The 132502-nt window shown below is 38.2% G+C and overlaps 1 long non-coding RNA gene across 2 annotated transcripts; it reads left to right on the top strand.

Annotated features, from left to right (window-relative positions):
- Window positions 1–17462: 17462 nt before the first annotated feature.
- Window positions 17463–84968, top strand: LOC139046461 (uncharacterized). Of its 2 annotated transcripts, none has more exons than XR_011506560.1 (3): window positions 17463–17597; window positions 27788–27917; window positions 84221–84968. It is a non-coding gene; the product is annotated as an uncharacterized lncRNA (long non-coding RNA). The 2 variants fall into 2 exon arrangements; XR_011506561.1 differs by lacking the exon at window positions 84221–84968 and adding an exon at window positions 61180–61277.
- The last annotated feature ends 47534 nt before the right edge of the window (window positions 84969–132502 follow it).

Raw genomic sequence — 132502 nt, 5'->3', positions numbered from 1 at the left:
AACCGACTCATATGCAGAGCACTGCCAGCTTCCACCCACTGATTTCTGTTTTGCTTAAATGCTAAGTCTTTCCCTCTGTGTGAAGGGCAAATTCTGGCCTGACATTGCATTTTATTCTCTTGGTTTCCTCCCTGCCTTTGCCTGGATATCACGGAAATCTCCCTTTCAAATTAAGGGGAAATTTAATGTTTTTAAGCATAGCTGCCCTCTCTTGCTTTGAGTGTGGCCTTTTGATGTGATTTTCAGGCTTTCAGAATGGAAGATGCTCTATAGCATTAGTGCAATATCCAGCACTCATGTGGCAATGATTTGGTGTCAATGTCCCAAACCACTAATGAGTCAGAACATCTGCATCATACGTCGAGATGTTCAGAAATTCTACTGTGCAGGTGTGTATGAGGAACACATGGTGAAATGGAGATTTGTTTCTGAGGTAACAAAATCAACTTCCTTTCCCCACCCCTATGTCGTCTCACATTAAGGTGGAGTCAGAGCACATCTCTGCCCAAAGGAACATTCCTATGTGGCTATTTAACGGTATGTTAAGAACTATAACCACGGAAGGTTGGAGGGAGCTTGAAAATATTTAGTTCAACTCCTACACATTATTGTGCAGTGTAACTTTAAAAGACCCCTAGAGTGAAAAGCTTACCACCTTCTGAGGCCTCCCATCCCGTTTTTGGACAGCTATGATTGCTCAAATTTTCTTTGGTTTTTATATTGTTCTTAAAATGTGTCTCCCTATAGCCTATACCTATTTGATGGGACCCCAAGTTCTAAGCCCCTCAAATATTTTTAATAATTGAGCACATTGTCCTGAGTCTGCCTTGTCTTAGGTTTCCTGCTTGGCTTCTCTTAGTCAACCATTTTGTTATTCTCCTCTAAAATTCTCACTGACTGTGTATTTGGGCACTTATTGTGGACACTGAACTGAGTGACTCTCAGGTGACACTCATTTACTTCTTTCAGTTGCTCAGAGTAGATAAGGAAGTAGAGACAGAGACAGGTTAAGTAGCCTGTGTAAGCTAATACAACTAGTAAGAGTGTATATGGGATTCGAGTTCAGGTCTACCCGACCTCAGAGTGCACACTGCTGACAGGTATACCAGACTTCCTTCTCATGCTCCCTTTGATTGAAACTAATTATGCAAAATTCAAAACAGAAATACTGGAACAGTAATAATACTAGTCTTACTATTATGACTAATAATAATCGCTAAGATTTATTGAGAACTAACTGTTTTAGCACCTTGACTCTACTAACTCTTTCAATCTTCACAGCAACCTTGAGCTAAGTTCTCATTTTACAGATGAGGAAACCAAGGCACAGAAAGATTGAGTAACTTCCCCAAAGTTACGCAGCTGCTAAGTGGCAGAACTAAAATTCCAAGCTTGAAAGTCACCTCAAGAACCTAAACTCCAAAGTATTATACTGTATTCCTGTGTTCCTAAATCTTGATGTTATACCTCTTAATGGAGTCCAAGTCAACAAACATTTGTGTCAGCAATATCAATATCTCATTCATGATGCCTTTTGAAGCATCAGTGAAATTTGTGTGTGTGCTTTGTTTTACAGGAAAAAGTCTCATGCTGTTAAGCCCTATCTTTCCCGTACTATAATTGTTCAGGGGAAATTTTTGCAGGCCTACCATTTATCCCTATTAAAGGCCAGATTTAGGGATTCAGTCCATTGACTCAGCCTGATGAGACTTGTTTTATTCCCTCATTGATCATTCCGTACCCACTTTTCAAACTTTTGTGCCAATTACTAAAATGATAAACACGTCGTCAAGCCTTCATCTAAGCCATTAACAAAATCTTTTGCACAAGATTGCACTTATATATTCAGAGAGGAGGGCTGCTTAAACTTCTAGGAGGATCTTCATTCTTTAAACGTATGACAGGTATTTACTAAGCAGCCATAATGCAGCAGACATCATACGAGACAAGGTAAATGCAAGTTTCGGAAAAAATAAACTATTTCTTCATGGCATTTTCAGCTTCAAGTGGAAGAAACATATTAATCAGATAATACCATGAATTAATGCTAAGTATCTTGAAAGAGCTATACAGGGTCAATGGGTTGAAAATTGAAAATGGTTGTTCCTCTGAAGAAGTGGTGGTTGCACGGAAATCTAAACAATGAGCTGGACTAAGTAAGTAAACAGGAGGGAGAGACACTGACCAGCCTTTGTAACAGATACTCTTTGGCTATAGGTGACTGTAAATTGTTTGAGCCATTGTCTTAATATACGTGAAATTAACAAAGACAAAACGTTAGTGTTAGAATAAACATTAGCCAATATTCTAGTCCACAGCTACCCAAATTTGGTGTTTGTGTGATGCAGAGATATGTCATAAATAAATAGTGCCCTGTTTTTAAAAATTTCTTGTAAGTAAACAACTTGGAAAATCCTGATTGAACCAAAGTTAAACTAATTTGTTAACTATAGAATTTTCCAGATTCTTTATAACATTTAAATATATTGTGAATCTTTAAGAGGGAGTTATGGAATATGGTGTTTCCTAAATTTATTTGAATAGTAATTTTTTTTCTGTGCCACAGCTCTTAATTTTTTTCCAGTTTCCAGAATATAGTTTGAGAAACAATGATCTAGTTTAACCCACCCCTTAAACCCCAATGCATGAAGTTTCTCTAAAACATTCCTATAAAATTACTATTTAGTCCTTTTTTGGAATAGCCTCAATGAATGAGAAATATACTCAATGATATTTTCAAATAAATGAAATTGTTAGGACTCTGCACAATTATCTTTGCTTTTTGAACTTATATCAATTGGCTTTGCTTAGTTGCTTGGTACCCAGAAGCATACAACTTGTCATTGTATTTTATGATCCAGAAGAAGAACTGTATATTCCAGAGGTGAACACTAGGTTGAAGCAGAACCATTGGAGCCTGGATTAGTCATATTTTATTTTATAAGAAAGCCACTTGATGATCTACAAGAACCATTTTCTAAACTTCATTAATAAATAAAAAATAAAGAGCCTGTATATGAATAAATGATGAAAGTACCTCCCTTGGTAATTTTTTTAAGTTTCTGAAAATAGTTCCCATCTTCATCTACAAAGTTAATGCAGTTAGAAGAGCCACTGAGAATGTCATTATGTTGCACGTTTGTTGGTAGAAGTGGAGAGACAGGGAACGCCATCCTTAAGATATAAGACAGCTTTGAATATGTAGATCACTTATGCAATGCAAATTATTTACAGTATTTTTCTTGATTGTTCTGGATTGTGTAATGTCAAAAAGGGGCAAAATTTATAGGCAAATTGTACTGAAGAATCAGATGGCCTTCTGGAGTGGAGCTGATCACTTTAATATGCTAATATATCATCACCATTCTTAGGATATGCCTCTGTTATTACTCATATATCACATTAAATTGTTTACATGCCATTCTCACTACTAGCATGAGAATCTTTTTTTTCTAGGTCAGGACAATGTCTGACTTCACTTTGTGTTTCTAATATTTAGCATACCTCCTGATATGAAGTACATGTTCAAGAATTGTTTGTTAATTTTTCATTGTAATGAATATCATATTCCAAGAATTGGACCTCTAAAACCCAGTAGAATTTCAATCATGAAAATTTAATAAAATCATCCTTCATGATGTTACAAACTCAGTCAGTAGGTTGAAATCAGCCTTCGAGTGGGAGTATTTTCACCAGGGAGATTGGTAAACACTACAAATGACAACCCCCCCATTCCTACACATACCCACTGGGAAGCTGGTTGTTAAACATTTACCACCACAACACTTCCTGTGCCCATACATTTGCTCCCCTTTCCTTTTCTCTTGCTCTCTGATGCAAGCAGTTGGAGGATCTTGTGAGTTTAGAGCTTGCCTCTTTAACGTTGGCTGACTCTGTGCTTGATCTTAAAAACAAATTCTCCTTGACTCTTTTTCTTTTCCGAAAGATTAGCTGTGAGCTAACTACTGCCAATCCTCTTCTTTTTGCTGAGGAAGACTGGCCCTGAGCTAACATCCATACCCATCTTCTTCTACTTTATACGTGGGATGCCTCCCACAGTATGGCTTTGGCCAAGCGGTGCCATGTCCGCACCCAGGATCCAAACCTGTGACCCCTGGGCAGCTGAAGCAGAACGTGTGCATTTAACCACTGGGCCACCAGGCAGGCCCCATCACTGACTCTTTACACACTCACACATCTCTCTCTCTTCTCTGTCTCAATCTTAGTGAAAGCAGGGGTCATTGAGACATTGGCTTTAACTGAAGAAAATCAATTTTGGTAGGAATCTTGTAATTAAGGACAACAGCATGGGGCATAGGGAAAAGCATGGATTTCATAATTAGAGTTGGAATCCTCACTCCACCTCTTTGCTCTGTGTCTTTGAGGAGGTTACTTAACCTCACTAATCCTCTGTCCTGTAATCTGTAAAGGAGACAATAAAACCAATTGCACAAGTTTGCTATGAGGATTATATGAGCTCATGTATCTAAAATAATCTAACAGAGTGCCTGGTCCAGGATAGGTAGACAGCAAACACAGCTATCTTATTATAACATGTTTTTCTTTTAGGATTAGAACTGAATCTTTACTCTGTCAGCAGCACATCTGTGTTTAAATATGAATTGGAGACAAAGGACCTGTAATAGATGCCAGGCTTTGCCACTTAAGGGTCGTATGATCTGGGCAAAACTCTCTGAATCTCAGTCTTCACACTTGTGAAAGAGGATAATGATGTCTCACTTGGCTCCCTCACAGCACAATTGAGAGAATCAAATGATATAATAAATCTGAAGGAACTTTGCAAACAAATATGAAAACGTGTACCAAGAGGTGACTTAAAAATGCATGTATCATTAACAAACAATTCCACTTTTTAGGAATTCAACTGGAAAAACTTCTTCGAAAAAGAATATACATGGAATATGCATATAGCTGATAATTTCAGCGGTGTTATTGATAAGAAAACTGAAAGTAAGCTAAATACTCAATTAAAGGGAATTATTAAGTAGATTAAAATACATTCATGCAGTAGAATGATCTGCAAACATTAAAGCCATTTTATAATAAACCTGAAAGAATGTATAGCACATTGTTTTTAAAGAAGCCATCACTGTGTGGTAGGATTCTTGGTGACTTTTCTTTTTGCTTCTTTGTATATTCTAATTACTTTATGATTAATATACAATATATGCATAATAATAGCGAATGTTTTAGAAGAACATAATTTTATGGGGTCCACAACATATCGTTAGGTGAAAATAATAATAAAAATAACAATGAAGGTTACATGACAGTACACAAAGTATGAAGAACTTAGTGGCAATGCCCATGTGGGAACAGAGTGGGTCATGAGTAAATGTTTTTATATTTTGTACATTTTAGTCTCTTAACTTTTCTCCATTGAGTATATATTACTTTTATAATTGGTGGAAAAGCATTAAAATACATCAATGAAGTAAAGGATCGATATTTGATATTGTCATTGTTACCATTTAAGCAGTAATATTCACCGCCCAAGCAAATTTTTCTGATCGCCTCCAATACAGCTCATACTCTAAAAGGATGCTCTGAAAGGATCATCCCTTGATCTTCAGAGTCTTATATTTGAAAGACCTTGCTCAACATCTTGAAAATTATCTGATACATTGTTAACATTTCTCTTTCTTTTTGTATTAATTATGGAGAGTGGGATAACAGTAAGAAATTGGACTTTTCACGTCAAATCAATTTATGCCAATTCCAGAAGAAACCAAACTTCCTTCCTTTGGACACTGCTATTCTTATACATTAAATGCAGTGGTGAAGAAAATGTGGCCATGAGGGTGGGGAGATGTGGGGGGTGTAGCTGACGTGTGGATTTTGTATGGCTACTGAAAGGAAGCATTCCATACATGCTTCCAGAATGGGAGTGCATGTAGTAGACTGTCCTATTCATATTTTTCTCTGGCAAGGTCCTCAATACAGAGGGACTAGTCCCCAGAATCTTGTTTCTACTGCGTGATCCTACCTCCTTGGCCACAACTTATTAATCAAGGTGGAGATATATGTCCTGGAATGACTTGTATGCAAGTCAGATTCTCAAGACCACAGTTCTATGCATCTCAGAAATGTAGTCATAATATTGGCAGTGTCCTAAGAGAAGATCCAGGAGCTACAATTGCTGAGGTCTTGGGATCTGCCCTGACTCCTAATTCCTAATGATACCAAGCCTCTTAATCTCATGTTCGCATGCTTGATGCACAGCAAGCCAAACACTGAGACATCAGTGCTTAGAAATGGAGAAAAATTTATTCAAATTGGCCAAAATGAGTAAGTGGCAGCTTGGGTTAGCTCAAATACACCTCCCTGTGGGGGATCAAAATTGGCCACCCCAAAATGTGTCTCTTTGCCTTGACAGAACAAAAGACTCTGAAACAAACTTTGACTTCCCCACTAACTGCCTAAAAGAAATTAAAGATAAAAGGCCTGTCCCCAGGACAGGCCATCACCATAGATAACTCTGGGTATCGGTACACTGTGAGAGTTCTTGCTAAGGTCACTCTTATGAAAGTTCTGTCTACCAAACATTTACTTTTTCATTTCCATGTGAATTGCCTTTCTCCCCTTTGAAGTCCCAAACCACTACACCCAACATCCTCCTTTGTCTTTACCTGAAGATGATATTTAACCTGGCAACTCGGCCATTTTGCCGAATTGCTCAGTTTTCCTGAGTGTCTCCCATGCACACATGTTATAATGCTTTGTTTGATTTTCTCCTGTGATTCTGGCTCATGTCAATTTAATTTGTATCCCAGCCAGAAAGACCCAGAGGGTAAAGGATTTGTCTTCCTTCCCTATATCACCAGGAACAGAAAGCAGGGGGTTTTATGGGGCTAAGGCACGTGGCAGGAGGAGCTTCAGGGAAACAAAGGGGTCACTCCCAATAAGCCCCTGGGCAATCTGACTTCTGGGCCTCAAGGGCTGCTGAGGGCCAGCCCTCTTGTGATGGCAACCTCCCCAAAGACATTCTCTTTCTTCTGCAAAACAAGCTCACAAATCCTCTGGGAAACAAGCTCACAAATCCTCGAGACCCCTGAGTCACCCCTCAAGTTAAACAGGAAAACAGCAAATTGGGTCAATATCTATAATAATCTTCAGGTGCCCGGCTTCACCAAGGCTTCACTATCCAGTCTCTTCCTCCATTTTGTGAATGACCTCATTTCCCTTCTAATCAATTAGCCCCCTTTTATTCTAATGAACTAGGCAGAGTCAGTTTCTGCTGCTTACAACCAAACAATGTTAACTAATGAAGTATGTGTCTATTAAAAGAAAAGAAAGCCATCAGTAGGATGAAGAGTATGACATTCCTCAACCTACCATTAACTATGTCCTTGATAATGGACGTGAACATACTTGTCCCAATCTGCTTTTAGGAACCACTATAGCTAAATAGAATGGACTGAATCTGAAAGCGAACTACCCAAAGTTGACTGCGAGGGAATTGCTGGAATGGGGGACTATGTCATAAAAGAGGAGCCAACACGCATTAAGTGTGAATCATGAATAGAAATGGTCTTGGAAGACAATGAACAGATTTGGTGGCTAGTGAGAGGCATAGATTAGATCCTGAAGTTTTGTAACTCTAGCTGAGCAGATAGAGAAAATTTTTATGTTCTGTGGGGTGGGATATGTATACATGTATAAACATATCTTCTTAAAGAAACCATATAGAGTTAAGCAATTGCATTTTAAAGTACAAAGAAATATTAGTTAACATTGTTATAATGTTTCCATGTCCTGCACAGATATTATTTCTATGGCTAATCTAACATCCATACTAGTGATCTCCACCCCTGGTTTTTAAATAGGCCATGCCGTCTTCAGTTGTCTCAAATTACACCGAAAATTTATCAAAGGTTCTTGAAACAGAATTAAATGTCATACCTGCTAATTATAAAAATAAATGCAAGTAAGAGATAGTTTATGTCATGGAATTACACTGATGGCTTTTAAATGCTGCTTTTTCATGGAGGTTTGGAACTGCTGATTTGGGAACTGCAGAATAAGGCAAATATATCAAAGAATGCAGGCAGAGAAAGCTGTGCTTGTGATGGGGAGAGATTGAGAGCTGGTGACAAAAGCTGTTGAGTTGAGAACACCTTGCCACTTATTATAGTTAAGATAGCTTGCTTTACCTTGGGCTCTTTATTTTAATGTAGATGTCTGAGAGTGAGTGGGTGATTGAGAGAAATGGAGAGAGGTTATGCGTCTTCACAGGGCAAGATGGCAATTGAATGACTACCAAACCCATCCCCTGTGATGTTAATATATGCACTCATTGTTCCACCCTCTTTTCTAGTAACAGTAAACAACATTTGTCACTTGCAATAGACTGCTTTTCACTTCCAAACTGATGGTGAACTGACATTTGTATTTTAAGTACTAAAGCTCAGGCTTCAGAAGCAGGAGGTCCAGAAAAGATGTATGCGGTGGGTGGAAAGAGAGAACAGGACAAAGTTTGCATGTGCAATTCAGCAGATCATTCATAAGTCTGGCCTCCATGACAGGAGATGGCCTAATGCCTCATTAATTCCCACAGAGATGACGATGATGTATCACCCCCTTTCAATCTGAAACTAAGTAATGCATTCAAAAAAAACCTAATTTGCACATGTTTAAAGCGTTCATTAAGCTATTAGTCTTTCAACAAGAGATTTAATAGCAAATTAACATTTCTTTTAAATAAAAAAATATCATCCCCCAAAAGTCATCAGTTAATACAATTATTTTGTGTTTTGAGCACAATGGGCTACAGGAAAAAAAACACTTGGCAATAGATTGAGGGTGGAAAGACCATGTTGGGTTCTTCTCATTTATTACACAATTAGTCACCCTGAGGCATTATTTTCTCTGAATAACAAATATTTCTGGGGAACAAAAGGCCTCTTGGAAGGAGATGCGAGAAGGTCAAAGACAGAAAAGACTTCAAAAGTGCTAATTTTGTGAACTGAATCATGATAAATTGAAAAATGTCTTATCCTAACCATAAGGTTTGTGCAACAATGGAAATCTACTTTGTTTGGTCAATATTTACCTAATATTCATTTAGCTCCTGCTATGTGTTAGGAACTGGGCTAGATGATGTAAGAGGCTTAATACAAAGAAAAAAAACATGTGTTCTTTCTCTCATTGAGGTTCTCTTGGACATCTACTATGTGATGTGTGCCATTTGAGCAAGATGAATAAATCACAGCCTTTTCTCTTGAGGAAGTTACAGATGGATTTGCAAGATAAGCATGGAAACAAAAAATTCATATTCACTTTACTAAATCTCAAAAGTATAGGAATAGACAAAGTGCTTTGAGAGCGAAGATGAAGGAAGTTCTAACTCAAATGGGAGATTTGGAGAAAGCTCTACAGGTAGAGTGCAATTTAAGTATGAACTTTACGATTGGCACACATTAGACATGCAGAAATGAGTGGAAAATGCACTCCACATTGAGTGACAGCTCGAGAAAATATACAAAGGAAAACATGTAATGCACAATGGAAAACAATTTCTTTGGTTTGGCTTCTGCCTTAGTTTGGGCTGCTATTGCATAGCATATACCATATGATACACTACCATAGAGTTGGTGGCTTAAGCAATAAAGATTTAGTTTTTGCAGTTCTAGAGTCTGGGAAGTCCAAGATCAAGGGCTGGCAGATTCAGTGCCTGGTGAAAGCCCTCTTCCTGGTTTCCAGACGGTTGTCTCCCAGCTGTACCTTCATGTGGCAGAAAGAGAGCAAGAGAGCTCTCTTTTAAGGGCACTATTCCCAATCACTAGGTCCCTCTTGTTGTGCTTTCCATGTTGCAGGCTGACAATGGCTTTTAGAAATCTTTTGAACATCCCAGTGACTCAGTTTTCTACCTTCTACCAACACCAAATTGGATATATTTTTTTCCAGGTTATAATAAATGAAGGAAGAACATAAGTCTGCAATCACAAAATATCCAATAAATACTAATCTTTCGACAAAAGCATTCACACTTTAGGTGAAACATGGAGAAGGTGGTGAGCAGAGCATTTGGCCTCTGAAGGCCAAGTCTGAGTTTCTGCTCCACCCTTTCCTAAATAAGTAAATTTGGTTCTATTTATGTCCCCAAAGCCCTACCTCCTAATCTTATCACATTGGGAGTTAGGATTGCAACACATGGATTTTGGGGAGACATAAACATTCAGGCCATAACAACTACTCTACTGGCCATTACCCATATTCTTTCCTCTCTGTCTTCCAAAGCATTTTACTATATGCCTTAAGATTCATTTCTTCTCTGTAGAAGCAAAGAAGACATGAAGAACACATTCACTGATTAGTGTCCACAGAGAAATGAATACGGTATTCTAAAAACGAACTCTAGCAAACAACGTAACTATTATGTTCCTGTTGAAAAGAAAAACTTTTTCACTTTCAGTGGATAACTATCTCAGGGTAAAACAAATTCCAATGTATTCCATTAATTAAATGTGAGATTTTATAGTAGTCTAAACAGATAAAGCTCAGGGACATTGCTTCATACTCTTCTATGCCCACCCTCATCGAATTTCCTATTTGTATCATCCATGGCACATTATGTGCTTTCTTTAATCATAGATTATTATATTGTACATATTCTCTCCCTTAAGTATATGTCTTTAAAAGGAACCCAATTAAATTTTCATTTTACTTTAATAAATTATATTTAAAATAAAGTAAAATTTGCTGTATTAGTCAATCTATTAATAGCAGTGTGTGTTATTCTTTTGTTGTTGTATCCATACTGCTTTGGTTTGAAGAAGATCCTTAAATTATTTCTGAGAAAAGACTCTATGCTGATTGACAGTTGCACAATACTAGTTTTTAATATTATTCCACATCTGATGGATTTCTCCCACTATGATATACTTTGCAAGTTCCTGGGGTGAACTTTGATTTGTCACCTTGGGAACCAAAGAAAGAAGAAATAAATCTTGAAAAAGCTCAAAATCCATCTTTTTGGAAAAGAGTAAAGAATCAAATGAGTAAATAACATCAACATCAATATTCGATGTCTACATGAACACCCGAACTTTGAAGAACATCTGTCTTCCTGCCACTAATGATTTTGTTCCAGATGTAATCCAAATATGTTTGCAAATGGGGAGCAGAGGGTTAGCACAATTTACTTTGCAAGCAGTTGGTGGTTATTATAGCTATTTTTTTGTTTCTTTTTAAAAATATATACATTTCAAAAGTGATATGGCACCCTGCATTGATGTGTTTGAAATGCCAGTAAAATAAATCTAAAATTGCCTTTGGCTTTGCTCTGCTGTTCATCTTCTTAAAAAGAGAGACAATATGGTATAATGGCAACAATGTGGATTTTGGAGTCAGACATGAATTTGAAGCCTAGTCGATCAACAGCTTTTTATGTAGTAATATGAATAACTCCCCATTTACACTTCTGATTTCCGATATGATCTTGAAAAAAGCCGTTGTTGGTAATAATCATAATAATAGTAAAAATAATAGAGTGTTATGTACTGTATACTGGGGGTTCTACTAAGTGATTTACGTGGAATAACTTTTTTATAGTCTTCATATCTGCCCTATTAAACTGTGAGTTATTAGTATCCCAATTTTAGAAGTGAGAAAACTAAGGCATAGTGAGGTGAAGTGATTTGCCCAAAGACCCAGAGCTGGAGAGTGGAAAAATCAGTTCATTTAACACAATTTCAGAACCTCAACTCAAAGCAGCCACATTCGATTGTCTTTTCTTAAGCACTATGTCTGAGACATCGCAAAGGGTAGCAGCTACTAAGCAGCAACAATTATCAATAACAGTAATAACACTGACATTTGTTAGGTGCTTACCATGTGACAGCCGGCCACAGTCCTGAAAACTTAATGGTTTTAATCTCATAAATTTTCACTAGAATAACCCTATGACGTAGATCTTCTAATAGAAAAGAAAGCAGAAGTCCAAGAAATTAAACTCTGGGTTACATAGTTATTAATGAGTAGGACAAGAATTTGAATCCAGGCAGTTTGACTCTAGATGTCACATTTTTTTAAACTACTAAGGTTCATCTTAAATACTTGTCAAATGAATAAATAAATTTTCCCTTTCTTAGTCCTAATTCTTCACTGCAAAATGGTTGTGATTAATAATAGCTCCCAATTTAATGAAATATATATATCACAATTTTGGGGAGGGAAGTATGGTTATCATTCCCATTTTATGAGGACACTCAGGCTGGAAAAAGGTTTGGCAGCTTCACCAAATTTACTTACTTAGGAAAGGGTGGAGCAGAAACTCAGACTTGGCCTTCAGAGGCCAAATGCTCTGCTCCTCACCTTTTCCATGCGGCCTCATCTAAAGTGTGAGTGGTTTTGTTGAAAGGTTCTTATTTATTGGATATTTTCTGATTGCAGACTCATGTTCTTCCTTCATTTATTACAACCTGGGGAAAAATATATCCAATTTGGCATTGGTAGAAGGTAGAAAGCTGAGTCACTGGGATGTTCAAAAGATTTCTAAAAGCCATTTTCAGCCTGCAACATGGAAAACACAGCAAGAGAGACTTGACACATTGAAATTCAAATGTATCCTTCTGGCAGCAAACTATCACTGGGTCCTGGGAAGCCTGAGTCTGGGTGAGCTGAGGAGTAATGAAGCCCTGCGTTTCATGTCATTGACTCTGGCATTTCAAGCACCACATTCATAACAGAAGACGCAAACGGCTGGGTCCCTCTCTACTTCAGTAAATTGAAATGGTTCCGCAGGGGAATATGGCAAGAGGGATGAAAGAAAAATAACATTCCGTTTCTGCTGTACAAAGAGAAGATGCTGACAATGTTTATTCAGAAGAGTAACATCTGGAAATGGTGCTGGGACATGGTGACATTATGCCTAGCCATGCTTCAGTAAAGACATCCACCAACATCTTAGAGTTGGAGAAACAGTGCTATTATTATGACCTTTTTTTTCCCCCTGTATGTAAGCAATGAGGAAATTCAGGACTAAGGAGTTTCTCCCATTCCCCTCAATTCCCTCTGTGCAGCAGCTTGAACTTTCTGCTGTTAACAGAAACCAGATGCAAATTAGCTTAGGTTAAAAAGATTTAATGGATCCCATGATAGAAAATCCAGGGTTGCTAGCTCCAGACAATGCTGGATATAGGGGCATAAATAATACAGTAAGGACCCGTTATTTCCCTCCCAGTCATGTTATCTTCGCTTCCTCTGTTTTGACTCTAAGTATTTCATGCCACATGGTTCCAATGTGGCTTTCAGTATCTTCCGAGGCTACTGCTTTCTTTGTTCCTGTCTAGCAGACAAAAAAGTGGCACGCCTTTTATGATAGTTTTAAGGAAGTCCCAGGGTTTAGTCCCTTAGTTTCTTACCGGCTTGGCTTGGGCCATGTGTCTATGTCTGAAATAATCTTGCCATTGGAACACAGCATTGATATCCTTAAGCCACCCTTAGAGTTACAGATAAACTCAACTTCAATGGAAAATATAGATTCAGAGAGGAAGAAAGATGTCCATTTCCAAATGAGATCTGGAATTTTTACAAAAGGAGAGTGAACGGAGGCTGGGTAATAAAAACAAACTATCTAATGCACCTGCCCTTCTAATACACCTCAAGGAAATAAAGACCAGTTAATTTCTGATCAATCATAGACCTGAAAGGGCCTCTACATCTCATCTAATCAACAATGCATATGCATTGTCCAAGGAATGGATTTAGCCCAAAGGTGCTTGTCTAAGGCTTACAGAGGTTGTTTTGTACAATAGTAATTTGAGTTAATATGTAACATCTGAAAAATAAAAGAAATCTAGATTTTCACAGTTTCTTCAAAGAAATTGGAAAACTGAACACCACTGAGGCAACATTCTGGCTTGGCAATTATCAGCTGGAGATGAGCAATTGCTTTCTCTTTTAACCAAAGATACATGTTCCAGGTCACCATAGTCTCAACTAACTATTCTATATAGTACCATCAACACTGAAGCCCAGTCTAAGTAATCAGAATTCACTACACTTGCCCTGCTGATATCCTTGAGGCAAAAATATGTTTCCCTATGAAAAGGAAGAGGATTGAATGAGTGGTTCATGTGTATCAAAAACATGGGAGCAGCAGATCTATTCATTGGGGAAGCACAGAATAGCCCTAAAAGTTTAGTAAGCTAACATTTGATGCACATAATTTATTTAAATTAAGAAAAGTAGGCTTTCCAATTTGGAACTCAGATCAATTTCATTCACCATCATTTTACAGGTGGTGAAATTGAGACTAATGATAGAATCTTGCTAAGATGCTGTAATAAGTAGTGGAGCTACTGGGTCCACGTCTTCTGCCACCTACCCTCATCTGCCACCCACAAAGACACACCCACAGATACACACACGTCATAGAAAATTGGGAAAATAGAGCGAAAAATCTTTTATTTGTTTAAACTGTAAAAATAACGTAAATATTTACAGGAAAAACACATCTCACCCATAATCCTATCACACTAAAACTGAAAGATTATTTTTTTGCCAGTTTTAAGTTAATACCCATTATTTTACATTGTAACTATGATATATATGCCAAACTATGCTCTGCTTTGCTAAAGCATCTCGTATTTCTTTTGTTATTATATAATGTTCATCATTATTAAATGCATAGACAATAGCCTAAGAAAAAATGTGCTGTAATTTTTGTGCTCTTTCGTAAATTTTTACACATTCCATAAAGTTTTCTTGCTCTTTTATATGGTTCTCCATTCCAAGCTATCTTCCAATCAAAATGCAAAATGCTTCATGGAACCGTCTTTGCTTCCTGAACATTCAGAGAAACAGAGAGTGGGAAAGCTTGAGGAAGATTTCGTACTAGGGGTGGGGAATCCTAATCTAGGTTTCATAAATTGGTAAATTAAGAAGGAAAAACCAAAGGGAACATTTTAGATTGTCAGCAGCTAGAGAAGTTTAAAGGAATAATGTTTCTTATTAGGAATAGTTTCAATAGCATGTAGAGGGATGCAAACATTAAGCCAGTTTCTGAGATTCCCATAAATAAAGTACAGAGGAAAAACGGAGAGCAGGCATGTCTTGATCTAGGCCCCAAATGATTTGTCCAACATATTTATTCTCACATTTGTTCTTTCTCTATTTATTGACTCTTCTACATTTTTAAACAGGTTCCATCCATGGAGTGCTGGAGAATGCAACCGCCAGCCTGATTTGCATTCTTCTGGTACCATGACAACCAAGGACAGAGACAGTATTTCCAAGCTGAAAAGTCCCAGGGAAGCAAGACTATGTTTGGTTCATGCACCCATTCCCAAAATAATTATGTGGTCAGAAAGTTAAAATATTCATTCGTTCATTCATTTATTCATCTGTTTGCTTGTTGTATTCAGACTTGTGTCTTGATCACTCTTAGCATCTGAGAGCAAGCATTCCATTAGCAGAGAAAAAACAGAGAAAGAAAGATGCTGGCATCTGAAAATACTAGCTACCCTAACAGCTCAAGGCTGAAGTGATGAGAATGAGTTAGCATTTGAGGGGGCAGGTAAAGGCAGAGGATTAGAAATGGGTCCACCATTCAACAATTGTTTATCGAGTCCTTAATGTGTTCTAAACTCCTTCTATGAATTGAAATAATATGCAAATAAACTAAATGTCATCCTGGTCCAGAAGGAATTGTTTGCTTTTGGAAACAAGAAGAGGGAAAATGCAAGTGCTAGAAAACTGGATCCTAAATGGAATGGTATCAGCTCTAAGCTCTATGAGAGGCAGTGATGGAGGAACTCAACTTGGGCTGGGGACAGTCAGGAAAGCTTTATGAGGGAGACAAGCCCATGAAGGAAAAATAAGTGAATATCAAATGTTCTGATGAGCACACTATAAATAACCACAAAAATATGAAAATATGTTTGGCAATGCTAATAAGAGAGTGAGAAGGGGAGAGAGGGTGGGAGAGAGAGAGGATGAGGAAGGAAGGAAGGAAGGAAGGAAGGAAGGAAAAGAAGTTGAGTTTCTGCTTCTTACATGGCTGACTGCTAGAGTATTGTATAATGCCTTGCAGAAGAGCATGTGGAATGAGAAAGATCATTGTGACCACCTTTGTATAATGCAAACTCTTATCTATACCTAGTCAGAATCAGATAGATAGACAGACGGTACCTCAGAATGTGACCTCATATGGAAGTAGGATTATTGCAGATGTATTTAGTTAAGATGAAGTCATACTGGAATAGGGTGGGTTCCTAATCCAATATATCCTTGTAAGAATACAACTATGTGAAGACAGAGACATCGCAAGAATCCCATGTGATGACAGGTGATTGGAGTGATGTAACCAAGGGTCACCAAAGATTGAGGGGAAGTTGCCAGAAGCTAGGAAGAGGCAAGGAATTATTCCTGACTGATTTCAGAGGGAGCTTGGTCACCCTACCAATATCTTAATTTCAGACATCTAGATTCCAGAAGTGTGAGAAAATAAATTTATGTTGTTCAAGTCACTTAGTTTGTGATACTTTTCTCTGGCAAGCCCTGGGAAATTAATATGCCATGTTACCACAAATGGGAGTTATCCTGGGAGAAATGGCAGGTCAGTAGAGAGTATTAGAGGGAAGAGAAAAAAGCTGATGCAGCTAGTTGAGAGGTTTTTGGGGTGGTTTACATGGGGAATACTAAAGGTAGATTCTGATAAATGAGCAGAATAGATGTGTGATGTTTAGTCAGACAACTACCAGGACACAGTCATGATAATAATAAAAACAACCTCCCCAAAATGATGATGATGATAGAATAAGAAGAAGCATTTACTTAGTGCTTGCTCTTTGTCAAAACTGAGATAATGATGAATTATTTCATTTATTTTATAAAACACATCTATAATGTAGCTACTATTTTAAATGTACTGTTATTATTATGAAAGTGAGTCTTTAAAAAGAGAATTGTCCAAGGACAAATGGAGATTAAATGTTCAAAACAGGATTCTAGCTGAAGTAATTTTTTCCCAGAGCCTGTGGTCTGAGCCACTTGGCTGCACTTGTCTTGATCAGAAAGAACAACGTGATGGTGAGAAAGTGGAACAAGGTAGACATTTATATGGAGAAATCAAGATAAAGCTTAGACCATCAGGTCAAGGAGAAAAGCATGGTGTCATTCACAGAAACAGGAATGTTGAAGTTTGGAGCAGGTGCAGGCCAATGCAGAAGGAAACTGAATTCTTTTTTGTCAGGGACAGAAAATTGCATCATGTTCCCAGCCCTGAATGAGCTTGGTCATTTCCTTTGAGTGCTGCACCCCCATCCTGTCACAGCTACTCCATGAATGACGTGCAGCTGCACTCCCTCCTCTGTGTTCCAGGAAAGCGTCTGGAAGTAAACAGCACTTAGCCCTGTTGCCAAGACAAAGGCATTGTTTCTTTAATAACACGTCTCTTTGGAAACTGTCTCCAGACCTACTTCAGAAGCCAGGCTGTGCTGACCCTGACATGGTGTAGCTTGCTCAGTTCTGCTGGGCAGAGGAGTATGCGGGAGCTGTGGTGGGCACCTAAAGAGAAAGGAAATGGATTTAGAGGTGACTTTGGTGAGAACCTCTTAGACTGCAACAGGCAGGTACTCATTTAAGAATGCAAATGGTGGGACCCACAGTTTATTTAATTGCAGGTGTGTGTGTGTGCATGTGTGTGTGTGTGTGTGTCTGGAAGCATGCTGTCTGGAAATGCAGCAGAAGTGAAACACAACCCCAACCAGTGTAATAATGGCAGTATACTCTGAATTAAAACCTGCTGATATTTATATCACATAGGTGGCAGTGGTGGGGAGAGGGGCTACCACTTATTGAGCACTGAGTATATGCTTGACATTGTTATCCCACTTACTGCATATGCATCAGTTAGTTGCTGCTACAAAAACTTTTGTGGAACAACCAACCACAAAACCTCAGAGATAAACAAAGTAAACAGTAATTTTTGTTCATGAGTCTAGAGTTGGTCAGTTCTGCTGTTCTGAACTACACTTGGTGGGTTCACTCAAGTGTCCATGGTCAACAACGTGTTGGCTAGGCAACTTTACAGATGTTAGGAGGGCTGTCTAGCATATCTGTGACCTTGCTGGGAAGACTGGGCTGACTCAAATCTTCCACTTGCCTCATTCTCTAGCAGACTATCCCAGGCATATCTTCATGGGGAAGGCTGAGCAGTAAGAGAGAAAGCTGAAAATCATAAACACATTTTGGAGTCTCTGCTTGTGTTGCATTCGTTACCTCTCTATTGACAAAGAAAGTTACAGGGTCAAGTCAGAACTTAGAGTGGGACAAAAAAGTTACTGAGTGAGAGGCAACAGCAAAGGGTGGGGATACAGAGATGCCTTTAGCAGAGTCCGTCGATGCAATTGATCTACCACAGCATACTTTTTCCATTTAATCCTCATAAGAATTCTGTGACCATTGTAGAGATGAAGAAGCTTAGGGGCCATTTAATGTCACATCTTGTTTACATCACAGAGATATAAAGTTAGGAAGCCAGGACTTGAAGTCAAAGTAACTCTTGTCAGTCTATTGTCTGTGTTGGTTTGTCTGTTTCCTTTACACGATCAAAGCTAGACTTCAATAGAATGAAGGCAGAGACTTATGAAAGTGAGGAATGTCATGGCAGTCCAATGAACTGTAACCCAGGGAATGGTCAGATAAGAGCCCATATCAGGAAGTCTGCGTCAGCTGTGGGTACAAGAAGATAGGTAAAATACAGAAACGATGTGAGATTCAGTTAGAAAGTCAGAAAGAACCTATGTAGAATATTGTTATCAAGAAAGCAACATCAAGGTTGCTGAAAGAAGAGTTTGCAGGATCTAGGCACATACAGGAACCATAGCCAAGCAGTTAGGGATCAGGACAGAGTTTCAAGTCAAGGAGATAATCAAGAAGTGGGCAAGGAAACTCAGCTTAAAACTAGTCATTGCCTTCCCAGTGCATTTTTTATGGAATCAACACTCTTAACATGGCCTCATATTTTCCTGAGTTGGCATCATTTTGGGCTTTTCTTCTACTTATTCTCCTCTCCCCAGCTTAATGTCAGATGTACCACGTTCTTTCTCATCTTATGGCATTTACACACAATCTTCCTTCTATCTCAGACACTTTTTCTTAACCTCTCACATTTTCTTTATTTGGCTAACTCTTACACACCCTTTAGTTTTTGGTTATGTTAGATTAGTTAAATGCTATCCTCTCACTCTAAGACCACTTCCAGGGAACTCTGCAGTTCTTCTTCATAACACTTTTCATATTTGTACATATTTATTTCATCTTCCCTCTAGAGTAAGGGTTGGCAAACCTTTTCTGTAAAGAGCCAGATGATACATATTATAGGCATCATGGGCTATACGGTCTCCATGGCTACCAATTCACTCTGTTATTACAACCTGAAAGCAGCATTGGAAATGTGAGTGAATGGGCACGTCTGTGTTCCAATAAAACTTTATTTATAAAAACAGGTAGTGGACTCACTTTGATCTCTGGGCTATTGTTTGCTGACCCTTGCTCTGGAGTATAAACACTATGAGAGTTGATGGTTTGTCCATGTTGTTCATCATTGGGTTCCAGTAACCAGCATAGAAATGGCACACAGTAGGTATAAAAAAATTTGTTGAATGAATAAAAAGTATAGTCTTACAGATTGGGCTATTCTTAGAGAATTAATATATCTGGGGTCTGTGACGTAGAGCTCAACACTTGAATTCAAGACTAGAACCACAACCTTACCTGCCTGCATAGCCAAGTATGGGGAATCATTCTCTAGACGTGTTTGGTTCAGAATCTGGAGTATATCTAGTCCTCTAGGTAATGCCCATCAAAATGTAAAAATAAACACAACTAGGGAAGGTCTGGATGGAGGAAATCAAGAATAGGCCATGACTAGTCCAAGTGTCTAACTAGCACTTATTAGATTTGTACAACTGCCACAAAAAATTACCTCAAACTTGGTGGCTTAAAACAACACAAATGTGTTATTTTACTGTCTGTAGGTCAGAAGTCTAACGTGGGGTCTCAGTGGGTTAAGATCACCATCTTAGCAAGGCTGCATTCTTTTCTAGAGGCTCTAGAGGAGCATCTGTTTTGAGTTCTCCTACATTCCTTGGTTCATGGCTCCCTTCCTCCATTGTCGAAGTCAACAATGCTGCATCTCTCTGGCCATTTTTCCATAGTTGCATCTCTCTCTTGTTAGAAAATATTCTTTACTTTTAAAGACACATGTAATTAAACTGAACACAGATAATAATCGGATATTCAATAAAAGGGTATGATTTAAAAATTTCCATGAATATCTAATTACTAGAAAAAAATTTTACTTTTCACCTAAGCAATTTTATAAAATTGGCTGAAAAGAACAAAAATTATTGAATGAGAAGCTACTATCTTCTTAATGCATTGAACATGGTTCTGAATTTTTTCCAGTTTTATTGAAATATAATTGACATAAAATGTTGCGTTACTCTAAGGCGTATAGCCTGTTGATTTGATAAACTTATATATTGCAAAGTAGTTGTGACTGAAGCCTTAGATGACACTCCCATCCCATTAAAAATTGCCTTTTTTCTTTCGTGGTGAGAACACGTAAAGTCTACTCTCTTAGCAATATATATTGTTACCTATAATCACCATGCCGTACGTTAGATCCCCAGAACTTATTTGTCTTAAACTGGAAGTTTGTACCCTTTGACCAACATCTTCCCATTTTTCTCATCCTCTAGCCTCTGATAACCATCATTCTACTCTGTTTTTATGAGATTCCATATATAAATGACATCATACATTATTTGTCTTTATCTGTCTGACTTGTTTCACTTAGCATTAATACTCTCATGGACCATTCGTGTTGTCAGAAATGGCAGGATTTCCTTCTTTCTCATGGCTGAATAATATTCCCGTGTGTGTGTGTGTGTGTGTGTGTGTACGTATGTCTGTATATATCTCACATCTGCTTTAACCATTCATCTTTTGACACACACTTAGGTTGTTTTCATATGTTGGCTCTTGTGAATAATGCTTCTATGAACATGGGAGTGCAGATATCTCTTTGAGATCCTGTCTTTAAATTCCTTTGGATATATACCCATAAGTGGGATTGCTGGATCATATGGTAGTTGTATTTTTAATTTTTTGAAGAACTCCCATACTGTTTTCCATAGTGCCTGTATCAACTTACATTCCCACCAGAAGTGCACAAGTGTTCCGTTTTCTCCACATCTTCACCAACACTTGTTATCTCTTGTCTTTTTGAGAACAGCCATTCTAACATGTGTGAGACAATACCTTATTCTGGTCTTGATTTGCATTTCCCTAATGGTTAATTATGTCAGGCACATTTTCACATACCTGTTGCCGATTTATATATCTTCTTTGGAAAAATGTCTATACAGTTCCTGTGCCCATCTTTTAATTGGATTGTATTTTCTGCTATTGTATTGTATGAGTTTATTATATATTTTGAATATTAACTGTTAATCACATATATGATTTGCAAATATTTTCTCTCATTTTGTAGGATGTTTTTTCATTCCATTGATTGTTTCTTTTGCACTGCAGAAGCTTTTAATTTGGTGTAGTCCCACTTGTTAATTTTTCTTTTGTTGTTTGTGTTTTAATATAATATAGAAATCCACGGGCAATGTAAGAATAAGAGAACAGAGAGACCACTAGGAACTTAATTCCTAAGAAAGCTGGAATATTTTTTAATCAGAAAAAACTGGGTTCAAATCTCAGTTTCTATCTTTTTATGACTGAGGCTTTATTATCATTACTGACTTCTGTGGATCTCAGTTCTTTCAACAGTAAAATGAGAATGATACTAACATTTACCTATAGATTTATTATAAAAATTAAATAAGGTCATGTCTGTTAAGTATTTAGCATCAGATAATTGCTTTATAAATATTGGTTATTCTAACTACATACTAACTGAAGGACACAGGACACCAAGTTGGCCAAGGAGACATCAAATTCAGACATTCATGTTTCTCAGGGGTAGCTTGAAGGTATTTGCATTACAAAAGTAAGCCACAGAAGGAAAACACTGAGAAAGTGGAGTAAGCACGTTGATAAATGGTTCTAAGTAAAAGCAATTTCAGCCTGAGACCCTTAGGCTGTCTTCCCTCTCTTTGGGTGACTGTCAAATTCCAGAGATATGGCTCCTTATAGCAACAGACATAGAGACAAATTATACTCTGGATAAGGTAGGATTTTCTTTAACTACACTTGAAGTCCACGTGGGTCAACTTACCGTCAAAATAAAGCACAAGAAATCTTGATAAATTTAAAGCAAAAGACAGATTAAGGTGTAAGCATGTGTGTGCATGTGCATGTGTGCACAAATGAATGAATATATGTGTACACAGTTTAAGTAAAACAGATCTATTCTCGGAAGATAAATCCTGCTCTATCTTCCCCTTCTAGTATTTATGAAGTCAACCAGGCACTTTTCCAATGCACTTCATTCTCCATTACCCATTTATTCCATTTGTTGACTCCTTGGGGGATCTCCAGAGAGCACCCATCAGTTGTGCCGATCATGCCTAGGGCTGCCCAACTGTCTATTAAGAATTTGATAGCATAAGCTCCTTTCAGATCCATTAGAAAGTAGTTCTTTCTTCCCAATGACTTCTGGTGGCAACTGGCTTCAAGAAACAGCTTAGGTGAGGTATTAGCCAATTTGTGAGATTTAAATTTCAAACAATAGAGGAAGTGAAAGAAAGCAAAAAAAAAAAAAAAAAGCAAAACGAGAAAACTATTCCTAAGATAAAATACTATGCTTTTAGTGTACACTCTAACAATTTATCAAGTCAATTAACACATTTTTATTTGTAATAGTTCTTTGAATTTCACAGTGTTTCCTTCACATACATAAACCAAACTAAACAGCACAATAACCCAGACTCTAGGTAGAGTAGATTATATTGCACACATTTAATGGATGAAAAAAATTTGTAACCACATCTATCTAAATATTCAGACAGTACTTTCTACTGACTTTCTTTCTAAACTCACTTCTACTGAGTGTAACTTTCTTGAGAACAAGACACCCTAAGAATTGAATACGGGATACTTGGATTTTAACCACAGTCCTGGGAGTTACTTGACTAATTTGAATAAATCTCTGCAAGAATGTGTTAGCAATGATTCTCAATTTAGGGTATTAATGTTCTCCTAAGTGCATATGACAAGGTGTAGGGGTGCACATTTCTATATGAATGCATAATATTTAACAGGAAATTTCTGCCTGGGGGCTGAGGTTGCTAAATTCTGTGCAAAGTATGGATAACACAATACAACCAGGAGCTACCCTGCCAAATTTGCCAAAATCTCACTTGTTGAGAGTCACTAGGGCAGATTATGAAAACAGGTGCTTTTGAATAGTGATATATAGTTCTGTGACGTGAGAACTCACTCTCAATAATAGACAAGGGTTCTTTGGAGGAAAATGAACCCAGAATATAAAAGAAAAGGTCAGGCTGTGAAGTCCAAAGAAAATATGTACTCAGAGTTCTTTCTTGATAGAGATGCTAATTGTAAAGTTCACAGAGATTAACCCCCACATATTAACACAGATAGATGTTAATTAGCACATTTTGATTTTAATGAGACTGTTACTAGCAATGTTATTCTGGGTTTTGTAAGTTTGGAGGAGTATGTGTGTGTGCATCCAGAAATTAAAAGTTAGAGGAATAGCTGGAGAGAAGAGCTTATTCAAATCCTTACAAATGCATATGGAAACATGTCATGGAAACATATCATGGGAGCCTTCTGTGACTATGCCATCATGGAGGAACAAAGTGCTATGGTCTCCATGGTGGGAGGCAGTGGATTGACAGACTGATTTAGAGCCTGTTAACATAAATGAGAGGAGACAAGCCTGACCTATGCGGAACAGCCTCTCCACAAAGTTTAGACAAGGCAAAGATGTTTCTTTTCTCTCTGTCATTCTGTTTCTGCAGCCAACAGATGAGTATTTCATAGTGGAATAATTCAAAGTGAAAGAACCCATGGGTAATGCAGCAACAGTCATCAAACATTCCTTAAGCCATTTGATCTCACTGGAGCATCCACATGCCATATCTGCCTTTTTGCAGACAAATTCCATGCATTCAGTTGGATTTAAATCTTTCTCTCCATTCTGCCTTTGTCGTGTCCCTAGATACTGATAGAATTATCTAGCATTGGGCAAAGCACTAGCATAAGTTTTAAAATAGGCCCTTTCATAGTCTGCATCAGCGTCTCCAGTCAGAACCTGATTAGTCCTACACCCAGAATTCCATATCCCTTTATTTATCAATGCCTAAGTAGTTTTATATAGAGTTAAGGATCTTGTAGTTGTATGCATTTTCCACAAATTACGTTTTTTAAAAAAAAATTAGCATTGACATTTATTGTAACTTTCAAATATGTGTCCCCAAAATATACAATATATGATCTTACATATATTAGGTCCCCAACAAATGCTTTTGCCATAAATAAAATCTCTTTGAATGTATGCTCTATTTGACCAGGAAGTCTCAGAATCTCAGGGGCTACCCTTGGAACTTAATTAATGGAGAAAAGCTTGAACATTCAACACTCATGAAACAACATTTATCCCAAATGATGGAAGTCAAATATAATATCTGTTTGCTTCACCTAAAATATTTCCAATTAGAGAGGGAAAAAACAACGAATAAAAGTGTCACATACATCTTAATGCTATAAAGACATATACTCCACTTTTAATCTTTGTATGCATTCAACTTTCTGTTATACATTCCAGACTGGTTCATGTGGTTTGTAGAAATCAAATTCTGTTTGGATTCTTGGACAAATGATTAATGCTTTGCCATACCCTTAGAAAATCACATTCAGCACCACGGACAGAGCAGAATTGCTCCTTTCTGAACTACAGCTGTTTCCTGAATTATTTTTTTCCTCTACTAACACATCCAGACACACGTCTGTCTCTTAATTGCAGGAGGGGTTGGTGCAAGACGTCTTGAATTTTAATGACGTATTTTAAAAGGAAAGAAATAGACTAAAAGCAGACTAGGGGAAACCTTAAGTACTTTTGCAGGATTCAAAAATTAACACCCCTGAAAGTATGTACAGACCTTCAGAGGCAAACATTGGTAAGATACAGATGAACAAATGGCCGGAGAGAGTATTAATGATTAACAAATAGAAGATATTAAATGAGGCACACAGATAACTATCAGAGAATAGGAGGATAAGACTGAAAGCATTGTCATCGTATATGCATCAAGGCCTACTGGAGGAAGTGAAATTTACATTTGTGGGTAGCAAAAAATTGGAGAATTTCGTATTCTGGATGGAAAAGGAATTCTCAATATCTCCTAATACAGAAATGATAAACAATACCAGAATTGTGATTACCTTTTTTGAACAGACACAGAATTTGACAACCACATAGTATTGTTTTCATAATGCCTTAGAATTATGAATTATGAAATTTGGCAGACTAGTCTGTGACCAACATGTGAACTTGAGTATAAAAGTGTATCATTTTCACCTATGTTGTGCATTTTTTAATGGAGAAAGCAGTCACTTGGTTTTAGACTTGTGCTCATTTCTTTATGAACACTTGCATTTGTCATATAGTTTTTAAATTTCTAGTATGTTTTATGAATAGAAAATACTGTTTGACCACTGTGTACAAGATATAGCACTATGTGCTGCCCTTGGTTTATCTCATTTACTTTTTATTGAGTCACTCTTTGTGGGACATACTTTCTTTTTTCTGCATGTCATAGATACAGGAACTGAGACTTGGAGGGGTTATATACTTTCTCCAAAGTCAAGCAGTTGTTATGTGTGTGTATGTTTTTGTGAATTTTAACAGACACTTTTGTTGTATTTGCTATTTACTAAGAATTGTTGAAAACAATTTATAAGAATAAAATGAATCATTTTGTTAGTATTGTTATTACATCCATTTTTATAGATGTGGAAATGGAAGTTTCATAAGGTCAAGTTAACTTACCTAAGATCCCACATTTACAAAGTGATGAAATCATGATTGGATCCCAGGCAACCTGAATTCAAAATCCACACTCTTAACCAACACCCTAAGCTTTTTGGAAAAGTCACTTTAACAAATACCTTAAACTATTCTTCTTAACTATTTCCTGCTCACATCCATCCTGAATATCCTTTGTAATGCAAGGGACTTCGAACCATCACTTAATCATTATGTATAATCAAGTTTTTGTCACGTCAACTTTTCATTTCTTTAGTGGCTTGGGAAGCCACTTCATTGCTTCCAAAAGTACTTGGAATCTCAGTTCAGGTGTCCTGAGAGCTACAGGACAATCAATGTAGTTTTCCTGTAATCATGGGCATCGTTGTCTACCACCGAAATTCAAGCCCTCTAGCCTGCTCCCCCCCACAACCCGTATGCATACACACATGCAATTATGTATCTTATTGTGCACTTTTGTTTATAATAATCTATGCTTCCTGTTTTCTAAAATTTCTCTTGACTCCTATTTCTGTGCCAGTGATAACTTCAACTCTGTTATAAATGCTTCCTTTATATCAGAAAGCTTCTCACAGAATGTTCCCTCACCTTCCTTTGTTTCTGAAACCAACTCTCCCCTGACAACACTTCTTCTCTGAAGCCTGTTTATTATTTCTCACCTGATGGTCTCTGAGGTGATGTCACCATTCTCTACCTTGTCTTTGCCTCTATTACAAATCTTTCTTATGCTGTCTTATAAAAAGCTCTGCTTTGTGTCTCACAATCTCCAGCTGTGCATTTTGTTGATTTATGGGCCCTTTATAGGATCTTATATAAATAACTGACCCATTCCTTTCCAAAATGCACAAATGTTTTTAAAACAGTATTTGAGTCCCTAGCTATAAATACATGAGTCTCAACAGTATCTGCATGAACCCTTTGACCAGAACTCCTGGTTCTAAGCACCCTTTGCTACTCGTAAATGTCATATATTGGATATGATTTCACTGCACACATCACTTAGGACCTGGATTTTTGTCTTCCCCTGAACTCCACCTCTCTCCTTCAATCTGAGCCTGATTATCAATACAACCATACTACACTCAACATTTCTCAATCTCTTTGAATCAAACAGACTTCAGAGTAATTCACTTAAGCATCCCACAGTAGAGCATACCATTATCCAAAAATATCAGCATCAAATATTTATTGATCTCCAATTATATATGGGAGATACGATAATAGTTAGCATTTATTGATGCAATATGATAGACATTGTACTAAGCAACTTACGTCTATTAACTCTTAACCCCCATCATAATCACTGTTAATATTTCTGGGGGGTTTTTAATGAAGAAAGTAAACTAATATTGGTTAAATCACCCATCCAAGTTTACATACCTATAAGTAGACGGAAGCTTGGACTTAAACCAAGAAAAATGTGGCTGTGGGGCCCATATTCCCAACTATATCACTTCTGTGCAAGCTTTGCTGCCTAATGAGAAATTCATGTAAGTAGACAAGTCAATTGTGTTAAATAAATAAACAATCTAATTGCTATTTGATATAGTTGTAGACTGCCTACACAGACCCTAAAATATAGAAGGCAATCATAAATATGAGTAACTTTTCTTTCCACGTTCTTCAGGGGAACTTCACAGAAAGATTATTCAGAAAAAAAGGAGCTTACAGCAACTATTTAGACACTGAAGAAGAGATTTTAAGTGTTTGAAGATTTTAGATGTGCATATTTTAGATCTTCAGCTCTACGTGCGGAGATTTATACACACTGTATCTTATCTTTGCCAGACTGAAATTTCTCATCCAAGCTCCATTTGTTGAGAACCTGAAACCCTGAGAATATTTCCTTTGACAAAATCCCAACAGCTCTTAAATCATCTATCTTCAAGGAAAGTGAAAGAGAAGAGACACATTGGAGGTATGAAGGAGAAATATCATTTTGAGAGACAGAATCTCCAGGGAAATTGGGCTGTTCTGTTAAAATGAATTTATCGGCCCCTCATGATGCCACCCTTGCTAACACCATGCATTGTTTACTCTGTTCTTTTATTCCTTGTCCCTGGGAGGAAATATGGTATTGTGCTTGCCTTTTAAGTGATTTCAAAACATCTATTCACTACCCACTCTTAACTGTTCTGCCTACTACTCCCTGATCTGCCATCTCTAAGTACCATCTTATGCTGGCATTTTTTTTTCACAACAACTCTCAAATATCCCAGAACATCTAAAGAAAGCAAAGTTACTTAGCCTGGCATGCAAAACCCTGAAAATCAGATTTTCTATATTTTACAATTGTTCCAATAGGATCTAATATCAATTTACCATAGAAGCTGTTCTTGCTTATTCATTTATTTCCATCTATTTTTACCTTGCTTAATCAAGATACCAAATTTTAAAGGTTTTTTTTTTTTTTCCTGCTGATATTCTCTTTCTACCTTGCCATAAGATCTCCTGATCATCTAGACTCTATGGCTTACAAATTGACAACTCCAGTTTAGAACTGTACTCTGAATTACAGATCCATTTGTGTAACTGCCTGATTTGTATATACACTTCCATGAAACTCGCTGTTTATTCTAAGATAGGTTACTTCAACTCTCTTTACTTTTGTTTCCTCATTTGTAAAATGAGGAGACTGGTCCCATCTCACACCCAGGGCTGTTCTGAAGATTAAAACAGCCAAGTTCTATAAAATGCCTAGAAGAGTGTCTGACACATAATAAGTGTTATATAAGTGTTACTACTATTGGTATTTTCATGTTTAATGTTGCAATCATGCTATGTCCAACCTACAGTACTTGGCCATCACTAATAACACGCACAACCATCGTTTCTTCTCACGTCTTTCCTACTTAAACAATACTTCTGTGCTTTAATTGTTCTGACCCAAACTTCAACATTATCTTGATGTTTCATTTTCCCTCACACCACTCATATTTAATTTATCACCAAGTTGTTGCTATTGTAACTCAGAAAAGAACATCTCAAGTCCATTTACTCCTCTTGTTTTCCACTTCTACCACCATATGAAAGTCATTATTATCTCTCACACCGACCATTACAATGGCTTACTAATAGGTTTCTTTGCTTCCGTTCTTTCCACTTCTGTTCATGAAACAGCCAGAGTGATTATTTAAAATATAAATTTAAACTTTGAGAATTCATTCATTGTTTCTAGAATACGTTTTACCATGGCATAGAGAATATTCAGAATTTGCTTCTATGTTATTTCCAACTTCATTTGATAGCTATTTTCCCTGAATCTCACTGGATCCTATACTCATTAACCTCCTTTCTCTCTCTCCAGCATGCGAAGGTCTCTCCTACATCTGAGATGTTGAAAATTATATTTCATTTGTTTGGAAAGTGATTTTATACACTTTTTTGTACATCTGTCCAATTTTCATAATGGCTCATGATTGTGTGATCTCACAATTATATCAAATCTCATATAAAATGCCACCTCCTCAGAGAGGATTTATCTGATCATTCTACTTAAAGCGAACTCTCCCTGTTAGACTGCATCTCATTATCTTACTTATTGTTTTCACAGCACATTGTTTTCTTGTAATGATCTTGTTGATTTATAACGTACCTTTTAATGAGTTCCCGCTAGAATATAAGTTCCATTAGGGCAGGAGTCTTGTCTGTGTTACTCGTTGCTGCATCTCCATCATCTTGTCCTCAATGAATATTTACTGAATGAATGAAAGACCCATATTATCTTTCCATTTGAACAACATCTATGCCATTCAATTGGTGAAATAATTTCTTATAATGTGTGATGCATTAAAATTTCCCTCAATTTGAACTTGTTGCTTACTTTCTTAGTCCTTATTCCTCTTCTAGATTCTATGTCTCCTCAAAAAATGGCTTCTTCATTTTTACCATTATATTCCAAGTGAAAAGCACATGGTCTGACAGATCACGATGCTCAGTAAATGATTAATCAGTGACTGAATAGCCTGTGTTTGGAATATAGTGTATGTGATCATCCAATCACTCATTTAATCAACATATATTAAACATACTCTATGTTAAGCAAACTCTAAGCCCTGAAGAAACAAGAATGTTTAAGACAGGCATGGTTTCTGCCTATATCATGGAGCTTATAGTCTATGCTGGGCTTTCTCAACTATTGACACTATTGCCACTTGGAGCTGGATAATTCTTTGTTAGGGGGTCTCTCTGTTGCATTGTAGGATGTTTGGCAGCATTCCTGACTTCTACTCACTAGATGCCTGTAATATGCTTCCCCTCTCCCAGCTTTGATAACCAAAAGTATCTTTGGACATTGGCAAATGTCCCCTGGAGGGCAAAAATCACCTCTGGTTGATAAGCACTGCTCTACTGAAAGAGACAGATGTTGCTATGTATGCAGAGATGCATGTAACTACAAATTTTGATTAATGCCATGGAAAAAGTAAAAGCTAAAATGTAAGATTCTAAATGGGGGGACTGATTTATATTGGTGGGTGCAGAATGTCAATGGATTAAATGTTACTGATGATAAGTGATATTTAGACTTTGGTCTGTCGGAAGACTAGGAAGACAGGTAAAGAGTTGGAAGAAGAAGTTTTAAGGCAGAAGGAAGAACATGTGTAGAAGCCTGAAGCTTGACAAAGTTTGGTTTATGCAGAGAACTGGTGCATAACAACTGAGGTGCAAGGTGGCATGGAAGGGAGCTGGGAAGTTAGGCAGAGGCAAGGTCATGCAGGCTACTGTGAATCATTACGAATTTAGGTGTTTATGTTAAGATTAATGAGAAGAAGTTAGGCTTTTAAGCAGCACAGGTGGAACAGGGGAATCCAAAACAGAATTGGATTTCTGTAAACATATCTTGTGGCAGGATTTAGGGTGACAGAGAATGGTGTTTTAATTTGGAGGGATGGTGTTTGACATAGAGAAAAGTGGATGACTGATAAAATCAACTTGCGTATATGGATGAAGAATTAGTTGGATTCATAAATTTCCCAGGGGAAAATATCCTCCAATGTGAAGATGTCCTGGGTTGGGAAGACCAAGGGGATTTTTTTAACTTTGGAACATATTTACCAACTTTCCTCCTTTGTCTCTTTCACACTCAGTCCAGCTCCTGTGTCATTCTAAAGGTTTCTTTCTTGTACACATCACAGATGGTTCCCACTCTTTCTCTTCTCTGGAGAGACCACGACTCCTTGTTGCCCCAGGTGTGAGCATGTGTGTGTGTGTTCAGTATGGAGAGTGGGGAGCAAGTCAAGTGGAATGAGTTCCAGAGTCTAGGGACCTGAAGCAAGAATGATCACAGGGTAAATTGTGGGTTGTTTCCGTTAGCCCTCCACCTGCTTTGAGTTGTGCTGTTAATTAGCAATGCGAGTGCAAGCTGACAGCTTTGGCAGGGAGCAGTAATGCAGTGGGAGGTGACGGAAGGCAGTCTTGCCGGGAAGTTCTTCCTGATTTATAAATACACCTGATTATTATGGTGGCGCCCATGTGTGATTTCATAGTTAAGGGTCTGTCAGTTGTCCTCATCCAAACCCTTTGTTTTCATAGATTTCTAACACAATGAAAGAAATTCACTCCATCTCCAGACTCAGCATACAAACCAAGTGTTGTTTTCAAACATTAAAAAAACCCTATTAGATTCACATTTACGAGGAAATAAAGACAGGTTACTGAGTTAGTTCAACTAAAAATTATTTATCATGTTTTAGTTTGTTGGTTTTTAATTAGACCAAGCAGTGTCTTAACTGGAATGGACAACAGCAATCAATTGCTTCAGCCATCTTAAAAAGATGGGTACAGTGAGGCTTCCTCCTGAGAATTTAGAAAATGCTTTCATTCATTTGTATATCCAGCCAATGATCACTTACTGGACATTTACATAGCACTGAGCTCTTGGCAAGGAAACGGGCAGACAGAACAAATAGCAAGGTAAAGTTGTTGTCTTGGAGTAGCTTAAAATTTGGAGGGACACAAATTTAATCATTACATCCATGGCAAAAAAACAAAACTAAGCAAACAAACTCAAACACAGAAATGTGAATATTGTGAGCACTAGAAAGAAAAGTACCTGGCACTGATGTGCATCTAGAAAAGAGGAAATGGTAAAATATATATATATGTACGTATGTATATGTAAAGGAAGAAAGGAAAGGTGAGAGTAATACACTTGTGTTTCTATGTTATTGAACCACAGTAATAGTAGTGAGAAAGGATTTGCATTTTCAAGCTGTTTTGATAAAGAACCTGTCTGTTTCCTTACTGCTGTGAAGTAAACATCACAGGGGAGTGGAAATGGGCAGGGAACTTACCTAGGACAGAATTCAGGTCTCCCTCTCTCACATTCCCCAAGAAGAGATAAGACCTTTCTCTTTGTTTTTTTGCTTAAGTGTAACCCTGCCAATCCCTGAATGAAGGGGAAATCACTTTAGCTGTTACTAATTATCTGAACTTGGTTTATAGGCAGGATCTATCTAGATCCACCAAGGGCAATGTTGAGAAAAATTTTAAAAAATAGAAATAAGATTTTTTTATTATTATTATTTTTTGCTGGGGAAGATTAGCCCTGAGCTAACATTTATGCCAACCTTTCTCTACTTCACACGAATGATGTAGGTGGGGGCCCAGGATCCAAACCTGCAATCCCAGGCTGCCGAAGTGGAGCGTGTTGACTTAACCACTACGCCACAGGGCAGGCCTCGAAAATGAGGCTTTTTAATTAATAAAAGTGGTATAGACAAGAAGCCTGGTGAGGCTAGGGAGGGATATTTTAAAAGTCTGAATATCAGGCAAGTGTTCATAACTGAGAAAATAGACCCCAGCTGGGATGGCTGCTCGTGAAGAAATTAACATAGAGGCTGAGACAAGGATCTCCAGAAAGTCCGTGACTTGAGCTTAGCGTCTCTATTGGCTCAACATCCTTGTCAGTTGGTGGCTCCATTCTCATGAGACTAGGCTATTTGCCACTCAAAAACCTGCTTCTTTTTCTCGGTAGATGTTTAAACTTCCCATATGAACACCTCATTCAATTAACATCAATCATTCTTACTATCCAACAGCCAAGAGGGAAAATGATATCCAGTCTATGAGCTTTTCTTTGCCTTGTAAGGATGTCTCCCTACAGTGCCACCAAAGCTGACAATAGATTAAAGAGAAACCCTGGACCTAATGTGGGGAAGAGCTCCCACACTTGAACTTGGGGGCAGGAGGCTGAACTGAGCATGCCAGAGTACCTGAGACAGTGGAGAAGGTGAGAATTATCACAACTTTTAACATCAATCACACTCTTATTATGTGCAAGTCACTGTATTCATCATCGCATGCATTATCTTATTTAATAGGTTTAAATTCCTTTTTTATCATAACCATATACTTAAGAAAACTGAGACACACAAAGAAGAAATTTTATCAAAGTCATATACCTACTTAGTAATAGATAATTCAAACTGACTGTTGAACTTCAACATCAACATTTTTTTCATTTTCTTTTCTGTAACTTATCCTTCCAGCATCACTACATCTTCTTTGTAAAATGAGAAAATCGAGCATCCTTGTGTCTTCTTTCTTAGTCTTTGTTACAAGGGCTTCTCTTTTTCTAGAGCAGTGTTTTTCCAAAGTGAATTCCTTAGAACATTTACTCAAAGGGATATTAATAACCATTCTCTTTGAGGTTGGAGTAGGTAAAAAGTTATCTGTGATAAAAAAAAAAAAAAGCTTAAAACATGATGGAGTAAAGAGTCACATTTTTGTAACTGCAGGATTCCTCAGAACATTTAAAATTCTAATGTGAACTGAACATCTATAGAAGAAGTAGAGGCTGTGAATTTTAAATGTAGGATTAGCAAACGTAGTTGAGTCCACAGAATCTTTTTTTTTTTTATCATTTTCTTGTGTACTTATGACTTTTTTTTTGCTATGGAATACATTTTGGGCCAAATTGGCAGACAGGAATCAAGTTCACATTTATTAACACAGACTTTAACCCCTCTTCCCTCAAGCTCCAGCCCCTGACAGCCTCTCTTGCCTGGTTCTTTACTGTACACAGATACACACATCTACACAGCCCTCCGTCATTTTTCCCCAGCTCTCAACATGGGCACACATAGCACCTCTGGGTTCCTTGGAGACAATGGTCTGTTTATCACGTCCGAATGTTTTCAAAGAACGTAACCTTTCCTAGATTGCCTTTTCAACCTCCTATTAGGACCCCTGTAACAAGTGTGTATTCAACTTTCCATGACTCTACTCAAATGCTACCTCCTCTTGAACCCACTCCTGAGGAAATTTTAAAACACCACCTCAGCCCTTCCCTTCCGTGAGTGTGCCTTTCTTTATGTCTTGGTTAACACACCAATGAAGACCTTAACTCTGCTGGGAATTAAGGGCTTTCTTTTGTATCTGAGCTTTTTGGGGGATCTTGGTCCAGATCCGACATTAATTCTGGAGAACAGTATCTATTTATAAAGGCATTAGAGTATTAGAAATGCTAAGGATACAAGTGAAGTCTGATTAGATTCTCGTTTTCTCATTGCCATCAAACACAGGACAATTTTTGTAAACCTATAACCCACCTAATGTGATCATAGCTAACCTATTCCCCAATTTAATCCTATCCACATAACCTTGTCCCCAGCCTAATGCTATCCTAGACATTATATCACCAAACCAATCCCAGCCTTATAACCCATTGGCCCATTAATATACTTCTAATCATTCCTTTATAAAACACAACCCACCCAAACAACCCTATAACCTTTCTAATGGATTCAGAACCAGCCAATTACCAAACTTGATCTCATCTGCATAGTTCCCATCACCTCTTAATGAGCTCTAACTGGCCCTGCAAGTTTCAGCATGAACAAAAGCTATTTCATTCAATTTGTGGCCTTTTATTTGATTTTTTTGAACATCAAATACTGTATCTTTTTTTTTTTAAGTCCATTTTTTCCAACCCATCCAATTCTCTTTTTTCCTACTGGAGAAAGGTGGAATATTCCCTAACATTATAGTTCATTATCTTTCCCAAAAGTGTTTGAGAGGAGTTGGTTAAAATACATATATTTTCAGGTTCCACCACTGCATTTACATTCTCCATTGGAATAAATGGGGGCTTTCTCATGTGTGACTGAGGACAGGCCCTGAATTATTTATTTCAGTAAATACTTATAAAAAACTCACTTTAGTGTTGCACGTAGACCCACGGGCCTTTCCTCATGGGGTTAGATGGAACTGAGCTCAAAACATTCCATGAGAAATATTCTTTCCAGTAAGTTTCCACAGCAAACCAGATAGAATTAAGAAAAATAAAAAGCAAGGCACATATGAGGCAGATAACAAGTTAGTATCTTTCTTGAAAATTCTATTTCCCTAGGATTTGCATTAAAACTACAGATCTCCACTTACGAGGATGGAGGTTCCACATGTACCTTTTGTCTATTTTTTCATGTGACAGACATTTACTGAGTGCCTACCTTATGTTGACGGGGCTGTGTGGCCCTGGAGCAGAGAATTCTCACTTAAGTCTGTGGCACATCTTTATTACTTGACCATGTTTTCTATCTTCTCTCGATTTCATGAGGGTATATATGCATATATGTAAATATTTGATTATTTGAATGTACACATATTGGTGTGTAGTAAACCACCATATAAAATTCAGCCATACAGCAAATATTTATCAAGGGCTGCGTGCCAACTAACATGCTCAACATCCTGAAAAGAAAGTATTATTCTCCTCGTTTGTTTTCAGTTGAGGAAAACAATGCTCAGAAAGCTTAATAAATTTGCTCAAGATCTCAGAAGTGGCTGAGGCAGGATTTGATTCCAGGTCTCTCTGACTTAAAAGCCCAAGTTCTTTCTCTCATATCACACACCTGTCAAACAGAGTCATTTCAGAGACATTAGCCTATCTATTCCAAATTCCTTATATAATCAGTGAGGAAACTAAGGCCAGAGAAGAGAATTGATTTATTCCAGACTTCATATATACAACTGTATGCAATCCAGAGAAAGATGCTCTCTCTGGGGAAGAAGATGGTTGTCCCTATAAACACAGCATCCTGGCAATTCAGATTGGCTCTGTCCATGAGGACAAGAAGAAGAGAGAATGATACCTCCATTGCCCAACCCCAGCAAGTGACCCTCTTGTCATTGATTCACTGAGGCATAGGCCTCCTGGCGGAAGAATGCATTGTTCATCATGCCATCCCAGCCACATTAGGTTTATGGATGTGAAGAACCACATATCAAAATTAGCATTTGTGCAAATGATCACACAATTCCTTCAGGCCTGCTGTGTCCCCTTAATAGGCCCATCTTTCAATTATGAAGTGACAATCAGTCAGTGCTCTTCTATAATATCATTATTTTTGTTATGTTGACAGTACAGAGGGTTTTTTCTTTTCCTTCTACTTGAAGCCGGAGCCATCAACATGAGATAGTTATTGAACTATAGAGGGAAAAATGGACATTTTAACTTCTTACTTATATCTTAGAATTGGAACACCTTTGATATATTCATGAGTAAGACTACAAGCATCCATATTTAAGATTCTACCTCCTTGAGTACCTCAGATCGACCTAATTAATTTTACCTTCCATCGCTCAAGGAATCATAGATGTTAAGTATTTCAGTTTGAGGAGAATTGAAAAATCAGGCCCCATGGCCCAGTGGTTAAGTTCAGCATGCTCTGCTTTAGCAGCCTGAGTTCATGGGTTCAGATCCCTGGCACAGACCTACACCACTTGTCAGCCTTGCTGTGGCAGTGACCCACATACAAAATAGAGGAAGATTGGACAGATTTTATCTCAGGGCTGATCTTCCTCAAGCAAAAAACACATCAAGCAGTTTACCTTTTTCCTTAGGTCATTTACTTGTTCTGCCACATCCTTAACAGGTCATCACACAGACTTGGCTTGAACCGATCTTGCTATGGGGAGCTCACTACCTCACCAGGCAGTGCCTTTCTTTGGCAGTATTTATCATAAAGTCTTCTCTTCTTGAATCAAAATCAGAAGCCTCACTCTTCCATCAGTTAGTTTCTTTTCTGTGCCTGCAGAATAAAAACAACCATTCTTCTGTGAAAAAGTCTGTAAAATATTTGAGGATGTAACCATAACTTCATTTCCAGCACACATTAGGCAATCTTAACGATTTTTTGTTCTCTTTATTAAATGGCTTGCATGCTCAATGCACCTATGGGATGGCTCACTAATACTTATTTATACAAAATCAAACCAATTAGCAAAGTGTCTTGTGCATCTGAATTAACTTATACATATGGGTAGTCCAAGGCAGCCGATCAATTGCCTATTGTCACCATTCTGTAACTGGATGCCAGACAAGGGTCTAGTTGACTTGGAACAAAATGTAATTGATATTATTAGAAAAAGTATCTGTGCAAATTTCCTCTATTTTTTTTAAATTTAGATAATTTCAAACACAGAAATTTACAACAGTAGTACAAAGATTTTTTTTCACCTGTGAAGCACTTGAGAGTGAATTGTGGATGTGACGTCCCATCAACCTGAACACTTTAGTGTTATAGACACATAAGTCCTATGAACATGGACATCCTCCAACATACGGACAGTTCAATCTCCAAAATTAGGAAATTAACATTGATAGAGTGCTGACATCTAATTTCACAAATCCCTTCCAAGTATCTTTTATTTCCATAAATGTCCTTGATAGCAAAAGAGTCCAATCCAGAATCATGTGTCACACTTAATTGTCATATATTTTTAGTGTCCTGCAGTCAGGACCAGTTCCTTGGCCTCTCTTTGTCTTTAATGACTCTGTTGCTTTTGAATATCACAGGCTAATTATTTTGTAGACTGTCATGAATGTGGATGTTTGATATTTCCCCATGATCATATTTAGATTATAGATATTTGGCAAAAAAAATAAGTGGAGATTCTCTTTTCTTTTCATTATATCCTATCAAGTAGTACATGATTTCAATGTGTCCCACTACTGGTGAGGTTAAATTTGATCATCTGATTTAGGTTGTGTGCACAAAATTTCTCCACTGTAAAGATATTTTTGTAATTAATAATATTTGGGGAGTTATTTTGAGACCTGACAAATATTCTATTCCTTATCAAACTTTCACCTACTAGTTTCAGCATCCATTAATGTTAGTTGCAGAAATTTATTATTATAGTTGCTAAATGATGATTTTCCTTTCACCACCATTCCTTCTTCATTTATTAGTTGGCATTCTAGTATAAGGAAAAGTGTTTTATTCCTCCCTTTTATTTATTTACATATATCAAAAGAGACTCATGGATGCCTGTTTTATTCAATGGGTTATAATCCATTACCATCACTATTTAATTTAATGCCTAGCTTCTTTCAGAAGTTTCTGTGCCCTTTTTACACATCTATATTATTCTTTGTATTTATATTCTTTCTGGCACAGCAAGCTATACCAAGCTCAGCTTGTCTTTTAGCTTACACAACCCTGAAATCTACCATCTCTCTAAGATTCTCTGGTTCCTTTTAGTGGAGAACATTTTTAGAAACAAAGGTCTGGACATTGGTTGTGTTCATTGTTGGGGAGTGTCACTGTTCCTGGGCCTTCCTGGTGGAAAGACATGGGATATGCATGTATCTAACTGCATAGGCACACATACATTCTGCCACCAGACACTTTTGCAGACACTCTCCTCACCCAATCAGGCTCCAGTACACTTATCAGGCAGCAACCTTCTTCCCCAAGGGATGCAAATCTTGATCCATCTCACCTTCTGACTTTCCTATTAAATTACTTAGGAGGGAATGGATGAAGGAAGGTAGAAGGGAAGGAAGGAAGCACGGAAGGAACGAAGTCAATTTCTCCTCTTCAAGTTTAATTGTACTAAAATTTCTTCATGAAATTGAGACACCTTGAATAGTTTCTAAGAAAAAAAGGGGAAAGTAGGGCTGAATCACTCAATATTCATGTACTGAACATAGGAGTTTTAAAGTAACCATTATTACAGTTTATAACAAATTTTGGTTGCCGTTATGTTTGTTTCATATGTGTGACCTAATTTCAAAGGAACAGTATTCTTCTGTGGCATCCTGCAGATTACCGCCGGGGCACGTCAAAGGAGGAAATATATCTTTATGGATTTTGCTCTTGCTGAACTTCCTCTTAGAAATAATTCTGTTTGCCAATGCCACTCTTAAAATGTGAAATCACAAACTACACACATATGTGTGTGTTTCTCTAAGAAGTGAGTAATATGGTGCAATTATAACAATTTCAGCTTTACTGTGAACACTTCCCTTTCTAACAACATGACTAAGTACTGTACAGTTGGCTCTCCCTATCTGTGGTTTTCCCACTAGATACAACTAACAGCGTATTGCCTGTGCTTGGTTGAATCTGCGGATGTGGAACCTGCAGGTACGGAGGGCCAGCTAAGGGACTTGACCATCCGTGGATTTTGATATCAATGGAGCGTCCTGGAACCAACCTCAGCAGAAAATGAGGAACCACTGTACTATCAGCTTTATATATGTATCAGAATTTTAGAATGGAAATTTTGTGGAAGGATATTCTAAAATGAGATTCTAAATCAACAAGAAAACATTTCAAAATAGTGGATGATAACCTGACAACATTCCAACCTTTATCTCTGACTATAAGCATAACATGGTCATCAAGTGGAGTGTCAAGAAAGTTTTGGAAACAGCTCTGTACATGCTTTAAGTCTCACATCCTTCTCAAGCTACAATTGGGAAGGGCTTACCTGTTCTCTCACATCAAGACGTGAGACTTTAAGGAAACCAAGTGAAGAGTTTATTGAATATTCTTCTTATAATCTAATGTCCGAGTCATATCTGAGAAATATAAAAGTCGAAAGCCTGGATAAAGTGACCTACATTGTCGGAGTAGACAAGTGAGTTTGGGAAACAACCGTCCTCCCCATTTGGTAGAGCAAAGGATGTATGGCCTTTACCCTAAACCGGATATGGGCCATGCAATAAAGAAGACCAGTATGAGTCATCTAGTATTATCTAAGAGGTTTGCATGGAGCAGCATGAGGACCACAGTAGAGCTGAAGGCTGTGGACTGAGCAGCAAAAATTGGCATAGATGAGTCATGAAAATTCAGTGAGAGATGCTCAGAGTTAGGGGAGGTATCACCAGAAGAACCCATGATGGGCATGGGTAGTGTTAAACATCTTTCCAAGTACACAAAGAGCATCGATGCTAGATCACCAGCCAGTGCCAGTCAAGGAGGGACTTTCTTGCTTGCTCCCTTTCCTTTCCCCGTATCCCTTGCTCCAAACATGGGCTATTTAGAGCTCAAAATGAAGCAAGAGGAACAGACACTATCCACATACACTTTTGTCCCTACCAGGTGATAAACTGAAGCAGGCATGGACGAGGGGAGGAGAGAAGCTTAACTTTATATCAGTTTTTAATTGTGATGGTTTATATGGGACAGGGCATATGAATTAATAAATTGAGGCAGAGTTTTATAACTTAGTTAACTCAAAACTTTTCTTCTAGTGACCAAAATAGCTAAGGTGTCTGTCTGAGGCCAGGGAGCAACTAATGTACTAGAATAGATTGGAGATTGCTTTGTAATTATATCTCATAAGACATACTTAATCGATAAAAGATTATATATGCATTGTTTTATTGAATCCTCACAGAAACAATCCAATTTTATAGATGAGGCAAATGACTCCCAGAAAGGCAAATGACTTTTATTCAGAGTCACACAGCTCTTTAGGCAGAACAAGGATTTGAATTTATGTTTACTTGATACTTAAGTCCAAGCTCTTAACTACTGGTAGCCTTGTGAATTTGTGACATCCACACACAGATAAATACGATTTGATCACTTCATCAAGTATTTCAGTGAAGACTTGAGACAGAAATCTATGAGACCCAAGCCTTTTAGAAGCTGAGAAAGCCCTCTCTTCCTGTGACCAGAAAGCAAACAACAAAAATTAACAAAAACCGTTTATGAACTCTGCTTAATAAGGAAATGTTCAACTGTTTAGGAATTCTAAAGCTACTATGCTAATATGTATTCTGATTTTTAAACCCAGAGGTTCTTTTTTTTTTAAAAAAAAAAAATGCTTCATTGAAATCCATATGTACCACTTCCTTGAACTCCCCAATCAATTAGTAGAAATCATTTATACTAACAACCAACCATAAAAACAACTGAGCATTGATCCTTTACTCATACCAGACTCAAGTTTTCAGTGCCCTCTACTCACCATTTGATTTCCACCTCCATAGCTTGGTTTCTCTTTCCCTTCTTTCCTTCCTTCCTTCCTTCCTTCTTTCCTTCCTCTCCTTTCTTTCTCCATGTCATGCAAACATAAGCATTTTTGGGGAAAAGACAGAGAATCCTCTATTCCTCCACTTGGAAAATAATGTAATAGTGATTATTCAATCAAGCAATATTTATAAAGTACCTATGTGAGTGACTAGTATGTGGTAAAATCCTCTAAAAATTGTCCCTACTTTCATTACACAAGTCTTTACAGATATTAAATGACGTATTGTGTTTACCTGGTACTAAGTGGTATTGAAAAAAATGAAGAGTCCCCCATATGCATATGCATACATCCATCTATCATATCCATCCTTTGACACCAATTTTAAATCTCCTATTCTCCCTGAGGCCTTCTCTAGTGAGTACTGTCCACACGAATTGGTCTCCCTCTTGATATCCACTCTCATACTCTTTAATTAGCACTTAGTTATTTTCTTTAAATAGGCTTTATTCTGTATTGTATTATTTTAAAGATTATGAAGAACTTATAGAACCATTTTATTCAACTCTTCAATTTAACAATTTAGGACCTCAGGCCAAAGGAATTAAGAAACTTACCCCAAATTGTAGTACACTAAAGGCAAAACAGTTGTCCTAATTCATCATTAGTCTTTAATTACTTTACTGAAAACTCCACAAGGACTAAAATTACACTACTTTCTTTGATTATCTTTATTCCCTGAGGCTAACGACAGTGGTAAGATCACCAAGTGGGCACTCGATACATTCTTGCTGAGTTAAATTTTACTGGTTCTACATACACAAAAGTTTTCCAAATGTGGCTCTGCACAGGACTCATCTGGGGCCTTGTTAACGTATATCAAATCCTGTCTGTCCCTATCCCCAGGGATTATGACTCTGAAAGTCTGAAGTGGCTCCCAGGAATCTGTATTTGTAAGAGATGCTTCAAGTGAGTAGATCTTAATGTCCCAAGAAGTAGTGCTTTGGAACTACTGCCAGCATATGTACCCTATTCTGGAATATTTCCAGGGAGAAAAGTCCACAATTTTGCTTAGTATCATGTTTTTGGGACTAATAGACCTTACAACCAAGGAAAAAAGAAGCTCTTCGATTGCTGTAACTAAATTCTCACTACTGCAATTTCCTCCCTACTACCTCGGGTGGAAATGGGTAACAGCTGGTCTTTTAATAACCCTTGAAGATTACTGGTAAGTTACTCATCTACCTTCTCTTCTCTCAGCTAAATAGTCCCAATCTTTCTAAGCTGTCCTACAGGCCCTATTTCCCAAACCCTCCTCTCTCCCATAGTTGCTTAACTTTTGAAGTAAGACTAACAGCCTACTATTGTTCTGTGCTGCATGAGGTGTAATGAAAAGCCATTTAAAAATTTTGAGAAGAAGCTCTGTACAAGTGGTAGGATTTGGGTTTGAAAGTAACATCTTTGTATGTCTTGTCTGCACACGCTTTAATGGATTTTGATATCTCTAGGCAGATAGAGAGGCAGCGCGGTGCCAGGATTAGAACTTTATCTAGCCATGCAGGGCACCATGGAGTTCCAGACCAGTGCTTCAGCTAACTGGGTATATGACATGGAGCAAGCCATTTTCTTCTATTGTTTATTTCTTTACAAGCAAGACAATATAAATTCTACCTAAACTCCTGCAGTTGTTATGAAGCTGCCATCAGCGCAGCACAAGGAACTTTAGAAAGCCTGAAGTTCAGTCTATATGTAGACATTAGGAGTTGATGCAGGGGAGGCTGGTGTGAACGAAAGTGATAGAGAATCAGTGGAGTGTCAGTATCTTGGGGATAAAAATTGCAAGATTCCTCAACAAAGTCCAGTATCTCCAACACAATTGAGACAAACAGGCAGGGAAATTCACGGCTAGTTGAGCTAAACTTCAAACAGAAGTGATCCTCCTCCAGCAAACTAAGCAGTTATTTTCTTGGAAGGTGGACACTTCTCTGAGCTCTAATTTCTGTCCCTGACCATCCTGGACCCGAATTCTCAGTGTGATCTTCCTCACGATGTCCCAGTGTTCTATCATTCCTGCTGTGATATCTCCATTGCAGTCCTGCCACAGCCATTATATTTTATACCATGGCAGTTTAGACACCAATTCATGCCATGGCAACATCCATTGATAGAGAAGAAATTGGATATAGGGTGTCCGCTATAGGATAAAGACAGATAAAGCATCATCATTACTAACCACCCAGGTCCATCAGTTATTCAGTAGTAAATACAATATTTACTAGGCATTAACTCTTTGACTTTGCTACTAGGTGATGATGATGTCAGGCTCTGTCCTAACTGATGTATTATCTCACTTAATGACCATGTATTACTACTATGAGTTAAAGATCACAATTTTCTCACCTTACTGATGAAGAAACTGAGGTAGAAAGAGGTGAACTAACTTGATTGAGATCCTTTACTAACCCTAGCCTCAGAAACACACCATTGGAGATCAGGACCAACGCTCCTGAATGCCATGCTACTATTGCAACTTTAAGGTTAAAGATGGACTGCAACCTGGTGAAAAGAATGGTGAGAAAAGAATGATGGCAACCTCATTACTAGAGATTGAAGTCCTGACTTACTAGCCTAGTGTGCAAGACTTTACAAAGTTTGGATTCAAACTTTTGTCACAGTCTTCTCATCAACAACCCCCATCTCCACATCCCATATTCAAAGGCAAAGGAAACAGTATTTGTTTGTCACTTGTGCTCCAAGCTTTCCCATTTCTCCACATTTCTTTTTTTTTTTTTTTTTTGAGGAAGATTAGCCCTGAGCTAACTGCTGCCAATCCTCCACTTTTCGCTGAGGAAGACTGGCCCTGAGCTAACATCCGTGCCCATCTTCCTCTACTTTATATGTGGGATGCCTGCCACAGCATGGTGTGCCAAGCGGTGCCGTGTCTGCACCCGGGATCCAAACCGGCAAACTCTGGGCCACTGAGAAGCAGAACTTGTGCACTTAACCGCTGTGCCACCGGGCCAGCCCTGTCCACCTTTCTTTTCACTGTTCTTCCTGCTTATAGCAGTCTTTACAAATTAGCATGGCCAAATACTAACCTTTTCTCAACTTAAATGTTCCAACTTCATTTCCTCATTCCTGATCCAAGCAAGCAGATGTTATTTTTGAACACCCAGACCAATTCAAAGGCTATCTTTTTACTCCTAGAATTTTCTGTCTTACAATGATACGTGATAATATCACTCTTAAAATTCTGTGATGTTGAGGGAATGTACAATCTGCTAGAGACAATGTCACATGCTTTCCTAACCTTCACGTCGGTCCTATGGTGTTGGCATTATAATTTCAATTTTACGAGGAGGGAACTGAGATATAGGGAACTCAAGGTCATACAACTGGATTTTACACGTAGATTTTTCTAAATGCAAAAACTGTGTTCTCAACCACACTATACTACTTTATTAGTCTATAAACTTCTTGAAAACAATGTTTGCATCTTACTCATATTTGATTCCTAAATGCAATTGCACATGGTCATCAGCATTCTTTCTTCCTTTTTAAAAAAATTTCTTTGCAAATTGATTTAAATTGAACTCTGTTTCAGAGCGTGGGCTTTCATGAAGTTGAAAACACCCCAACCTGAAACTTTCTTTGCCTTTGTTCTTTGTTAATGAGTCTTTGCTTGTTCTTCCAGTTATGTTACTCTTTGATTCAATCTTTGCTTTAAACTGGATTTCATGTTTTTGCTGCTGAACTGGCAGTCCCTCATTTCAGCTGTTTGACAGCTTGCACGCCCTGCCTGCCGGCAGCAATATTTACTAATGGACCCTTTCTCTTACAAAAGCTGTTTGCAATAAGGAAAGATAATGAAGAAATTACTTGACCCCAGACACACAGCTAGCAGTAACGATGGACCATGTCATTGGACCTCTCTTTCATCTGTGCCCAAGGACCGGGGCGGGGCAGGGGAAGGGTAGAGGAGCTGCAACAGTGGAGGAGAACCCCAAGGATAGAGAAGGTTGATGACTCAGAAGCAGGAAGGGAACAACGTTTTGTAAACCTGCTTCTTCCCTTTGCCATAGATTCCACGGCCCATTCATGATCCCATCTAGTTTTCAAAACAATGTGCTGAGATAACTGCAGGCGATCCTTTTGATTTGGTCTCAAATGAAAAAACTGAGAGTCAAAGAAGATAAGCAAACTGGTCAAAGGAACAGAGCTAGAAAGGAAGGGAAACTATGTATCACACTGTTTAAATCCTGAAATTTGAAATTGTCCAAGAATGGATTTTAATACAGACTTCTGCAAGAGAATTGTTGTGTGACTTTGAATAAGTTCTGTGTGTGTATGCACGCACACCTGCCTGGTATTCTCAATCCTCATTTTCCACGTGTAAAATGAGGATAACAAGAGGATCAACTTTGATGTGTCATTCTGTGAATTAAATGAGATAATGGATATAAAATTCTTAGCCCAATCTCAGGCACAAAACAACTACCACATACACGGTAAACATTCTATTTTTGTTCCTCTTCTTATTACTGCAATGAAATGATATGTCCAGCATTCAAATGCAAGCCTTCTGAATTCCATGCTATTTCTACTCCAGCACAAAGTCTCAACAAGTCAACAAATGAAAGGAAATAGAAGGGGCAAGAATAAAATCTTGAATAGTTCTCTTCGTTGTTATAGTACATCTCCTTATGTTGATTGGGCTACAGAGAGAGCACCCTCATGCTCAGATTTGTCCTTTCAAATTTTCAGAGCCTATCATGCTTAGCCATCTTTCTGGGTGGCGTAATGATAACTTATTGCCATGCTCGGGTTGATACCTTTATATTCATACCACAGTTTTGTAGTAAAATTAACTCTTTATCAATAAATAGAATGTCATCCCAAAAGTGACAGAACGCAGCACACTTGAGTGAGAGAAAAGAGGTGTTTATTCATACTACTATGAATTCACAGATTCCTTCATTTTTATGATCTCCATTTAAAAATCATTTTCTTCCTAAATTTAATTGTTTGAAGATGAAATAATGTAAGACACCTAAAAAATAGAATCCTAAAATGCTGGAGCATCTGGATTCTAGTTCTAATTCTGCCATGTACTGTGTGACTTTGGTCAAATTGTTCAAACTCTCTGTTGATGTTTCTGAAGCTGCAGAAATGGGGAAAATGAACTCATATACTCAGATATATATATATTTTTTTCAAGTGTGACAACAAAGTGTTCTGTATAGGTCTAATTCATATGTTGAATGAACATAAATTATTTTTTCTTTCTGCTTGTTTATGAACTTGATCAGATTTATTAGTCAAAACTGGTCTTAGTTTGTAAAAGTTGGAAGTTGTGTGATCAGTATTTGATTACTAGACATGTTATTGTCATCGATCCCTGGAAAATCTGACAAAAAACACAAATCCTCTCTTTCTACAAAGATGCACATGGACACATGTTCATGAAGTTAGGCCTGAATTTTGGTGGAATCATGCAGCCCCTGAAACCCACCTGTATATGGAACCTGATGACTAAGACTCAGTCTCTCTCCACCTTTCTAATCCAGGCACCCACTGCGAGCGTAATATGGCAGTGTTATTCCACAATAAGTATGCCAGCCCCTTTTTCTGACATCAGATTTATAAAGAGCTGGTACTTTGTGAGTCTTTGAAAGAGTGGGTGTGAATTGTCTGAGAAGCTGGAAGAAAGCAAATGAGGTAGGAGAGCCTCAGTGGGTTGGTCATGAGAGGTCACAGCACAATGGAAAGCTCTCTGCACCACTCTTGTTAATGGCAGAGTTCTGTGACCTTGCTAGTCACTAACTGTGCCGAGTTCTGCCTACAGGAACCAAGTGTGATATTCTCAGTCCTCTTACTGGCAATTTCCCCTGAAGCACCACCTCCCTTCCCTCCCTCTGTGTCATGTACTTTCATGGAGCAGAGAGATTCTGAAACTGGGCTCCAGCCCTTTCTCTATGTTGAATTTCAGGATCTTTTTCATGATGTCTCCCAGATGAGATGTTTTTGCAGATGAAATGGCATCTCTGAATTGCCATGGAGGCTAGGTAAGAGTTATAGAGTCATTGGTGAAAAAAACGCTAGTTTTCTTCTGAGTCTTTTACTGACCATCCCTCAGGAACAATTTCCCACCCTCTTGAGTATTGCTTCATGACTCCCATCAGTCTTCATGACCTTTATTCTTTTAGACACCTGCGTCGCATGCTCTACAAGGAGCTCCTTCATCAAGTGGACAGCCTTCTAGCAGTGTATGCAAAGAATGAGGCTGAACATTGGGAGTATAGTTGCTACAAAATAAATAAAGAATGAATAAAGGAAAGTATTAAAAACTAAGTGAATAAATATACAATGTATGCAAATATGCCTTATATCATGCTTGGGTAATAGAAAACTCTTGGTAAATGTCCATTCCATGTAGAGGTCTACCATGACCATGTAATGTAACATTTACAGCAGGTTATAATTATATTTTGGGGTTTATTCATTTATTTAATATTTTTCTCTCTTATAGACTACATGGAGGGGGTTCATTGTTGGAACAAATACAGTACCTGAAACAAACATTGGTCCTCAATATACATGAATAGAAAAAATGAGTCAGTCATCTCTCCTTCCTTTCTTCCCCTCCTCCTTTTTGTCCTTCTCTACCATTTCTTTTATGCTTCTTATTCCTCTTACTTGAGTTCCCAGGCTTATTCATCTCTTTCTTCTTTACTCATTCTTTTATTTTTCTTTTTTATGCTTCCTTTCTTCTTTCTTGCAAAAAAAGTTACACTTGATGATGATGATGATATTAATAATAATCACTTATTTGGGGTGTGCTGTTTGCAAAATACTGTTCTAAGCATGCTACTTAAATAACGTAATGGTCCCCAAAATCCTATGAAATAGGTGCTACTCTAATTCCCAGTTTGCAGAAATGGAAACTGAGTCTTGGAAGGGTTAACTTGCTATCCTATGTTGTGGAGTCAGTAAGTAGCCAGAGATGGCTGCAAACCAGGGGAGTAATTCCAGAAATCATGATCTTTGACCCCTGAGATGCACTGCCTCCCAAAATCCTCAATAGCCTCAAGTAATATCTTATAAAAATCTTTGGAGAGCTTTGGATTTAAAGATTGAAATAGGATCAGATGGTTTTTGAATTTTTCTTTGTTACTCTTTCACCAGTTTCTTAGAAAACTCGCTTCAAATTGTCAATCTGAAAACAGATCTGACTGGATTGAAAGTCTGAACCACTCTGGCCTCCCCTGCTGTCACAGACAATCTGACAGCCTCCATAGTTCTTGATCTTGAGAATTATGGGAGAATCTTGAACCTTTCAGGATGCTTGAGCAGTCCCTTGTCCTGTGGGTGAATGACAACAACACAGTTTCCATCTCTACTTGATTTTCTGTCTGTGAGCAGCCAATTCTCAGAGCTCTATGCAGAATATCTGCAAGTGAGGCCCCATTATATTACTTATGTTGTGAAGGAAAGCAGGCATAGGGTCAGAAAGAGGGCACTGGCTTGGAGTCAGCATACCTGAGTTTTAGGGCTTCCTCAAGATCCCCAGCTGATATGGGGCAAGTCACTAAACATCTCTAGACCTCCATTTTCCTGATTATTATCTAAAGGGCTTGCCATCCTTCAAAGTCACATTCAGCTATAAAATTCTCTGAAACTCATTTAAAACAACACACGAAAGAGGAAAGCAAAAGAATGAATTGCCTGTTCAGGCAGTTTGGCTGCGAGGTGGATAGCCACAACTCTGAAATTTAAATCAGAGCCTATTTGAGACCATCTCCTCCCCCTAGCCAATGTCCCTACTGAGTGTGAGAATATGAACAAGAGTAGTAAGCCATGGCTCATGCAGGGCAGTAAAACAAATGAAAATCAGCTGTGAAGAAGGTGAGTCAGGTGCTGCCAGGTGGTGGAGTTCTGAAGGGAGTGGCCATTTAAGTAAGAACAATGAAGAAAAAAATGGGCCTGATGTGATCTAAGAGACGGAGCCAGTCTTTATGTAGAGAGCTGGTAGTGAGTGGAACAGAACTTACTCAAGTCTAAGCCTGGATGTGCTGTTGCATTTGTAACAGAAAATTCTTCTCAAATTGAGTCGAATGACAAAGAGGATTTCTGAGCCCACAAAATGGGTATTCGGTCATAGGAAGCTCTCCAGGTGGGTTTGATTCAGTGGCTAAGAGATTTCTAAGAGCAAGTTCTTCCATCTGTCTGCTCCACCTTCTTTTGTGGCAGTTGCAGCTTCCTCATAAGGCTGGCTTCGCTCCTGTGGTCAAAATGGTTAAGCTGTTTCTCATACCACGTTGGCCAGGAAAAGCTCGAAGGATGGTTTTGGGTAGCTCTCCTAGAAGAGTAAGGGAACTACTTCTCAAATCCTCTTAGAAAAGCTCCTTTCGTGACTACTGACCAAACTTCAGTCACATATCCATTCCTAAATCGATATCACTGGCCATGGGCACGGAATGCCTGTGTTACCCAAAGAAGTCACTGTAGCAATGAGGTGGTGGTCCTTTATTGGGTTAGATAAATGACGAATAGCACAAAACCTGGGGTGCTTAATCTCCCCTAAACTCTTGGCTTCACAACAATGGAGGACAGGAAATATCAATGTTGAAAAGCCCATACTGTGAAAATAAGAACACTTAAAAGAGATGGCAACACATTTTTTAATTGAGAGGTAATCAACATAGAACATTTTACTAGTTTCAGGTGTACAACATAATGATTTGATATTTCTTATTTATTGCAAAATGATCACCACAATAAGTCTAGTGAACGTCCATCACCATACATAGTTACAAAAATTTTTTTTCCTTGTGATGAGAACTTTTAAGATGTATTCTCTTAGCAATGTTCAAATACGCAATACAGTGTTATTAACTATAGTCACCATGCTGTACATCCCCATGACATTTATTTTGTAGCTGGAAGATTGTACATTTTGACTAGCTTCACCCATTTGCCCACCTCCTATCCCCCTCCCTCTGGCAATCACCAAAATGTTCTTTGTAACTATAAGCTCAGTTTTTGTTTGTTTGTTTTTTGGATTCCACATAATTGAGATCATACAGTATTTGTCTTTCTCTGTCTGACTTATTTCACTTAGCCTAATGCCCTCAAGGTCCATCTATGTTGGTGCAAATGGCAAGATTTCCTTCTTTTTTATGGCTGAATAATGTCACATTTTCTTTATCTATTCATCCATTAATGGACACTCAGGTTGCTTCTATATCTTGGCTATTGCAAATAATGCTGTAATAAACATGGGGGCGTGTATATCTTTTCAAGTTAGCATTTATTTTTGCTTTGGATAAATACCCAGAAGTGGAATTGCTGGATCATATGGTAGTTCTACTTTTAATTTTTTGAGAGACCTCCATACTGTTTTCCATAGTGGCTGCACAGTTTACATTCCCACCTACAGTTCACAAGCGTTCCCTTTTCTCTACATCCTTGCCAACACTTGTTATTTCTTTCCTTTTTGATAATAGCCATTCTAACAGGTGTGAGGTTATATTTCATTATGGTTTTGATTTGCATTTCCCTGATGGTTAGTGAGGCGGCACATTTTATCTTGAGAACCAACTCCAGTTGATTGGTGGTAGTCTCCTGGAAAGGTGTATTGAGAAGTCTTTTAAGACCTCATGAGAATGTGCTATATTTGATTATAAGTATTTGCTATGAGCACCGAAAGAGGCAGTCTGCATGCCATGGTTTTACCATTCTTGATCTATCAGGAGATTATATTAAAAAGAAGAAACACTGTTGCCTAAATTCTGAAGTCTAGTTCATTCAGAATCCAGAAGAGATGAAGGTGTTGCCAGGTAGCATTTAGTCCTGTATCTTGTACCATGGACCCTGGCACTACTAAAAGTGAAGCTCACTGAAGGAGCTTTTCAAATTCTGAACATTTTTGCCTGTAGATACACTAGAATGAAGGAAATGAAATATATTTAGCACAGCAAATGAAGTGAGACAGAACTAAATTTCATACATAAAATCTTTATTACATCTAGGAAGCAAGAATATTGCAAGCAAGCTGCTTAGAAGATGAGCTACAGCCCATGATCAGTACAACTCTTTCTTCTGGTCATTGATACCTTGGTGTCTATACACCATCAGAGAGTAGATGGGGATATTGCCCACCCAACTTCTAGGCTTAGACCTAAGCCCCAAAGTGGGATGAGGCACTTGATAGTAGGAACAGGCAGAAGTTGGTAAATCACTGTGTTCAAAATATTGAATTTGATAAACATGTGTCTGGTACTAACTGAATACATAATTTTCTATAAGGAAATCTAGAAGGTATAGACATAACCTCTATTTACAATAAATTTAAAGTCTACCTGGGGTGTGGCTGGAGTGGGCTATACCAATCAGGTCTAACCAGGAAAACAGAAACAACTCTGAGAAGAAATGTGGTGCAGTGAATTTATTACACAGGTGATGGAAGAGTCTAGAAGTCAAAGAGGGACAGTGACGCAATTCAAGATTAGCAACAGTTGAAATCCACCACCATCCCTAAGCTTTTGAGGGGAAAGAGAAGAAGTTGGGCTACCAGAACCCTGGGCCAAATCCCATGAAACCACAGTAAATCTTTCCAGAGGATAAAGGAACATAGAAGGAATTAGAGGAACATAGGAGACCCAGTCACTAATGTAAACACCACTCAAGGATGAGGTGGAGGTAGGGGTTGAGGAGGAAATACCTTTCTTTCTCCTTTGCTTTCACTTTCCAGTCTCATTTTAATATTCCTATTGACTGTATATATCCATATATCAGTTCATATGAGAATCTTGAGTAAGTAGTGTACAGCGCTCCGTCCCACAGAGGAGGGGCAAAAATGCCTATGCTATCCAGGGCAGATGGCAAAAGTTCTCATTGGGCAGATCTAAAAAATAATCTTGGAGGCTGGGGCATTGGAGTTATTCCTTCAAAGATGAGAGAACAGAAATGACATAGGTTAAAGGAGATATGGTGCTTATGGAGATAGGGAGGTACCAGAGAACCTAGTGCAGAAGAGAGGGACAGCACAGGAACAATTGACAAGAAAATGCAGGGCATTTTGAAGAATGGGTATATGTGTAATCTAGCTTAGCTGTTGTACAGAACAACATCCAAAATATAATTTAGAACCTAAGGGCCTCTGATTTAGACTGGAGGTTTATTTTAGAAGAAATAATTTAAACACACGTCTTTTATAATAATCTTCCACATTTGAAAATTCATAAAACTCTTCCTAAATCCATTATTCCCAGACAGCCTCTGAGGTAGCTCAGGTAGTTTTTTCTGATTATAAATGATGAAATTGAGGTTTAAGAAAGGTAAGCAACCTGCCAATGATCACATCATAAGTATTACGAGAGAGTACAAGACTAGAACTCATGTTGCTTAGCTCCTAATCTCAGATCTCCTCTCATATAATCAATATGGATTTCTGAAGAAATTACGTAGTTTGTGTTAAGCCACAGAAAATACCTCTCAGAACTTAAAATGAAAAGAAACCTTATTAGAAGCATAAGAAAGAGATGAATGGGCCCTTGAGGCAAAGATGCAACCAAGAATTGGCATAATACTGGGACTCAGGTGGAGGAAACTATCTTAATTCTATCTTGATATGTTTTGTCTTCTCCGAGCCCAAAAGTTTCCCTTACTTTTCCAGTCCACTCAGAAAGAGAAAGATACCCACATCATAGAAAGAAGCTGGGCTTACATGTCTAATCACTCAGAGATCCTCTCTCTCTCCCAAACTCTCAGGAAGGAATTATGCTTGGGTCCATTTTGATCAGGTGCTTCTGTTGGTCCAATCAGCAGAGAGAAATACATGCAAAAGATCACGCTATTCAAGTTAGTTGTCAGGGACTTCCACTGTGAGTGAGAGCAGAGGTACAGGACAGCATTCCTTCAAATGATATTTACCACAGTACAACTGTGTTAGTATAAGAACTGCTGTACTGTGGGACAGGAGAAAAGGCCATGCTTCCATTTGTCAGTAAAGGCTCAAGACAGCATGGAAGAGAAGCAGGATGTTCAATTTTTCTGTTTACCTGTAGCACAAACCATGCCTCCTCCTGAGCAAGACTCTTAAAGCAGTGAACAGAGGGATTGCTGTAGGCCTCCCATCAGTTCACATCCTATCCTGGACACTTTTAACCCTCCAGAGTCTTTGCTCAGGAAAAAGGAGGGCTACCACACAAGAGTGTTAAGAAGACTCATTTAGAGGAAGATCCAAGATGGCGCCGTGAGTAGTCCTCTTTGTCTCTCGCCCTTCGAGTCTACAATTATTTGGACACTTATCGCTTGACAAAGGATATCCAGACAGCATCTCAGGACGTCTGAGACACCCACGCGACTATACATCGGAAGGCGGATGGACTTTCCTCCGGGAGGATGTGGAAATAGGTGAAAACTCTCCGACCCCGACGGGCAGCCTAGTACCCGCAAGCGGCTTTCTTCCAACGGACGCCCCCAGAGGATCCACACACATCTAGGGCAGGAGCGAGAACACAACAGAGGAGCGACGGTGGAAACAGGTGACCAGAACCCTACCTAAACCCCCCGCAATTACTCCTAAACGCAGAGGGAAACTTTGGAGTTGCACACCTGAGCCCGCGGGGAGAGTCTCTCCCCGCCATTGGCGGGGAGACCCAGCCTGGTGCTCGGGGCGCCCGGAGGGTCCCAGAGAGAGACACGGAGGGCACGGAGGTCTCCCAGCCGCCGTTGCCTGCCCCGTGGGACTAGGGATTGCCGGAGATCTTGGAGAGGACCAGGGCTGGGGGAACTTTCAAAGGCCGGTTCTGCGACCCGGAGGGGAAGCACCGGAGCTCCACCCGGGCAGCAGACAAAACTCTCTGTCTGCCCTTAGCAGAGGGGCCACGCTGAGCATTCACGGCTCCGGGAGAGGCCTGGAGAGAATCCCAGAGGGTGGGGCGACCCCCTAGCTGCCGTTGCTCGCCCCGTGAGGCTAGGGATTGCCGGAGATCTCGGAGAGGACTGGGGCTGGAGAGAGTTCCAGAGACCCAGCTTAGTAGCCTAGGGGGAAACCCTACAGGCTCACAGCAGCCTTGGGGAAAGCCTCTGCACAGCACCAGTAGAAGGCACCCAGCCGCCAGCCACAAGGCTGGAAGACCCCAGGGCAAAAGCAGCATAGCTAGGTGCACTAACCACAGACTGTAGAAGATGCCAATAGCTCTCCTGCGACCCATAGAGGACAAGTGAGATTTGGTGGGTGCCGACAGCAACGGAGCGACAAATATAAGTGATCCCACCCCTGGCCGCTGGAAAAGCCCATAACACCGTTGCAGACCCCAAGGACAGAGCACATCTAGGTGGGCTGCAACAGTAGGCACCTGCAGCCTGAAGCCCCCCTGTGACGGCCCCCACGGCAGAGGAGGGAATCCAAAGGGCCACTGTGGCTACGAAGAGGGGCCCAGGCCCAGTTAGCAACTACAGACAGGGTTCCCGGTTGGTGAAGTATAAACAGCTGCTCCCCCCACCGCAGCAGCTGAAACAAGTGAAAGGAGCAACTAAACTCTATCTCCATGCGGAGGCACAAATCAACAACATCAAGCAATATGAAAAAATACATTAAATCTCCAGAACAGAAAGAAAGTAACAAATACACAGAAAACAATCCCAAAGAAAATGAGATATATAACCTAAATGATGATGACTTCAAAACAGCCATCATTAAGATTCTCAATGAGTTAAGAGAGAATTCTGACCGACAACTCAACGAGTTCAGGAGCTATGTCACAAAAGAGTTTGATACGATAAAGAAGAACCAAACAGAAATATTGGAAATGAAGAACACAATAGAGGAGATTAAGAAAAATCTAGATGCTCTGAACAGTAGGGCCGATAATATGGAGGAAAGAATTAGCAATTTGGAAGATGGCAATATAGAATTGTTGCAGGCAGAGGAGGAGAGAGAAGCAAGACTTAAAAGAAATGAAGAAACTCTCCGAGAATTATCAGACACAATTAGGAGATGCAACGTAAGGATTATAGGTATACCAGAGGGAGAAGAGAAGGAGAAAGGGGCAGAAAACCTATTCAAAGAAATAATGGCTGAGAACTTCCCAAATCTGGTGAGGGAGATGGATCTTCAGGTGACAGAAGCCAATAGATCTCCAAACTTTATCAATGCAAGAAGACCAACTCCATGGCATATAGTAGTGAAGCTAGCAAAAGTCAACAACAAGGAGAAAATATTAAGGACAGCCAGGCAAAAGAAACTAACCTACAAAGGAACCCCCATCAGGCTATCAGCAGATTTCTCAGCAGAAACTTTACAGGCTAGAAGAGAGTGGAATGATATATTCAAAAATCTGAAGGACAAAAATCTACAGCTGAGAATTCTCTACCCAGTGAAAATATCCTTCAAATACGATGGAGAAATAAAAACTTTCCCAGATAAACAAAAATTAAGGGAGTCCATTGCCACAAAACCTCCTCTTCAGGAAATCCTCAGGAAAACCCTCATTCCTGAAAAATCCAAAAAAGGAAAGGGGCTACAAAACCAAGAGCAGAGGAGATAAGTAGAAGGACAACAACAGAGAGTAGCAGCTCTACATCAGAACAGATTAAACCATGGGACGAGAAACAAAGGAAACTGAAGAAAACCGGAAAACAAGACACAAAATGGGAGTGGTAGGCCCCCACGTCTCAATAATCACTCTAAATGTAAATGGATTGAACTCCCCAATCAAAAGACACAGACTGGCAGGATGGATCAAAGAACAAGATCCAACAATATGCTGCCTCCAGGAAACACACCTCAGCCCCAAAGACAAACACAGACTCAGAGTGAAGGGATGGAGAACAATACTCCAAGCTAATAATGAACAAAAGAAAGCAGGTGTCGCTATACTAATATCAGACAAGGTAGATTTCAAAGCAAAACAGATAAAGAAAGATAAAGAGGGACAGTATATAATGATAAAAGGGACTCTCCACCAAGAAGACATAACACTTATAAATATATACGCACCCAACACAGGAGCACCAAAATTTGTAAAGCAACTCTTAATAGAATTAAAAGAAGACATCAACAACAATACAATAATAGTAGGGGACCTCAACACACCATTAACACCAATGGACAGAACATCCAGACAGAAAATCAACAAGGAAATAATAGAATTAAATGAAAAATTAGACCAGATGGACTTAATAGATATATATAGAACACTTCATCCAAAAACAGCAGGTTACACATTCTTCTCAAGTGCACATGGAACTTTCTCAAGGATTGACCATATTTTGGGAACCAAAGCAAACATCAATAAATACAAGAGAGTTGAAATAATATCAAGCATCTTTTTTGATCATAACGCTATTAAACTAGAAATCAACTACAAGAAAAAAGCAGAGAAAGGTGCAAAAATGTGGAGACTAAACAACACGCTTCTCAACAAACAATGGATCATTGAAGAAATTAAAGAAGAAATCAAATATTATCTGGAGACAAATGAAAATGAGAACACGACATACCAAATCATTTGGGATGCAGCAAAAGCAGTCCTAAGAGGGAAATTCATTGCAATACAGGCTCACCTCACTAAACAAGAAAAAGCTCACGTAAGCAACCTCAAACGACACCTAACAGAACTAGAAAAAGAAGAACAAACAAAGCCCAGAGTCAGTAGAAGGAGGGAAATAATAAAAATAAGAGCAGAAATAAACAATATTGAAACAAAAAAGACAATAGAAAGGATCAATGAAACAAAGAGTTGGTTCTTCGAAAGAATTAACAAAATTGACAAACCCCTAGCCAGACTCACCAAGAAAAGAAGAGAGAAAGCGCAAATTAATAAAATCAGGAATGACAGAGGAGAAATCACAACAGATACCAATGAAATACAAGAGATCATAAGAGAATACTATGAAAAACTATATGCCAACAAATTGAACAACCTGGAAGAAATGGACAAATTCCTAGACTCCTACAATCTCCCCAAACTGAATCAGGAAGAAATGGAGAATCTGAATAGACCAATCACAAGTAAGGAAATAGAAACGGTAATCAAAAACCTCCCCAAAAACAAGAGTCCAGGACCAGACAGCTTCTCTGGAGAATTCTACCAAACATTCAAAGAAGACTTAATACCTATTCTCCTCAAACTGTTCCAGAAAATTGAGAAAGATGGAGAACTCCCTAACACATTCTATGAAGCCAACATCACTCTGATCCCCAAACCTGACAAGGACAACACAAAGAAGGAGAACTACAGGCCGATATCACTGATGAACATAGATGCAAAAATCCTCAACAAAATTTTGGCAAACCGATTACAGCAATACATCAAAAAGATTATACACCATGATCAAGTGGGATTTATACCAGGGACACAGGGATGGTTCAACATCCGCAAGTCAATCAACGTGATACACTACATCAAAAAAATGAAAAACAAAAACCACATGACCATCTCAATAGATGCAGAGAAAGCATTCAACAAGATCCAACACCCATTTATGATAAAAACCCTCAGTAAAATGGGTATAGAAGGAAAGTACCTCAACATAATAAAGGCCATATATGATAGACCCACAGCCAACATCATACTCAATGGACAAAAGCTGAAAGCCATCCCTCTGAGGACAGGAACAAGACAAGGGTGCCCACTTTCACCACTCCTATTCAACATAGTACTGGAGGTGCTGGCCAGAGCAATTCGGCAGGAAAAAGAAATAAAAGGAATCCAAATAGGTAACGAAGAAGTAAAACTCTCGTTGTTTGCAGACGACATGATCCTATACATAGAAAACCCCAAAGAATCCACAGAAAAACTATTAGAAATAATCAACAACTACAGCAAAGTAGCAGGGTATAAAATTAACGTGCATAAATCAGTAGCATTTCTATACACTAACAATAAACTAACAGAAAAAGAACTCAAGAACTCTATCCCATTCACAATCGCAATGAAAAGAATAAAATACCTTGGGATAAACTTAACCAAGGAAGTGAAGGATCTATACAATGAAAACTACAAGACTTTCTTGAAAGAAATAGGCGATGACATAAAGAGATGGAAAAACATTCCTTGCACATGGATTGGAAGAATAAACATGGTTAAAATGTCCATACTACCTAAAGCAATATACAGATTCAATGCTATCCCAATCAGAATCCCAAGAACATTCTTCACAGAAATTGAACAAACAATCCTAAAATTCATATGGGGGAACAAAAGACCGCGAATTGCTAAAGCAATCCTGAGCAAGAAAAACAAAGCCGGCGGAATCACAATCCCCGATTTCAAAACATACTACAAAGCTACAGTGATCAAAACAGCATGGTACTGGTACAAAAACAGGTCCACAGATCAATGGAACAGAATTGAAAGCCCAGAGATAAAACCACACATCTATGGACAGCTAATCTTTGACAAAGGAGCAGAGGGCCTACAATGGAGAAAAGAAAGTCTCTTCAACAAATGGTGCTGGGAAAACTGGACAGCCACATGCAAAAGATTGAAAATTGACCATTCTTTTTCACCACACACCAAAATAAACTCAAAATGGATCAAAGACCTAAAGATTAGGCCTGAGACAATAAGTCTTTTGGAAGAGAATATAGGCAGTACACTCTTTGACATCAGTTTCAAAAGAATCTTTTCGGACACTGTAACTCCTCAGTTGAGGGAAACAATAGAAAGAATAAACAAATGGGACTTCATCAGACTAAAGAGCTTCTTCAAGGCAAGGGAAAACAGAATTGAAACAAAAAAACAGCTCACTAATTGGGAAAAAATATTTACAAGCCACTTATCCGACAAAGGGTTAATCTCCATAATATACAAAGAACTCACACTGCTTAACAACAAAAAAACAAACAACCTGATCAAAAAATGGGCAGAGGACATGAACAGACATTTCTCAAAAGAAGATATGAATATGGCCAATAGACACATGAAAAGATGTTCATCATCGCTAATCATCAGGGAAATGCAAATCAAAACTACACTAAGATATCACCTTACCCCCGTTAGATTGGCAAAAACATCCAAAACCAAGAACGACAAATGTTGGAGAGGTTGTGGAGAAAGAGGAACCCTCATACACTGTTGGTGGGAATGCAAACTGGTACAGCCACTATGGAAAACAGTATGGAGATTTCTCAAAAAGTTAAAAATAGAAATACCCTATGACCCAGCCATCCCATTACTGGGTATCTATCCTAAGAACCTGATATCAGATATCTCAAGAGTCCGTTGCACCCCTATGTTCATCGCAGCATTATTTACAATAGCCAAGACGTGGAACCAGCCTACATGCCCAGAAACTGATGATTGGATAAAGAAGATGTGGTATATATACACAATGGAATACTACTCAGCCAAAAAAAAAGACGAAATTGGCCCATTCACAACAACGTGGATGGACCTCGAGGGCATTATGTTAAGCGAAATAAGTCAGTCAGAGAAAGACGAACTCTATATGACTCCACTCATAGGTGGAAATTAGTATATTGAGAAGGAGATCTGATCGGTGGTTACCAGGGAAAAGGGGGGGTGGGGGGAGGGCACGGAGGGGGAAGTGGTGTACCCACAACATGACTAACAAAAATGTACAACTGAAATCTCACAAGGTTGTAATCTATCATAACATTAATAAAAAAAAAAAAAAAAAGAAGACTCATTTACAGGTTATAATTTCATTCATAAACCTGGCAGCCTGGCTCTGTGGGACGCAATGCTCTATAATAAATTTAGAATTGCCGCCATTTCAGTCATTTGGGAATAACATTTTGTAATAAAAATAGCCCTCACGTGTGTACAGTTAACAAGCCACCTCCATTGCCCTCATTTCATTTGATTCTCACAGTAACTTTTTATAATAGGAAGCATAGGAAAGGCTATTTATTTCCCTGTTTTAGCACCTGAGTCTACAGAGGTTTGTAGCTCACAGAGGTTGAAGCTCACAGCATCACAAGGTAGTTTGCTATCATTTTGATTAGATGCCAGGTCTCTTTATTCCCAATCCGATGTTCCTTTCTATTATACCATAGTTCTCATCTTACATCTCTCTTCTGTTTCCTTCTTTTCCTAAATTTCACCATCTGCCCTCCTTTGGCTTCCCGTTATTCGATTGTCTTTTTCCTTCTAGAACTTAAAATTTTGTGTTGTCACCGAGTCTCTCCATTTACCACCATGATTTCCCTTTCGTTGCTCACAGTTTCCCTCCCACAGATACAATTGGGGATGGAGGGTCAACTTTACAACAGGTACCTACTTGTCAGTATGTGAGAAGAAGCACACCGGATGCAACCACAATTTCTAGCTTAAACAAACAACCAGAAGAAAATATACACTAAAGAGAGACAACTTCTGCCCTCCCACAACATTGGATTATTTTAGTTCCTTCTTAGAGCATTATTTCCCAAACTCTTTGTTTCCCTCACTTTCCTCTTGATCCTAATTTCTTCTGTCTATAAACATCCTTTAGAATTTTTTTTTTAAAGTTGAGATCTGAAGGAGTGGTACCCAATATTTTTCTTTTCAAAAGTTGATGGCTTGGCATTGGAGAGAGCCATCCCTAATTCACAAACACACAAACGGCTACGATGTCCCATCGTCAGGAAGGCGGTTCTTCTCCATGGCCCTCTTCAGACGTGCATGCTTTTGGAATTTGTGTGTCATGATCTGAGGAAACAGGATAGGAGTGGTGGTAATTTTCCAAAAGGTATGTTACTATCCACATAATACATAGACAAAGCAGAAATAAAGGCTCTGCTGCTATCTGTCTTAACCAGAATCGAGTTTGGAATTCTGAACGCTAGAGTCGGAAGCAATTGCAGAGATCCCTTGGCATTGTGCCATGAAGGAAACTGAGGTAAAGTGTAGCAGAGAGACCTGCCAGGAGTCAATCTGCAGATAAGCAACTTCAGTATCATGGGTCGGCAGGGTATCCAGTAAACCTCACTGTCTCCTTTTGGTTCACAGGCTGGCTGCTCCATTGTGTTGAAATGAAGCATTCAGAAGGACTCAGTGAAATCATCTTTGGAAATTTCCAGCTGGGCTGCACCCTCGTAATACCAGGGTTAAAAGCATGGGGTGGGTGTAAAGAGCATTTCCAAAGGGCAGGCTCCGGGGGTGGTAAAGTCGGGGGTGGAGAGGAGAGAGATGGAAAGAAAAGGTTTTTGTGATAGGACTCTCACCGGAAGCCAAAATCATCCACTGGGGGGAGTTTGTTTGATGTATATTTAATTATGGATGTCTATTTAAGCTGGGAGTGGTGAATTCATGGGGTGGGCTGATTCTCCTGGGAGATGGTTCAACCTTTCCCTTCTTCCCCCAGCAGGAGCCAAGAGGAAGGGAGGGTGTGGGGATGGGTGGGTGTGGTTGAATGCAATTGTGAAGTCTGCCAGAATACACATCTTGCTGCTGAGCAAATCATGGCCTTTCCCAGGCACCAAACTAGGAAAGTTGGCCTCATTGAGGAGGGGAAATATATAGTGCAAGGAGCACTTGTCTATGAAGGAAGGCTGGGCAGACAGTGGGTAATCCAAGGAAGCTGATCTCAACTTACACTGAGAGAGTGGTAGACAGTGGCTCTCTGTTAAAATATTGATAATAACCCAACAAACACTGGCAGAGCCTGACTATGCATCAGGCACTTGACCTCAATGATCCCGTTTAATCCTCACAACTTTATCTATGAGAGCAAGTAGTATTATCCCCGTGATAAAGATAAACAGGACCAGAACAGTTAATAAATTGCTAAGGTCACAAAACTAGTAAGAGGAGAAATGGGCTTGTAGCGCAAGTCAATGTGTTCCAAGTCCTGTGCTTGATAATAGGAACAGGTAATTTTACATAATTTCTGCATAACAGAAACAATTTGATTTTTAGAACCAAATCCCAAGTCTCTCTAACTCCAAAATCTGCGCTTCTATACACTATGATGCATGGTTTCTTTCTAAACACTTGGCTAGCCCAAAGTGCCCAAGGACATAAATCAGCAAATGAGAATCAGACAGGGTTGGGTAAATAGCAAAGTCTGGTGAGAAGAGAGGAATCAAACAAAATTGTTAGAAAAGAGCAAAACAGCATTGAGAAGCCAAGCAGGCAAGCTGAGAATAAAAAGCTCATGGTTATGACAAGAATTCACTCTAACAGTCTTGTTTTCCCATTTTCTCCCCCTGGCTGATCTGATGACAATCTCATTCCAACTAAATTCTCTTGTGTCATACATCTCTGTTTTTCCATCTCATTTTCTCTCACCTATTTTATTTCCATTCCGTTAAACACCACCTCCTCTTCCTTCTTGACCACTCCATTTTCTGACTGGCCTCGAGATGCTCCCCAAGCACCAGACTCCCTCAAACAGCTTGTCTTCTTCCTTTGCTGGGTGACTAATAGCTTTTTGCTGATCTGCTAGTCATCTAAAGGGCAAGGCACCCTCTACCCAACACGGAGCTTGGAGGGGACCCAGTGTAGGTGATGAGAAAAGGAAGAAAGAAGGAAGAATAGAAAAAAGGGACAAAGACCAGGCACTATAGCAGAGATGACAGAATAAAACCAAAATGAGAAGAAAATACGATGGAAGGGGAAAAAAAATAAAGATAAAAAAGCTTTCATTCCAAGAAATAAAGGAAGGGATATAAGACCAAAAAAAGAGAACAAGAGGGAGAAAATAAGAAGAGACAGGTGATAAAGCGAAATAGAAAGGGAGAGATAAAAAAAATAAAGACAAGATAAGGCAGAGGAGAGAGAGGAAAAAATATCGAGAAAATAGTAAAGGTAGGGAGCCAGGGTTGGGGAGGAGTGAAGGGAGGCTGAAGGGGATGAAAAAGCAAAATGAAGTAATCAAGCAAGTTGGGAAAGCAGTGAGAGACATAGATAGCCAGCAGAAAGAAATACGGAGAGAAAAGGAAAACAAACCCAGCGGGAAGAAGATAGATGTAAGCAAAACAAGATTGAGAGAGCTTCTTAGATAAAACGAAAAGATTATTTTTTTCAAGGCTATCTTTTCCCTTGCCTCAACAAACACACCGTTTTATTTAACAACAAATGAACACATTAAAATAGCTTAAAAAACAAGTCATGCCATGGAGCTGCATATGTAGGGGATATTGCTTGGTCAATGATGGCTCCCGGGAGACCCCAGGACTTCATTTAAGCTTTAGGAAATATGCAACCATCATCATAATAGCTAATATTAACTGAAAATGTACTATGTGCTAAGCATTTGGAATATATTGTTGCATATAATTCTCACAACAAGCCTATGAGGCAGTTACTCTTATGATCTTTGGTTCTCAGATGAGGATACAGAGGCTTAAAGGGGTTAAAGGAACTTACCCAAGGTTGCATTGCTTTACATGCTAATCCCAGCGTCAAACTGGGGCAACACAACTACAAAGCCCATGTTCTTAACCAGCAAGTTCCAGAAAAGGCAACATGGCATCTGGAAGCAGGGCTCAGAACTGGACAAATTCGAACAATGTTGACTGAGCCTCTGCTGTGTACCTGGTGCTATCCACATGTCCAGGGGATAATCAGAGATAAGTAAGACACAGCCTTGGCTCCCAAGAAAGTAATGGGATAGCAGTAGGGAGAAGATATGTCAATGCAGAGCTCACATTAGGTAGGAATAATACTTTCCTGGAGGTAAAAACTAAATGTTGTAGGGACAGAGAAGTGGAATGGTCCTTTATGGGAGGGTTTGGAGGAAAGGTAGAGTTCTAGGCAAATGTTTTCTGTAAAAAGCCAAATTGTAAGTACTTTAGGCTTTGTCGACCACAGGTCACTGTGACAACTACTCAGCTCTGTTTGGTGGCCCCAAAGCAGCCAGTGACAGCTTGTAAAAGAATAAGCAAGCATGAATGTGTTCCCAAAAGACCTGTATTGATGGCAATGAGATTTGAATTTTGTATCGTTTTCATGTGTCACAAAATATCATCCTAAAAAAATTCCCTTTTAATCATTCAAACATGTACAAAGCTTCTTAGCTCACAGGTGGTAGGATGGATTTGGCCTGAGGGCTGTAGTTGACCAACTCCCCCTCTAGGTAAAAACGAGGGAAAGTATTCCCAATAGAGAAAGGCATGTACAAAATCAGAGTGGAGTGAAAAGATTTAGGGTTTCCTGAGCATTTCTATTGTCTGCCTCAAGTGCCAGGTGTAGGCCAGTTCATGACTGAGGCGGGGCTAGAGATGTGTGTTGGGGCTGGATTATGAAGCACGTAGAACCCATGAGCTTGGATTTTACAATAACGGGGAGCCTTTGAAATACATTTTAAGTAGGATTTTACCACATCCTAATTTAATTTTAGATACAAACAACACATGGGGGAAATTTGGGGCTCCAGCAATATTCGAGGCCTTTGCTGATAACGACCCCAACTAAAGGAGGTGCAACAGATGTGGAAGCAGGGGCAGTTCTGAATATTGTTCAGGAAGTAGAATCGACTGACTGGTGGTTGAACAGTTGAGAAAGAAATGAAGACTCGGAGAGGCCTAGCATGTCTCACTTGGTGGTTATTCTTCCAATGTGAATCAAAATATTTACGTGTCATATGGATACTGAGCTATCTTATAGAGCCAAACAAAAAGGTGTGTGTGTGTTTGAAGTTTTCTGACTACAAGGGTAATATATGCTTATTCTAGTTAAAGTAAGGTTAGATACTGTAATGATTCAATCAGTGACTGCAAGCAAACACCTCTTGTGTATCACTTCAAATCCTTTGGACCTCACCTTTTATTCCAGCCATGACAGTGGTGAACAGCCTAATTCAGTTATAACCTAGCAATACCTTGCCTCAGACCTGCATTAGGCGCCTTTAGCTTTTTGCCCCAGGGCTTCTCTGATGACACATCAAGGGACACATACATGAAATATTTTGCATGCAAACATGTGCAACCTGGAAGCCAGAGAGTCAATGCCCCAAGGATCAGCTCTTGACCAGCAGGAGCTCGGAACAGATATACCGATTGTCCTCCTCTCTACCACAGGTAGTTCTGAGCTGAGTGTATAAGTCTCCTTTGAAGTCCTGGTGGGATCGAGCACCAGCTGTCTGCAGTGATAGTCAACTCAATAATGCGCCCTGGTCTCCCCTTTTCCTCCTCCTCTGATCACTTCTCTGACCTCTCACCCTTGCTCGCTGAAGGAATTCCCTAAAAAATACCTGTCTAAAAATCGGGTTTTTTTGTTTTTTTTAAATTTTTGCTGAGGAAAATTGGTCCTCAGCTAACATCTGTGCCAATCTTCCTCTACTTTGTACGTGGGTTGCCACCACAGCATGGCTAACTTTTGGTGTAAGTCTACACCCAGGATGCAAACCTGTGAACCTGGGTCCCCGAAGCGGAGTGTGTGAAATTGACCACTGTGCCACTGTACCAGCCCCTAAAAATATTTTTTTAAAAGGTTCTTTTCATAGAACTCAGGAAAAGGAAATTCATCAACAATAGCTTAGTTTTTGCCTAGATAATCTGCCAATTTACATGCTCTTGTTTAGCGGGCAGCTTCCAAGTGGCAATTCAGAGAAATAGAGTCTTTCCATTGTGTGGCTCTGACATCTCTTAGGACCTCAGTGGTCTCTCTGAGGGAAACAGTGAAAAGAAAAGGCTTCTTTACTACCATGGGCCTCATGTGACATGTGTCCCATCCTCTTGGATTCCATAGGCAAACAAGGAGCCACATGGCCCCACCCAGACACACGGAGCCCTGGGAAATGTATTTCCTGCTCAGTAGCCTTTTCTTAGCAAAACTCTACACTATGGAAGAGCAGCACATATTTGGGTGAACAGCCTGCTTTTTCTACCTCAACGTTCAATGTATAAAATTTGGAAAATATAGAAAAGTGTAAAAAATAAGTTGAAATCATTATGACTTGACCATCCAGAGATAGCCACTATTTCATTTTGAAGTATTTCTATGTGGCCCTTTTTCTACACAGTTAATCATATTTTAGAAATATATATACCGTATACATAAATATATACAGTATATATAGAGAGAGACACAGTAATTAAAGTACATATATATATACAGTAATTATATATACAATAATATAGATACACAATAATTACAGGTTTGCATCCCGCTTAATTCACTTAATATTTTGTTCTATTAATATCATAATGTTAATTAATTAATGTTATAATGCTAATATTAATGTTATAATATTTAATGAAAAATTTCCTCATTTCATTTATATTCTTCTTGAGATGTCAGGAAGGCTGCATTAGAGTTGACTGATCATGTACAAATTAGAGACAAACCTCAGCGGGCACAGAAGTATCTCACAGTCTGCAGGAAGATAAGACCCAGACACAAATAAACATATGTTCTTCTATGTTCAGTGTCAACTCATGAATTGGTGGGCTGCTGGAATGTGGCCACCAAAGACTTTGTGTGTTCTAACTTTAGCCACTTAATCTTTTTATTTTTCCTTTGAGAGCTTAATGAAAATAATGAAATACTTTGTTGATATTGGATATTATAGAAATCAAAGTCCAATTTTTAAATTAATAAACATGTCAACTATTATTGCTACCAGCCCAAAGTCTATAAGGTATCCCCACAGAGAATAGGACAAAGGAATGGGAGGCAAGAGTAATGTCCCCATTTGGACACAGTGGTCTCATCCAAAGTCAAACATTCAGGCAGTCATGGGATTCAGGAGGATGAGGGGTTGGCCTCCATGGGTTAGGGAGAGGATACACAGAACCATATCAATAGCTAGCAATATCCAAATTCCTAAAGATGAATAAACTATTTTTCTTGGAGCAATCATTTCTTTTTCCTTCTTATACTCTTACAATCCGTGAAATTTAAACATTAATACTCATCCCACTGAATTACATATCAAACTCAACCAGAGCCAACCCGACTCTAGAGGGGTTTATGTTATCTGTTCGATTTATCTCAAAGCTGTCATGCAAATAAATATTCCAAATCTTCACACGTGGACACACAACCTCAAAGAAATTTTCCACTTTTCTTCCACTAGGGAGCAATATAGATAAAGAGTCATGGAAGTTCCAAGGAGGAAGCCATGACTTCCATTAGGGGTAAAAGAGTGTGGAAGTCTTGATGACTGGCTTCCTGGAAGAAATGGAACCTACTTTACAGGATTTCAAGGTCCAATTAATGTCTAGTTACCTGAAAAACAATATAGGGCTAAGAACTTGCTCTAGAATCAAACAGATGGTGTTGAATCCCAAATGTGATGCTTTCTAAGAAAGCGACTTGTCAAAGTCCCTTAACTTTTCTGTATGTTCTTTATACAGGGCTAATAACATCCAGTCATCATGGAATTTCTTTGAGAAGTGCATCAAATAAAGCATGTGAAACATTTTTCACAGTTTCTGGTCCATGGCAAGTGCCCCCTCCATGTTATCTAATTTTTCCAAACATTAAAGAGATGCTGAGTGGCATTTGCAAAATTGTCTCTAATCCTGAAACACTTAGGAAATTTAACATTATTTTAACATTTGTGAAGACATTGACAAACTTTCTAAAACGTACATAGAAAAATAAAATTTTCACAAAGACCTAAGTGAATTTTGCAAGAGAAGAGAAAAGAGGGAAGATTGTTCCTACCAGATATGAAGACAAAATAATAGTCACAAAAAGTGATGTATTTAACTAGTAACAGTCAGACTAGTGAAAGGAAAGAATTTAAAGATTCTTCATAAAAATTAGAAAGAATTTAAAACATGACCCATTTATATACTGCAACATATATGGTGGAGATGATACTACAAACCAATAGGGAAAGGACAAATTATTTAATAGATGGTGCTGGGAAAACTGCATCAGTATATAGGGAAAAATATTCTTAAAGCTCTGCCTTACACAGGATGGATCAAGGGCTTATCCATAAAAGAAAAATATTATATAATCAATAGGTCACAATATCAGAGAATTTTGACCTTGTGGTAGAGAGATCCTTGTTAAATATGATCCCAAATGTATAAACTATGAGATTTTAGAAAAGGCATGTAATTTTACATCAAAATTAGAGATTTTCACTCAAAAATTGGTACTGCAGACAAGGCTAACAGATGAACTATATTTTAGGATATGGTATTTGCAATGAGAAAATATGACAACATCCTTGCCTTGTTGTGATCTTAGGGGAGACTGTCCAGTTTCTGATCATCAATTACGATTTGAGCTATAGCTGGTCTTGTTTTTTTTCTGTAGATGTCCTTTACCAAGTTGAAAAATCTCCCCTCTATTCTTAGTTTACTGGGAGATTTTGTCATGAAGAAGTGCTGGATTTTGTCAAATGCTTTCCCTGCATCAATTTATATGATCATGTGATTTTGCTTCTTTGGTTTGCTAATTAGTGGATTATATTGTTTGGCTTTGGGACCAGCCTTACATACTTCGGATAAATTCCACTTGGTGATATTGTTTAATTCCTCATCTACGTTGCTAGAATTGGTTTGGCAATGTTCTGTTGAGGATTTTTTCATCGAGTTTCATGAGAGATATTATCTGTGGTTTTCCTTTCTTGTAATGTATATCTGGTTTTCTTACTAGGGTAATGGAAACTTCTGCATCCATTTTCTGGGAGAGATTGTGGAGAATTGGTAATATCGATTTTTAAATGTTTGATGGAATTCACCCATAAAACAACCTTGGCCGTGATGTTTTCTGGAAGTCTAATAATTGTTGATTCATTTTTTTAAATAAATATAATTCTATTCAGATTTTTTTTTTGTATAAGTTTTGGTATTTTGAATCTTTCAAGGGCTTGGTCAATTTCATCTAGGTTATTTGTGGACATATGGTTTTTCATTCTTTTCCTTTATTATTCTTTAATATTCAAGGTATCAGTAGGGATGACCCTTCTTACCTTCTAATCTCCACAATTTGTGATTTTTTTTTCTCCAAGTTAGCCTGGCTAGATATTTATCAATTTTATTGATCTTTTCAAATAAATAGTTTTGGATTGCATTGATTTTCTCTATTATTTTCCTGTTTTCAAATTCATAAATTTCTGCTCTGTTTTTTATTAATTACTTTATTCTGCTTGTTTTGAACTTAATTTGCTCTTCTCTGTTTTCCTGAGGTCGAACCTTATGTTAGTGCTTTTGCATCCTTCTTCTTTTCTAAAATATTATTTAGTGCTAGAAATTTCACTTTTAACACTACTTTCATTGCATCTCGCAAATTTTAACCAGTTGTATTTTCATTTCTATTTAGTTTGAAATATATTTTAAAATTTCTCTTGTGACTTGGTCTTTGACCAATGTACTATTTAGAAGGATGCTGTTTAATATCAGAATATTTGGTGATTTCCCACTCATCTTTCAGTTGTTAATTTCTTATTTAATTCCATTGTAGTCTGAAAGCATACTTTGTATGATTTCTATTCTTTTAATTTTTTAATGTGTTATAGCTCAGAATGTGGTCTATCTTGGTGAATGTTCCTTGTGAGGTTAAGAAGAATATGTATTCTGCTTCTGTTAGTGCAATACTCTATAAGTGTCAGTTAGATGAAGTTGATTGATAGTGCTGTCCAGGTCAGCTATATCTTTGCTGATTTTTTACCTACTTTTTACCAAGTGAAAAAAATCAGTATTAAAATTTTCAATTATAGTACTGGATATGTCTCTCTTTCCTTTCAATTCCATCCGTTTTGGTCTCATGTATTTGACTCTTAATTGTGCTTGGCTCTATTGTTAGGCACATAGATATTTAAGTTTGTTATTTCTTCTTGAGGAACTGATCTCTTTATCAGTATGGAGTATATCTCCTTATCCATGATAATTTTCCTTGTTTTGAAATCCATAAATCTATATTTTCTTTAATCTAATGATCAGAATGTTTTGCAATTACCGTAAGGTCTCCAGTATTCTCCTCTTGAATACCATCTGACAATCTGCTTCTTGTATCCTATTGCTCTACCCTTCTCTGTAGAACTCCAAAGTTCTCCCTGTGAGTTCCCACTAAAGGACTTTGTGAGTGTCTCTATCTTTCTTCAGTAACCACAGCCAGCCACCGGCTGTGCTTCATTTCCTACAGAAACTCAGCTGCTTGGGTACTTATCAGGATCAGCTGTTAGACAATCTGGAGGGGAAGCCAATGATGCTTTACTTAGGGGCGGGCTGCTGATGGAGGGAGAAAGCAGAGGCATTGGAGCCATCCAGAGGTCTTGGATGGAGGGTATTTAGGGGGATGTCGGAAAGGAAAAAGATATGACCAGAAGTCTCACTGCCTGGCAACTCGACCCCTTGGGCTGAGGACTACCATGGGCTGTCTAAGCCTAAAGGCCCAGAGGCAGTGAGGGTCAGTGAGTTGGCCATAGACACCAGTCATTGGAGTCACCCCTGTGAAAGCCACTTGCCTCCAAGAAGAGATGTCACTTCCTACTGACCTGGGCCACATTCCTACTCTCTGAATCCACTCCTCTTCTCACACTGAGAATGACTTTTCGCTCCCAGAGGTGAGATGAAAGCAGAAGAATTTAAAGCTGTTAAAGCAATCCCTGTGAAACTGTAGCATGAGGAAGAGCACACTTGGTTGAAAGCAGCAGTGGCCTGGGGAGCTGGCAGACTTGCTTTCTGGACCTGAAACCTTGGCCCAACCTTGGCATAACATTGGGCAAGTAACAGAATCTCTCCTGGCTTTTGTTTCTTCATCTTGTTGGATTTGATGAAATATGTTTTAGTAACAAAAGTTTAAGAACAAAGAAAAGCAAAGCCCTGCATAATTAGTGGACTGTAAACTCATTATTAACCTGTGCCGTAATGTAACTCTGATGGAAGTAAGGTGATATTAGACAGCTCAAGGAGGGAGATGTCTGTTCTCTTTTGTTCTGCACTATTCAGATTGTCCGAAATGCAAAGACTAACTCTGAATGATACTTTTAGAAGGTGTATTCAGGGAAGAGAATCTGGGAGAGTGAATGAGAAAACTGAAACTCAGGGAGATACGCAATCTGGAACAAAGGTGATCAGGGGTGAAGATTAAATTTATTTAATTATAACAATGGTTAAAACATGGCTACAACTTCTTAAATACTTGTTTTGTGCTATGCACTGTCCTAGGAACTTTGAATGTACCATTTCATTTAATTCTCATAATGTGGTCTGAGGGAAGCAGTGCGCCTATGTGCGCATGCAAGTGCACACACGCATCCTTGTAGTGAAACTGAGATTTAATGAGTGACATAACTATTTTTAACATCACAGTTCAAGAATAGAGGGTGCCTTGGTTTTAAACCATGTCTGTCTGACCAAAATCCTAGCCCCTAACCCATAACTGCCACAGGATAGGGCAACTGTCTTCAAGTCTTTACATAGTGTTCAGAGGTGCTAGGCTTGTATCTAGCAGCAGACCCAGGACTTACAGGTGAGAGTCATATGGCAACAAAATTCACCTGCCATAATTATGAACTTCTTAACAAATGACGTTTCAAGACAATTGGATGGGCTGCCTCACTAGCGTTAGTGTTCCCCCAATTCATTGGAGGCATTGAAACAGAAGCAAGGCAAAAATGTGCCTGTGATATCATTATGGCCATTCATGAGCCATACAGAGTGGGGTAAATGATCTGCAAGATGCTTTTCAACCCTAAGGATTTAGGATTCTTTGGTTGCCAAGTGTTAGCAAGTTTTAACATTTGGTGCTCTTAAGACTTCACAAGGCATGCGGTATTTCTCTTGATTAAGACTGTTTGGGATCAACACTCCTCAAACTCTGAGAAACATAGTAAATAAAATAAATAAATAAATAAAACAGAAACAACGTTTATGGATCCCTTACATAGTTCCAGGCACTAAGTGTTACTTGAATGCTCACAACTTATTGGAAAGTCGGTTTTATAGTCATTTTATAAAGGGGAGGAGGAACCTGAGATTCACGGAGGTTATACAGTTTCCTCAATTTCACAAGGATAGTAGGTGGCAGAAGAGGAATTGAAACCCAAGCCTGTCTGATTATAAAGCTTTGTTCCTTACTTTTCTATTATACCAATGCCCTGCGAATGGTAAAATTTCCCTAATTGATGATAAATCTGAGGCTTTGATTAAAAGAAATCTCTCATGGGCTAACAGTTTTCTAGGTGCCCTGTGCTCTCACTGCACCTAAAAATCCTCATTTAATACTCACAACAATCCTCTTAAGTAGTTACTATTACTCTTATTTTATAAAGGCAAAACTGAGAAGCAAAGAGACTAAACACATTTCCCTTGTCATTCTGTGATAACTGGCAAGACCAGAATACATTAATAAACCTGGATGTCTTTGCAGTGACCCACTCTGGCTAGGCACATAGGACTGGACAAGCCCACAGTTATAAGGCTAAGTGACTTGCTTGGACCTCAATATTTGACAAATCTGAACCTAGAATCCATTTTTTTAACCATAATTAATTCTCTATCTTTCCACACCAGCAATGTGGATCATAAAAATTTAGTAAGCTTATCTGGGTCTGTTTATTGCGACTATTTTCTGATTCATTCATACTATCTATGCAAGAGTAATAAGCGTTTGCTATGTGTATTGTACAAGTTGCTAACATAAAGCAGTTTGGGGCAATTCTATTTAAGAGAAAAGGGAATCTGTTCCTGGGCTCTCATACAAGAATCAAGTCCACAGAAGGTCCCTTCCCACCAACCGAGAAATTGATAGTGAAAGACGACTTTCTTCTGCTGAGTTCAGACTCAGCTCTTGAACTCACCAGAAGAAAACAAGAGAATGAGCTGATTGCTGAGGCACATTTTGAAATAGAATAGTTTTCTCTCTGGATTTTTTGAAGCATTGAAAGAATTCTTAGACATATAGGAGAGACAGGTCAACCAGCTGAACTCCGATGATTTGCTTCTATCTTCTGCACGTCTCATAAGTAAAGAGTTTCTTTCAGAAACTGGAATAGAGCACAAAGCAAGCTCAGCAGTCCAATGTGCTGTCGTTACAGGTGGGTTAGCTTCATCCTCATGGGCCAGAGACTGTGGAGGCTGTTTTCCCCTCCACAATGTTAAGAGAAAGCTGAGGGTCAGGACATCTGGTGATTTTCATATTCTAGCGCAGTCCTTCCCAAAAGGTGAATTTGTATCCTTAGGGTCCTCCAAATCTTCATACATAATACTTAACGGTGATTGAAAATGTTCTCAAAATGATTGCAGGTGGTACATAAATCCAACATGAAGAAAAAATGAATCACATGACAAGAAGATTATTTTTATTTTAATTTTCTTCCAATCCTTTGGGTTAAGTCAAGGAGGAACTCCCAGTTCAGGGCTAAGATGTCTTTAATACCTCATTTCACCCTCCTTTTTTAACAACAATAATAGGCCTTGTGTGGAGAGTGTTGGGCCAGCAAGATTATCTAGCTTGGATTCAATCAAATTTAATTGCTTTCATTGGATTTAATTTTAAAGATACAGTCAATACTCATTATTTGCAGATTTCATACTTGCTAATTTACCCATATGCTAAAATTTATTTGCAAACCCAGAATCAATATTTGCAGTGTTTTGCAGTCCTTGGTGGACATGGGAAGAGATGAAAAAAATTGTCACCCTACACGTATGTTCCTAGCTGACGTTGAAGAAGACAACGCTCTGCCTTCTTGTTTCAGATTTCATACTGTAAACAAGTGTCCATTTCATGGTCTATTTGGAGCCACACTTTTTGCATTTTTGTGGGGGTTTTTTGTTAGAGATTTTGCTGTTTAAAATGGCTGCTAAGCATAGTGCTGAAGTGCTATCTTGTGTTCCTAAGCACAAGAATGTGCCTTGCAGAGAAAATGTGTGTTAGGTAAGCTTCATTCAGGCATGAGTTATAGTGTTGTTAGCTGTGAATTGCATGTCCGTAAATCAACAGTATATATTGAATCAACAAAATATATGAAACAAGGTGTCTTTAAACAGAAACACACATAAAAATAGGTTATATATTGATTGGTTGATGAAAACGTGTGACCAGAGGCTCCCAGCAACCTAACTATATTTCTCCTAGGTTCAGCATTTGCTAATTCTGTGTTTGCGGAAACTTTCTAGAATGTAACTACTGAGCATAATGAGAATCACCTATACTGTTATTTTAGGCAAGTGATTTGAACCTTCCATTTATGATGGTCCTATTTAAAGGATCTTTTAAAATAATTTAAGTAAAAAAGCAAGCTTATTGAAATTTTTTAAAAAGTAAGTTAAAAGTAAATAGTACAGGTTGTTTGCTATTATAGCCAAAATTTGAAAGCAATAAGGGAAAGTCTGAAGTTTTTGAGTCACTGTTCTGCTTTTTGGGTAACTTGCCAAAATATTTTACCTATCATTGAGCCTCTGAGCCCTTATCTCTAAAAATGACTAAACCTTTCCACATAGTGAAGTGCTTCTGGGGAAACAAATGGAGGAACACTTTGAAACCCATAAACAACCTTACCAATACGAAAGAGAAATCATCACAATCATTGTTATTGCCTCTTGCTGACAAATTGTGAGGATTACTAGCTACTCTGAGCTCCTCTGCTACTGCAGTTCCATCTGTCAGGAAAAAAAAAGGATATTTGATATGCCCCCCCCCACCTTCATTACCCACTAATGATGAAAAAATAATGACCTTTTTTCCCGTGTTGGTGAATATTTTCCCTGTCAACTCTGATATGCTCATAATGTGGGCAGACAGATTATTTATGACCAGGGAAATTAAATATTATTTCATTTCTCCTAATACAATCTGTGGCGTCTCCCAGCTCCCAATTCCTTCCCATTAAGGTTATTGTCTTTTCTGCTCCAATTGGCCGCGTGCTGTTGGGTTGTAATGGCACTGGCAGAACGCTCGGAGCATAATGGAGGTGGGAGAAATGGTGTAATTTGCAAGGCTGCCTTTCCTATCTCTTCTAAATAAAGACATTTGGTTCCTGCGAGTCAAAACTCATTTTGATGAGTCTAGATGCATTTGGACTAATGGAAAAGGACAGCTATGGCTGTAATGGGTTTCTTGAACTGGGTTTTCTTACTCAGAATCACAGAATTTCAGAATTGGGAGGGTCATTTAAGGTCATCTGTTTCATCATCTCTAATTTGCATATGGGGAAACTGAGGAGCAGAAAAGGCGACTCACTTAATGAAGTCTCTGATGTGAAAACACGTTTTCACTGCCAATAATCATTCTAGTTTTTGACTTAAATCCTTTTCAGTGACCCAATGCCTTTTCTAAGCACTCAGAGATATGATCGTGTCTTATAAGGTGCAGAGACAAGAATCTTCCCCAAACATGGAATGTCTTTCATGACTCGGTGTGTTTGCTCATTCACTTCTTTCAGGCAGTTTAGGTGGCAGTGCTCCTCAAGGAGTGGGCTGGGGTTTTGTTGGGTTTGCACGGCAGCAACTTTTCCCTCTGGCCAAACCTGCTTTCCTCCACTCCTTTCCATAGGTGTTGGTTCCTAATATGGAACCCCCACACGTCAAACCCCATCTCTGTGCCTGCTTTAGAAGAACTCACCCTGTAGCACACGGGAGATAAAATGTAAAGTGAGTTTCTTTCTTTCCTATTCTTGTGTTTATTTCTCAAGTCCAATGTGCCCAAACTGATCGAAGTCCATTGTGTAAAATATAGTCCCTGTCAACTTAGAGATTCTAGCCTGGTAGTAGATATCGACAAGTAGAAACAATTATGTTACACCACTGCTTAATCCAGGCCACGGTTATCTCTTGACTAGACTACTGCAATATAGCCCCTGTTTGGGTCCCGTTTTTCTATCTTGCTCCCATTTATTCACCCAAGTAAAAACTCAAATCTGATTATGCCACACCTTGGCTTAAAATTTCTCAGTGAAGCCCCCTTGCAACTCAAATGAAGCCCCAACTTCTTGTTTAGCCCTGCGTATTTTAACTATATAATTTCTTTCCAATTTATTATGCCTTAGTAGCATTGACCTGTTTTTAGTTTTTCAAACCCAAATGTTCTTCCCCATCTCAAAGTCTCCATACTATCTTATTCCTCCACCCAGAACATTCTTCCTCTGCCTTTTCTGAGTGGCTGACACATTCTCATCCCTAACAACTTATTTTATTTGTCATCTTCTCAAGGCCTTCACATACAGCTTTGAAGATTCTATACTACAGATCCTGGGGGATGGGGTCATAGTGCTAGTTGTCATTGATTTGTGTATTTACTATAATTATTTGATGGTAGTTGTCCTAAAGGACCATGAGAAAGGGATATCTTTTTCTAATTTTCACAAAGGTCCAAATAGGCATAAGTAGAGAGGGAGTTCACCTCCTCTGCTGCCTACTTTCACCACTGGGTAAAGTTTATTCCCTTCATAATATTGTCAGTTTAATTTTATATTCATTTGCTTGTTTACTTTATCTTTTGTCAACTCTGTTAGATTATAAACATCACATGGTTAGGAATATAGTTTTTTTTCACCCACAAGTAGACCCCCTGCCTTGCACAGTGCCTGATGCATAAAAAGAATTCAATAAATATTTGCTGAAAAAAAGTATTGTTGAGTAAATTAGTGAAGGTGGGTGGGTGGTATTTGAGATGAACTGTGAAGTAAGCATAGGATTTAAGTACTGCTCTGTGATGGAGAGGCATTATTGTTGGTGGAGGGGACAAAAATATCTGTGAAATGGGCCAAAAAACACATATTTTAAAGTAATGTGCTCACAAATGTAGAGTGCCAGCACAATACCTGACATGGCAACACTCAAAAAACATTTCTGTTAGCACTTTCATCATTTCTTAACATTAGCAAATAGCATTAGCATATATCATGCGTATAGTAAATGTACTAGCATTTTACTATAGTTAATGGATAACAGAAACATAACTCTCATCCACTGATTAAGCAGTACAGTATTATAAAAAATACAAAATCAAAGTTTATACTTGTGTATGGTTTGGAGACTTCTCCAGAGGAATTTGGATTTTATAAGTACCTTCCAGTCTTGTAATTTACATTGAGACAGTGAAAAAATAGACTTTGTAGAAAATTAAGCACATCCTATAGCTGAGGATGTTGGGACAGGGACTGAAAATAGCATTGGTCTTTCTCTTTCTTACGGGATTTTGCTCTCCCCACCATTGCCATGATCTACTGAACAAATGCACCTGGGAGGCCGAAGGAAGTCAGACAAAGTCTCCATCCCCAACTTTAGTGGCTCTCTTCAGACTGCCCATACCAAAGGAAGAATGTTCAATGGCAAGTTTTCAGCATTTCCCCTTTATATCTCCAGAGGTAGGAAGTCACTGGTGCCTCAAAAACACTTTTGAAACATCCTCTGCTTTAAAAAGAAAAACATTCCTGACTTCAAAATTCCCAAGTTTGTGGTGAGGACTCAAAGTTGAGGTCACTTGCTATTTTCTTCCAAGTAGCTAATCACCCTCCCATTTCTCACTTTTTTTTAGGTCAGTGGATTTTTTCTTTCATATCAAATATATTCTGTTAATACATTGTGCTTTCCAAAAAGAAAAAGCAAAAAAACCAACCAAGGCCTTAACATCTTCAATCTAGCCACAAGAAAATAAAATGCTATTTGCAAAGTTTTGAGTTGTTAAGTGATTTGGGTATTAGAGAATATGTGGGTGGCAGAATGAAAAACAAACAAAAATTTAAAAGTTATTAAATCACCTCCCCTTTGCATCACATTGTGTTGAGCTATGTATTGTCTTATGATTAGAGTAAGTCATTGAAAATGACTAAAACATAAGAATTTTACCTTTTCGCTACAGGAAAACTCTGTAACGTGGTTGAATAAATCTTTGTCCATAGGTAGCTTTCTATCTTTTTTTCCTGACAGTTCTTCAGGATCCTAACAAGAAATCATTCTACCTGGAAGCACAATGCAATCTGTAGCAACACTGGTTCTGCTAGGTCATAAGTGCCAATTAGGATGCTATTATCGTTATGGTCCAAATAATCCTCTCTTCTACCAGAGGACACACAAAGTGAACCTAATTCACCTAGTCAATGAGTCATAGAAGCATACGTAAAAGCAGTCTATTTTTGACTTCAAAATCCTGAGAAGTTGATGAAAAAACCTGCTTTTCTCTACGGTATAAAGCACAAGGATCCCTAACCAAACCAGTCTTTATTCTGCTGGAGATATCCCCAGAACTCCAGAAACTATACTGAGGTCCATGTATTTCTTAGGGTTTATTGTGCACTCTCTGACATGCATGTCTTTTATCACGACAAAGTGGTACCTGCTACTTCCTCCTCAGCAAATCATATCAGCATAATGTCATCAATGTGATAACAGTAACAATGGCCATTGTAGCTCTAGCTACTATCTATTGAGTGATGACTATGTTCTAGACACTGTTCTGATAATCTCACATATATTTACTAATTTAAAAGCCACAATAACTCTATGAAGTAGATACTATTACCATTCCTACTTTATGGATGGGGAAATTGAAGCAACAGGATATTAAGCTACTTGCTCAAATTCACCCTACCATCCCATAGTGGAGTTGACAAATGAAGGCAGGTAGTCTGGGTCCAAAGCTTGTACTCTTTAGTCACTATACTATTGGACTCACCCAAGGTCTGACAGCAAATAAGAACAGAGACCATTTGAAACAAACCAATGCCTAGTTTTCCCATAAGCGAAATGTAAAGATGTTAAGTCTACTGATGTTGTAATTTGATATCTCATGATATCGGCTATGTGGTTGTCATCAGCTTTAGTTTTCTGCCTGCAGAAGAAAAAAGGTTTCTTTGTTCCGTTTTTATTTTTTTTGTTTATTAATTCATAGAAAGTCCCTAGATTTCAGTGAATGTTTTGAATTATGAACTTAGGGATTTGTGCTTTTCATTATTTATCTTCATGGTTTTAAAGTGCCCTTGGGAGTAGACACCTCACCCTGCTGCTTCTGTTCTTCACACTATTTTATGGCCATGACAATGCAGCTCCCAAAGCTTTGACTTTGATGGGTACTTCATTCCAGGCACATCCAGATGATACTTTAATTAGCTGTTCCGCTGCTTCCTGCCATGGGCATCCAACTTCCCTTCCTTGAATTCAGACAGAATTATCGCTGCCTTCAGCTCCAAATAGGTCAGGTAGTCTATCACAAGTTTCGCCCTTCTTCTTGGGGACCATTGCCTGTAACCCACTCCCCAGTACTAATCTCTGTTACCGTCATGGCTTTTCGTTGACAATAACAGAAAAAAAATGAATACTTTGGTGATAAAAGCTGTTCATTGGAAGGATATTGAGTACTTTACAAAATCAACAGTAGGTTAATCAATCAGGCTCATAAAATATGCAGAAAGCAAGAGAGGCTAGGCAGCAGGAAATGTGTCTGTGAGCCACACACACTGGCAAATCAGAGCTGCAGCCAGTGGAGGGACTCTGGATATCGCTACTTGCCTCTGAAGCATCACCACCATTGCTATTGCAGCATTCTTTGTGCTACTGCCAACATCAATAATTTCTTTAGCATCCCTGTATCTCTGCATCTCTGCATCAATCCCTCAAGATTCAAAGTGATGGGTGGGACCATCTGATTGGCCTATCCTAGGTCAACCACCTGCACCCACATTCTAGCTTTCAGCAAAACTTAACCAGCAGGAGGGCAGGGGGAAGGGGCTTCTCCCTATTTTTTCCCAAAATGAGAAGTTTTGAATACAGAAAAGTTGAAGAAATGGCAAATCTCAGTGTCAGAAAGTAAGTAATAAGTTTCAAAACTTGTTCACATATTTTAATCAAGTCCTCTGTCATAGGGAAAAATGAGAGTTGAGTAAATAACAGGTTCTTCTAAGGGACAAAGTAAATGAAGATAAGACAACCAACCCACAAAACTGCACACAATAATCTCTCACAATTCATCATAAACCACAGTTGTATCAAAGGCAGAACTTGTATTCATTTATTACCAAAGTACTTGGGAAGAGCCTATGATCTAGGCAGTGCTGTGTTAGGCACTGTGGATTCAGTCCTTATCCTCAAGGAATTTACCATATCATTGATTACCTTTGCAGACTCAACAGAATGAAATCATTGATGGCCTTCAGTTTTATGTACATGAAGTTGAAATTCACTATGTCTTTTTCTACTATTGTGCTGACAAGGGAAATTTATCCATCCTGCGCACTCGAAACCAAGAGGAGAAAGCTTTTGAGCAAGAAAGACAGACCAAAACCAAAAGTGGTTACAAGATTGAAATTTGGTGTAAGGTGGAGATTTGGGTGCTAGGTCTTTTGTTAGACCACTGAGAGTCCTCCAATAGATAGTGAATCTCAGCTTCAGCCTCTTGACATGTTAAATGGGGTAACACTTGATTCCACTTGTCTTATATCTTTGCCAAAATAAGGTGGGGCTGTCTACCTGGACTGGGTTTCATTTTGGTTCTTCCTAATAAACAATGAAATCTACTTTTAAAGGCAACAACTGAAAGATATTGACTGACAAAGTATTTTGCAATCACTCATCATTCTCTACTCCAAGCTATCTGATAACCTTTAGGTATCACACAAGCTTCAGCCCATTTCTTTAAGTGCTTTCATCTCTCTGCCCAATTTTTTTTAATTAAAAACCCAAGTCTTACAGTTGTTCTCAGCATCCATAGACACAATTTTTTTTAAATGTTAAGTTGTCAGTCACAAACGGTTCTATTGCAATTGGATAATTACCTGAAAGTTGAGAAATTTTCTCTCCTATTTGACTATCTATTCTGTAGACAGAAACTGAGTTCTGATTGGGGTTAATTTTAATTTTCTTTGCTAAGGAAGAATACAGATTCCCCATTCCTCACATTCCCATATGAGAGCAAATTTTCTTTTCCTAAGGAACAAAACTTCAAAACATTTCTGATTTCTCTGGATCCTTCCTCTCTCTTTATCAAGAGTAGTAAATTCCCTAATTGGCAGAATTAAGAGAAAGAAGTCAACATGATCAGCTCAGGATCTTTGTGGAGTTCTCAGAGTATCAGAATATAACCTTCTTTGTTCATTTGTGTCCTGAACTTGTAGGAGATTGGGTGACAGAGTAGACTCAGAACTTCCAAGGAAATGGTATACATTTTAGAGAATAAATTCTTAAGACAACCTAGCTGTGGTTGCAAATGTGGTTATGTAGTCTAATACAACTTTTTCTCGAATAACAGTGACACTTTGACATCTGGTTGATTCCTCTGTCTATTTCTTAATGTGGCCACACTCAGGAGAATAACAGGATGTTACTTATGGGATCCCTGAAAACTCCAACTTATTCCCTGTGTGGCAGCAGTTTCACTGAACAAGTCCCTGTCTACTCTCTAATAGCCACATCATCAGCACATACTAAGCATAAGTTCTAGAAAAATATTTCTCACAAGAACATGGTAAACATTACATATTCTCTTAAAAAATACATACAATTTACACTTTTAAGGATAGAACATGCAGATCTTTCTGCTTTCTTCTTAATAAAGAAGACACTTTCGTCGTCTCATCTTATTCTCTTCCTCCAAAGACAGAAAACCAGCTTTAATTGTGTGACAAGTATCAGCGAGATCTTTTAGAGGAGACATAAACAAGACTTAACTAAAATTCCCCCAGCGCCCTATGTTTCAGATTGTTTGAGGAATAAATTAGTCATAGTAAAATACCAGGTTGTGTCGATAGGGGTCCCCAGGATAATCTTCCTTCTACGATCTGGAGCCTCCAATGGAATGATACATTGAAATGGGGCTTTCTCCCTGTGGTCATTAGACCATTTCCATAAGTATATTTAGCCTGTAGACACTAGATTATACACAATATAATGTGATTTTGCTATAGCACTGTAGTTTGGATTTCATTGCATATGCTATGCTTGAATAATAAGAGGGAAATTGGTTTTTAGGGATGGTTCTTAAGAAGATTGATGGATTATTTGCGCATGGGCCGACTAGTCCTTTAATCCCAGGTTGTTCTTGCTAAAAGCCCAAACCACATTAAATTAACCTCATTTATTCATTCACTCATTCATTCATTTATATATCATCCATCCATCCATTCATTCAATGCAAAAAAATATTTATTGACAGTCGTCTGGTTTCAGGCATTTTTCTAAGTACTGGAAATACACAAGTCAACAAAACAGACGGGAGTCTGAAATTCTAGTGAGAGAGACTGGCAATAAACAAAATTGATAGGTAGATGATATAGTACTTTAAAAGCAATAAGTTCCAAAGGGAAAAAATATAAAACAAGAAAGAAGTGTGTGGATTATCAGAGGCAGAAAAAGGGGTTTAAATTTTTAAAGAGTGGTCAGGCAAAGCCACATTGAGAATAAAATATCTAAACAAAGCTTTGAGAAGGAAAGGAGGGAGTCATGCACCTATGCAGCAAACGACATTCCGAGAAGAGGGAACGGCAAGCTCAAATGTTTATTTAGAAGCAAGTGTGGAGTGTTCAAGGAACACTCAGAGGCTGCCATGATTGGCATTGAGTGAGCAGAGAGAAGATTAGTAGGAAATAAAATCAGAGAGAGAATGAGAGGCCAGATTATGTGTGACTTTAGGGCCATTGTCTTTGGGATTACAAAGACTGAAATGGAAGCCAGGGTAGGAATCTGCACTTTAACTCTAACTGATGTGAGAGAATAGACAGATAGGGCTGGTTCAGTCAAGGATAGAAGTTCGGAGACCACTTAGGAGGATAATATAATAATGCAAATATGGTAACTTGGACAAGCTTGGTACCACTGAATATGGTAAAATGCGGTCTGGATATATTTGGAAGATTAAGACAGCAAAGTTTGCTAGAAAGGGTAGAATAGGAGATGTTTGTACCAGAAGATTAGGAGTTTTGGTATAGACTTGATAAATTAGATATCAGATATACAGATGACTATAGAAAGCTTGATTTCAGGAAAAAGGTAAAAGCTGTCAATAAATGTTTAGAATATCCAGCCTATAGGTTGGATCAAAACCAAGCTACTAGGGGCTGGCCCAGTGGCGCAGCGGTTAAGTGTGCACGTTCCGCTTCAGCAGCCCGGGGTTCCCCGGTTCCCGAGAGTGGACATGGCACTGCTTGTCAAAAGCCGTGCTGTGGTAGGCGTCCCACGTATAAAGTAGAGGAAGATGGGCATGGATGTTAGCTCAGGGCCAGTCTTCCTCAGCAAAAAGAGGAGGATTGGCAGTAGTTAGCTCACAGCTAATATTCCTCAAATAAATAAATAAATAAATAAAATAAGTAAATAAATAAATTAAAACAGTTTAAACAATACAAAACAAAAACAAGCTACTGAATGTGATCACCAAATGAATGAGTTTAGATAGAGAGGAGAAGAAAACCATTGATATTGCCTTGGGGCACTGGAAGATTAAGAGGTCAGGGAGATAAGGAAGAGCTCACAAATGAAACTGAGAAGAAAAAACCCATCCGATAAGAGAAAAACTAGAAGAGTGGGTTCACCTGGAATTAAAGGAAATACTGGGGTGGAGAAATAGAGAATGTAAACAGTGCTCATAGATAGACAAAGATGAGTGCTGACTGGCCAGTGGATTTAGAGATGTGGAAGGTGCTGATGGCCCTGACGAGAGTGGTTTTGCTGGAGTTGTCGGTGAAGCCTTATCAGAGTGTGCACAACAGAGAACAGTGGTAGATAAATTGGGGACCATGACAATAGAGCTCCAGGTGGCGCCCTTTCCTTGAAAACCTGATGTCTCAGGTATGGTAGACATCAGTGACACTCACCAATAATTCCGATGACATCCACCTTTGCGCACCCAAGAAGACCACCTCTCCTCTATGTCTTGAAATGGAAATTTGTCTTGCTTTGATAAATGAATTGTCAGCAAAGTGGCATGTATTGATTCTGAGCAGAAGCATTAAGATCCAGTGGATGATCATCCATCTCTTTCTTCTTTCTGCTGCTGCTAGCAATGTTCAATAAAGTGGGAATTTCATCAGCTTTGGTCCAATATGAACATAAATCCTCCACAAATGTGTGATATTCATACAATGTGAGTGAAGAATAAACTTTGTTGCTTCAACCAGTGAACTTTTGGGCTCACTGGTTACTGCAGCCTGATCTAGCCTAAACTGACTAATAAAACCGCATGCATCCTGCTTTGTTTCTGTTCGTGCTTGCAGGAATTGTTGTACCTATACTGACAGACTGACCATAACCTGCTCAACACTTATTGGGAGCTCACAAGCTCTCTGGAAGATGAAAAGTATCTGCTTTCCTTAGCAAACTTGGAGTGGTAAGAATTGGCCCTTACTCTGTCTATTCCAGACGTGGGGTCTTCATCATTCTCCCCAGTGAAGTGGTGGGAGATGGCAGTAAGTCGTGCTTTAGGTCAACATACCTGTGGGAAGGATGGAATCTATGGATGCAATGTAAGAGTCCACTGGATTAGAAGGAAAAAGCATGCTCTCATTTCGCTTTGGAATTAGGAAATGAGTTTTATGCAGCAAAAGAAGCAACCATAAGTAATAAGTGTCTGGTAATTGTTAGCTAATATTTTTGTTGCAATAATTGTTCTATTGTTACCATTATTGTTGTTGCTTTTATTATTATGTATCTAGGTGGTTATCCTGTCATTGAATGTCAAAGTAAAATTTTATTTAGCACAAAATTTATTTTCCACCATTCTCTTTATACCAGGGCATAAATGAAACAGAAAACCTGAATTCATTGAACATTTGTTAGATGTTTGCTTCATAATGGGCTTGTACCCAGAAGACTGATGTTGACCAAGCTATGTTCAGATTCATTCTTCCACTTCAGCTCCTTGGAGCATGAAGTCATTCACATCGGAAAGGAAAGCTCTCCATCAAGCCCATTTATCTTGGGGGGAGAATAGAATAGAAGACCATATTTTCTGATGTCAACACAGTGATGGCGCTTCTTCCATAAGTTTATGGCCTCCTAACCACCAATCTGCACATGAGGAAATTGAACTCAGTTGGATTGGGTGATTTGTAAAGGCCAAAACATTAAAAGACACAGACAGAGAAAGAAAGAGAGAGATACAGAGAAACAGAGACAGAGTTGAGAAAAAAGACAAAAACAAATACCTATATTTAAAAGATGAATCTATTTCCTATTAAATATTTCTTCATTGTCCAAATGAATTTATGTTGCTTATAATACATTGAATTTAAACAATGGCAATATTACAAAGAAATTGTAGCTAGTGGAAAACCTGAACAGTATGCCAAATGACTCTGCATTCATTTTTGTCCCTCTTTTTCTTCCATAAACTGCACCCAGACAGACCATTCAACTCCACAAGCCATCAAGGACTGTGAGATATTACATCATTATAATGCTATATATATAATTCATTCACCATGTCAATGAAATGGTGATAAATGCTAGACTTACTCACAAGGATCATATCACATATTTCATCTCAACCCTTTTTTAATCATTTTTATTTTTTAAATTTCCATTATAACTTCCATCAGCTGACCAGCCTCATGATCATCAAAAAAATACTCAGCTCCCAAAATTGATATGGCATAGTGAAATCTGGGAGAGACTTGGTACCAGCCTCTGGCCTCTCAGGCTTGTTAATTTACTGGGAGCAAAAGGGTAAGTGGAAGCAACATATATGGAACCTTAGTTTCTTCACCTAAACATTGGGCATAGCAATGTTACCTTCCAAGATGTCTAAAGGACAAATTCATTAAAAGAATAAAATATTTTATTTCCAAAGTTAATTCTAACTAGATACACGAGGCTGGCAAAAGTTTTATTCCTCTTTTATTTAATTCAACAGCTATACATTGAAGAAATAAATGCCATATAATCCCTGACCTCTAAGAGTTTTCAACCCAGTGGAAGAGATTTCCAAGAAAATCATGGATGAACAATTCAGTATTAATCTTTTAACAGAGATCAGGAAACTTGCTCTGAGAAACTCAGGGAAAGAGAATTTGGTTGAGGCTCTCCTAGAAGGTTTCTTTGAAGATGTAGCTTACCTACTGTATCTTGAAATATGTTTAGAGGATTTCCACGTATCGACAAAGGGGGTAGTTGGTTCAAAGTCATGGGTCAGTGAAAGGGTCTGGCATGTCCATTGTACTAATCTCCTAGAGCTGCCATAACAAAGTATCACAAACTGGTGGCTTAGAACAACAGAAATTTATGATGTCATAGTTCTAGAGGCTAGAAGCCCAAGAATATGGTGTTGTCAGGACCATGCTCCCTCTAAAACCTCTAGGAGAGGACCCTTCCTTGCCTCTTCCAGCTTCTGGTAGCCTCAGGCATTGTGGCAGCACAGCTCCAATCTTTGCCTCCATCTTCACACAGCCTTCTTCTCCCTGTGCATCTCTGTCTTCACATGGCATTCTTCTCTCTGCGTCTAAATTTTCCTCTTCTTATAAGGATGCCAGTCCTACTGGATTAGGATCCATGCTTATGACCTCATTTTAACTTGATTATATCTATAAAGACCCTCTGTCCAAACAAGTTCGCATTCATAGTTACCAGGAATTAGGACTTCAACATATCTTCTTTTTGCAGAGGACATGATTCAACCCATCATATTCATGGAAAGTTAAGGGTGGCATATAGATAGCATGTTGGGAAAGGAGAGAAGTGGGTTGGAGCCAGGTTGTGAAAAACACAACATGCCATGTGGAGGAGACCTTAGGCATGTTTCAGGAGCAGAGTGGATAAAGCAGCTTTCTCTTTAGAAAGATAACTCTTATGGCAATGAAAAAAATGGACCAAATGGAAGTCACAGTCTTGCATTAAGGCCACAGCAGTTGTTGAGTTGAATAGTAAGGAAGCACAGGAGAGACCAGAGCTAAGGTAAGTTTCTCGAATGACATGAAAATTGAGCCTGGTTGGGAGAATCAAGAAGGAAGGAACAGAGAATGACCCCGAGGTTTCCAGCTTTGGGCACTAGGTTGCTGGTGAGGCTATCAACCAATAGGTGAACCATAGGTAGTGAAGCTGATTGGGGATTCTAAGAAGGATGAGGCAGCTGAAAAGCTTAATTTAGTACATGTTAAATTGATCTGGCAAAAAAAAAAAAAAAGAAATTTTAAGCAAAATTTTGAGGAATACAATGATGAGTATATTTTGCATTGCATTAGTTCTTACACATTTCAAAATTTTAGAAGAGGTTGTATTCTTGACTCTTTTTATAGTGAGGCCACAATGGTAACAAATTATCTAAGGTGTATGAGTTTTCTATTGCTGTATAACAATTACTGCAAATTTAGTAGCTTATAACAATGCACACATTTTCTCACAGCTTCTGTCAATGAGGAGTCTGGGCGTGAATTAGCTGGTTCTCTGATCAGAGTCCACCAGGCTAAAATAAAGTCAAGACTGTGGTCTCATCTGAAGCTCAGGATCCTCTTCCACCTTTGGAAGAGGTCTGCCATGGTTGTTGGCAGATTTCAGTTTCATGTGGTTGTAAGACTGAGGCCCTCTGCTCCTAGAGATTGCCCATGATTTCCTGCCACAAGACCCTCTCTGCAGCAAAGCACTTTGCTACTTCAAGGCCAGAAAGAGAACATTTATGCTGCTTTGAATCTCTCTGACTTCTAGACCATCTTTTAAAACCCTCCACTGATTAGGTCAGGCCCACCTAGAATAATCTCTCTTTTCATAATCACAAGTCCCACCCACATAAAGGAAGAGAGGGAATTATATAGGGTGTGTAAACATGGGGTGAAAATCTTGAGAGCCAGGTTAGAATTCTGCCTACCATACAAGGTAACACAGTGAGTGTTGGCAGAGCAAGAATTACACTTCATCTTCTGGCTTCAATTTTCATGTTATTTTCCAAAATGCTATTTCACTGATGCCACACATCTTATTCTCTTTGGGTAATGAAATGTGTATGTAGGGCCATACTATCATTTGTACTCTTGTATAAAATTTATGGACATTCTTAACCATGACCATGAATTTTTGTCACATACCTTACTAGAGATAAAGATTCATTTTCACCAACCAGTATAAGCTATCAAAACAAGAAAGTTGGCACATATTGTAGAAGTTTTAAATGAATTTAAATTTTCTAGGTATTCCATATTCCTCTCAGGTAACAGTAAAAATCAATCCCACAACTGTAGCAATTGTAATAACAGTGATGATGATGATAATTCTTGTAATTTGTACTCGTACAATTTCCTCAAGTCAACCTCACAACAACCCTGTCTATTCTATTCAGTCGACACTAATTTATCCTCAACTATTTGTTTGGTAGTGGGCTCTGTGTATACAAACCTCAAGCAACTACAATCTTCATCCTTACCTAACTCAGAGTCTAGTTGAGTGAAATATATAGGTCATGTTATTTCATTTGAGAAAAGAAACAAGACTCAAGAGGGGAATTGTTGAGTAGAAACCATCCAGTTAGTTAAATGGAAGAGATCACTTGTTCTAACCTGTGGCCAGCTGTCTTCCAATTGCTTCATATTGTTGCATGTTTTAGTGACAATATTCAAGTAATTCACATACATCCATTTATACTTTAGAATAATACTTTAAGGTGAAGATAAATAGTGGAAGGAGAGACAACGCTGAATGCAAAAATGCACTGGATTTCTTGATGGATGCTACTTTTCCTAAGTACCTGAAACTTCCCAACACACCTGAGCAAGGAAGCATACGACATTGGCCAATGTGTTGTGTGGCTGTCTTTGTTGTTTCAAACCATCTGGAGCAATCTCTGGAAATGAGACAAGTGTAACCCTTTCTCTGTGCGACGGACCGGATTGTTCCCAAAGACCAGAGGAAATTTCCCAGGGAATCAAGCTGGAAAAAAGACAAGTTTACCTAGTTGCTTTGTTGATTCAGAGGGACAAAAATGCTCTGAAATCAGTGAAAAAGAAGTGATTTTGAGGCCAGAGCAATCAAAGTAGGAATCCAGATTCTTCAAGGAGGCCTCTCAAAGAATGACAATACTCTATGAGCAGATGCCACAGAAGGGCTAAATAGTTTTGAAAATTGCTTACCTAGCATTTAGAGGAGAAAATCGTATTCAAAAATGAATAGAACAGCATTGTGCCCTAAACAACTGTGTTACTCTAGATAAGCTCCCTGGTATTCTTTATTTAGAGCTAGTTAAAAAATTCTCATCGAACTGCATTGTATGTTTATACCTGACTTCTGATTGGCTTGGGCTTCCATCACTTGGGTCCTCCATCACAGTAAGCTGGAGAGGTTAAAAAACAGAAGAAAAGGCCAAAGTTTCTATTCTGTACACAGCATTTGAGAAAGTTTCTTTTTTTCCCTTTTCATCAAGTTATTCAACTTCACTAATGATTAGGCAAAAGGAATAAATTGCTGGCTAATTAAATTTGCAGATGGTATTCAATTGTGAGGGTGTGTGAGGATAAAGGAATAATGTAGAGGCCTCAAAAGCTTTGCATTCTATGCACGAGAGAGTGGAAAGGCATGAGTCAGTGTGTGCAATTACAACTAGCATATAGAAAAGAGGCAGAAGGGAGGCTACTGGAAAAAAGAGCTATTGAATATCAGTGAGAGGACATTTGTAGGAGACGCAATGGATGGACTCAAATAACTATGAGATATTATGAACAATTATTCCTGTCTAGGTTAGCTCCTGCATAAGTTTATAGGAGACCTCCTATGTGTATAATTCTAGAGAGAAATCCCCCAAGCATCATCTCCAAATGAAGTTTTGATATTTGGCAGACCACCAGGTCTACAACATATCTCTGGTCACAGCATGGTTTCTGAGTTAGCCATTGGGGTTTCATTGGTTCTCAAAGTAAAATAAGCTTATTGGCAATGGTATGTGACCATATGCCAGAAAGTACGCAAAGCCAGGTGATATGTATGGCATATATTTCTCAACGATTAGTTTTGCTCATGGCAACTAAGGTAAACTTATTTTTATATTAAAGCAAACACAGATACATTGCGGTATCGAATAGAGGATTTGCATGGATTTTGAGCTATAACTCAAGACTGCAAAGAGATTTCTTCCTTACAGGGCGCCATCTAGGCTTACACCTCCAGATCTTCTAGGGGTACATACTCACTCTTGCTTGATGTTATGGGTATTTAGGTGGAAAAAGTTAAGAAACTCTATATATTCCAAATATGTGCATAGCACGATATAAAATACTTATTTTAAAAGCTCATTAATTTATTAAATATTAATGGAGAACCTAGCCTGTACCAGACATTTTTGTCGGGGTAGAGAGAGGTACACTGGTGTACAGAACAAGTTCGTGCTCTCAGGAACTTGCATTCAAAGTCTATATTGTATTTATGAACTCCTTCACACAGTAATTTAACATAATTTTATGAAAGTGTTATTAATTGCTATTTATTTCTTAGTTTACTTTGTACACACTTCTGGAGCATTTTCCATGTACTAAACTCTGTGCTACGCAATAGAAAAACAAAAGTGAATATTGCAGACCTGTACTCTGCCTAAAACAGCATGAATTTTAATAAGGAAGACTATCAATTAAGCAATTAGTTCTAATGTTCTGAGATGAGTTTTATGCAAGTGAGGTAGAATTTGGAATAGGATAATTTGGTAAGGATGTCTCATCTGCATTGGGACACGTAAAAGTCTTCTCCACGGAAATATATTTAAGCGTAAACTGGACAGATGTATAGGAGCTGGTAGGACGGACAGAATGGAAAACTACATTTCAGGTAGAGGGATAGCATGAGAGAGGCTGAGGGGTGAGAGGGAATATCACTTACTCTAGGGCATGAAAGAAATTCATAATGGTGAGAGTGAGCCATGTGGAGTAGAATGTGAAAAGATGAGGCTGTGGACAGAGATGTGAGCACAGAGATCACCATAGGCCATGCTAATGGATTTGTGCATCATCCTAAGGATGGTGGAAAGATCATGAAGGCTTTTAAGTTAGGGCAAGACATGACCAACATTGTGGTTTCTAAATGGTCACTTTGGCTTTGGTGTGGAGAATGGATTTGAAGGAGGCAGAGTGGAACCAAGGAGACCATTTAAGAGGTCATTGTAAAATCAAGGCAAAAGAAGATGCTTCTCAGGCTGGACTCAGGTGGTGGCTGTGAAGACGGACTGCAGTGATATCCAGGAGGCAAGTCCAGAGGGATTGTCATTTGGTTAGAGACGGGTCAAAGGTAAGGAGGTGAAAAGTGAGGCTAGGATCAGTAATAATTTGTATGTGGTTGCCACAGCACTTTGAGGAAGAGGATACAGCTATGTTTGGATATCTTGAATGTGAAATGACTTGAAATATCTAAGTGGAAGTAATCAGTGAGTAGAACAGGAGCCTGGAAAGAAGGAAGAGAATAGCCTTTACCTTTGCAAACAGGGTCTTGTTGATCTTGAATTGTCACTCTCGTGGTTGGCAAAGCAATACCCTACATATCCTGCCTATTGGACTAGATTTCCTTCGAGGAACTGATGCTGGGACTCTTCCCATTATACCAGAGTGGGGCCAGACCCCACTCTGTCTTGTCATGGATGGGGAATAAATCCAAACTGGTCCTGAGATTTGTCTAAAGTGACTTGTACAACACCTTGCAGCCCACTCATGGAAGGGTGGGGACCTGAGCCTAGGTCCCCATACTACGCATCTAGTATGGCTTTATTTATTCTAACTCTCCATCCACCTCCACCTCCCAGATCACGAATCCCCACCCTACCTTCAGTGTCTGTGGTGAATGTCTATGTCTTACTCTACCTTCAACTGATGAGAATGCTCATGGTTTTGTTTTTTTTTTTTCCTGGGTAATGACACAAGTCCCCATGTGGGAGCTCGTTCTCCTGCTAAAGGAAGCCAAAGGCCTATTTGAACATGAGCCCAATTTCTCCCCTACCAAACATCACTGTCACAAACTGACCACTCTGGCAGTGCTGCCAGCTACGAGCAGACAGGTTGACTGACAGGAAGCACAGATCTGCCGCTCACACAAATCTAGGCAGGCAGGGGATGGAAAAGAGGTGTGCTGGGCCTGTCTGGCACCGACAGCTTCTGCCACACCGACATTTCAATCAGCACCGCGTTAAGCCAGCCCTTGTGTCACTCAAAAGTAGTCCAGCACTAGCTCCAGGGGTGGGCTCTAGGGAGCCACCTGAGTCCCTGGGTTGCTTCAAAGAGAGGGGTTACCAGGTCCATCAGCAGCATCTGCCACACCTTCTTCTCTTGCCAGATAATTAGGATATAGTCCAGTTGGGTGACTTTATCCTGCCTGAGGAAGTGACAGCTAATACTGGTCTGGCACTGGAGAGCACTCCATGGTTCATAATGACTGTCCGAATCGGCAGGAGCTGTCTGGAGCGTCCAGGAAAAGTTGAGTTCTGTTTATTCTTTGGAGAGAAGGAGGAATAGCGAGCCTAGGTGTGCTTTGAAATGCCTGTCTAACTACATAGGGATTTACATACACCTATTCATATGGATAAACACTTGCATAAGCACCTAGACACAAACCTCCCTGTTCCTCCATAAGCTAAATCATGCACAGATCACAAGCACACAAACAGGCATAGATGTATGCAAAATACTCATTTGCTAAGATGCATGCTTATAAATATGCATATTCAAATTTGTGTTAGGATGCACACATATGGAAAACACACATGCACAAATAAATGAATTTGCTGTATATGTGAGTGCATACAAACACAAAGACGTTGATATACAAAAGCACATGTACAGTGCATGCAGATTGATGAACTCATATAAACACAGGCAAATACAGATATGAATATATGTGAAAAGACACTTGTAAAAACACATGCACTTGCACACACACCCACATGCATTCTTTTCTAAGGGATGAATTTAAAGAGAATGGAAGAATGTATGCAGAACATTTATGAATTGGAGTTTCTACCTGTCATCACTCAAATCGCTCTCAAGTGTGTAAAACAAAAGAGAGAAAAAAAATCAATTCTTGATAGGAGAGGTTCAAGGAGCTGTGAAATCACTTATATTTTATTTTCAAATATCATTCAGAGAAGTTTACACTCTTTCAGAAAAGTCTGGTCTCGCCGGGGGGCAAAGAACCAGCTGGAAATGGTAATGTGGAAGGCACTGCAAAGTTCAAGGCAAAGGCCAGTGCTGAGGTCAGAAATGACACTTTCATCTTCTCTGGCAGGAGAAGGGGGTTGGGAGGGTTTCAAGTGCCCCATTCAAATAATGGCCACAAGGGCTTAACTGATGTGACACCGGTCACTTCATTGATTGCTAAGTTTGACTTGGTCAATTGACATTAAAAAATAAACGTCTGTGAGATCTGGTGGGAGCCTTGGAAAGCTACTTTTTTTAAATTTTTTAAACAAAGAGACAAAGAGGCTGGAAGAAGAGGTGTGACTTGCCCAACATCATCCAGGAAGAGAGTTCAGAGCCTGAGACTGATCCCAGCCAGCTGGTTTCCCAGCTCGGAACTTCCTGCTTCTCCCATTAGACATCTGCCCTCAGATCACCCTCCCTATCAGGCAGCATTTTGATTCCTCAAAGACCCTTATAAACATGCAACTTATTAACTCATGTAGTATTGAGGGTGTTTAATTAAAGACACCAGGCTGAGGGCTGGTGACTGGCCGGAGGTATCACCAGGACCAGACCCAGGTGGTATGTGCTGAAGACTAGAAGAGCCCAGTTAGTGTTTCGTATGAACATCCTGCCTGTAGGACCACTTTTATCCCCAATATATGCTAACGTTGCCTGGACCTGGATCACCAGATCTGGGCTCTAAAGCACACAGCAAGATGTTGTGGGAAAAACAAAAAAATGATACAAAAAGGAGAAACGCCAACCAACCTTTTGTAAAACTTGCCATGTTTTTATGATACTTGAACACTAGATTAAAAAAAAATAGTACACTCTGAAATGCAGAAACCTTAATAAGCAACTAAGCTCAGCACAGAGTGAAGGGATCAGGCGAGAGAGGACAGAAGAAGTGACACTAAGAAAGTCAGATTCTGCCATTACAAGCTTCAGTTTTCTCACTGAAAAAAATAAAAGTGGAGAACAAAAAGCTACATCTAGGTTGCCAGGGGGTTTAAATTAGTGAATATCTGAAAATGTGTTGTAAGTCTGTTGGAGAAATGTTAAGGCATGTTGCTGTCTACAGTCTTAGCGAAGGAAAACGTTATCCCAGAACTTTTCTTTATGTTGGTATCCCCACTGTGAATGCCCTTGCTGTTCACTGAATTGAACTTGAGTCTCCTTTAAAGACTGACCAAGTGAGCTGCCAAACCTCTCAGAACCATGTTGCTGAGACCTCAGACATACTTTCTAGCAATTTCCACACTGATTCTGGGACATGTTAAGGGATGTCACTCAGTATCGTATAATAGTAGGCTCTTTAATAAAATAATTTTATGAAATGCTACAAATAATATTCTCCTCCTATAGATTCACAAAACACAGAAGGCTTGAGAGGTCTTGCAGGAAACAACCTGCTCAATTTTGTTGAACATGTTTCTAAATGTTTTCATCTTCTGCCACTTCTCTCAATCTTTTTGTTTAATGTTACATATCTATTAATATCCTAAAGAGGAATTTTCCATGGAACACAATTTTGGGATGCACTCTTTTGATTCAATGCCCTTGTGTTAGGTAGGAAACATCTGATGAGGGAAATGAGTTGGCCAAGATCATGTAACAAATTAATGATAGAGCTACAATTCCTAGTGGTCTTTCTCTGCTCAAAATCCATATTGGATACAATTTAGTACCTGGCTATACTCTGTTTTATTATGTTATCCTTTATTTGTTAATTCATGTATATTTTAAAATGAAATATGTGTAAAACCATTCAACATAGCTTCTGGAACATTTCAAGCACTCAATAAATGTTAAGTCTGAATATGTCTGTTTGTGTGGCTTTCCCAACTAGATCATGAGCTCCTGGGAGGGGCCGTGTCTCACACACTGCTGTATATCCCTATGGCTCATACAGTTCCTCTAGACACACCCGAGGCACTCACTAACTGCTCTCTCACTTACTGATTAATAATCAGGGGTGAGCCCAGTTTTATGCCCACTGGAGGAAAAGAGAAAGCTTGACATTAAAGCAATAAAATGAACCATTTCCCCTACAGAGTTAGTCTAACATTAATAAAATCTTCATGTTGCACTATTATCTTCTCCTCTTATTATTTTCATGTATTTCCTGCTGGATATAAATGTCAGGATGCTTTATCTATCTGCATTTTCATGGGATTTATTGCCACTGAAGGAAAACGTGCTGTGACTTCTGGCAAGGGAAGCCTTGTCCTCCGTGGCCTTCTCTCTCCCATGCTGCCTAAGGTCCCCCAGTGACCACAGAGCTAAAGAAACTAGGCAAGGAGCACTGTGTCTATTGGCATAAATCAGGATGAAAAACCCACTTTTTCTGTTTTGCACTTCTGAGATTTGGTGCAACTGGCTTTGCTCTCGGGACATCCCTAAAGGGAAGCAGAAATGGTGATTTTGAAGCATCTATTGTCCCACCTCAACTCACCTAACTCTCCTTAATAGAACCATAATTTTGTGCAGATATCTACACATCCTCCTCATGATCAAATGATTCATGAGAGGAGATTCTTCCCTCAGAACCCAGGATATATTCTGATTAATCTAAACCAGTGATTTTTAAACCTGCCATGTGCGAAAATCATCTGGTGGGCTTGTTATAAAACACAGATTGTTTGGCTCCAGCCCCAGAGAGTCTGATTCCATAGGACTGGGGAGGAACCCTGGAATTTACATTTTTAACAAGTTCCCAGGTGAGGCTGATGCTTCTAGTCTGGGGTCCACACTATCAAACCACCCCTCTAAGCCAATTGACACATTCTCATTCTCCAGTTGGTCTGGTTGTGATATTTGGACTTGTTTTAACTCATTCTCTCAAGAACAGAACCTAAGACAAGGATGTGGGCTCAAGTCTTTTACTGGGACATGATCCTAGAAATCACTATGAAGGAATCATGATGTGAGAAGGAGACGCAAAGAAAGCCACCAAGGGTTAGTTGATGGCCAGTTTCCTCCATGTGCCACTGGGAGTTAATGCTGCTGGAGACCTTCTGCAGGACTCAGAGTTTGCCCCCTAAGGAAGGAGGAGGACAGGATTTAGTTTCCATCACTCACTTGTTTAAGATTGCTCCTTAGGACTTCAACTCTCTAGCATTTCCAGCCTGTGCACACTCCAGAGGTGGCCCTCAGGCTCAGAGATGCAGTTTCCAGACGAAGAAATCAAGGGCTTATGAGATTTGCCCAATAAATTGCAGGCAATCTGTTTATGGGCTGAGGGCATAAGGTAGAGTACCTACAGAGTCTGCTACTGATGAACACGTGATGCAGATTTGACTAATAAAATGTGAGCAATGTCTGCCAGGGGACTCTTGTCAAGGTTTCTTTGGTCTTAAGAAGAAAACGTAGAAGAGAAATATTTTCCTCTGGATGTTGTTATATCTGAATAAGACATTGAAATTGCTATGTCCATATTAGAAACAGGAGAAGTAGCCTTAGAATGAAGGCACTGAAGAAAGGAGAGTGGAGAGATTGAAGAACTTGCATTTTTGATGAAATTATTGAGATACTGACATATCATGCCTGGAGCCATTCTAGCACTGGGTTTCTTGTGTGAGAGATAACAAATAGTGTCATTGTTAAGACTGTGGGAATTGGGGTTTTCTATTACTGGTTGCTGAACCCTGAAATGCAAAGTGGAAATGGTGCTTAACACCGTTGCTACTCAAAGTGTAGTCTGAGGTCTGGAAGCATCACCAGGGAGAAGAATTTCAGGCCCTGCTCAAACCCACTGAATCAGAATCTGCATTCAGCCAGATCTCCAAGTAATCCATGCACATATTGAGATATCAGATGCCCTGCCTTACAGAGCTGTGCTGATTCAAAGAGCTGACATATGGAAATCACACTGCAGATGTTGAATTTATTATTTTATATTGACATCTTGGTACCTCCTTGTAGTCCTCTTATTCATCATTCCTTATTTAAGAATAAGTTTACATCAGCCTATGGAAATATACTCAACTGTGAAATTCATTGCTGGTTAATTAGTCTGGAAGGTCATTTTTTTTTTAACGTAGGAGTTAGTTTTCCTAAATATTAATGAGCAATTAGAATTCTATTCTGAAAACAGATGACATTGTGAATTAAGAGTGAGTAGAGGGAGGTGAGAAATAAAAACATACACAAGCAAACATGGTGATATATTGGGATTACTTCCTGGGCTTGTATTTTTCTAAACCTGACACCTGGAAATTCAAATGAAAGTAAACCAGCTAGCACCAGGGTGACCCTTATAAACAAGTGAATCATCGGCTGGAATGAAGAAAATAAATGAATAAAGCATTCCAAATCCAGCAAATGGCAAGCTCTGTTACCATTTTGAAGGGCCTAGAACGACTTTAACTTGAGATATCCCACAGCAGCATTTCTTAAAATGTATTATTCAGAATGTCATGGAGTAAAATAAGTGTTACCTAAATAGTGATTCCATGGTCAAATGAGTTTGAGAAGTGTTGTGCATAAATGATAAAGAGTTAACAGTTTGTTTACTTGATTGTTTTCTTTTTATCATAGGTCCATACTCAAGAGGCCATTTTCCCTGTTCTGGAACTTTGTCAAAATTTTCATAACAGTTTCCTGTGTTTGTATCCTTAACACCCCTGGTCCCCAATTCTGTCTTCACAGAGCAGCCAGTGTAATATTTTCAAAATGATAATGACATTGGGTCATCCTCATGCTCAAAATGCACCAATGCCCTTTATGTTCATATTTGTATTTTTTCCTTTAACATTGCCAACAAATCCCTTCTTTAGCTCTGAGGTGTTCTTCTCAGGGTCATGGCTAACAATCTCCTTTATTCTTCCATTTTGTTGAATATGCCAAGATATTTCTTATCTGAGCTTTCTTGCATACTTAAATGTCATTTTCTCATATAGGCCATTTCTTATACTCCTTCTGTCTGTTAGAACACACTAAATTGTTTTTCAGAGCAAATTAAAATTCATAGTAATCTTTCTATTCGAGTAATTAGTTATTTAATGTTTGTCTCTCCCCTTAGAAGAAAATTTATAAGAGATCTTATTCACTGTCATATTCCTGTGCCCAGCACAGTGTCTGATATTTAGGGGCAGTCTGTAAATATTTACTTAATGACTGAATGAATTGTGAATCACTAATAAAGCAATACATGAGGGTTTTCAAATGCTTTTGAACATGGGGACATTTTTTTTCAGCCTAGAAGTAATATTCTGTGGAATGTATTTTGGGAAATGCTTTTCTAAAGTCAATTCCACTCCTCCTAAGTGTGAAAAGGAGAATATAAGTTATAACTACATTTCAAGCTCTGACTAGCTGTGTGACCATAGGCAAAGTTATTTCAAGCTTGAGACTCACTTGTGGAATGATGAGGCTGGATGAGATAATCTCTACAATCCTTTACAGCTCCTGAATTCTGAAGTTCTAAACATACAGAAAGAGTACCACTTTCCCTTTGGTCTTGGTGTGAGCTCTCCACGAGTAAGTCAAATCAGACTGACCTTATTTCACTCTAGAGTATTTATAGCCTAGGATGGGAGATCAAGGAAAGGAAGTTGATACAGCATATCTAGCTTTCCACGAGCCATTTCACAAAGTCTTCCCTGATGATATCTTTGTAGAAAGGAGTGAAGAATGGAAGCTTGATGGAGGTATGATGGACTGGTTTTGTAACTTTGTAACTGGTTGAAAAATGGTCCCCAGGAGTGCTAATTAATGGATCAATGCCAAAATTGAGGACAGGCACTGGTGACAGCCTGCAGGCTCTGGCCTTTGTCCTGCCCTGTTCACTATGTCTATTAATGTCTTGGATAAAGAGTGAGAGCTCATGATCATGAAATATGTAAGTGATATGATGGTGGGAATATGTTGAATGACAGAATCAGAATTCAAAGTGATCTGAACAGCCCAGAGAAATGAACTGTATCTAAAATGGAGAAATGTAGTAATCAAAAAAGAAAGTTGTAGAAATAAAAGCAATTGCAAAAATTTATAATTATAAAAATGAGTGCATAAGTGTGTATTTGTGTGTGTGTGTGTTATGTATGTGTACCTGGGAAACTTTTGGGGTTTTAATTGAAGGTAAAATCAAAATAGTTAAGCTTATTGTGGTGATTATTATGCAATACATACAAATATTGAATAATTATGTTGTACATTTGAAACTAATAATGTTATATGTCATTTATACCTTAATAAAAATTATTTTAAAAAATCAAAATCAGGTCCAACCCCGTGGCCGAGTGGTTAAGTTTGCATGCTCAGCTTCAGCTATCCAGGGTTTCGCAGGTTCAAATCCTGGGCACGAACATGGCACTGCTCATTAGGCTATGCTGAGGCGGCATCCCATATAGCACAACCAGAGGCACTCACTAGAATATACAACTATGTACTGGGGGGACTTTGGGGAGAAGAAGAAGAAGAAAAAGAGACAAGATTGGCAACAGATGTTAGCTCATGTGCCAATCTTTAAAAAAACAAAATCAAAATAATAAAATAATGAAAGATGGCTACCCAATATGAATGTTTGCTACCAGTTAAAATTTCATAACTACAAATGTAACGTGTAAAAACAGCCAGATGATAAATACTTTCTATTCAGCTGAGGCTCACAGTTCTACTTCCAATTTTTAAGAAGAGCAGACAGATGGAACGTGATCACAGAAGAGTGAACAAGATAGGGAAGGAAAGAATTGAAGGACTTGAGATTTAGTTGAAAAACGAGACAACAGAATTTTGCACTCCGGGATTATGCGACTTACACTAATCAGGATTATATGTCTCTCTCAGGTAATTCCTCAGTACCTGAAACTCTCTCATCATGCAACCATCACAATGTGTCTCCATTGCTTATGTGTGGACTTCATGAGGCCAAAGTACATACAAGAGCAAATTTCGATTTGTTTGATCATTACTGACCACCCAGTGATTAGTTCAGAATGTGTAGCAGGGAATCAATGAGTTGATGAATAAACAAATAAGTTATTAGCTTCCTTAAATGTCTTTAGAAATGTAAGGAAGGTCCATTATGTTTATTCTTTGTGATTCAATGAATTAACGGAAGTATCAACTGCAGGTGAAAATTTATTCCATGTAATAATCATAGATTTCCAAACATACCACGGACTGTTGGGACAGTTAGTGGGTTTCCCCTGGTGGCAATCAAGCCTCATTTGGAATTAGGAGGACATTTGGCTGGTGGTTCTGTACAGAGGACTCAAACCACATGTTCTATTTGTCCTGGGTGACTTCTGTATCCCTTAAAACCTGACTTTGATTCAGAGGCTTGTTCCACAAAGATTGTTCTGATCCGACAACTTATTTTCTGAATATTGGCTATCATTTTGAGACTCTGGGCTTTTAGTCTCACTATTCTTCCTGTCTATAGCTCACCCAAATTTTGTGTATAAAAATCCTACTCATCTTCTCACACGTGGCTTTTATAAAACCTCTCACATTGGATTTTACTTATAACATTTAATGATCAAACCCACGAAAACTAACCCCTTCTTCTTCTTCATAGCTATAGGATAATCGGCCCTCTCTTATAGCTTCACCATCTTCTGCCTTATATTACAGAGTTGGTTGCCAATTTGACTTACTACCAATTCAAAACAGAGGAGACATTAACATGTGCAGGTGAATGCATATATCCATCCATTAAGGAGTTCCCTTTTGTGTCGCATTTCTGCTAAAATCTCCTAATGAATTAGATTGGTTATTCAGGTCTTTTAAATGTGAAATTATGTGCCTATGAACACAAGAACTCCTCCTGGCATTTTTTTTCTTCCTCTAGAAATATGTGTAGAAACAAGTGTCAGACCTATTTTCGTTTGCTGCACAATTGGAGAACAAAATCTACCTACCCTGAAGGTGTTGTTGAAATACAGGTGAGAAAACAAAACACAGACCAACAGAAGGGAAAGAAAAACTGAGTGAAAGTGATTGAAATGCACGTTAAGACTGTAGGGTGGTGGAGAGAAATCAGGATGATCATATCTGTCACTTCATTTTGGTTGACAAGTTTGTTTACCAATATGCAGTTTCTTGTCTGGCATTTAAAAAAAGCTTTCTAAAGACTCATGTTGTGATTCTTTCATATTTTTCTTCGGGCATCAAATAGCTTCATCCAACAATATTTGGATGATTAAGAGTAAATGAGTAAATGAAAAGCATATGGATTAAATTACCCTTGGAATATGCTTTGGTTTTAGAGGAGAAGGCAAAAGTTGTTAAAGAAAGGTTCTGCTAGGCATGTGCTTGATTTGGGGAATGTTGGTCATCATCTAAGAATTTCTCTTGCTGTGGGGTCCACCTTCCCCATTCTCCCAACAACACTGGCTCCTTTTTTATTTAAGGGCGTTTGGTAGCAAATACTTTGCCCACAGCACTGGGCTTCATGCCACAGAGAACCAGATGGGTTTCCTATCCTTAGAAAACTATTATTTATTAAATATCAATAATAAAAGTCTGTGCCAGTTAGGGTTCCAAGCTCTTTGGAGATATCACTGTATTTAATATTTACAATCACCTGATGAGAAAAGTACCATATTATTCTCACACTGTACCATGATGTTTTCATTTGTACCATGAAATTCACATTTTCCCTGGGGTATTCTCATTTGAAGATGGGGGAAACTAAGGCAGAGAAAGGTTAAAGAATTCACTCAAGATTAAAGAGCTAACAAATGTGTCAACTTGAATTTGAACCCAGGCGGTATGGCTCCAGTATTCTTACACTTAACTTCCACACATCTCTGCTGTGCTACCCCGCTACTACAAACTACTTTCTCTCAGCCAGGAGTTAATATACTGTCTTGTTTTATTCTCAGGGATACACCATGAAGGAGAGAGTCTTCCAATAGTTTTACAGGTGATGCAACTGGGTCTCAGAGGCAGTTTGAAAAAGTGTACTAAGTTCATAGAATTAGTGAATGGCATGACCCAGGATTTGAGTTCAGATTTCTTCTAACACCTGCCTCAGGCTATTCTGTGTTCTATGAGTGGCCCCTGAATTAACTGTATCAGAACTGCCTGTATTGGAGAGGTGGGGCTGCGATGGTTAAAAAATGGTCCAGATTTTGGACCATCCTTGTAACCACTAAATCGACATCTCTGAAGTAAGGCCTCAGGATCTTCATTTTTAGAAAGTGACCAGGTGAATTCAAACTCAAAAAGCTGAATGCCTCACGCTGCCATTAAAAACCTCTTATGAGGGAGAGACACCCCCCAACCAACGTTATTAGGGAATTTAAAAGGAGAAAGAAGATGAAAATGTATCGAGTGTAGACTGACAAATGAATGAAGCAGCTTCAAAAAAACAAATTAGAAACTCGGGTGATTCTATAGACCATATTTTTCAGATTCATTTGCAGGGCTGTGGTTGACAATCGATTCTGGGGGCCTCTTGGGGCCTGGGGCCATGGAAAGCAGGAGAGAATTCAGAGTGGCAGGCCACAAAGAACATAGGACTGGAGTCAATTCCTGCCTCTCTTATTCATCCTTTGACTTCGGGTCACTTATGCATTCTCTCTGCATTTTAAATTCTCTATCTGTAAGATATTTGCCTCATTGATTTCTATGCAAATTAAGTGAGCTATAGACTTAAAGTAGTTGACACACAGTAGATATTCAAGTTTTTTATTTATTTTTTTCCACTTATGATGCTTCATGACCAGTCACATTTTTGAGGTAGGTTCAGTTGCCAGCTCTCTCCCTCCCCAAGCCTGCACTACTCTAGCAGCCATTACCAATGTCCAGGTTGTCAATTATTTCCTTTCCCTCAGACCATAAAAAGTCTCCTTAGGAAAGTATTTGCCTGTTAATGTGAAGTTCATTGTTAGTGGTAAGCGATGACAGATCATCTACTTGTATTTTCATCAGAGAAAGATAAAGGCATGCAGGATTACACCAAAGGAATGACTGTCTAAAGGGAAAAAGAGTCAGAGACTATTATTGATTGGTAATGGGAATATTTGGGACAAAAGTCCTTCAGGAATATCATTTAAATTCCAAGTTCCAGTACCTTCTCTAAATCTACTTGAAATATCAGTTCAGAGATCACATCTTTTATTTATTTATTTTTGGTGGAAACATAAAATTGTCAAGTTGCAGAAGACTTAGAGGTCATTTATAACAGCTCTTAGTGCTTCTCCTGGGAGGAAAGACAGCATCTTGCTCATGTTATGTAGTGTAATACAATTTACATTTGATACTTACTAAACCCAATGAGGCAGAAAGCCAGGCAGCATTTTGCAGATGGGAAAAGTGAGGCTCAGAGAGATGAAGATGCTTGCCAAGGTCACTTGAATCACCCAAGACAGGGCCTCAAACCCAAATGCTAGACTCCTTGTCCTTCCTTCCCTTTCCTAAGCCATAGTACTTCTTGATTCCAGGCTGGCAAAATATTACGGATGAATTCCTTTCTCTATCTCTTTCAATCTCTCTTTTTAGAAACTTTTAATTAGTCCCCAACTCTCTGCCATTATTAGTATTTGTTATTAGGTATTAAGAGCCCTCCATGTTCCCTTCTCCTCTCCTGTGCCCCTCCCAAAGCTTCCCACTCTGAAGCTTCTGGTTTTAATTCTTATATTTTTTCACCAGTGATCAGTGGAGCTTCCCTAATGATCTCAACTCATTTAGAGGGTTTATAGCTCCAGCACAGAACTCCAATAAAAGGAAAAGAGAACCTTCGCTGGAATCCCCCATGGGCTTTGCTTCTGCCAAGAACAAAATCCTTGGCTGCTCACTCCTCACCTCCACCCTAAGGCACTGTCTTCGGTGGAAAGACCCCTATCTCCTACATGCGGAGGCTGTTCTCCTTTGCACCCTCTGATCACTGAGCCCTCCTCCTCCTCACTTTCCCAGGATATCATCTGAGATTGCTGCACACAGTAGGCAGGCACATGATACTATTTGTTGAAAGGTGCAATAAATAAACGTATTAATGAAGGAAGAGAGGAGGATAAAAGGGAAATTTATGGGCTCCTTCACTTTGCCAGGGAATGTGCAAAGTTCTTAGATGAGCCAAATGCTCCCAAACATGTGGAAGTAGTTTTATATACAAGGAGACAGTCACAGAGCACTATCAAAATACTACCCATAGCCAGACACATACGAATGGGACGCAGGTAGCATTACTGAGCATATACTGTGTGCCAGTCCTAGGTCCAAGTGCTTTACATATATGAACTCTTTTAAGCCTCACCACAACTGCATCTTGCACTTGTTCTTAATATCTTCATTTTGAACGTGGGGAAATAAGAGGGTCAGCCAAGATTCTAAGCCAGGTGGTCCAGCTCGAGTGTGGGTCTTTAATCTTTATCTTATAGTAGTTCTGTGATCCTAGGACACCTCTCCCAAGGACTAAGCTTGATTCCTATGCATTTAAACCTTTCAAAGATTTTGCCTGTCTATTATCTAAATTAATCATTATGAAAACAATGATGTGGGAGAACATACTACTCTTATTTGTCATTAATTTTTGGGAGAAGTGAGGACAAGAAGGGGTTGTGGCCTTTCCTCACACCTAATACCCTGCAAGGATAAATGCAGGACCACAACTCAAGTCCATGAGCAGTGAAAGGTGACAGATATGAAAGGACTGTGGAGTTATATGCATGACTCCACCCCTGGCAGTACTATGGGTTAGTCATGTCATGAGGTTTATGCTGTTTAGCTTCTCTGAGCCCTGGTTTTGTCACCTGCAAAATAAAGATGAGAATGCCTATCTCACAGGGTTTGAGCAAGAATGTTATCAGGCTTTTTATCTACTAGAATAAGGCAGGCATATTATGCATTTGAATTTCTGTCCAAACCCATGAGAGATATTTTGTGACCAGGTGAGTCCCTCAAACAATCTAGTAGGGACGGACGTCCTCAGAAAATACACATGAGGCTTTACCTTCTTGTCTGCCTGTTCCATGTTGCTCATGCACCAAGGAAAGAAACAAGGAACGTCATCATGTATATGTATGAATTGAATGACTTCTCTTTGCTAACTCATGGATGTCTTAACTCTCTTGTTCCTGGATAAAATACCAAAATGAGGTGCATATCAGGACAGTGACTACAATAATTCAAACATGTCAGACTCCTAGAAGCTCTAGGTTGGGAAGGCTAAGGTTCAAATCCCTCATCTTAAAGAGAGGGAAAAAGAGATGCATACAGAGGAGACAAATCACCCATGACCACATGGTTTGAAACGGCAGAACTGGGACTAGAACTCAAGTCTGGCTAAAAATCATACCTTTTTATCTTATACTGCTATTGAGAGAGACTACCTGGAGAATACAGTCTGGCATGGCTTCTAAGCCAAGGAGACTCAAACAAGAAACTTCCAAGGTATATCTCCCAGTGAAATTGTTCATACCAAGAGCAAGGGCTTCTAAGTCTGTCCCAGCAGTCACACCAGCTGACAATGATGGAGCTCTTCAGTTCCATGTCTAATTAATGACAAACATCTAATAAACACGAGGAGAAAAGCCAAGAATCCTAATACTTGATTATCTACCCAATGATTGAAAGTCTAATTTCATTTGCTTGCTCTTGTTTGTGAAGGCTCCTATATTTCCCAGCAAGGAAAGAACTTCAGAGTTCAGGGATTTAACGTGGGTGAATTCATTAAAGTGTTTATTAATCTACACATCCTATTAGCTTAATATTCAATCAGTCGTCAACTCCTCTCAATTCTGGACATGGAACCAGAAAACTGAGAAAATAATATTATCAGTTTATCACTTCAACCCAAACTTAATAACATATTCATTGACCATCAATTGTAATCCCAAGAGTTAATTTATTTTGTTTTGTTTAATTATATTTTGTTTCATTATGGAATTGGGCACACTGATCTTATAGTTCTGGAAGTAAAAGGCTGAAGACATATATTTTTGGGAATATGGCAGACTAGATGGCCAGACAAGCCTCAGTCAGTACACAAAATTTAGTACATTGAGTTAAAATAAAGAAATTTAAACTCTTAATTTTTATGCACCTTAAAAACATCAATAAATCAGAGGCCAGAGACTATATGAAAGTATGAACGTGAAAGGATAAATGAGAACATTCTAGGTAATTTTCTGCTGAGAGTTTGAGTCGGTTACTGGGTGGCCTAAATCCAGAGTTTTAAGGAAACTTTTGAGCCAAAGGAAAGAAAAAAGCCTGGGGCCTATAACGTGTTAAGCCAAGACCGTAAACTGTAGCAGTACCCGTGGATGAATGAAAAGGAAAAATGCCCATATAGGTCTGAGGTTCAGAAACATAAGACCTATTTTGACGTCTGAACCATATCCATCAAAAGCTCATAAATCAGGTTTGACGTGACCAAAATTAAAGTTTATCAATATGCTTCAGTGATTTTTCTTTTTATGGAGAGGAGAATCTATTGATTAACTCTATAGTTTATTGACTTAAATATGTATGTAATAATTTCTTGGTAACCATTAAAAGAACAGTAGAGTGTATACTTTCCAAACTAGTAAATATTAGGAAAGAAGAAACATTAATTCATTCCAAAAGAAAGGGAAAAAAAGAAATAAAAGTAAAATTTTGAAAATTGGAATAAATAGAAAATCAAATAGATACAAATCCAACTATGTCAGTAATCAGAATCAATGCAGATAGATTACTCTCTGCATTTAAAAGATTAAAATCTATATAAAAAAAAATCCACCTATAGACTATTTACCAGAGAAAGCCTAAAACACAAATCTACCCACAGATTGAAAAACCACAATGGGAAATATAAAAGTAAAATACAGCCTTAGAGCCAACATGGCTATTCAAATTTCGTATAACCTGGATACTAGGGTTAAAAAAAGACTTTGAGGCAGCCTGGAGCCGAGTGATGAAGTTGGTGCACTCCGCTTCGGTGGCCCAGGGTTTTGCTGGTTCAGATCCTGGGCAGGGACCTAGCACCATTCCTCAAGCGGTGCTAAGGTGGTAACCCACATAGCAGAGCCAGAAGGACCTACAACCAGAATATACAGCTATGTAGTGGGGGAGCTTTGGGGAGAAGAAGAAGAGGCGGAAAAAATAAAAAAGATTGGCAACAGGTGTTAGCTCAGGTGCCAATCTTCGAAAAAGAATTTAAAAAAAGGATCTTTAGAGGAGGTAAAGAATATCTTTCTGTAGAGAAAACAGATTCAATTTACAAAGAAAATACTATATTTTAAAACTAGTAATCACCTAATAGTGTAGTTTATAATTATGTAAAGCAATAAAATATGGATTTGCAAGGAAAAACTGACAAGTCTACATCATAGTGAGAAATTGTAATACATTTCTCAGTAATTGATCGAGAACATAGATGATTGAAACAACATAAATAACAAGCTTCATAGTGGAATACCAGCAATTATTTTCTGGGCAATTTTAAATAATTGATCATTTTCTACATCAAAAAACATTTCTCAATAAGTTTCAGAAAATTAATGTTATACCCCTATGTTTTCTGACCAAAATGAAATTGTTAGATATCAAAATATAAAAGATAACAAAAGTAAATTTAAATGTGTACTTATGCTCACACATATATATCAGAAAAAAATGTATTTATATGTATATTCAGAAATTTAAATAAAATGATGTTTTAAATTATCCATGGGTAAAGTAAGAAATAATAATGGACATTAGAAAATATTTAGATCTCAATAACTGTGGAAATCCTATCTATCAATAGTTTGTGTTGTAGCTAAAATGATAACTAAAAGAAGTTTACAGTTCCAAAATCTCTACATTGAAAAGCAAAAGGGGTAAAAGTTAATTAAAAAAATTAGTAAAAGACCGGCAGGAAAAATCTAAAGAAATGAGGATTTAATAATGAAGACAAAGATGTGTGTGTGTGAGAGAGAAAAAGCGAGAGAGAAAGTGGGCATAGATAACAAGGTTGAGAAAGGAAAGGAAATACAGTTATAGTTTGAACAATAATTAATGGAAATAAGAGGCAATATGTATTGTAAACAAATATTCTAATAAATGGAAATAATTTATGTATATCAAATCATCAAAAATATAGTTTACTAAACCGGACACAATAAGAGGTAGAAAATCTGAATGATCTTTACATACATTAATGATATTGAAACAATGTTTTAGTCTATTCCCAGAAATAAAACTGGCCTGGGTGATTTTACAGGTAAATTCTATAGAACATCAAAGAGAACAATAATTCCAATCTTACAAAATGTCTTTCAGATAACAAAATAAAAGAGGAGTTGGCTTCCCAACCTTTTTTTTTTTGAAGGATAGCATAATATTCCAACCAAAACCACACAGAAAGAGTATACGATGGGAATATAACAGATCACTACAACTCATAAACACGCAAAACTTCTAAATAAAATATTAGCAAACTGCATTCAATAATGAATCAAAAAATACATCATGATTAATATGAGATTGCTCTAGGAATGATTAATATTAGAAAATCTATAAATTTATTCAACCATATTGACTGACCAAATAAGAAAAATAAATCTCAATAGATGCAATAAAAGCTTTCAATGAAACTTGGCAATCGTTTGTAATGAAAACTCCTACTGAACTATGAATAAAAGACAATTTGCTTGACTGGGTAAAGGAGAGCTAAAAAAAATCTACAGGAGATACAGAATAGAAAGAGACCCATACATATAAGGAAACCAACTACATAAAAAAAACCTGGCAAGACAGATTAGTAGGAAAATTATAGTCTGTTTAATAAGCAGTGCCACTGTGAAAAGCAGTCTCCACATGGGAAAAATGAAAAGGGTTGCTCATCCTGAATCATAAACAAAATTTATTTCCTGATAATTTAAAGACTTAAGTATGCTAACCAAATCAATAAAACAAAAAAATAGATAATATTTTTGAGTTTTCGGTATAGGGAAAGTTTTCTTAACAAAATGCAAAAGGAAAAAGCATAAATAAAAATGTAAATTTGACTTCTTTAATATTAGGGGCATCTGCTCATAGTGAGACCCCAAAAAGAGATTGAAAAGACAAGCCACAAAGTGACAGAAGATATTCACCACTACGGAAATGACAAAGGTTTACTTCACAGAATGTATAAACAGCTCTTGCAAATCAATAAAAAAAAAAAAAGATCAACCGCAAATTACAAAGGGGAAAAAATTGGAAAAACCACAATCCTGCTTTTCACTACAAAGAAAATGCAGCCAGCCCATGATCTTTGAAAAGATGGTCACTGTATCAGGAATAGGGTACATGTACAATGAACTGCTTTTTCATACCCGCAAGATTAACAAGACCTAAGTAGTCTATCAATACCGAATCTTAGCAAGGATGCAGAACCGAAAGAGTTCCCATTCATGAGGAGTGGGTGTATAAATTGGTCCTTCTACTTTGGAAAATAGTTTGGCCTTACCCAGTAAAATCAAATATATGCACAGCCTAATATCTAGCAAGTCCACTAAAGCTATAAAAAGGCAAGTGGCCAATTAACAAGAAATTTAGTATAGTGGTCGTTTTGCTGGGAATAGAATAGAAACATAGGAGGAAACAAAACCAAGGGTAATACTCTTTCTTAAATTCTTGTGGGTGTAAAGGCCTAATTTATTACATATGTTGCACTGTACCTATATATTCTGCACTGTTGCTTATATAAAATATATTTCACAATATAAATTAAGTGTATGGTTAAAAGAGAAAATGGTCTAGAAGAGCCAAAAAATGAATGAAAAAAGAATAGATGAGTGATGTACCTTACCTGATAGGAAAAAATACCAGAGTCCACGTTAACAATCAACACAGTGGTGGCATAGTCGTGAACAGATACTTCAGTAGACCAGAATGTACATGTTTTATGAGAACTTAATATGCAATAAATGTGGTAGCTTAATTCATTGATACAATGGTGAGTTATTTAAGAAGTCGTGCTGGCACAACTGGTTATCCCTATAGAAGAGAAAAAAAAAGGTTGATCCTTATCTCATACCACATAAAATTAATTTTATATAAGTAGAGAATAAAATGTAAAAGAGGTACATCTTATAAGAGAGTCTAGATGATATTGTATGTATTTCTTGGAGTCAGTGAAAATCTTCCTAATGATAATGAATTCAGTGATCAAATGCTGAAATTGAAGTCAAAGACAAACAATTGAATTAAAAAATGCAACAGAAATGACAGATGGCTAATATTTATTCAATAGAAAGATTTCTTTCAAATATGAAAAAAAAAGTCAAAGCATCCAAAAGAAAAATGTTGTACGCCCAAGTGTTTCTCATAAGACCAATGTAAATGGTTAAAACCATGTGAAAAGATGCACAAAATCCCTGGAAGTCAGAGTAATAAAAATTAATATGTAGCAATGAGATATCATTTCAGGCTCATTAGCTACCTCTGCTTCTAATGCTATAAATTGTTAAAAAAAATTGTGAAAACAATATAGAAACAGCTATTAAAATTTAAAATACACTTAACTTTCGACACAGCACTCCTTCCCTGGGGTCTATCCCACAGAAATACAGTCTCAGGAGATAGAGATCTATGGATACAGATGTTTATGGCAGTAATATTCATAGAGGCAGGAAGTAGTAAGAAAGCAACAAACAAATAAATTATAGCTTGATCATACCAAGGGACTATTTTGCAACTGTTAAGAATAATGAATTAGAACTATGCTACCTGACAAAGAAAATCCCATAACGTACTATTGATTAGAAAGCTTAGAAGCAGGAAGTGTGTGTAATAAGAAAAATAATGTGTAAGTTAAGGTCCTGTTTTGGAAATTAAAACTGGAAAAAAATTCCCATCTAGTTTTGCATATACGCAGACACAGATGTATATTAATACATGTATATTGGTCCCTGATACTTCAGCATGGGTAAAGTATGGAAGGATAACTTCCATGTTGTTACGTATGCTATCTTGTGAGAGGGAATGGGGCGTGGGGCATGTAAAGAAAGACAAAGGAAACAAGACTGCAGAAAAATGCCTGTTATAATCCTCCTTAAGTATAATAATATCTATGTGTGTATATAGATAAGTAATTATAAAAAACCCCACAAATAGTATAAATTTATATTGACTAACTTGTACTTTTGTGATGGATTACCAAGTGAAAATAAATCAAGTTGCAGACTAACATATATAATTGCATTCTGTGTGTGAAGCAAAGTTCCATGTATATTTTTAAATGCGTATGTTTAAAAGAGAAAGGCAGATAAATTCATACACCAGGCTGTAAATATTGGTTACTGAGGGTGGCAGAGGTGAAGTTGGTGGTGCTGAAGGATAGAGGTGGGTAGGAGGGAGGTGATATTTGTCTTTATACATCTTTGCCCTGCATTGTTTCACTTTTCTTTTTAATCCCTAAAGCCCCAGTACATAGTTGTGGATCCTAGCTGTAAGTCATTCTAGTTTTTCCGTGTGGGATGCTGCCACAGTATGGCTTGATGAGTGGTGTGTAGGTCAGTGGCCAGGATCCAAACTGATGAACCTTGGCTACCAAAGCAGAGCACACAAACTTAACCACTTGGCCACGGGGCTGACCCCTGTTTTACTTTTTACAACAAGTATGTGTGTATCCATAACCTTTTGGTGTGTAACAAACCACCCCAAAACTAAGTGGTTTAAGGCAAGAAACATTTATTCTTCTCATGATTTTGTGGGTTTGCTGGTGGTTCTTCTGATCTGGACTGGCTCAGCTGGAGCTGGCTCTGTCAGGGTTGGCTTGGCTGGAGTCTTGCTCAGGTGTCTAGTGGTTGGCTCGGTGTCACTGATGTGATGGAGATCAATTGGCCATGTGTTGCTCCTCATTTAGCTGGCTAGCTTAGGCAAGCATCAGAGTGGTCACAGGGCTCCAAGAGTAACAACAAGGCAATCTCAGACATGAAAGCACCTTATAAGCCTCTGCTTGTGATACCTATGTTAATATTATATTGCCAAAAGCAAGTCACAATGTCCAATGAAGAGTCCTAACAGAGGACACAGACAGAGAGAAAAGAATAATTTGTAGACACTTTTGCAACCTTTCACAAAGTATTGCCAAACTTATTTTCATTTTTATTTTATTCGTTTCTGTTGTTTCCCATTGAAATCATCCTAATCCAGGCTCTCGTTATCTTTTAAGGATGGACCTTCTTAGAGGGATCCCCAGTGAAATATTTTTTATTCTCTTTTATGCCATACTGCATCTATTATTTTCTATACCCCCTATTTTCCTTTGGGGTATAATTAAGTAATCTACGACTACTAGTTCACATGGGATAGTCATAGTTTATGCCTGTTGCCTTGTTTTCCCATCAGATTTATAATTTGTTCTGGATATTCTTTTCATTTATAACAAAATATTATTACTTATTTTTTCATTAAAAGAAGCCAGGATGGGTTTGAGAGCATCTACTTTGTACTTACAGTTTCTGCCATGGTCTCATCTCATAGCATGTGAGATGCACATACAATTAACCAAATTTTCACCTTAACAAATGCCTATATGTGGAGAATGACCAGCAATAACCTACATCTCTTTTTTAGATTATCTCCAAACACTATATTACAACACCTCTCTTCAGGGACTTGAAGCAACGCACTTAGATTTAGTGTTAACTGGTGGTAGAAATACTACTGCTGGTCCTGCTGGCCACTTGGTGTGCTGGCCACTTGTGCTGTACCCCACACAGTGACCTACAAGAAACACATGAAATTGCCCAGGTCCAGCAGCCAGCATCAGTGGACAATTCGGGAAATTACAAGTTACATATACATTAAATATGATAAAGAAGTAGTGACTAAACATCTATTTGACCATAATGACTACAGTGATTCTTTTCAAACATTTATTGATTTTAACATCTGGTAATCTTTTTATTTATTTCTTTTGTTGTTGTTGTTGACAGAGATTGGCCCTGAGCTAACATCTGTTGCCAATCTTCCTCTTTTTTGCTTTTTGTAAGGAAGATTGGCCCTGAGCTAACATCTGATGCCAATCTTCCTCCATTTTATGTAGGATGCCACCACAGCATGGCTTGATAAGCAGTGTCAGGTCCATGCCCAGGATCCAAACCTGCAAACCCTGGGCCACCGAAGTATAGCATGTGAACTTAACCCCTATGCCACTGGGCTGGCCTTGAACCAATTTTCCTCTTTTTGCTTTAGGAAGATTGGCCCTGAGCTAACAACTGTGTCCATCTTTCCTCTATTTTGTATGTGGGTCTCTGCCACAGTGTGGCTTGATGAATGGTGTAGGTCCATGCCTAGGATCCAAACTAGTGAACCTGGGCGGCTGAAGCAGAGTGTGCCAAAATTAACCACTACATCACCAGGCTGGCCCCTATTTGTTTCTTTTTAATGAATCCTTTTGGACATCATGAGCTTTAAAAAGTGAATGCTTCATTAAAAATTCATACTGAATTCCAGTTACTAAAGAAGGTTGATGACGAATGTTATCTTTGAAAAATATTTGTCAACATTTACCATCTACCATGAAGAGCGTAGCAAATCACTGACCATGGAAAAACAGAATACACAACTTCGCCGAAGAAAAATTGGATGGGCTTCAAGCTAGCAGGTAATTTATGAAGATTGTTTCCCCAAACAACTATTTAGCCCAGGAGACTGCAGCAGTAAAGGTTTCCATATCCTTCTGCAAAACATGACTTTTCATTTAGATCAAATCCTTGTTCTAATTTCTCCCATTTTTATTTGAAGTTTTCTCTTGCAAATACAAAAAGTGAAGTGATTGTTGTGGATGTGTTGGTTCCATTAACATAAGAAGAATTCACAGGAATGTAAATTGAGCAAGTTTTTTATTGGTATTACCAGATGCTACAAGTAGGAAATTAGCAAATTCTAACAATATTTTTTTTTTATTCTTCTTAAAATCAAAGTAAAGCTTTTGGAAGTTCACTAGTCAAATGTGAAACGTCTGACAGTTTGGAGACTGATATTGTAAATTCCGGTAAAAGTACAACGTTGAAAACAAAATTAGTTGTTTTCCTAGTAGTAGCGTGAATGCAAACTTTGGTGGAGTCTATGATGATAAAACCCATGTTTTTACTAAACTTACAAAGAAAAAATGTGCATGGACTTTGTCTTGGTGCCTTTTATAATCCATAACTATGCTCAGTTAAGCAGCAAAAAAATTCATTAGACTAGCAATGCCCACTTTCTTCTTGTTGTCCAAATCAGATTTTAGACATATCTGAGCTTTGGAAGAACTATTTCATCAATCAACCTAAGCGTTTCAAAATGATAGTAAACTATTTTATTTTTAAAACATATCCTCTAGATTTTGGCTAGATGTTGTTCAAAATCTTTAACAATGTAGTCAATGATATGAGTGCCAGAATGTCTTCAGATATTTCTTTTTTAAAGAAGATTAGCCATGAGCTAACTGCTGCCAATCCTCCTCTTTTTGCTGAGGAAGACCGTCCCTGAGCTAACATCCATGCCCAACTTCCTCTACTTTATATATGGGACGCCTACCACAGCATGGCCTGCCAAGTGGTGCCATGTCCGTACCTGGGATCTGAACCAGCGAGCCCCAGCCCACCAAAGCGGTAGGTGCACACTTAACCGCTGCACCACCGGGCCGGCCCCATCTTCAGATTTTCAACTTTCCGGAAATTGAATACCTATTCTGTACTGGAATGCAATGACATTGCCAACATCCTCGATTTTGCAGCAATTCAATTTAGGGAAATATTAAAAAGAATCATGTATGGAGCAATATCTTTGACAAGTCTTGTCTTGTAAACATACTTATCACAGTAAGATTCTCTGAATGGAGGGAAAAGGACAATAGCTGTGAAAATATTCAGGCTGAAATATTTACTCATTTCAATACACAAAACATAAGAATATACTCCATTGGCAGAATTTGCCCTTAGCTTAGAGTTATCTCACATGCACAGAGAGAATATTTTCTCAACTAAAATTGCGAAGTGTAGAGATCAGAGTCCAAGATGATGGCAATAGCTTTAAATATGTCAACCATAACATGAAACTTCGAAAAGGAATGCAGATAGTTTTATGAAAAAAATAGGCCATAATGGAAAGAGTGCATTCTTCAGGGAAAAACAAACAACAGCGACACATTATTAGAAAGAGATACAGCTAAGAAACTAACTAAAGTACATGAACATGTGCCAAAAATAACTACTCTGCTTGTTAAATTTGAATATTCAGATAATCAAGTATAAAATGATTTTTAAAAATATTTTCCCTATTATATACGGGTATATATTTTAAAGCATTTTATCTTTTGAAAAGTTTTAAATGGAATTAAATATGTACACTAATATAATAAAACTGGTCAGTCAATAAATGTATACATTTCTAAACTTTGTATGATTTTTTAAATTAAACTTTACTTTTTAGAGTAGTTTTAGGGTAACAGAAAAATTGGGAAGAAAAAGGTAGTTCTCATATACTCCCCAGTCTCTGCACGTACACAACCTCCTTCAGTATCGACCTCCCCCACCGGAGTGGTACGTTTGTTATAGTCGACGAACCTACATTGACACATCATTTTTACCCAAGGTTCGTAGTTTAGATTAGGGTGCACCAGTGGTGTTGTACGTTCTATGAATTTGGACAAATGTATAATGCCATGTATCCACTATTGTAGAATCATATAGAATAGTTTCACTACCCTAAAAATCATGCGTGTTCTGCCTTTTCCCCCACCTCCAACCTCTGGCAACTGTTAATCTTTTTACAGTCGTCATAGTTATTCCTTTTCCAGAATATCATGTAGTTGGAATCATATAGTATATAGCCCTTCTAGATGGACTTTTTCCACTTAATGGTGTGCATTTAAGGTTCCTCCATGTCTTTTCATGGCTTGATAGCTCATTTCTTTTTCATGCTGATTAATATTCCGTTGTCTGGATGTACCTCAGTTTGTTTATCCATTCACCTACTGAAAGACAGCTTGATTGCTTCTAATTTTGGGAAATTATGAGTGAAGCTGCTATTAACATCCGTGTGCAAGATTTTGCGTGGATGTAAGTTTTCAACCCATTTGGATAAATACGAAAAAATAAGTTTGCTGGATTATATGGTATGAGTACTTTTAGTTTGCAAGAAACTGCCACATTGTTGCAGGTCTACCAGCAATGAATGAGAGTTCAACATCCTTGTCAGCATTTGGTGGTGTCAGCATTTTGGATTTGGGCTGTTTTAATAGGTGTGTAGTGATATCTCATGGTTGTTTTAAATTGTGTTTCTCTGAAGATATATGATTGGAACATCTTTTCTTATGCTAACTTTCCATCTGCATATCTTTTTTGATAATGTGTTTGTTTAGGTCCTTTGCTCATTTTTAAATTGAGTTGTTCACTTTCTTATTGTTGAGTCTTAAGAGTTCATTGTGTATTTTGGATAACAGTCCTTTCTCAGATATGTTGTTTGCAAATATTTTCTCCCAGTCAGTGACTTGTCTTCTCAGTATCTTGTCATTGTTTTTTGCAGAGCAGACATTTTTAGTTTTAGTGATGTCCAGCTTATTATTTCTTTCATAGATCTTGCCTTTGGCATTGTATCTAAAAAGTCATCATAATACAAAATGTCATCCAGGTTTTCTTCTATGTTATCATCTAGGAGTTTTTATAGTTTTGCATTTAGATCTATGATCCATTCTGAGTTAATTTTTGTGGAGGATGTAAAATTTGTGTCTAGATTCATTTTTTTTGTCTGCGTATGTCCAGCTGTTCCAGTACCAGACTCTCTTTGCTCCATTGTATTGTATTGTCTTGCTCCTTTCTCAAAGATCAGTTGACTATATTTATGTGAGTCTATTTTTAGGCTCTTTGTTCCATTGACCTAGTTGTCTATTCTTTTGCCAATACCACACTGTCTTGATTACTGTAGCTTTATAGCAACACTTGAAGTCAGTTAGTGTCAGTCCTCCGACTTTGCTCTTCTCCTTCAATATCGAGTTAGCTTTCTGGGTCTTTTGCCTCTCCATATAAACTTCAAAATCACTTTGTCAATATCCACAAAATAACTTGCTGGGATTTTGATTGAGATTGTGTTGAAACCATACATCAAGTTGGGAAGAATTGACATCTTGACAATACTGAGACTTCCTACTCATGAACATGGAATAACTCTTCATTTATTTAGTTATTCTTTTATATCTTTCATAAGAGTTTTGTAGTTTACCTCCTATAGATCTTGTACATGTTTTGTCAGATTTATACCTAAGTATTTCATTTTTGGGAGTGCTAATGTAAGTGCTAATGTGTTTTAAATTTCCAATTCCACTTGTTCATTACTGGTATATAGAAAAATGATTGACTTTTGTACATTAACCTTGTATTCTGCAACTTTGCTATAATCTCTTATTAGTTCCAGAAGCTTTTTTTTTCTGTCAGTTCTTTTGGATTTTCTATTTATATATGCATCAAAACAATATTATTTAATATTCAAATAAAAACAATGTTGCTTCTCCCTTTCCAATCTGTATACCTTTTATTTTCCCTTCTTGTCTTATTGCATTATTTAGGATTTACAGTATGATGATGAAAAGCAATGGTGAGAGGGGATATCCTTGCCTTGTTCCTGTTTTTGCAGGAAAACTTCAAGTTTCTCCCCATGAAACATAATGTTCACCATGAGTTTTTTGTAAATGTTCTTTATTGACTTGAGGCAATACTCTTCTATTCCTAATTTGATGAGAATTTTTATCATGAATGGTGTCAGATCTTGTTAAATACTTTGCATCAATTGGTATGATCATGTGATTTTTCTTCTTTAGCCTATTGATGTAATAGATTGCATTGTTTTTGAATGTTGAAGTAGCCTTGCATACCTGGGATAAATAAACCTGATCCTGGTGTGTAATTCTTCTTATATATTGTTGGATTCGATTTGCCAATATTTTGTTGAGAACTTCAAACTTTAATAATTTTAACTCCGCTTTATCTCTCAAAAATTTTCACAGTTTGGGCAGTAAGTTGTATTATCACCCTAAGCATCGTGGAACAAGAGTGGGTTTTGGAAATAGAAAACTTGGGTTTCTATCCCTGTTCTGACACTTGCTTTATAACCTCAAGGAACTATATTTTTGCTCTTGAAGGCTCATAGTTTTCATTGGCAAATTTTGGTTATTTAATATTCACTCACTTTTTGCCTCTTAGTGCCTGACACTGTTCTAGATGGTGAAGATAAATAATAATTAACACAGATAAAAATACCTGTCCTTGTGAAACTAAAATTCCAGAAGGGTGAGAACAAGCAATAAACATATTAAGAAAATAAAATATGTATGTTATACACTAATTGTCAAAGACAGATTAATCAGTGAAAAGGAATAGGGAATTTGGGGATAAGGAAGATTGCAAGTTTAGGTAGGATAACCAGGGAAAGACTCAATTCTCAGAGTGCGATTTTAGCAAAAAGACAAAGATGTGAAGGAGCAACACATGTGAATGCCTGGATACACTCAAGCATTCCCAGTGGAGGAGGAACCAGGCAAAGTCTCTGAGGCAGGAACTTCTCCATTCTCTTTGAGGAAGAGCAAGAGAGCCAGCGTGGCTGGAGCTGAGTAAGGGGAAGCACAGTGGGAAATGAGATCAGAAAGGAAGGATGAAGGAATGATCGTGTAGAGTCTTGGCAGTTATGGTAAATATCTTGATTTTTACTCTGAGCGAGGTGAGTACAGAAGTGTCATGATCTGACTTAAATTTTCACAAGATCACTCCAGCCATTTTATTAAAAATAGGCTGAAGAAAGGCAAGCATAGAACAGAGAGACCATTTATTATCTTTAAAAGAGATGTGATGATTTGGGCCCTGTTGGCAAGAGTGTAGGTGGAAAGAAGGGGATGGATTCTAGGTAATTTTTGAAGATAATGCCAAAAGGATTTGCTGTTCAACTTGATGTGACTTAGAGAGAAAGAGGAGAGACAAGGATAACTCCAAGTTTTTAATCTAAACAAATCAAAGGACAAAATTAGCAGCACTTATTGCACAGGGTTATAGAGATTCAGTGAGAAAATGTAGATAAAGGGCTTGATTTATACATCTTCCCTTACTCCAAAATCCTTAAGATGAGTGTATTATTTGTGCTACTTTTTGACTATGCAGGGAAATTTAAAAGATTACACCACCAGTCTTGATTTATTTTAATGCCCTTTGTCAAAAAAGAGAGGCAGCACTGGGTAGATAGAGTCTAATGAGAGCTGAAGTTGAGGAAAGAGCTTGAGTTCAAGATACAGATTTAGCCAATGTATGCTGAGCACCTGCTTAAGTCTGGAGTTGTGCTAGATGTCAACATGTTAACTCAGTTAATCCTCACAAAAATCCCTTTGAGGTTAGTGTTATAATCCTCACTTCCTAGGTAAGAAAACAGATTTAAGGAGGTTACGTGGCTTATCCAGTGTCACAGAAAAGCAGAACTGTGATTTAGACACACTAAAACTTTATCCAAATCTGTTCATTTCTCAGAGCCCATTTTAAGAAGCACAGATTGATTGAGGTGCGGAGACACTGTTGCTCTACATTTTCCATCTGGGTTTGCTTATTTACCATTTTTATATCGTAACAGTGCTGAACCACTTATATGGTTGTCCAACTTTTATGCCATCTCTGGTCTTTTGTGTATCCTGTTTCTTCTCTATGGAATGCCCTCTCTTTATGCATCTGGAAAATTTCTGTACCTCCTTCAAATTTCAGCTTAAGGAATATATTTTTCTGTAAATTTCTCTGATTTTCCCAAGAGGAATTATGATCATGTGTACCTAGTTTTCTGTTTCATCCTACACTGGAGCAACAATAGCAATTGCCATATTGCGCTGTCTCCCGGACAAGGATGTGAGCTTGCTGTAAGCAGGAATTTTGTCTTATTTGTTTCTGAAGTTATAGGTCTGACATATTTCTAAGCACACAGAACCACAGTAAGGGTATTTGATGTATAAATGGAAAAACTTCTCAAAATTCACATGGCATGCATGAAACTATATCACAAAAGCTTTCCTTGAAACTTAAGGCTGGAGAGGAAGAAAATCTTGGGGCCCCGTGTTGCCTGTCTCGGCCAAGTAGAATCACTCTGAAATAGTTGAGTCCAGACTTTAAGGTCTTTGAGGGCAACATTGCTCTCTCCCTGGGATTAGGAAATTTTAGAACATATTAAGGAAAATGACTCTGAACCACCCTTTCCTATCCCCACCCCCACCAAACGCAGTCCACTTGGAGACTTTCCCTCTGCTCCATTGGATGACATCGTGAAAAGCCTGCTGCTGTCTGCTTTGAGAACTCACTCTGTGCTGGGGCAGTCCTCCAACAGGTACTGTACTTTGCTATTCTCTCCCAGGGTTGCATTGGACAGTAAATACTTCTGATATTTCAAAACCCACTCACCGAAGTGACAGATTTGCTACAGGGGACTTCCCTGTAAAGATCTGCTGCTTTTTTTTTTTTTTTTTGACAAATGTATAGAGTATATTAGCTTTTCCTAGTCTAATTTATGGTGTAATAAAAACTACTATGCTCCAGCCCTCTTAGGAGAACAGAAGTAAAGGGCTCCTCTTGCTGGCTCTTGATAAATCCTACCAAATTCTTGCCATGAGCAGAGTGATGATGAAATTTAAAAGAGCAGAGTGGAAGAAAGGACGCTGAGTTCAGGATGGAGAGAGAAGAGATGGACTACTCCTGAGATTTGATGCAAAGTCTTGGCAGGCCCCATATTTCTCCAGCAGCAATTTATGCCTTCAAGATGTCACTTCATTGTGGCTAATCTTTCTTCTGTCACACACACATGCAAACCTGCAGGTGACAGAGGCCCCAGTATATGGCCTAAAGAAAATGCAAAGGACATAACTATGCTTCTTACTTTGCGTCTACATGCCCATTGAAAATTTGCATGTTGGAAAGGGAGAACACGATTCTCCCAGTTTGGAATTCTGAGAAAGGAAATCAATGTTGGGCAAGTTTTGTCTGTGGGCTTATGAACTAAGGACTTATTTGCAAGGATACATTAAAGGAAGTCTCCTAACACCTGAAAAAAATCTTCCATTGAATCAAAAACAGATTTCTTCACTGCAAACAACGAACCACTCAGATGCTTAATAACTTTTTATTTTGAGGAAGATTAGCCCTGAGATAACATCTGCCACCAATCTTCCTCTTTTTGCTGAGGAAGACTGACTCTGAGTTAACATCCGTGCCCATCTTCCTCTACTTCATATGTGGCATGCCTGAGACAGCATGGCTTGACAAATGGTGTGTAGGTCTGCACTCGGGATCTGAAGGGGCGAACCCTGGGCTGCCGAAGGGGAATGTGCAAACTTAACTGCTGCACCACTGGGCTGGCCCCCATAAATACTATTGAATGAATTAGAAAATAATATAATTGTTACTTTAACAAAAAATAATAACTAACATTTATGAAGCAATGGAACACTTATCAATTGCCAGGCACTTCATTTTTGTTAAGTACTTGGATGCACTCAGACTAATTAAGGTCATTTTATATTTTACCTTAATCAGTCCTCACCATAAGGCTATGTAGTAGTGTTTAATCCTCATTTTACATAGGAGAAAAGTAAAACTTAGAGAGGTAAAATTATTTACTGAAAGCCACACAATGGGTAAAAGGATGTGCAATCAGATTGCTCATTACCTGATTCCAAGTCAATTTCAGTCATTGACAGCTTGTTCTAATTCAGAAACACTGTTATGAAGTTGTGTAATTATCTAAAACATCTTTTAAAACTTTAAAATAACTTTATTGCTTTAAAAACAATTAATATATAGTTATTATAAATAGTGGTTGCTAAAATGTAAAGAGAAAGAAATTAACATCATCTGAAATCCACCATCTGGAGATAACCAGAGATAATGTTTGGGTGAGCACACCATTAAACATTTCTCTCTGGATAAAAACAGAAATATGCACAAGATTTTATATATGGAATAATATCGAACATACTGTTCTAAAACCTGTTTTATTTTTCACTCAGTGATATGTCATGGGCATCTTTCCATGTCAATAAATATAGATTTGCATCATCATTTTTAATTGCAGCTTAATTAGAAATCACAATATTTTAGAGAGGAAAATGTCAGAAACTGTCTACTCCAACTCCCTGTCCACTAAAGAAATACTCTATATCACTTTCCTGGCTGAAAATCATGCAGATTTTGCTGCATATTGTCATTCAAAAATGACAGTTCTAGTGGAAAAGGAATTAAGCCAAATTTCCCATTTCTATCTCTCACATGCTAAAATATATATCTATATTATTAAACTCAGCTATCACCCCTGCTTTTTCCCTTTACAATCAAGGCTTCTCCAAGCTAAACATCCCTAACTCTATCTTTATTCCTTATGAGCAAAAATTTCTAAGTTTTTGCCAGTCTGGATACCCTCCCCCAGATAACTTCAATGAGTTAATGAACTGAGCACAGTTCTTCATTTGTGATATTACTAGCATAGAATATAATGATGTTTTCCAGTCCAGTGATTTGGACATCTTCCTTCTCCCAATATAGTCTAATACTGAGTGCCTTTAGAAAGAGGAACAAATGGATGGGTGTTATGTAGAACTGGAATCATTATTAAGGATGTGCATGGAATCATTGTTTCACGAGGCCTTCAAAGAATGAATAAAAAGTCATCTTTTTCTAAATTGTTCAGACATGTAAAGGCAGTAAAATGGAACAAAGGACATTTGAATTTTCTTACTTGTTGAAAAATCAATGCTCTGAAGTAAAGAAAAAACTAAAGATACTATGGAAACCTCCATGGGATTTGACCAAAAGGCATTCAATACTACCTCTCCCAATGTTTTTATTATTTCACATGATTATCTGTAGGCCCAAATGTTTGTAGTTTTGCCCAATGGCATATGGTAAGGAAGAGAGAAGATTGCCTTTCCTGGAAATTGTGTGCAAAATAGTGCTGCCAGCAAGTTGATAACCTGAGCACTTGATCAGGTAGTTTACATGGAGAGAGACAGACTAAACTTGAGTGACTGTGTGTCAAAGTCAGGGGCCTGGTTCCTTTCTCAGAACTAATATGATAACTTGCTGTTGAGTTTTGTTGTTATGTTGAAGACAGCTGAGAGTCTGGCTCGAGTAATTAAAATGCTAATTGGAAATTCACCATTCATCAGAGGAAAGCACAATGAGTCAATTTTCTTTTCTTTCTTTTTTTCCTCCAAAGTGTTTTGTCTGGTGATGGCAGATGTTGAGGTTGTGAATTCATTGTGTGCCCTAGATGTAGAGAAATCTTCTATTCAAGCTGAGTTTTTCTCCTGTATTTTTGTTGATTGTCTACTTAAATTAACCTTCCCTAATGAGACAGAGATTCGTTGGCTATGTCTGTAATTTACTGTCTGTGAAATTAGTTAGTTTGGATAATTTATCCCATGGGTGACAAGAGAGAGATCACATAGTGAACTATCAGGTGAAAAAGGAGAACATAAAGTATGGCTCTTCTGCTATTGCATTCATAGTCTTCATGTGGAAGCTATAAGGAGAAAGTGTTTCATAAGCCCCGCCTCTAAGTAACCCCAATTTATCACCAACCCACCTTCATGACCAAACATCCCCTTGGGAGTTTAGCTGGGTCAGATCTGCTACTTAGAGTATGAAACCACCAGATGTCAGTATTGGTGCACAGTAGCCGCAATAAAACTTCCTTCTTGGCCAAACCATAAAACTTAGCTTTGAGAAAGACCTAGACAAGCAGTGGGAAAGTAAAGTATTTGAATTGTGAAACATTTCCTTTTACAGAGCTGGAGCTTATTTACTTTAGAAGATCATCATCTTAACTCCTTCCCTTGAACCTCTGTATAAGACTTTTGGGATTGCATTATTACCAAATTAGCCATGTTTTGTTCTAAGAAGTTCTAAATAAATATTCCTGAAGGCATAAGAAGGAAGGGATTTCATTCAGTAAGAAAATGTGTTTGTAAAATACTGCCTTCGATTATATATATACTACAGAGATTCTTAAGAATTTATAATACATTCACGTCTTTCAAGTCTTCAAGATGGGATAAAGGTATGCATTGCTCTCAATAGTAGTTGGCCATGTTATTAAAGGAAATAATCTCCCGAGAGTACCTTTGTAAATATTGACTGGTGGGATCTTCTTGTATTACAAATAGTGAGTTCAAGGTACACAACAGTTACGTGACCAAATGACAAGCTCAATACTGCTTTCAATTTAACAACAGAGTTTTATCCAATTTTCTCATCCATGCTCTGGTGAAACATCTGTGGAACATCTGTATGTAACATTCAAAGAGCTCAGGCTATGAATAGAAATGGGAACTGGGTTAAAATGAAATCTCTGCAGGCTACTGAAGGATTAACACTAGGGTGCTCCCATCTTCGTTTTTGCCTAACTGGGAACTCAGGCAAGAAAAGTTATGAGCATTGCCAGGAAATGCGGCAAGGTGAACTAACAACTCACAGGTGCCTGGGGAAAAAGATTATGGTAAAGACATACAATAGACTGCCTAAGGCCCAGAGAGAAAAGCTAGAGGAGATTCTTTGGGAAATTAGGACATTCAATAACAGCTATCTATATCTATATCTATATCTATATATATAAAGTCTCATGCATACCCAGGCAACATGAATGCTCAAAGACGTGAGATTACTCTAAGATTTCATCTTGGACTGATCCCTAGGCCAAGTGCAAGCCACTGGCCAAGTGTTAGAGTGCAGCATCAGAGGCAATCAGCAAAGACTGGGAGAGGTATTTCATTTTGTTTACTTTTTGTGTGTGCTTCCTTTTTCTTTTTTAAGCTCCTGGCTTTCAAGAAAATCTCGGTCAAATTATTAGCTGAACATAAAATAAGAAACAGAGACTTTAGTGACCAGACATGACAAGGAATACAGTCTTTGCAAAAATAACTTGGAAACTTACCAAATAATGAATTGCTGTAGACTTTTGCAATCCAAAAAGAAAAACACAAAACCCAGGCAAAAAGTATCTGATTCCAAGAGTTACCAAATTATTCAAATGTTCAGTTTGCAAAAAAAGAAGTCACAGGTCATTAAAAAAACCCAGGGAAGTATGACCCATTGAAAGGAACAAAATAAATTGATGGGAACCATTGCTGAGGAAGCTCAGACATAGAACTCAGCAGACAAAGAAAACCTGCCATAAATATGCTCAAAGATCTGAAGGAAAAGACAGATAAGGAACTAAAGTAAATCAGGAAAATTATGTATAGTAAATATAAACATCAATAAAGAGATATTAACCTATAAGATTCAGCAAAGACATTGCTCAGAGACAAATGTATACCTATAAATGCTTATATTAAAAAGGAAAAACATCTCAAAATCAATAACTTAAATTTACATCTTGAGGAACTAGAAAAAGAAGAGCAAATTAAAGCCAAAGCTAGCAGAAGAAGAAAATAATAAATATTGGAGCAAATATAAACAAAATAGACAATAGAAAAATAATAGAATCAATGAAACCAAAATTTAGTTCTTTGAACAATCAACAAAATTGACAAGCTTTTACATAGAATGACAAAGAAAGAAATGCAGAAAGCAAATAACTAAAACCAGAAATAAAATTGATATGTTGTTACCAACTTTACATAAATAAAAAGGATTATAAGAAAATACTATGAATAATTATATGGCAACAAATCAGATACCCTAGATATATGCATTCCTAGAAATATGCAAATGATCTAAACTGACTCAAAAATAAATAGAAACTCTCAACAGACTTAAAACAACTAAAGTCAGAACAAGGGAAAGTCTAGGACCGGATGTCTTCAATGGTGAATTCTACCAAAGTTTTAAATAACATCAATCTTTCACAAACTCTTCCAAATGTTAAAAAAAAAATAAAAACAAAAGAAGAAGAGAAAAAGGGAACACATCCTGACTCATTATAAGTCTAGCATTGCTCTGATATCAAACTAGATAAAGGTATCACAAGAAAAGAAAAGTACAGACCAATATTCTTTATTAGTATAGATGCAAAAATTCTCAACCAAATACTAGGAAACCAAATCCAACAGCTTATCTAAAGGATTAGCCACCATAGCCAAATTGGATGTATTCTGGGAATGCAAAAGTGGTTCAACGTAAGAAAAATAAATCAATGAAATACATGACATTAACAGGAAGAATGGAAAAAGTATGATCATCTCAAGCACTGCAGAAAGGCATTTGACAAAATCCAACATTCTTTTATGATAAAAACACTCTGAAAACTAGGAATATAAGCAAACTTCCTCAACTTGATAAAGGACATTTTTTTTTTTTTTTTTGCAAACCCACAGCTAACGTCATACTCAATGGTTAAAGATTGAAAACATTATCCCTAAGATCAGGAGCAAGACAATGATACCCACTTTACCACTGCTATATAACATTGTGCTGGAATTTCTAGTCAGATTAAGTAAGCAAGAAAAATAAATAAAAGACACTCAAGTTGGAAATAAAGAAGTAAAACTCTCTCTATTCACAGATGATATAATCTTATATTTGGAAAATGCTGAAGAATTCAGAAGGAATCTTCTAGAACTAATAAACAAATTCAGCAAAGTTGCAGGGCATAAGATCAACATGCAAAAATCAGTTGTTTCTGTACACCAGTAATGAACAATACAAAAAATAAATTAGCAATTCCATTTCTAGAAGCATCTAAAAGAATGAAGTACCTAGGAATAAATTTAACCAAAAATATGAAAGACTTTTATAATTAAAATTATAAGCATTACTGAAGAAAATTGAAGAAGACATAACTAGATGTAAATATATCTGTAATTCATATGTAGAAAGACTTAATATTGTTAACATGTCAGTACTACCCAAAGTGATCTACAGATTTGATGCAGTTCATATTGAAATTCTAACAGCCATTTTTCAGAAATGAAACAGCTGACCTTCAAATATATTTAAGATGCAAGGGGCCCTAAAAAGCCACACCAATCTTGAAAAAGATGAAGAATATGGAAAAATTCAAACCACCCAATTTCAAATGTACTACAAAGTTATAGTAATCAAAACAGTGTGATGCTAGCATAAGGATAAACATATAAACTAGCATAAGGATAAACATATAAACTGTGAAGGATAATTTTATGTGTCAAGTTGACTGGGCCATGTGATGCCCAGATATTTAGTCAAATATTATTCTAGGTGGTTCTGCCAGGATGTTATTAAGTGGCATTAACATTTAAATCTGTAGAATGAGTAAAGTAGATTGTCCTCCCTTAATGTGGGTGGGCTCATTCAATCAGTTGAAGTCTGAATAGAACAAAAAGCCTGACCCTCCCCCAGATAAGAGGGGACTCCTCCTGCCTGACTGCCTTCAAACTCAGACATTGCTTTGTTTTCTTCTTTTGTGGATTTGAACTGAAACATCAACCACTTATGAGAAACAAGGATATGGTGACTGTGTATATGATACTTTCAAACATTTTTGTCAAACTAACAAATATGATAAAAATACGTTGGCTGGTTGTTCCTAATGTCCTTGGACATAGTAGGGAAAGAAAGAGATGAACACAAGTATTCAAATTCCAGCTAAAGCACCACATAAAGGACCTGAAAGTGTCTATGTTTGACCTGAAGGAGACCTTTATCTTCTATAGCTGCAGGGCTGAGATTGCTGACAATCAAACACAGAATCTCATCCTGAAACTGGCTGAATTACAACAGAAGCCCAGCCTCACAAGTTGTTTACTGTTAAAATGAGGGCATTGATTGAGAAGGAATGGGATTTTGAAAGTTAGAATGGGGACATGTGGGAAGACCACGATGAGCCGTAGACACTGAGCCCCTAAATTTTGATGAATCTTCTTTGTCAGTGGAAGCAGCCTCGGTACCCACACTGGAAGTAGCCTCTCCAACTCCATCTGAGGGGAATAACCCTGCATTGCTTGAGAAAACCATAAAGACCTCCCCTCAGGTAGTTAGTGAACAAGACAATGCTGATTCTCCTCAATATCCACACAACCATCTTTCTTTTCTTCTAGACCTGTAACTAAACTCAAGTGCCAGCAGGCCCCTAAAAGTGAGGTACAAGTGTGACCTGTGAAGACATATACTACCTTCCAAAAGAACTACCTTACTCTTCTAATTTAATCAGCCATAAATCTAGGGACCATGTATGGAAATGGGTACTAAGGGTATAGGATAATGGTGGAAGGCACAGAAAGTTGGATCAGGCTAAATTTATTGATAGAGGCTCACCTAGCATTGAATATTGCAGCTTGAGGACTTACAAACGGCTCTTGTGGTTGGTTGGTTTGGTTAGTTCGCTGAAGCATGAACCAAAAGCTGGCTCACAGTGAGTGAACTAGAAATGCTGGAAATGCCTTGCCTTAATGCAGACGAAGGGATTCACAGATTTGGAGAGATTGAAGTGTTAGAGTAGATTTGTCATTTAAGACATACTCAGCCACCATGGGATGGTGCAGAAGACACATCTTTCCCTTTGACTTGAGAAATCAATTTATGAGGGGAGTTGCAGCACACTTGAAGAACTCTGTGATTGCACTTCTCTGTAGGCAAGATCTTGCAGTGGGAAATGTGGTTACTAAATTAGCAAACCTAAATGCAATGGGAGTAATTGGATCCCAGGGTGACAGGGACCACATGGTGCCACTCAAACACCAAAGGCAAGGTAGATGTGGTTACCATAATAGACAGGAGAGTCAAAGCAGTTATCAGAATGGCTTGACTTACTTTGACCTATGGTGTTGGCTTGTTGATCGTGGTGTTCGTAGAAGTGAAATAGGAAGCCTAAGAAATTCTTACTTGATGCATATAAGCAGAAGAGCTGTAGGTCAAGAGAACAAAATTATAATCTGAATCATTAAAACAGAGAGTCATGGCCCCTCAATCAATTCCCAGACTTGAGCCAGTTTAAAGACCTAGAATCCCTCATATAAAGAGGAGGCTGGATCTCCTTGAGGAAGGACCCCAGTACACTGCCAAAGATTTATACTGTTAATTTTTCTTCTAGCTTTCCCCAAATAGACAGATGGCCTTTTACAAGGGCAGATGCATTGTGGAAAAGGAAATAATCAAAATTTTCAGAGACTACTAGACCTTGGCTCCAAATTGACACTCATTCCAGGTATACCATTGTGGTCACTGTGGTCCGTCCATCAATCAGAGTATAGGTTTATGGAGGTCAGGTGATCAATGGAGTTTTATCTGAGGTCCATCTCACATTGGGCCCAGTCAGTCCCCAAAACCATCATATGGTTATTCCCTAAGTTCTGGAGGGCATAATTGAGACACACATGTTCATTAGGTGACAGAATTTCCACATTGGTTCCCCTGATCTGTGGAGTGAAAGCTTTTAGGGTGGGAAAGGCCAAGTGGAAGCCACTATAACTGACTCTACCTAAGAAAGTAGTAAACCAAAAGCAATACTACATTCTTGGAGGGATTGCAGAGATCAAGTGCCACAATTAAGATGCAGGGATGGTGATTCCCACCACATCCCTATTCAACACACTTATTTGGCCAGTGCAGAAGACAAATGGATCTTGGAGAATGACAATGGACTATCATAAGCTTAACCAGTTGGTAACTCCAATTTCAGGTGCTGCAGATATGGTTTCTTTGCATGAGAAAATTAACACATCCCCTAGTACTTGTTATGCAGCTATTGATCTGGCGAATGCTTTTTTCTTCATATCTGTTAATAAGGACCACCAGAAGCAATTTTCATTCAGCTGACAAGGACAGTAATAACCCTTCACTGTCCTACCTCAGTTTTCCAGACATATCTCATAATTTGGTTTGTAGAGATGTTTTTTGTTTGTAGAGATACCTTTCTCTTACCTAAGCTATTATACTGGTACATTACATTGATAACATTATGATGATTTGACCTAGTGAGCAAGAATTAGCAACTAGTCTAGACTTATTGATATGGCATTTGTATGTCAGAAGATAGGAGGTAAATTTGGCAAAAATTCTGGAGCCTTCTACCTCAGTGAAATTTCTAGTGTCTAGTGGTATGGGACATGACAAGATATCCCTTCTAAGATAAAGGATAAGTTGATGCATCGGGCCCCTTCCATAACCAAAAAAAGAGGCCCAATACCTGGTGAGGATCTTTGGAGTTTGGAGGCAACATATTCTTCATTTGAGTGTGTTACTCTGGCTCACTTACCAAATTGCCTGAAAAGATGCTAGTTTTGTGTGGAGTCCAGAACAAGCAATAAGACCAGGCCACTGTGCAAACTTCTCTGGCAGTGGGGTCATAAGATTCAGCATATCTAATGGCGTTGAAGTGTCAGTGACAGTCAGGATGCTGTTTGTAGCCTTTGGCAGTCCCCTGTAGAAGAATCACAGTGCGGGCCCCTCGGGTTTTTGAGAAAAACCCTGCCGTACTTTGCAGATAACTACTCTCCCTCTGAGAAACAGCTTTTGGTAGAGACTAAACACTTAAACATAGATTGCCAAGTTATCAAGCGACCTGAGCTGCTCGTCACTTAGTGGGTATTATCTGATGTACAAACTCATAAAGTTGGATGTGCACAGCAGCATTCTATCATCAAATGGAAGTGATATATTTTTGTTTGGGCTCAAGCAGGCCCTGAAGGCACAAGCAAGTTACATGAAGAAGTGGCCCAAATGCTCATAGGGCCTCCACCTTCTGCTACACTCTCCCAGCCTGATCCTGTGGTCTCAGTGGGAGCTCTCTATGATCAGTGTACAGAGGAAGAGAAGACTCAGGCCTGGTTTACAGATGTTTCTGCACAATATGGAGGCAGCACCTGAAAGTGGACATCTGCAGCGCTATAGCTCCTCTCTAGGACATCCCTGAAGGCCAGTGGTGAAAGGAAATCCCTCTCATGGGCAGAACTTTGATCAGTGCACCTTGGTTGGAAGCAGAAATAGCTAGATATGCGATTATGTGCTTATTTATGGGCTGTGATCAATGGTTTGGCTGGATGATCAGAGACTCGGGTGATTGAAAAATTAGTGACAAGGAAATTTGGGGAAGAGGTATGTGGATAGACCTCTCTGAATATACAAAAATTGTGAAGATATTTGTGCTGTCTGTGAATGCTCACCAAAGAGTGACCTTAGTACAGGAGAATTTTCATAATCAATTAGAAAGGATGACCCATTCTATGGGTACCAGTCAACCCCCTTCCACAGACAAGCCTGTTATCATCTCTGAATGGGCTTACGAGCAAAGTGGCCATGGTGGCAGGAATGAAGGTTATACGTGAACTCATCAACATTGACTTCCACTCATCAAGGTCTTCCTGGCTATGGCCATTGTTGAGTGCCCAACCTGACAGCGGCAGAGACCAAAACTGAGTCCTCAATAGGGCACCTTTTCCCAGGGTGATCAGCCAGCTACCTGGTGGGAGATTGATTACATTGGAGCCCTTCCACCATGGAAGGGTCAATATTTTGTCCTTATTGAAACAGACACTTACTTTTGATGTGGATTTGCCTTCCTGGCACTCAATGATTCCAAACTAACGTCTGTGTACTTACAAGAATGTCTTATCCATCATCGTGGTTTTATACAGAGCATTGCTTCTAATCAAGAAACTCACTTCACAGCAAATGAAGTGGCAATGTGCTCGTGCTCATGGAATTCACCGGTCTTACCATGTTTCCCATCATTGTGATAGAAGGATGGAATGGCCTATTGAACATTTGTTTACAATGCCAGTTGGGTGCCAATACCTTTCAGGGCTGGAACAAGGTTCCCCAGAAGACTGGGTATGCTCTGAATCAGTGCACCACATATGGTGCTGTTTCTCCCACAGCCTTCATCAAAATAAAAAAACCTTTGTGCATCAGATGAAACAACCAAGAGAATTAAAAGACAACCCACAGAGTAGGAGAAAGTGTTTGCAAATCTGTTAGGGGTCTAGTATCCAGAATATCTCTATAAAGAACTCTTATAACTCAACAATAGAAAAATTAACAACTCAATTAAAAAATAGGCAAAGAACTTGAATAGCCATTTCTCCAAAGAAGATACACTAGTTCCCTCTTATCCATGGGGGATATGTCCCAAGACCCTCAGCGGATGCCTGAAACCGCGGATAGTACCAAACTCTATATACACTGTTTGTTACTACACAAACATACCTATAATAAAGTTTAATTTATAAATTAAGTACAGTAAGAGATTAACAACTATAATTAATAATAAAATAGAACAATTATAACAATATATTGTAATAAAAGTTGTGTGCATGTGGTCTCTTTCTTGCTCTCTCTAAATATTTTATTTTACTGTACTCACCCTTTGTCTTTTTGTGATGATGTGAGATGATAAAACACCTACGTGTTGATGAAGTGAGGTGAATGATGTAACCATCGTGGTGTACACATTGTGACGTAGCATTAGGCTACTACTGGCCTTCCAATGATACATCAGTTGGAGGATCATCTGCTTCCATACCGCAGTTCATCAAGAGTAACTGAAACCACAGAAAGCAAAATCATGGATAAATGGGGAGTATTGTATACAAATAACCAACAAGCACATGACAAG

Source organism: Equus asinus, chromosome 10, assembly GCF_041296235.1.
Source record: "Equus asinus isolate D_3611 breed Donkey chromosome 10, EquAss-T2T_v2, whole genome shotgun sequence".
Taxonomy (NCBI): Eukaryota; Metazoa; Chordata; class Mammalia; order Perissodactyla; family Equidae; genus Equus; species Equus asinus.
This window is presented reverse-complemented; position numbering and strand designations above follow the sequence as displayed.